The 144179-nt window shown below is 45.8% G+C and overlaps 1 protein-coding gene across 1 annotated transcript; it reads left to right on the top strand.

Moving 5' to 3' along the window:
- The first annotated feature begins 50463 nt into the window (after positions 1–50463).
- Positions 50464–103597, top strand: HMGCS1 (3-hydroxy-3-methylglutaryl-CoA synthase 1). The gene is made up of 10 exons (XM_086960601.1): positions 50464–50643; positions 63249–63706; positions 65299–65424; positions 73852–74016; positions 86947–87115; positions 91623–91793; positions 94714–94820; positions 99513–99638; positions 100254–100423; positions 102516–103597. The coding sequence occupies exons 2-10, from the start codon at positions 63259–63261 to the stop codon at positions 102603–102605; spliced, it is 1572 nt and encodes a 523-aa protein (XP_086816727.1). The 5' UTR covers positions 50464–50643; positions 63249–63258; the 3' UTR covers positions 102606–103597.
- Positions 103598–144179: the final 40582 nt, after the last annotated feature.

Raw genomic sequence — 144179 nt, 5'->3', positions numbered from 1 at the left:
TTGGGGACTGAGAAGCCCCGACCCCGAGCAGCTCCTGCATCGAAGATCAGCCCTCCAGCATCCACGAGATCTGCGTGGGGCCCTTCTGCCTGTTTGCTGCTCGACGCGTTGTCTGGTCACTTGCCGGCTGGCTAGTGACCTCCTAGACGACGAACACCGACAACTTTGCTGCTGGTCTGGTTGCTCCAGACTGGCCCTTGCTCCCTTCCAAAAGAGGAGCACCCCGGACCCTCCTGGTCCACTCCAGACGCCGTTTCCACTCACAGCGTGTGTTGCCTTTGCCAAGGCCTGTTGAACCCGAATCCGGAGATGACACCGCCGACAGCGAGAGCTTGCGTGGGACAGCTTGTGCCTCCATCCTGGTCGTCGAAGACACCGCCTGGTCCACGTGGCTGCTGAGACAAGCGTCCACCTTCACCTGATCGCGACGACGACATCTGGTTCCACTCCAGTCACTGGCTAGTGACTTTGAACATTGTCCCCTCTGCTTTCAGGTTCCTCTCTTCACCAATCCACCCTTGGATTGCACCGGACATCTTCCTCCTGACCGCCTGCAGCATCTTTTCCTCCAGGCTCCATAGACTCAAACGCCGGAACCCGACACGACTTGGCACCTATGCACCCGCAGCCTCTGGGTGAGGTAACACGAGCATTTCGGTGCTCAGGGGTAGCTTCACTATCCTAGTGTCCAGTTCCATTGTCGTTTCAGTTCTACCTAGTCAGGGACGTCCGTACTCACCTTTTCTTTAAACTGTACTGTTCATAGACGATTGTACGCATCTCGCGTGTGAGTTCACACTCTGCACACGCGTTCTGTGAGCCTCCTATTACTTACCTCCAGTCAGGGTAGTGTGGTCCCAGCGATTCTACAGCCTCTGGACAGCTCCATTCCTTTGATTGACTTTCGCATTCCATTTATTTAGTATATGGTTTGTTGCGCCCCTCAGGCGTTCTTGTAAATACTGTGCGAACTCGTATTTCCTCTCAAGTATTGTCATGTGCTTAGCCCTCTGACCTCATAAAGAGTTCAGAGGTGTATGTTAGTTAATAAATATCTGTTTATTTTCATAACAACCTGTGCGGTGTCCTTTCACTTGGTATTCAAGGGGTTATATGTGGTAAAACAGCTGGCTTCACATGCCATTCAGAGTTTAGCCTAAAGACTGCTTTTGTCCACGCTACTAGGATAGCTGGTCTATAAGGTTGACTTACAACCAATCACCATAAGGGTTGTTTGGACTGATACAAGGTGATCACTAGGACTAGTGAACATCATATATCAGGCCAACTTCTCACATTGGTGTGCAGCGGTTGGGATTTGAGCTTGCTGTTGTTTTTACCAAATATAATCTTGAGATATCATTTGAAAGATTACACAAGGTACCATAGGTACATATAACAAAGCTTAGAAATACTCTGAGTTCTACTGAACCAGCTGTTGTAGTAGAAAGGGAGTAGCACACCCTGACTACAACTCTTAGCAAGGGATCAGTAGGTAAACCCATAGTGTAGGTAAGTGCACCACTTACACCTCACTAGAAGCATGTCTACCCATGGAGAGTCTGCAGAGACTCCCCTTGTGGTTATTGACCCTCCACAGGTCATTTCCAGATATGCAGCCCTTAGCTTCCAGGAGATGAGACAATTGTGTACCTCCAGGAAACTAAAACAGGGTTCTAACCCTACCACTCCTTTTCTGATAGGTCTCTTAGAGGCTTATGATGCCAGGAGGGCTTCTAACCCAGGCCCTTCTAATCCAGATGGGAGCATGCCCCCCTTAGAGGGAACCCTTGGGGACCCTGACCTTAACCTCCATGGAGCAGAAAGTGAAGAGGAGGAAGAGGAACAGGAGTTGTCAGGGGATGAGGCAGACAAAGGTCCAGTAGTAGTCAGTAGGCTCACCAGGACCAACTTAAGCATCCATGAGAATGGAACTGGGGGACCCCCAGGACCACTCTCAGGAAGGCTTAACATTGGGAATAGACGAGTTAGGTCTCACTCCAGAGGCTCTAACATATCTATTCATACCCATGTCTCTCAGGCATCTTCTCAGAGAGGGATGACATCCCCTCAGAGAAGAGAGCACGAAGCTAAGATGAGGGAAGTCAATCTGAGGATTGAGAGGGAAGAACTTGCCCTTGCCAAAGAAAGACTTGCCTTTGCCAGAGAGCAGAAATTGAGTGGGGCAGACCCCACTGGTGGCAGCATTATCCCTAGAGATAAGGACAGGAGTTTTGATACTAGACACCTGAGTAAAATAGTGCCCCCCTTTAAACAAGGGGATGACATCCACAAATGGATGACTGCTTTTGAGAGGGCCTGCACTGTCAAGTGCATCCCCCAGAGTCAGTGGGCAGCTATTCTGTGGCTCTCCTTTGAAGGTAAAGGTAGAGATAAGCTCCTCACTACTAGAGCTGAGGATGCTAACAATTACCAAGTCCTGAAGAATACACTGATTGATGGGTTTGGCTTAACAACTGAGCAGTACAGGTTGCTGTTCAGAGACACCCAGAAAATTCAGTCTCAGGAGTGGGCTGACTTTGTTGATTGTGCCACTAAGGCTTTTGAAGGCTGGTTACTGGGAAGTAAAGTTACTGATTATACAGGATTGTATAACCTGATTATGAGAGAACAAATCTTAAGTAATTGTCAAAATCAGTTGTTGCATCAGCACCTTATTTACTCAGATCTGACCTCTCCCCATGAATTGGGAAAGAAGGCAGACAGATGGGTCAGGACAAGGGTCAAGCAGCAGAACCAGAACCAGGGTGGTGGCCAGAAGAAAGCAGACCAGAAGGGAAATGAAAATAAGCAAAATGACCAGAAGTCTTCAACAGGGCCCCAACAATCTAAGGAGGGTGGGTCCCAGAATTCCCAAAAGAAAAAGAACAATGGTCAGAAGAAACCATGGTGCCAATACTGTAAAAGTAATACTCACTGGTTTAGTGAGTGCACCAAGAAAGGCCCAGCTCCTACCACTACTGCCCCTAAGGCACCTGCAACCCCTAGTTCCGTTAGTAGTGGTAGTGTTCCCCCTAAGGCTATAGTGGGGTTGACATTGGTATCTGAGGCAGGCTCTGACCTAGTCAGAGTACCTACCCAGGCTGTTCTTGTTTGTAGTGGGGACATGGATTTGACCCCTACAATAAGTCCCAGTACCCTGGGCAAGTACAGGCAAACGCCTTTAATCAATGGAAAATTGGCTCAGGCCTACAGGGACACTTGTGCCAGTGTCACTATGGTGACACCAAACTTTGTGGAGCCTGGACAGGTGATACTAGGTTCAGACTACCTAGTGACCAACGCTAGCAATGTCACTACCACCCATAGTATGGCACTTGTTAATTTCTCCTGGGGAGGGGTAAATGGCCTCAAAAGGGTTGTTGTTAGTTCAGACCTCCTAGTGGACTGTCTTTTGGGCAATGATTTGGAATCCTCTCTATGGTCAGATGTGGAGTATAGCACTCATGTGGAGATGTTAGCACATGTCCTTGCTGTGACTAGGTCACAGGCCAAGAAATGCCCAGCTGAACTAGTGCTGGATCCTGGAACAATGGACCAGACACTAACCAAGAGTAAGAACAGTAGGGTTAAGGCACTGCCTTCCCCCTTGCCTCAAGGTGAGGATCAGCTCTCACAGGAGACTGACCCAAAGACCCCAGAAGGAACTGTCCTAGAAGAACTTGAGCCTGAACAGGTTGAGTTTCTTGGGACAGGGGGACCTTCCAGGGCAGACTTGAGACAGGCACAATTAGACTGTTCATCTCTTGAAACCCTCAGACAGCAGGCTGCTGCTGAGGCTGCAGGGAATGCCACAGGTTCCCATATAGTGTTTTGGGATGATGGACTCCTTTACTCTGAGGCAAGAGACCCCAAACCTGGTGCTACCAGGAGGCTGGTCATCCCCTTGTCTCTGAGAGGTTTCCTTCTCACCTTGGCCCATGAAATTCCCCTTGCAGGTCACTTAGGCCAGAACAAGACTTAGGACAGGCTTGCCCCACACTTTCACTGGCCTCATATGTCTGAAGACACTAAAGAGTTTTGTCGCTCATGTGTCACCTGTCAAGCCAGTGGCAAATCAGGTGGCACTACAAAGGCCCCCCTTATACCACTACCTGTGGTGGGAGTACTCTTTGAAAGAGTGGGGATTGACATTGTTGGACCAATGGACCCCCCAACAGCATCTGGGCACAGATTTATACTGTTGGTAGTGGATCACGCCACCAGGTATCCAGAAGCTATTCCCCTTAGGACCACTACAGCTGGAGTTTTCTCCAGAGTGGGGTTTCCTAAGGAGGTTGTCTCTGACAGAGGTGCAAACTTCATGTCAAGTCAAGTCAAGTCATAAAATTTGTATAGCGCACTACATACCCAGAGGGTTTCAAGGCGCTTAGGAAGGGGAGGAGGATTATTTGTCAAATATCCACGTTTTAAGCTGCTTTCTGAACGCTAGGTGATTCTGGGTGAGGCGAAGGTAAGCGGGGAGTGAGTTCCATGTTTTGGCAGCCAGGTATGAGAAGGATCTGCCTCCCATGGTGGTCTTGTTGATGCGAGGTACAGTGGCGAAGGCTTGGTTGGAAGAGCGAAGTTGGCGGGAGGGGGTGTAGAAGGACAGTCGGGAGTTGAGGCAATCTGGTCCGATGTCGTAGAGAGATTTGTGTGCGTGGGTAAGCAGTCGGAAAGTGATCCTCTTATTGACGGGTAGCCAGTGGAGGTCTTTAAGGTGACCAGAGATGTGTTCGTTGCGTGGGATGTCTAATATGAGTCTGGCTGAGGCGTTTTGGATTCGTTGTAGTTTCTTCTGGAGTTTAGCGGTGGTGCCTGCGTAGAGGGTGTTTCCGTAGTCCAATCGGCTCGTGACTAGAGCGTGGGTGACTGTTTTCCTTGTTTCGGAGGGGATCCAGCGAAATGTTTTTCTGAGCATGCGAAGAATGTTAAAGCAGGAAGAGGATACTGCGTTGACTTGTCTGTTCATGGAGAGTGAAGAATCCAGGATGACGCCAAGGTTCCGTGCGTGGTCTGTCGGGATGGGTGCTTTTCCGAGGGCTTCCGGCCACCAGGAGTCGTCCCATGCAGAGGGGGATGTACCTAAGATGAGGACTTCTGTTTTGTCTGAGTTCAGTTTCAGACGGCTTTGTTTCATCCATTCGGCGACTTCTTTCATTCCTTCGTGTAGGTTAGTTTTGGCGGTGTTGGGGTCCTTGGTGAGAGAAAGGATCAGTTGAGTGTTGTCCGCGTAAGAGATGATGTTGAGGTTGTGTTGGCGTGCGATGGCCGCGAGGGGGCTCATGTATACGTTGAAGAGGGTGGGACTGAGTGAGGATCCTTGAGGCACGCCGCAGATGATTTCAGAGGCCTCGGACTTGAATGGTGGGAGGCGGACTTTCTGGGTTCTTCCGGTGAGGAACGAGGTGATCCATTCCAGTGCTTTTCCTTGAATTCCGATGTTTCTGAGGCGTTGTAAAAGGGTGCTGTGGCAGACTGTGTCGAAGGCTGCAGAGAGGTCGAGGAGGATGAGGGCGACTGTGTCTCCATTGTCCAGTAGAGTACGAATGTCGTCTGTTGCTGCGATGAGGGCGGTCTCGGTGCTGTGTTTGGCTCGGAAGCCAGATTGTGAGGGGTCGAGTGATTTGTTGGCTTCGAGGAAGGCGGCGAGCTGGTTGTTGACGGCTTTCTCGATGACTTTGGCCGGGAATGGAAGAAGCGAGATGGGGCGGTAGTTTTTGAGATCGGTGGGGTCCGCTGTTGGTTTTTTCAGAAGGGCGGTGAGTTCAGCGTGTTTCCAGATTTCTGGGAAGGTCGCGGAGTTGAAGGAGCAGTTGATGACGTCTCGGAGGTGCGGAGCTATGACGGAGTCTGCTTTGTTGAAGATGTGGTGAGGGCATGGGTCTGTGGGGGATCCAGAGTGGATGGAATTCATCAGGCGGATGGTGTCCTCAGTGGAGATTGGGTTCCAGGCGTTAAGGGTGTTTACGGGGGGAAGATGGTCAGCAGATGGTAGGGTGGGTTGGCTTCCGGGTTGGTTGTCAAAGCTGTTGTGGATGTCAGCAATCTTGTTGTGGAAAAAAGAGGCTAGGGAGTCGCAGAGGGTTTGAGAGGGGGTGATGTCGTTGGAGTTGGCCGAGGGGTTGGAAAATTCCTTGACGATGTTGAAAAGTTCCTTGCTGTTGTGGGCGTTGTTGTCCAGTCGATCCTTGAATGCTGTTTTCTTGGCTTTTCGGATCAGTTGGTGGTGAGTACGGGTGGCGCTTTTGAAGGCGTCCTTGTTGCTGGTGGATGGGTCTTTTTTCCAGGCCTTTTCAAGGGAGCGGCATAGTTTCTTGGACTTCTTGAGATCATCGTTGAACCATGAGGCCTTCTTGTTGCCAAGTTTGTGTTGACGTTTTTTCAGTGGTGCTAAGGTGTCGGCGGTGTTGGATAACCAAAGGGTGAGGTTGGAGGCGGCTTCGTTGGCGTTAGAAGAGAGGGCTGGGGAGGTTCGAAGGAGTGATGTGGAGATCTGATCCGTGGTGATTTTGTTCCAGTTTCTTTGTAGAGTTGGTTGGAGGTGGATGATGTGTTTCGGCTTGTTGTAGGTGAAGTGAACGCAGCTGTGGTCAGTCCAGATGAGATCCGTAGTGTGGCTGAAGGAGACATGGTTGCTGGAGGTGAAGATGGGGTCGAGTGTGTGACCTGCGATGTGGGTGGGGGAAGTGACCAGTTGTTTAAGTCCGAGGTTCGCGAGGTTGTCTAAGAGGGTGGTGGTGTTGGGGTCGTTGACCTTTTCAAGGTGGAAGTTGAGGTCTCCCAGAAGGATGTAGTCTTTGGAGGGGAGCGCGTGTGGGGTGATGAAGTCCGTGATGTCTTCACTGAATTTAGCGCGGGGTCCTGGTGGTCTGTAGAGGAGGGTGCCTCTGAGAGTAGTCTTGGGGTCGATGTGGATCTGGAAGTGAAGGTGTTCGGAGTTAGCGAGGTTGGCGTCGGAGCTGGTAGAGATGCGGATGGATTTCTTATGGACGATAGCGATTCCTCCTCCTGTATGGTCGGTGCGGTCCTTGCGTGTGATCTTATAGTCATCAGGGATAGCGATGGCGATGTCAGGGGCGGAGGAAGCGTTCATCCATGTTTCCGTTAGGAAGGCGACGTCAGGAGAGATGGTGTCTAGGAGGTCAGGATACTTGACTGCTATGTGGAAGGAGTGTGGTGTCAACTACAAGTTCACCACCCCCTATCATCCACAATGCAATGGGCTAGTTGAAAGGTTCAACAAGACCCTCAAAGGGATGATAAAAGGGTTACCTGAAAAGCTTAGGCGAAGATGGGACATCCTTTTACCCTGCCTTCTGTTTGCTTACAGAGAGGTCCCACAGAAGGGGGTTGGTTACAGCCCTTTTGAACTTCTCTTTGGGCATCCTGTAAGAGGACCCCTGTGTCTTGTGAAGGAAGGATGGGAGTTACCTCTCAGAAAGCCTAAATAGGACATAGTGGACTATGTACTTGGTCTCCGCTCCAGGATGGCAGAGTACATGGAGAAGGCATCTAAAAACCTTAAGGCCAGCCAAGAACTCCAAAAAGCTTGGCATGACCAAAAGGCTGTCCTGACTGTGTATCACCCAGGACAGAAGGTGTGGGTGTTGGAGCCAGTGGCCCCAGCAGCTCTCCAAGACAAGTGGTCTGGACCCCATACCATTATTGAGCAAAAGGGAGAGGCCACCTACCTGGTGGACCTTGGAACTCCCAGGAGCCCTCACAGAGTACTTCATGTCAACAGGCTCAAGGCATTTGTCAACAGGGAAGACATGGGCTTGCTCATGGCTACAGATGAGGGGCAGGAGGAAGAGAGTGACCCTCTCCCAGACCTGCTCACTCAGAACCCTGATGATGGGTCAGTAGATGGTGTAGTCTTTTCTGACAGCCTCTCTGAACATCAACAAGAGGATTGTAAACAGGTTCTTCAATCCTTCAGACAAATGTTCTCTCTGACACCCAGTCAGACAAACTGGTGCACCCATGAGGTGGACACTGGTGACAGTCTGCCTATAAAGAGTAAAATCTACAGGCAACCTGACCACGTCAGGGACTGTATCAAACAAGAAGTACAGAAAATGTTGGAATTGGGAGTCATTGAACCCTGAGAGAGCCCTTGGGCTAGTCCTGTAGTTCTAGTGCCTAAACCGCACACCCAAGATGGTAAGAGAGAGATGAGATTTTGTGTAGACTACAGGGGTCTCAATGCTGTCACTAAGACAGATGCCCGTCCAATACCAAGAGCAGATGAACTCATAGATAAATTGGCTTCTGCCAAATTCTTGAGTACATTTGACCTGACAGCTGGTTATTGGCAAATCAGGTTAGCTGAGGATGCCAAGGCCAAGACAGCATTTTCTACCCCAGGAGGTCATTACCAGTTTGTGGTGATGCCCTTTGGTTTGAAGAATGCACCTGCCACTTTTCAAAGGTTGGTGAACCAAGTTCTCTCTGGGCTGGATGACTTCTGTGCAGCATATCTAGATGATATTGCTGTCTTTAGCTCCATCTGGGAGGATCACCTGATCCACCTGAGGAAAGTTTTAGAGGCCCTGCAAAAGGCAGGCCTCACTATCAAGGCTACCAAGTGCCAGATAGGGCAGAGTCAAGTTGTATACTTGGGCCACCTTGTAGGTGGAGGCCAAGTTCAACCTTTGGAGAGCAAGATACAGGCCATAAAGGACTGGGCTCCTCCAACCACCCAGACACAGGTCAGAGCTTTCTTGGGCCTGTCTGGTTACTATAGGACATTTGTAAGAAATTATGGAACCATTGTGACTCCACTTAATGACCTGACAAGTAAGAAAATGCCAAAGAAAGTTCAGTGGACAGTTAGCTGTCAGAAGGCATTCGATAACCTAAAGCAGGCCATGTGCACTGCACCTATTCTCAAGAGTCCAGACTACTCCAAGCCATTCATTGTCCAAACAGATGCTTCTGAGTTGGGTGTGGGAGCTGTTCTTTCTCAACTGAATATTGATGGTCATGACCAGCCCATTGCTTTTATAAGTAGAAGGCTGACCCCTAGAGAGAAACGTTGGTCAGCTATAGAGAGGGAGGCCTTTGCTGTGGTTTGGGCCCTGAAGAAGTTGAGGCCATACTTGTTTGGCACTCACTTCAAGATTCAGACCGACCATAAGCCCCTCTGATGGCTAAATCAAATGAAGGGTGAAAACCCCAAACTTCTTAGGTGGTCCATTTCCCTACAGGGGATGGACTTTACAGTGGAGCACCGCCCAGGGACTGACCATGGTAATGCAGATGGTCTCTCCAGGTACTTCCACTTAGAACAAGAAGACTCACCTGGTCAAGGTTAGTTTAATGTCCCTAAGTTTGGGGGTTATGTAGGAGAGTGGGGTCTGCAATCCTATGGTCACCCCCGATTTTTGCTTTTTGTTTCACTGGTTTACGACTTTCCCTGGCTGTGGGCCTGCTAATCAGACCCACAGCCTAGCTGTTCTCTCTCTAAATTGACAAGCATGTACCTTAGGTGCATTTACCAATTGGTACTGGGCCACCTTATCAGTCCCTGTACAGCATACCTTAGGTATCCAGGGCATAGGTGTACCCAGGGCCTACCAGGGGCTGCAGCATGTATTATGCCACCCCTGGCTGGCCACCCAAATCTGACACAACTGGCTGCACGACAGCTGGGGCAAGGTGGTGTAATCACCCTTTGCTTTAGATATAGTATCTCTATATCTAACCCTAAAATGGACACATAGATTCCTATCAGTCACTCCTGTGGCAGGCCTTAACAATCCTGAAGGCAGAGTGCTTGGAATTATGTGAGATGGCGCTCTGGCATGAGCTGAGCCCGTTTGCAGCTTGCGGAACCAAGTCCTAATAGCTGTTCCATGATAACGCATACCATATACTCTTAAGTGCATTATAATCCTCGCGGTTATTTGCTAACTTTGGTATCGCATTATCAAAACATGTCGAGTAAGGTGTCATACGAATTGGAATACTAACCCCTCGCCAATTCTGGCGACAGGGTTAGCATTCCACCCTTCTAGAGGGACACGACATGTATGTAACTGTGAACCCCGGTTAAAGTTAACCCGAGCCTCAGCATCACAAAATGGATGCTGCCACCACAGACGCAAGTCTGACCTCCTGCTGCTGGGAGTCCTTCCAGTGAGGGAGGTTTAGACAAAGGGTTTCCTGCCTTGGGAGGTGCTAGCACCACCCCAGACAGGATTTTGTGTATTAGGTAGGACAGGTCTGAAAGGAATGAGACATGCCTGGGGCACACAAGGTGTCCCTGTGCATATGCCGGTCCAAACCAGTTCCTGGGGCACTCCAGCCCCAGGGCTGGCGCATGACCGGACAAAGGAAAGGGGGTGTAACCACCCCCCTTCCTGGTCCCACCCAGAGGAGGGACCTAGTCGTAGTGCAGCCCCCTTTAGCTGAATAAAGGTAGGAGCTGGTCCCATTCCAAATTAGATTATCCTGATCAACTTCACAAGAAGAAACTCTGGACCTCGACGTTCTGCTCCACAGAAGGAATCTCCCTTGTGGGCAAGGAGTGTCCACCCTGCATCTGCAGGCACCATCAGCGTACCGCGACTTCCCTTTGTCGTCTTCCTGCAAAGGATCCAGACTTCAGAGCCCGACAAGACCCGGATTCCCAGACCTCTCTGACCTCAACCCACATCTGCAGCCGAGCTGAGACCCGTGGGTGCGACGAGACACGTGGGACCGGCCATCTTGAAAGAAGCAGCACTTCGCTCCAGCACGACTTCCGAGGCCTCCTCGTTCAAGTGCTTTGGGGACTGAGAAGCCCCGACCCCGAGCAGCTCCTGCATCGAAGATCAGCCCTCCAGCATCCACGAGATCTGCGTGGGGCCCTTCTGCCTGTTTGCTGCTCGACGCGTTGTCTGATCACTTGCTGGCTGGCTAGTGACCTCCTAGACGACGAACACCGACAACTTTGCTGCTGGTCTGGTTGCTCCAGACTAGCCCTTGCTCCCTTCCAAAAGAGGAGCACCCCGGACCCTCCTGGTCCACTCCAGATGCCGTTTCCACTCACCGCGTGGGTTGCCTTTGCCAAGGCCTGTTGAACCCGAATCCGGAGACGACACCACCGACAGCGAGAGCCTGCGTGGGACAGCTCGTGCCTCCATCCTGGTCGTCGAAGACACCGCCTGGTCCACGTGGCTGCTGAGACAAGCGTCCACCTTCACCTGATCGCGACGACGACATCTGGTTCCACTCCTGGTTCCACTCCAGTCACTGGCTAGTGACTTTGAACATTGTCCCATCTGCTTTCAGGTTCCTCTCTTCACCACCTTGGATTGCACCGGACATCTTCCTCCTGACCGCCTGCAGCATCTTTTCCTCCAGGCTCCATAGACTCCAACGCCGGAACCCGACACGACTTGGCACCTATGCACCCGCAGCCTGTGGGTGAGGTAACACGAGCATTTCGGTGCTCAGGGGTAGCTTCACTATCCTAGTGTCCTGTTCCATTGTCGTTTCAGTTCTACCTAGTCAGGGACGTCCGTACTCACCTTTTCTTTAAACTGTACTGTCCATAGACGATTCTACGCACCTCGCGTGTGAGTTCACACTCTGCACACGCGTTCTGTGGGCCTCCTATTACTTACCTCCAGTCAAGGTAGTGTGGTCCCAGCGATTCTACAGCCTCTGGACAGCTCCATTCCTTTGATGGACTTTCGCATTCCATTTATTTAGTATATAGTTTGTTGCGCCCCTCAGGCGTTTTTGTAAATACTGTGCGAACTCGTATTTCCTCTCAAGTATTGTCATGTGCTTAGCCCTCTGACCTTATAAAGAGTTCAGAGGTGTATGTTAGTTAATAAATATCTGTTTATTTTCATAACAACCTGTGTGGTGTCCTTTCACTTGGTATTCAAGGGGTTATATGTGGTAAAACAGCTGGCTTCACATGCCATTCAGAGTTTAGCCTAAAGACTGCTTTTGTCCACGCTACTAGGATAGCTGGTCTATAAGGTTGACTTACAACCAATCACCATAAGGGTTGTTTGGACTGATACAAGGTGATCATTAGAACTAGTGAACATCATATATCAGGCCAACTTCTCACACATACAAACATACATAAATACATACAGACTGCAGAGCCCTTTATAGTTCCTCAACAAGCTCTGAAAAAGCCTTTGGCACCTGCTAGATCTCAGCGCCTTAAGGTTTGAAGCTCACTGATCCTTAAGCGACTCTGGGACATCAAAGACCCACTTCAAAGTCACCAAACCAGCCTTGGCAACGCCTCAGTGCTCTAGCAAACATCCTTTAAACATAAACTGCCTGTCAGCCAACTCTTATAGACCAGCAGCCTGCCTTTCCAGACCAGACTAGTTGGGAGGCCATCAACGGGTCTTTAAACCCACTCAGCCATCTTTGTGGTCCATAACCCCCAGCTGCCTTCCTACTGGTTCTCAGACAACGTCACACGGCTAATAGCTAGCTGCCAAATAGACCTCAAATACTTTCTGCTGGCCCCAGAAATTACCAGAGCCCTCTTTCGAGCCTCAAACAGTACCTGCCAGCTCATAGAGGCCCTAAGCCAGCATTCACAGAAATGTCTTCCCTTATATTCCCTAACTGGCGATCCTAATCCCTGGTCAGCCAAATATCTGACCAGCCAGGCTCCTGATTCTCAAAGCCCATCAGGTAGCCATCAAAGTCTTGTGGTTATGACACGTGGTTTCTGTGTTTGTGTGTGTCCAGACTGCAGGTGTAGGGAGGAAACTATCTTGTATGTGCCTGCTGTTTTTGGAGGTTGACTAAATTACTCGGTCTGTGGTAGGGAGCCCCTGGAATACCGAGTCACTGACTGGAAAATGGCATCCACTGTCAGTTGAAGTTGACCAAAAGTTGAGTGGTACAGGGATACAGATATGGAGATCCTGTAGTCATGCATTTGTCACTCTTTAGTGGACAGGCTGTTGATGTCGTTTGTCCTTGTACTTATTGATGGTGTACTCTCTGACTTTTTAGGTCGAGCCTAGACCCAGCGCGCATGCGCTGCTCTGTGAGACTTATTGCAGAGGAGTAGGGAATAGAAGCCCTGCCCACTCACCCCCCATATTTGCCATTGGTTTATCATTGTCCATCCTAAATGCTGGCTTCTGGTTCGTCAATGGGCATGTTAGTCCCTCCTTAGTACCGCCTCCTCTTCATTTGCCACCTTTCATGGCGACTGGCTCCTTTACTTCGGCTTTTACACTGTGAGCACTATTTACTTTAACGAGGTTCTCCTACTGCAGGAACAACATGCTGTGTTTCCATCTTTACTCCCCCCTCCCTCCCACTGTCTGTGCCTTCTCCCCCCACCCGCCCTCCCATTGTCCGTGCCTTCTCCCCCCACCCGCCCTCCCATTGTCCGTGCCTTCTCCCCGCCCGCCCTCCTGTTGTTTGACCCTTCTTGCCATCCCCACACACCTTCCCGTTGTCCGTGCAAATGCTTGTTTTATGTTAGGTAAAAAGGGTTCTGAAAACGGGACTTAATGGTTCTATTTCCTCAGAAAAGGAGAATTCACGCCCTTCTTACAGAGATTGTCCACTAGAGTGACTAAGCTTCCAGCAGACTTCCCTCGGCCCTGCATTAAATACCTTCACTGAGAAAACAAGCATTTGCAATGCAATAGGTCTCGCAGCATTAAAGTTTGAGTTACTGGCATTGTAAATGACAATGCTTTACATTAAATTTTTTTCTTTAATTTGCAATTGGTATATAAACATTGTTTGTGAATGGTTAGCTGTTGCTTATGCTAAGCAAGGTTGGCAGTAATATAGAGTTAGACAAACGTTGGGTGAAAATGTAACTTCCGGGTCTGTGAACCCTCCACACACAGCTCAGGACGTTCTTTTTTATGGAGTGCACGATTTTCTACCTTTGAGGCTGCTTCTAGTGACAATGAGTGGGAATCGATGCGTGAAACCTTGGGCGCTCATTTTTTTAAAGCACATGTCTATCTTACAGTGTGTGGGTGTTTATTTGGGGGTGTTTGTGAGCGTCTGTTGCGCAGTGCATGGAACTGGGCCACTCTTCTCGGCTGTTCTGCATGTGCGCACTTATCTCTGTGGCTGCTTGTGTTTCTCACCTTAGTATTTAAGAATGGAAGTAGAGCTGTGTTTCTTACGCCTGCTGCCTTGTTTCCTGCCTGTGCCTCCTGAGTGAGCCTCTTTAAGTGCACTGTACTCTGTTTTTGTGCGCGAGTATAAGTGCGTCATTAAAAAGAACATTCCTCCATCAGCAAAAGCAAAGAACTAATTTCCAATTCCATAGCTGCCATATTGTCCAAGGGAGATGGGGGAATTCACTAATTTGAGGAAAGATTAGCAAAACCAGCGTGATTGGGAAGATGGGAGAAATCCCACGGGCTGCCAGGGAGCTGTAGATCAAAACCATTAGCGGTAATTGCCATCAAAGGGATTGGCATACAGCAACAAATCCTGATGAGTAACCAAAATAAACAGGGTCCTCGCGCAGGCGCACGCGCCGGCCAGGCCTCGGAGGAGCAAACTGTGGCACTGGCGCTGCGACCGTGGAAGGAGCTTGGGGGATCAGGGCCTCGCGGCACTAGAAATGCTAATGGCGATCCAAGAGAGTGCAACTTCCATTCTACGTCACAGCCCTGCCCAGTACCGCTGAAAAATGTAAAACCCCAAACGTGTTCTGTTCCAGGACCAAACGGCCTCGTTCCTATGAGTTTCAGTGTCTGGTTGCTCTGTAGCACGAGCCACACTTTACGCTCTCCTGATGTCCGAGGCTGGAGGATGCAGTAGGGCAATTCGATAGTGTAGGCGTGCGTGGTGGGGTTCACTTAGACAGCCCATTAGCAGCGCCCTTCTGCTCAGGGCTCGCTGTGCCAGGCATAGCTCAGCTCTGCCCGCTCGCGAAAGTGAAAGCGTGCTCCTCATCGCAGAGGAAACGTAAAAGTCACGTGAACTGTTTAGGAGGCGCGTCGTGATCTGATTCTGCCACTACAGTAGAAGCTCACACGCGCGACCAAATACCATTCAGAATGCTGCGCGCGTGTCTTTCCCACTGACAATGATGCGCGCGTGCCCACCTTGTGTCTCCACTCATTGTCGGCTGAGCCGACGGCTATAGTCTCGCGGCGAGAGTGCGCTTTGAGATGGTCGAAATTAGAAAGCAACATACTTGGTTTAAAAAAAAAAAGGTTAAAAATATCATGCGTTGCGTAAGAAGACAGGTAGGGAAACCCAACCAAGACAATCTACAATCTTATTTTAGAAATACCTCTCTGCCATGGTGATTATTTTTCAAACGAACTATGATGGTGTCCTGGAAAGTAGGTGTGTGTGTCTGTGTGTGTGTCTCTGTCTGTGTGAGTACAGACGAAAGAAAAAGGAAGATGGGTGATGCATGTATTTTATACAATCTCCACATCCCTGGTCCATATCAGTCAAACTGCGTGAGGTAAATCCCACCTCAGAGACAGGAAAAAAGCTGGAATGCTGAGCGAATCCCGCCTTCCCTCAGTCGGGCGCAATATATTGGTAGCTTAGCTCTAGCAATTGTTGCGGTTCAGGCAGGCCCTAAGCCTCCTAAGTGAATTATCTCGGAGCCTTACTCCACTTTTGGAGCTTGGGGCGAAGCCTATGAGCATCGATGGGCCAGAGGAGTCGGGGGAACATGGCTGTCCCATCTAAAATGAAGCGAAGTCCTACCGATCCAGGCCCTGTATGGCATTGGTGGTGCCCTCTGGTCTCTCTATTTATTGCGAGTGATTGCCAAGGAGCTTGTTGGCCTACATTGAGTAGTTCTGTCTGGGTTGAGATTGCCCATACACCAGTTTATAATGGATGTGATATTAAATACATTCATGGCAAAGCTCTAACTTTTGGAGGACAAGGAGGCTAGGCTATTTGCCTGTAATAGGGGGGGAGTCCGTGGTGGTGAGCTTGATTGGAAGAGCTTCGATAGCAGCAGAAAATATTTGAAGGGATCCAACTGAGAAAAAGGTAGACTCTGCCCTTAAAAGGTGTATGCTGGAGAATAACTGCCCCTCAATGTAGGGATTTATGGGACTTACACTGCACAGTTTCTGACAACAGACTTCACATTTCTTCTCAAAGTAGTTCATGAGGAGCAAGAATATACTTGAGAATATGGATAAAAAAGCAGAATTGTTATGTGACATTTCTTTTGATTCTGTCAAGACTTCAGCATTAGCCTGTGGTGCTTCAGCTGAAGCCCGTCAAAACCTATAGTTTCAATAGCCACCCCGGTGTTCTCAGCCCTTAAAATGCCAATTGAGGGGGGTTTGTCCTTTTGGAGCAGAGATGGAGGACAAGCTACATAGATTCTTCAAAGAAAGAAAACATTCCTTTTCATTTAGGAAATTACGTACCAAAGATGCTAGTATAGCAAGACAGAGATAATTGTTTTCTCCAAACCTCCAGAGGACACTTGGCAAGAGAGAATCTGTCCAGATTCCAGGCGAAGGCTTTTTTGTGGAGTGAGTGCTCTGCCTATGGTGTAGTAGGTGTAGCACCTAAATGGCTAGTCTACAGGGGTTGCAATTTTCCCCGGTCTAGCGAAATGCTAACGTCATGTTTTGGGTGACTTGCATCTTCATAATAGTCGATGAGCACTGGCAATATTTATTTTGCGAGTGAGAAAGTGACAGAACAGGAACCTTTTCTACCACAATATTTGATCACACAAGTAGATGCATTCACTGAATGCTATGTCAAAGTAAAACGGAAACCCTCACTGGGAGACTGAACATGGGGGTGGTTGTAGGGAGTCAGGCTAGGGTGGAAACAGATCCACTTAACGATCAGGTTTCCAGCCCATTACCACATAGTCCACTGCTGCACATGCTGCACTCGATGACTGGGAAGCATGAAAGTATTTGGTTATTCCCAGACTCTTGCCTATCCAGTTTGATGTAGAGCTGTTTCTCATTGTAGTGGCAGCAGCACAATAAATATTTTGATGAAGTTCATCATGATTTGCAATGCCACAAATAGCTCTAGGAGCATCTTTAATATTTTGAACACTTTAACTAGCCCTGACTGCTCGAAGAAGTCGATACCCCCAACGGAGGCACTCTGCGATAACTTGGCTTCGTTTTTTAAGGCAAAAATTGATGGCATTATTAACGATCTCAGTACAGCCACTGAATCAACTAGCTCCTTTGGCCTAGGGGATGGGGGCGCAGAGGGTGGGTATGAGTGCCCTGGTTGGCAGCCTGCTGATTTACTCTTAGAGTTTCCTCCCGTCACGGAGGAGGACTTCGGCAGGTTGGCTCAGGGTATTTCATCTGGCTCACCCCTGGACCCAATCCCTCATAAAATCTGGAAAGACTACGGAGAGGAACTATTTCCTTCCCTTTGCAGGATTTGCAATCAATCTTTGGCTAGTGGTATAGTTCCTACACACTGGAAACAGGCCTTGGTTTCCCCGCTTTTGAAAAAACCATCTTTGGACCCGGAATGCTTAAAGAATTATAGACCAATCTCCTTGCCACCGTCCCCTGCAAAAATTGTTGAGCGTTGGGTTAGCTCACTCTTTTCCAAACATCTGGAGCAGCACCAATTTCTGGAAGAAATACAATTTGGCTTTCGCCCGGACCTAGACGGCGCTGATTACTGCTATGGTTGATCTTCAAAGGCGTGCAGACAGAGGTCAGGCAGCAGCTCTGATTCTGCTTGACCTGTCTGCCGCATTTGATACGGTAAACCACGAGATCCTCCTGAGAAGATTGAGTGAGGCCGGGGTGAGTGGCGGTGCCTTGTGCTGGTTCCGCTCCTATTTGCAGGACAGACAGCAGGCGGTGTCCCTCCCCCCTTTTCAATCTGCGTTCTCTCCGGTGTCACAAGGGGTTCCTCAGGGGTCGGCTGTTAGCCCGATCTTGTTCAACCTTTACTTGAAACCCATGATTGCACTGATCAAGTCTTATAAGATCAATGCAATCAATTACGCAGATGACACCCAACTAATTCTGTCTTGGGAGGGTGAGGAGTCGATCCTGCTGGAGATACTTCATGACTGTCTGCAGGACACTGCCGGTTGGTTACATAATAACTCCTTGCAGTTTAACGCTAGAAAGACTGAGGTGCTTTTTTGCGCCGAGAGTCGTATTCCTCGCCCTTTTCCGGATAATTTCTGGCCTCCAGAAGCATCTATAAAAGTTCAACCGGTTAAAACTGTCCGTAATTTGGGCGTCATGATGGACAGCAAGTTGAGCATGGAGGCTCAGGTGGCGAAAACGGTGTACTGCTGCTTTTCCCTTATCAGGTCCCTTCGAAAGATCTTACCGCTACTTCCCTCTAAGGCCCGGGCTTTAGTGGTCAGGTGTACTATCTTGAGTAGACTCGATTACTGTAACGCCTTGTTGCTCGAGTCTCCGAGTCTGCTGATGGATAGACTCCAAAGAATTCAGTCCGCCGCAGCTAGGCTGTTCCTTGGCTGGCCTAGAAGATCCTCTGCCTCAGCGGCGATGGCTGAACTCCACTGGCTCCCTCTTAGGCAGAGAGTACAATTTAAATCCCTCTGCCTTGTTTTTAAAGCCCTTCATGGGTTTGGTCCTAGATCACTGCAAGCTAAATTTGTCTGGTACACTACAACCAGAGTCCTTTGGGGTTGCTGATGCTAAACTCTGGAACAGTCTGCCCTTGGAGATCCGTCAAATTGAGGAACTTCTCCCCTTCAGGAAACGTGTGAAAATCTGGTTGTTTCCTAAGGTTTAACCGGGTGTTATCCTGCCACTCCCGCTGCTTGCCACTCTCTATGGAGCCCATAGCGCCAGGATGCCTGTAAGGTGATAGTGCGCTTTATAAATGTCTTAAATAAATAAATAATAAATGATAAGTGTAGAAAATGTATTTAAGGTGAACACTTCTCCAAAAGGAAACTAAGCACAGTGCCTAATGTAACCCACTGCCGCCATCTGAATTACCTGCACTACATCCTGGGATGACAACCTTAACAGTTCACATCCCTTAAAGACCCCCTGCGCATAATCCCATTACAATCATCAACATGCATCTGAAGCCAAAAGTTCCCTGTGCCCCCCCTTTAAAAATTGTCAAATTGGCATATTTGCAATTATTACATTTATCAACCCATAAGTCCCTAGTATACAGTGGCGGGTTCCTGTGAGGGCAGCGGGGCATCGACCCCCCCCTCCTCCCCCGCCCACTGCCAGCCTCACTAAAGCAATGTGAACAAAAAAATAACAATGAAATGATTTCATTGCCATTTTATTTTCACAAAGCATACCGCAGCCTGCCCAGGATGAAGGAGGGGCATCTCCTCTGCTGCACAGAGGACTGGCTCGCCTGACACTGCAAAAAATGCACAAGTCAGTTTGGCCAGCTGTCTTGAGCCAGCCAAAGTGGCATGAGCATTTTGCAGGTCTCCACCCAGCTATCTTAGACAGCTGGGTGAAGACAATGCAACGGCCTGCAGGACATAAAGGAGCATCCAGTCAGAATATTCCATCCAATCCAAGCACTGCTCTCATACAGCATGAGAGCAGCATCTGGATTGGTAAGGGAGGTTTCGGCTTCCACTTGTGCCCATCAGAGCCATGGACTGCAAGGACACAGAGGACGTAGCCCAGGCAAGAGCATTTATTTTATTTTAATGTAATTTGAATGCATGCAAGTGTTTTTATTTTTGTATTCGTCTTCAATGTAAATGTGTTTTGGGATGCAGAGGGGCACTTCACTTGCCCCATCCCGTTTATATGTTACCACCCGCTCTTGCTAGTATATGGTACAAAATGTACCCAGGGCCTGGTGCTTAAATACTACTAGTGGACTACAGCACACACTGAGATATCTACTAGTGTGGTAGTGCAAACATGGCTTTAGGTAGCTTGTTTCCTTCCCAGTGTAAGAATTGGCTTTTGTAGTTTGGTTTGCCCTGTTCCCATCATGCACTGGGACAGGAACAGACTAATTTGCATACAGCCAGGTTCTGAAACTGGGATGGTGCAGTGAGCTAAAAAACGGTGTTGGATCTAGCCCTGATCTCTTGACTGGGTGAGAGTATTCTGTTTAATTCAGAGACTCTGTCCCTCACCACCCCTTGTTGTAAATATTTTTGTCCACCCTAAGCGTGGAAGGGTATGCTCAGATGTGAGTCCCTTGCTCATTGCACCATCAGGATTCAAGCAAGCCGGGCCGAAGAGGCTGAAATGCCAGAAACCGGTCCCCGGTAGCTTGTTTCCTTCCCAGTGTAAGAATTGGCTTTTGTAGTTTGGTTTGCCCTGTTCCCATCATGCACTGGGACAGGAACAGACTAATTTGCATACAGCCAGGTTCTGAAACTGGGATGGTGCAGTGAGCTAAAAAACGGTGTTGGATCTAGCCCTGATCTCTTGACTGGGTGAGAGTATTCTGTTTAATTCAGAGACTCTGTCCCTCACCACCCCTTGTTGTAAATATTTTTGTCCACCCTAAGCGTGGAAGGGTATGCTCAGATGTGAGTCCCTTGCTCATTGCACCATCAGGATTCAAGCAAGCCGGGCCGAAGAGGCTGAAATGCCAGAAACCGGTCCCCGGTAGCTTGTTTCCTTCCCAGTGTAAGAATTGGCTTTTGTAGTTTGGTTTGCCCTGTTCCCATCATGCACTGGGACAGGAACAGACTAATTTGCATACAGCCAGGTTCTGAAACTGGGATGGTGCAGTGAGCTAAAAAACGGTGTTGGATCTAGCCCTGATCTCTTGACTGGGTGAGAGTATTCTGTTTAATTCAGAGACTCTGTCCCTCACCACCCCTTGTTGTAAATACTCATACAGCATGAGAGCAGCATCTGGATTGGTAAGGGAGGTTTCGGCTTCCACTTGTGCCCATCAGAGCCATGGACTGCAAGGACACAGAGGACGTAGCCCAGGCAAGAGCATTTATTTTATTTTAATGTAATTTGAATGCATGCAAGTGTTTTTATTTTTGTATTCGTCTTCAATGTAAATGTGTTTTGGGATGCAGAGGGGCACTTCACTTGCCCCATCCCGTTTATATGTTACCACCCGCTCTTGCTAGTATATGGTACAAAATGTACCCAGGGCCTGGTGCTTAAATACTACTAGTGGACTACAGCACACACTGAGATATCTACTAGTGTGGTAGTGCAAACATGGCTTTAGGCCCACCAGTGCGGCCTCACCGTAGCAGTGCAAAAACTCTAGTACGACCTGTTAAAATAAATTCTTTTGACAGATCAAACCTCCCTTTTAAATATTAATTAGTCACCCTATTTAGTCTTTGCAGTCCCCGCGGCAGGATGCATGTATTTGAAAAAAGCATGACATGTAGAAATGGATTCTTAACATATCCCTATAGTGACTAAATAGCCAAAAAATGTTTTTAAACTGGCATACATAGCTGTTCTATGTAGAAATCCAGTGTACAGGTTAAAACCAAAGTACTGTTTCTCAGGACTGGGACTAGCATAAAAAATAATAAACAACAATTTGTGATAGTTATTAAAAATCCAATTCAATGGTACAATCTGATTTATAATAAATATTAAGGAAAAGTACTTAACAAAATTACCTTTCGCAAATCTGAATTTCCTGGAATCTAATTTGCATTTACTCCCATGCTTCTTATCCCAGTCAGGGATTGGCATTTGAATAGGCATGAAAACAATAGGCCAACCTGAATAGATGAAGATGATTCCTCTGAACCACCCAGAATATGTATGGTTGGGGCTGTGAGTGTCCTTTGTAGGTCGAGCCTGGGCAGCACATGCGCTGCTCTGCGAGGCATGCTGTATTCAGGTATGGACTGGAAGCTCTGCACATTTTCGGCCCATCTTTTTAGTTTGCTCCTGTTACTGTCCTCTCAAAATGGTTGCTTTTGATTCATGAATAGGCTTAGTAGTCCCTACTTAGTACCGCCTTTTCTACATTTGTAACCTTCCATGAGGAGTGGCCCTTTTACTTGTGTTGCTACAAGGTATGTTTTATTTACTGTCTGTGAGCACTACTTTCTTTAATAATTTTCTCCTATTGCAGGTACAACATGCTTTCCTGCAAGGGTGCCCACTTTGCCTTGGGACGCCACGCTTTAGCTTTCAGCACAGTGGCCACTTTTACATTTATACTACCAATAGCAGCCAATCATTATTATTATTATTAAAGGGTTTTGTAAAGCGCCTGGTGACGCCTCCCGGCGTATCCCCGCGCTGTGGAGAAAGAGTCAGAGGGTGAGAAAGGAAACGGGGAGGGAGCTAAAGGGCGAACAGATAAGTTTTTAATTGTTTTCTAAAAGAGGACTCAGTATTTGCCAATCTAATGTCGGTGGGGAGGGAGTTCCACTTGTTGGCAGCTATCGAGCGGAAGGAGCGGCCTCCCATTCTCGCTTTTTTTATACGTGGGATCTTAAGCAGACCCATTCCCATAGAGCGAAGAGACCTGTTAGGCTCGTAGGGAACAGCAAGGTCAGATAAGTAGGAAGGGGCTTTGTGAGAAATGATTCTGTAGCACCAGAGAAGTGCTTTGAATAGGATTCTTTGCCTGATAGGTAACCAATGGAGGGTAACCAAGGTAGGTTTAGAAGGTGCTCTTCTGGGAAGTCTCAGCACTAACCGAGCTGCCGAGTTTTGTAGTACCTGTAGTCTTTTGATGTTTTTTTCTGAGGTTCCCAGCAGAAGCATGTTACCATAATCAATGCGGGAGGTTATTAATGCCTGCGTCATGGTGCGTTTGGACTCCAGGGGTAGGAGGTCAAGGGTGCGATTGAGAGTTTTCATAATTCCAAAGCATTTCCCCACAATTTTGTTGACATGGCTGTCATACGAGAGATTAGTGTCCACCCAGACACCTAAGTTCTTCGCTTCCCTACTGGGAGTGGGTAGAGGCCCAAGACATGTTGGCCACCAGTCTTTGGTCCAGCTAGTTTCCTTACCTCCTATTATTAGTACCTCCGTTTTAGAACCGTTGAGTTTAAGGCAATGTTTGGTCATCCAGCCTGCAAGATTGTACATACAGGTTCTAAAATTTTCGGCATCTAAGGAGGGGGACTGGGATAGGGATATCAGCAGTTGAGTATCGTCGGCGTAGGAGACTAGCTCTACGCCGTACGATTGGACCACCTCTGCCAGTGGGGCCATATAGAGGTTGAACAGGTTGGGACTCAGGGCAGAGCCCTGAGGCACCCCCTGTTCTAAGGCTATACTGTCCGAGAGAAAGTTGCCTCTCTGAACCTGAAAGCTCCTGTTAGTAAGGAAAGCCTTCAGCCACCCCAATGCCTCTCTGGTGACCCCAGCTGTGTTTAGACACTGTAGCAAGATGGAATGTGCTACAGTGTCAAACGCGGCACTGAGGTCCAGCATGATGAGTGCCATGGTCTTACCCTCATCAGCTCCTACCCGCAGGGTTTGTCGCTCTTAGGAGCGCTGTCTCTGTAGAATAGCCTGTTCTAAAGGCAGACTGAGAGCTATGTAAGGCATTGTGGGATTCAAGGTGGGCCATGAGTTGGATATTAGCAATTTTTTCGGCAACTTTTGCTACATAAGGTAGCAAAGAGATGGGGCGTAGATTCTCAAGGATATCCTGGCTCACAGTAGGTTTTTTCTTAATGGGGAGTACAATTGCTTTCTTCCAGTCTATAGGCAGACAAGCTGTATCAAAAGAAACTTGTAGCACATGTCTAAAGTAGGGCTCCAAGACAGTGATACTTGCTCCTAATACTTTGGGGGGAGCCGGATCCCGGGGGGAGCCCGATTTGATACTTTTGCAGATATTCATAAGTATTTCTGGGGGAGGGACAGTGAACTTACATAGGCAAGAGTCTGTAAGGATGGTATCTTCCCTCTCAACAAAATCAAGGCCAGATGTTACATTACCGGAAAAACTGGCATAGATGTCAGTGATCTTGCCGGCAAAGTACTTAGCAATTTTGTTGCAAGTGTCCACCGAGTCATTGTGAGAAGTAGGGTTCATGGTTATAATAGAGATTTCCTTAAAGATCTTAAAAAGCTCTTTTGAGGAATTCTCTGCTTCCAGGATTAGATTATTATAGTGGGAGCCAAATTGCACCTTTTCATCTATGTTCATTTTTTTAGCAGCGCGGCACACTTTTACTATAGCAGTTGCGCACCTTTTATTTCTTACGGCGTTTTTTTTATGCGGGCTCTCCGTATTTAACCATTTTTTGTTTTTAAGTATACCATCCTTGCTATCATTTTAATGGTGGCCATGTCCCTTTCATTAGACGCGGCTCGCCATATTCATATTATTGTCAAGCTTAATACATCGAGCTGCGTCTAAAGAAAAGGGATGCATTGGCATTAAAGTGGTAGCACAGCATGGGGCACTTTTGCTAAAGAAATACATTTGTTTGTGAAATTCACAAACAAATGCTTTTTGTGTGAAAGTGCCCCATGCCCCGCTTTCACTTTAATGGGTTCCGTGCCCTTTTCTTTTTACGCAGTTCGTCGTATTCACTTTGTCGGTGCTGCTTTCACAGATGAGCACTGCCCTTTACACACAGGCCGCCCCCACTGCAGCATTTCCCTCCCCCACTCCCTCCCTTTCAGTGTGCTTGGAGTGAGGTCCCGCATTTGGGAAAGTTTCGAGCCGTTGACATTATCAGTCAGTCAGTCAGTCAAATTGGCTTTATTTCGATATGCAAATTATCTTAAAAAGCAGTGCATACATATTACAATAATGATAAAAAGTAAGAAGCATGAACATACAATACATTTAGGCAAAATACAAATAAAATACAATTAAAATGGCAACAATAAATTATCTAAAAACGATCAAGCAAGACGATCTATATTAAACAATGTACAAAAGCCCTTTTGACCTAATTAACCATGCCCAGCCTAAGAACTTCGCTATACCAAAAACAAACAGGGGCCGCGTGTCAGACTTTAAAATTCGCATGGCCACACTGTAGTTTCTGGTGCCCAACTCTTTACACAATGGTTTTAACCATCTGTTTCGAGGCGTTTTATAAGCAGGGCATTCGAACAAAAAATGGGGCACTGACTCAATCCTGGAAGGGCAGAAACGACAAAAAGGGACCGTTGGGCCGGAATCTTCCAGCGTGCCGTCAGTTCGCCCACGGGAAGCACACCTACTCTAAATTTAAAATATAAGGCCCTATCTCTTGTTTTCAAAATAATGTCGAGATAGGGTTCCCGATGGGCTACGTCCTTTACCATTAAAAAATCAGTAGAGGATTTACATAGATTAGGGTCATTATTTCTCTTGCTCATTACCCAATTCCAGTACACTCTTTTCAAAACCACCTTAGGAGGAGCGGACCTAGAGTGCCAGGCTTCTCCGAGGCCCAGCTCTTCTAAAAGGTTTTTACGTCCATTAACCACCTTATTTTTGGACAACCGGACATGGATAATATTTCCTTCAGCCCCTCTGCATAACTACCAAGTTCGGGTACCCTCCATATGCGAGCCCAAAAGAGGAGGGGTCTTAGTCGGGCCAAATCTTTGATGGGGCGACAACCCATATCCAAGAGCAATGGGAGGGTGGGAGTGCTATTGGGAAGGGACATCAAGTCCTTCAGAAATTTATTTTCAGAGCAGGATAGGTGATCTACATTCTGGGCTCCCCAAAGCTCTGCCCCGTATAGCGCCGCACTAACGCCTCTTGCCATATAAATGTCTAGCACCGGGGCAATAGGTTTAAGGGTAGATAACCTCTGTTCCTTGAGGAGGGCCCCCACCACCCTTTTATGACTTAATAACATTTTATGGAGGTGACTATTCCACCTCATAGTATCGCAAAGGCGGATACCAAGGTAGTCGAACTCCTTGACTCTAGCCAAGGGTACCATATTTAGTACAGGTGGCCGAACAAGTTTTTTGGGAGGATTCAAGACCAAGTATTTTGTTTTGTCTGTGTTGATCTTTAGCCCCATAGTCTCACAGAAGGATTGAAAATTGTCAAGAAGGATCTGAAGACCAACCGGGGATTTTGAAATTAGAAGGGTATCGTCTGCAAATAATAAAGTGGGAATTTTCTTCCCAGCGAGGGATGGTGCGACAGCAGGATTTTTTAACAGATGCTCCATCACTCCGTTCACATATAATGAGAACAGAGTGGGGGCAAGGACGCACCCCTGTCGAACTCCTCTATTTACTATTATCCGGGCAGTCTTTTGGCCCTGGTTGCCCCACCGCACCTGAGCAAAATTCTCAGCGTGGAGCTTCATTATTAATGATAATAGATACGGAGGCATTCCCAAATCAAACAATACCCTCCATAGGTGGTCCCGGGGCACTAGGTCAAAGGCAGTTCGCAGATCAATGAATGCAAGATACAAACTGCCTTTGCCCAGTACCACCACTTTCCAATATAACATCAGCAGTCGGAACGACTGCTCGATAGTCCCCATGCCGGACCTGAATTCTGCTTGAAAGTCGGACAGGATCTTATTTTCTTCCACCCACTGAAGCACCCTCCCAAGGACCACCTTCCCTGCAACTTTCTGGGATGAGTCAATTAAGCTTATGGGGCGATAGTTTGCTGGGTCGTCCCGGTTCCCTTTTTTAAAAATTGGGACGACCTCAGCGCCCATCCAGGATTCAGGGACAGTGGGATCGAGGTAGGTAGCATTAAGCAGGGCGGCGATGAGAATCCCCCATTCCGACAAGTTGAGGCGAAGCAGATCCCCCGGTAAACCATCCGGCCCTGCAGCTTTATTAGGTACAAGAGTTTTGATAGCATTCTCCACCTCCTTAGCAGTGAATGCCATACCCTCCCTCAACCCAGGGGGACCCGACACTGAGAGTTCAAAGGGTTCGAGGGGGGCTGGCCCATCTTCCACAGTAATAGTGTAAAGGCGAGAAAAATGCTCAAACCATGACCCCTCAGTGATGTTACAAGTTATGAGTGAGTCAGTGGGAATATTCTTAGATCTCACTAAGTCCCAAAAACCCCTCGAATCTCTTGCTGCACTTGCTGCTTTCAGGTCATACCAGAACTGATTTTCCCACCCCTTCCTAGCTTCACTAATTGCGGCCCTATACCTCTTCCTGGCAATACCAATCGACCCAATCTCCTTGGTTTTAACTGCGTTAATTAGTTCCTTTTTTGCCTTCCTGCAGGGGGTAGAATACCATCCTGGGTTGGCCTTGGGACGCCCCTTCTTGCCTTCTCTGCCACCTCGACTATCTATAATAAAAAGATCCCCTAAGGTTTTAGTGGTAAGGCAAAAAAGAGATGATATCTCCTGGGGATTCGTACTAGTGAGCTGCAGCCTATGTGCGGTCTCAACCATGTTTAACCCTATTTCTAAAACCTTCTCCTCATCGATGGCAACCTTGGCCCATTTCAGGCGTCTCCCACAGTTCGCGGGGCAGACAAGATTAGTCGACCTCGAGACGTGAGGCGCCTGACTGGGTTTATTTGCCCTCCATAAGGTGGTTAGGGATAGAATAAGTGGATTATGGTCACTGTCCACAGATGGTTGAACTACCATGTCCAGCAGGTAGGTCCAAAGCTTAAAGTCCAGCAAGATGTAATCAATTCTGGATGAGTGGCCAATCCTGTTGAACGTGTGAGCGCCATCAGGGTCAGAGACTGTTCTCCCGTTAGTCGCCCTTAACTCTAATTCCAATGTGAGGGCGTTTAATTACACTACCAGATTGGACCACCGCTTGATTAGTGCTACAGTTAGAGGTGGGATTCCTCTCCTGGTGTCCTCATCTATGGTACCCAAAATATCATCTGCTGCCAGGGGCTCGTAAGAGCAGTTAAAGTCACCGGCAAGCAAAAGATAACCGTTAGGGCTACAAGTTCTAAGTTCATCCTCGAGGGCCGCTAGAGTCGGGGATGCCAAGCCCCCATTGGGGCCTCTTACATATATGTTAGAGATTTCTAGGGTGCTGCCGCTATGGGGCCCTCTGACAGCAATTCTCTGTAAGTCAGGAGAATAATATGCCTAATCTGACAACCCAGTGAGATACTGACCCAAGCAAGTAGACCACCAGAGGGGCGACCCCTGCCTAAGGGAGAAACAGTAGCGGGCACAAAATAGGTTGTGTACCCGACCTTATGATGTGGCTCCAAGCACCAAGTCTCCTGGAAGATACATATCCCAAAGGACTCGATGAAGGTATTCCACTCTGATGACTCTAGGTTGCGGGAAAGGCCCGATATGTTCCAACTAACAAGCTTTAGCTCATTGTCCCTTGCCACGTGCTCGTCTAGGTGTCGGGTCATAATCAAATTGGATTCAGGGCCAGGTTCCTTTGTTACGACCTCCACCGCTGCAACTACACTAGTATTAGTCAAGCTTAGGCCACCAAGAGCAGACGTGTGTGAAAGGCCAGGGGAAAGAAGGGTAGAGGACTAGTGTGGGCCAAAGGAGGCCATGTCCACAAGACTGGTCCTGCCGCTACTGGTGGCTGATTTAGTATAAGCAGGTGAGATTCTAATCAAGTTGTGGTCAGCGGGTCAGCAACCCAACCATGGCCAGTGGGAACTAGGGCCTGTGTTCTGTCGCATCAAGCTAAAGGGAGCAGGATCATGGAAGGGGTAGCCACCTCTCCTTCCCTCCTCGTAAAACCAGTCACTTGGCCAAGGGGTTATTGGACAAGGATTAAAGTAGCTGAGGTCACGAGTGCTAATACCAGAGGGACCACCACTAGATTCCTGATTACAAATGAATCTAACTACCCTAGGGTCTTTGAAATTAACCAAAATACAGTCTCCTCTTAGGTCTTTAGGCCTGGTGCCTACCCAGCTAACCCTTCTCACATGCACAACCCGACCATCCAGAAAGTTAGGTAAGGGTCTATTTTTCTTAAGCCAAAAAAGTATTTTATTTTTCAGTTTGTTGTAAGACTCCTGCTTGCCTGATGTAAGTGGAGGTACCCCCGTTAAGACAACAACAAATGGATGGCAGTCCGGTGGTAAATTGGCGTGTTGGTCTGAGATTACAGCCTTCTCGCCTTCCTGCTGGCCTTTTGGGGCTGCAGTCGTATTACCAGACCCAGTAATTTTGTCTCTTTTACTATGAGCGGAGGTCCTATTCTTGGCTGGACACCTAACAATAGAGTGGGCGGGCTCTTTGGCCTTATTAACCACTTTTCTTTTTTTCCTAGGGGCTTCGGAATGCACTAGAGCATCCGCGGCCTCAATCCCTTCACCTGGCGGAGATCCCGAGGAGACAGCCAAGTGTGCCGTCGACGTATTTGTGTTTACCTCGATCAGTCCTTGGACTATCCCTACTGGGTTAAGATGGCAGGTAGCATCCGGAGCTGTTGCCCTACAGGCTAAATTCCCTGCCATCCCATCCTCCCCTATTTTGGTATGTAATTTAATTAGGGATTTCAGGGAGAAAAAATTATCCAGGGAAGCTTGTTCGAATCTGTCCAGACGTTCATTCAAACCTTTCAATCTCTCTAGCACGGGGAGGATTAAAGATCTCATTAATTGCTCGATCTGAGCAAACAGTGTGATTTCTGCTAGGGCACCTACAGTGGGGGCGGTTTGCAAATCATCATCCAGTTGTTCACGCGAGGTACAGGGAGTCCCACCTCCCGAAAAGCCACCAGGTTGTTTGCCTCCAGCCCTCATACCCTTCATAGCTGCACCCTCCTGCTACAATTCTTCCTTAGTTTTTTATAGGTTTAGAACAGCTACCCTTGCGGGGGCTAACAATGAGTTTCCTTTTGGTAGGTAACACTCCATCTCCTACCGACAGTGCTAGCACAGACTGGGAAGTAGTAATCTCGTGACTGATGGGTAAGGACAGAACAACTAAGGGGCGGGGAGGCTCGGCAGGCCCTGGGGCTGGTAAGGAGTTTCTAGCCCCACCCTGAGCTATGGAATATAATCTGTCCAGACTGGCCCTAACGGTACTAACCAGTTGGTCATCTGGGCCAGGGCAGTCATCAAGCAAAGGGATAGCAACATGCAGAGGGGAAGAGATTGATGCCAGGGGCCCCAGGGAGGAACGTTTATGAGCAAGCGACTCACGGGAAAGGCAGTGCTCCGTTAAAGCAATCTCATTCTCTACCAGCGTAACTGCGCGAGTGATGAACTGGTCCATGGTTCCACTCACACAACCGCCTCCCTCCCTCAGGCTCTTCCCAGATCGTGTTGACATAATATATGGGAAAGAAGCCTACAATTAGAAGAAAGAGGGTATGTATAATAACACAACTACTGGAACGAAGCAAAGTTAATAGAGCTGGCAATCCGCATACCGCAAGCCACTGAAGTAAGGTTCTTAGGGGGGTGGTCCATCCCGTCCCTCGCCGTCCCCGGACGGCCACAGACGGCCCGCCCTTTACCCGGCGTCCCGCTCGCGTCCCGCGCAGCGGTAAACTAGTTCAGTTATAAGGAGCGCGTGACTGCCTGGGCGGGGCATACAGGGGGCGCGGACGAGATGACACCGGTCAGGCAGGGACTCCTGGGAGAGTGAGTCCCTGCAACGCGGCTCCACCCCTGTCTCCAAGCTGATTCCTTTTTACACTCCTGCAGCGGCTGCAGAACAAACACACAACGGCTCCTCCAAACAGCTCGGCAAGGTGACCGTGCAATGCGGCACCCGCGTAGCTGGTGCGGCGAGGGGTAGTTCTGAAGCAAAGCAAGAGTCCCAACAGCCTTTCTCCACCAGCAAAGTCTATTGTGTGGTCAGCAGTAAGGTTCCCCGTTGACATTATAAATATTAATATATTGGTTTTCAAGACAGATAAATAAAAGGCATTGTCATTTACAATGCTAATAGCTTAAACTCTTGCAAATGCGCAACCTATTGCATTGCAAATGCTTCTTGTTATGGACGCTGTCCCTCAGATGCAAGGTGACCTGAGTGGATAGTTTTGCAGTTGTGCGTCCTGTGGTGTGGCAGGAAGGATGTCTCTCAGTTGCAAGATGTCATCAGTGGTATAGGTACGGCTGCAGTGTGACCACTGTGTTTGCTTGCTGTTGTACCTGTTTAAGGTGCCGAAACAGTATTCTCTCCTACGTGCAAGGTGGAGTAAGAGGTAAGGGCATTCCGAGAAAGGAATGTCCCCTTCATGATGTAGAGTGGTGTCCCCATGCTAGGCAGAGCAGCATTGCAGACAAAGTCTAGGTCTGGGAGGTGCCCTAGCCAGGACACAATAGCAAAAACCTGGCCAAACCGGTTCCAAGGAAGCGGGCCGTGAATAAACATCCTCTACCTGCAAAATAGGAATATAAGTACCCAAGACCCATCTGTGTTCGTTGTTGTGGTCACTTATACTAAGGTGGGGCACTCCGCAAAGTACTCACGGAATACTAAGCAGCCATGGGTTGGTGTCGCCTTGACAGGCAACACTCCAGAGGTGAGGGAACATCGGGTGGAGTCCAATCTGGAGGAGGAATTACTGGGTGACAAAACATCCTGCTTATGAGCAAGGAAAAGAAGACCCAACACTGCAGGAGGAGCTGATTGTGGAAGGACCTCCCATAATTGATCCTGGCATAGGGCCTGCCTGGCAGAGACTTGTGTGGAGCTGTGCCAAAGGTATCGCAGTACTGCCCAACCAGGCAGTGCATCTTTGCCAGTTATCTCTGCTGTATCTACCTCAGCATCTGAAGCGGAGTGCCTAAGTGGTACACCTGACGGAAGTCAGGATAAGACCTACAACTGGCTGATGTGACCCACAAGTGAAGTGTGTGACCGGAGTATTGCTAAAGCAATGCTTAATTTGTGCTGGTGCAAATTACTTTTCATGGCCAGATCTTCTACACGAGTCTGCATGACTGAACGACACATTTAACATTAGCTTACTGACTCGGCGCAGAGTGGTGTTGTAATTTCTCTATCTCTCCAGAGTCCCGGTGAGCGCTTCGTTGTGACTTGACAGCCAGACACTGCATTGAGCAAAGATTACTGCATAATTTCAGACAGTCCGTGCATCATCATCAATCATATATGTGTGATGGCGTCATGGCGGCCGTTAGTTCAGTGTTGCTGCCGGTGGTGGGGGGTGGGGGGAGACTTGGGTTCAGACCAAGACTCAGACACTGATTGGGCTGGATTTGGTTGTGCGCTCTGATTTCTTTCCAATTGCCACGCCCTGGCACACCCGCACCCCCAGCCACGAGTCATCAGCACGACCACATTGAGGGGCAGGCGGCAGTGCAGCAGTAGCAACAGGTGGTGGGCCCAGTAGTTAATAAAGGCAGTGGCAGTGCCCCGCAGCCCCGGCCGACCACAAGGGTAACCGTAAGTACTGGTATATAGTACGCACGCCATAAGCAGGAGTTATCATGCCAAGCATCCATTTTTTTTAGTGTGTTGGGCACCGCTACCGCAGTAGATCTGGCTCCATCGCCAACATCAAAACTTGATGACGCACTGTGCCTGGCTGGCCTGCGGCTGCCCTGGCCCACGGTAGTACAGTAACGGTATACCTAATAGCAGTACTGTTTAATAGTATAATTTTATCAGAAAGGGCCAGGACCGGTTGCGGATTTGAAGTTAAAGGCCCTGCCCGGCCCCTGTCTTCTTTGAACTTAGTATGATTTATATCCTCCCTCAGTGCTTAAATTAACAGTGGCTCCTCTTTTACTAAATAATGCCATGAAAAGCAGTATGTTGTGTAGGGCAGGCAGCACGGTACGCACAGATTTTTTTCTGATTGCCATGCCCGGCTGGCACACCCTGCCGCACTTACGAGCCATCGTCAGCCCCACGACGTTGAGGTTGACAGCAGGGCAGGCAGGCCTATCTAATAAAAAAGACAGTGCCCCGGATGCGGATGCCCGGCCCACCACGAGAAGTAATATTACACTAACTAAGCAGGTCATTCCATGCCCATTGCTAAAGCAACGCTTCTTCTTTTTGATCAAGCATATTGGCGTATCTGGCAGGCATTGTGGTAGCTCTGGCTGCAGCTCCACAGGATTCGATGCCGCCTGGCCTAGATGGCACTTGAGACTGGGACTGGAGGAGTCACGTAAGGAGAAGGGTCTGTTGCATTGTTAGGAGACAAGACTGTGATCAGTGTGCTCCATTGGATGGTCACACTATAATTATCAAAGCTCTGGAATTTTCTTTAGGGTCAGATTTACATCTCTCTTTTGCGTCAGTGCAGAACTGCAGATACACTTGCTGCAGTGACGACCAACATTAGCTTGCAGAAATATTTAGCGCCGAAAAGTAAATGCAAGTATACTGTAAAATGGTAGCTGCGCAGGGAAGAGTGAGCTTCCACTTCCGGGGCAAAGACGGCAGCGGCAGTTGCAGCATCAGTGGTAGCAGGGAAGTCTGTTCAAGGGGTGTAGAATATCCGCCGAGACGCCGGAGGCACAGAGGGGAGGACTACCGGGGGAATCAAGGGAGCACCAGCAGGCGAGATAGTCAGGAATTCCACAGGAGAGGAGGCGGCCCGTTTTTGAATGATACTTGGCGTTTTCGTCCGGAGAGTAAGCAGATTGAGCTGCGGGGGCAGGAGAGCGAGAGAAGCAAGGAAAGCAAGTCGGATTTTTGCCTCTACTGCAACCACATGAGCCAGGTACGAGGGGTTGAAAATAGCCAGGGGAGGATTGCTCTGGACTTAATAGAAGGGTGTAAGGAAGGTGAACACCGGGCTGATCAAAAAATAGAGGCTGAAAAGGATAACTGCTTAGAGGGAAGTGGAGCAGGAGTGCTTGATCTGTTTTCCAAGACAAAAATTGGGGCAGAGGGAAAGGACCGGGAAAAAAAAACAGAACTTGAAAAAGGAGGTGGAGTGATATCAAGTTATTGCCTTAGAAATAGGCAATTTTCAAAGAGAAGTTTTACACAACCTCCTAAACAGGTAACCCTGCCTATTCAGAAAAAGTACAAGAAAAGTTCTACTAATAGAGAACGTCAACCCAAACCAAAACCAGACAAAGTAGGAGCCCTCCCTGAGCATAAACTTAAGATCACACCCTCACTGAGATCATTTTTTAAAGTGCAACAGCCCCTGCAAATAGTGGGAAAAAGCCCTCCCATTCTGCTACCCCAAATTGAAGAAACTCCCAAAAGTTTGATTGGTAAAAATTCAAAAATGAGTACGGAAACAACTAGCAATATAAATATACAAAGTGAAAATGCAGAAACTCCTGAGAATGTACCTAAACTTCCCGTAATTTCCGCAATTGAATCTGGCGCAAGTACACCCAATTGTCCCTCTGACTATCCTCCTCCTCAAACTTTCTTAGAGCAAACTGGAAAACTCATGGAAAGTCTCATGGAGAAAGTTCTAGGAGAGATGAAAGAAAGGTTCTTGGTATCCGAGTCCAATCAGGCTAAGATCCAGGAAGTATGCGAGACCTTAGAACAAAAGCTGAATTCTCTGGGCGATAGAGTGGCTGCAATGGAGTCAGAGGTGGTGTCCCTCAATAAAAGAGTTGACTCTAACCAGTCTGAGATAAGGAAATTAAGGGGCTCGGATAAAGCCACCAAAGAAAAACTAGAATCTCTTGAAAACCAGGCAAGAAAAAATAACCTTAGGATTTTAAATGTACCGGAAAATCTGGAAGGGCAAGACATAAAGAACTTTTCTATCTCTCTGCTCGAAGAATTTTTCCATGGACAAAGGACATAAACCTGAGTGATGACATTCAAAGAGTACATCGAGATCCATTCAGAAAGAGTAGAGACAGGAAGACGCCTAGAAGGATTTTAATAAATTTCAAAACATATACTCTAAAAGAGAGAATCCTAAGTGAAGGTCTAAAAAGCAGCTCCCTAAAGAAAGACAATTGGACTTTCAGGATACGTTCGGATATGTCAAAAGCCACACAAGATAGGCAGTGGGAGTTAGGTCAATATATGGCCGAATTGAAAACCCTAGGAGCTACAGTCCAAATGAGATTCCCCGCCGCATTGCGAATCATGTGGCAGAACAAAATGCATAACATCAGAGAACCAAGTGAAGTGGAGGATCTCATTGAACAGATTAAGACTCAGCTACGTACTACAACATAAATTTAAGGATAGGTAACGTAAAAAGACAAATTGTGGATCTCGAATAGGGCGAACATAACGCCCAAAAGAAAGAAGGGAGGCTTCCTCGGGGTGGGCGAAGATAAACACAGAAAAAATATAAAATCAAATAAAAAAGACACCATCGGTGGGGAGCAAACTAGGGAAAAAACTGAAAAAAAGTATCCTCAAGAACGAAGTAATGGAGTGTGCAAGAGAACGACAAATGAATGGAAACCAGAAATAAAAACTTAGCAAAAAGAAAAGGCCATGTCTAAATCAGCGAAAGACTTTAAAATCTTATCATGGAATGTAAATGGGCTCAGAACATCGAGTAGACGGAGGAGAATCTTTGAATATCTAAGACTAGTGGATAGTGAAGTCATCATTCTCCAAGAGACTCATCTTTTAAATCAAGAATGGGAACATATAATAAAATCGTTGAACTGGATAGATTCCTACGTCTGTACTAACCAAAATTGCAATATAAAGGGAGTTGCAATACTTTTCAAAAAAACACTTAATGTGAAAATCATACAGAAAACAGTAGACAACAAAGGCAGATGGACTGTAGCAAGAGAAATAACCTAATAATAGCGGGATATTATGGTCCAAATATTGATGATTCAAACCCTCTACAAAACTTGTACTCAGAGCTTTTAACAACATCCGACCCAATTCTGCTCGGGGGTGATTTTAACATTATGATAGACCCTAATTATGATAGATCTCCTCCAGGAAGGCAATCAAATCTACCAAAAATGAGAGAATGGCTTAACATCTACAAAAGAGTTTTAGAACTGATCGATATGTGGAGAGAGAAAGGGAACAAGGAGCACCCATTTACCCTACATAACAAAAAACTAGGCCACAAGTCTAGAATTGACTATTTTCTGATTAGTAAAGATTTCCATAGAAGCATCAAAGCTCTGGATCATTTGCCCGAACATTTGTCCGACCACTCAGCGGTTCAAATAACAGTACACTTCGAAATAGAGAAATCTCAATTTAGATGGACAGTAGATCGCACTCTCTTTCTGGACCCAAAAATAAGGGAAGATCTGAACATAACCTCAGCAAATTTCTTTGAGGATAATAAAGTAGGTACCTCAGATCAAATTACCTGGGATGCTTACAAAGCAACCATCAGAGGCAAACTTATAAGCCTGGGGGCTTACAGAGCAAAACTTACCAAGCAAGAGATTAAAGAAAAGGAAGAAATTATAAGTCAATTAGATGTACGGATTAACACAGAACCTAACTTAGAAACAAGAAATACATTGGAAAAGGAAAGAAAAGATCTAAGAGGAAAGCTGGCAGACTATCTTGAAGACAGAGTTAAAACTAAGTGGGAGGCTAGTAAACTTGCCACTCACGAGTATGGTGAGGGATGCGGAAAATTACTGGCCTGGAAAACTAAAACGGAACAGGCTAGAAACAAAATAGATAAAATACAACTAAGTAATCAGCCTGGGACATCGTCCGAAGAGTCAGAAATCAGGCAGGAATTCGAAAATTTCTTCTCCGATTTGTATGTGGAAGATTCCTCCTCTACTTCAGAGCAATTAGAAGAATATCTGGATTCTCTAAATCTGCCGAGATTATCAGATCTGGAAAATGAAGAATTAAACGCAGAAATAACAATGGAAGAAGTAAAATCAGTCTTGAAATCTTTGAAAAAAGGGAAAGCCGCTGGGCCTGACGCTCTTCCAAACGAACTATACTCAGCATTAAGGGAAGTTATAACCCCCCCACTAACGAGATTACTAAACAAAATATATAGGGAAAAAGAAAAAACTCTGGATACCTGGCATGATGCCATTATAAGTCTTATTCTAAAACCAGGAAAAAAAAACACAGTCTGTGAGTCATATAGACCCATATCCCTACTAAACTGTGACTATAAAATCTTCACAAAAATAATAGCAGGTAGATTAGCTCTGGTAATGCCAAAATTGATACATCCAGACCAAACGGGCTTTATAAAAGAGAGGCAAATATTTAATCTTACCCACGAACTTTTTGCAGCAGTTGATTTAGCTACTAGTGAAAAAATCCCCCTCACAATAATAACTTTTGACGCTGCTAAAGCGTTCGATCGAGTTAACTGGTCCTTTCTAAACAGACTTATCAACAAATATAACCTTGGCCAAAATTTTAGTCAACTAATAACTGAGACTTATAGAAACTCGAGAGCAAAAATCCTAGTTAATGGGGGTCTAACTAATAATTTTACAATTCAAAGAGGAACAAGACAAGGGTGTCCTCTGTCTCCCTTGCTCTTTAATCTATACATTGAACCTCTGGCAGCCACATTAAGAAACAATGAATCAATAATCCCTTTTAAACATCAGGACTGGGTTAAAAAAGTGGCTCAATATGCGGACGATTTATTGATTTTTACAGGAAATTATCAAAACTCCTCCCCAGCAATAAATAAGGCAATCTCAGAGTTTGGGAAGGTATCTGGATACTTAATAAATGAAGCAAAAACTGAATCAATGAGCTGGAACACACAACAGAATAACCCATACACAAAGGATAAAATAAAATACTTGGGTATAATCTTAGTAAAAGATCTCGAAAAAATCCCCCAAATAAATCTGAGTAGGATCTCACTAGAAATGAAAAAGCTCTTGAAGGTATGGGATAAGCTACCTTTAAACATGATAGGAAGATCTAATCTGGTGAAAATGTCGATCCTTCCTAAATTTACCTACCTTTTCAATGTCATACCATTGGAGTTTAAGAATAACCATCTGAAAAAAATACAAGGAGGTATAACGACTTTCATATGGGCTTCAAAAGGCTCATGGATTGCTTGGAACAAAATGAGAAGAAGAAAACAACAAGGAGGAATAGCCAGCCCAGACATTATGGAATACTATAGAGCTTTTCAATTCAAGAATGCAAGATCACTGGTGAACAGCTATGTTTTTTACCCCCAATATCTCCAAATACTAACAAATAAAGTTGACCACTTCCTGTTTAAATTTGGACATCCCAAATTCTTTAAAAAAATAAAACTAAAGATACTAAAAAATATGGCAAAACTCTGGTATCAAGTAAGAAGCGCATTAAACATTCCTTACTACAGCTATGCAGCCCCTATATGGGACTCACCAGGCTCCCCTGAATGCCTAAAAGATGTCCTAGCAACTCCTCTAAGAACGGCAGGAATTAACAAATGGGGACAACTGATGACAGAGAACTCAATAGTGTCTTGGGAACAACTTACAGAAATTACTAACGGGACCCTTTCAAAATTTAAATATTATCAACTTACAAGCTGGGCAAGCTCCTTGTTGGATAAAAAAACGGGAAATATAGAAATAGAGAAAGAGATCATGAAAATCTCCCCAATAAAAAAGGAAATTTCAATATGGTACTGGGCTATAATCACGCCAGGAGATGATAACGCCTCATTATCGGAATCAACCTGGAGTAAAAACATCATAGACTCAGAACTTGATAGCTTATGGCAGAAATCATGTGAAAAATGTTGGAATATCATTAAACCAGCGCGTCTAAAGAGAAATCACTTATTCACACTGCATAGGGCATATTGGACACCAAAAAAACTGTCAAAATTTAAAGGAGCAAGCATAAAATCCTGCCCCAAGTGTGGATTAGAGAAAGCAGACGACATACATATGTTTCACAGATGCCCACGATTAGAACCCTTCTGGCAGGAAGTAGGTAACACGATATGTCGGATATTGGGAACAAACCTAAAAGTAAGTACAACATTAATTATTTTTGGGATATGCACTGAGCTAAATGTAAGTAACGAGAGGTTAACCAGAAAACAAGAAAATCTATTATTTGTCTTGATACTTCTTGCTAGAAGAGAGATCTGTCTGAACTGGGTTAAGCCAACGTCTCCGTTGCATGAAATTTTGGCTTAATTCCATTATAACCATTAATAAACTAGATAGAAAGGGAAAACTTTCCAAAAAATTTAACTTCTGGGAAATCTGGGAAAATTATTATACTAATTAATACATAAGAGAAACTTGAAATAAAAACAATATGTCCGATGATTAAAGCGGTGACAATAATTCAGATGGGAATAATTTCCCGCCGAGTAGTCAAAAAGGCTAGCTCTCTTTCCTCGCCGCCATGAATTATTGAATATGGTAAAGGATACAGGAGGACTATAACATGACAGTTCCACCAAAGGGGTACTCTATGTGGCCGGAAAATATAAGAAAAGAGTGAAGGAATAAAAGTGGAAGTCCTAAAGTTCTCTGTTGTAATCCTTATACATTCATTCGCAAAATGAGGATAAAAAAAAAAAAAATAATTAAAAAAAAAAAATGGTAGCTGCACACTGACCTAATTTACTGCTTTGCTCAATAAGTAATTTTTGCAGGATTGTTCACAATTGGCAATTAACCATGACTGGTAGTGATGCAGCCGGGATTCTGTGGAGATAAGAAGTTAAAGGTTCTGCCCTGCACTAGGCTGGAGGTATCCTCCAGCTCCATTCCTTCCCTAACAGTTTCTCCTAAGAGAGGCCAGTATATCAAAAGTGCCATAAAAAGATGTTGAATAAACTGGTTGATTGCCTTCTTTTCCACCAGTAAGTAGCGCACACCCCCGGCTGGCACACATAATAAATAGCGTATAGCTCTTTCTTATAATATCGTGTCCTGACCACTGTATCTTGGAGTATCTCATTGCGCCTAGACACCTCAGGGTAGTAGTGCGCATTAAAAATTCCATAAATAAATAAATAAATAAATAAATAAGCGAGTCCATAGAGTAAACGTAGGTAAAGCTCTTTAATTGTGCCATTTGTGCTTGTAAAGTATTGTAAATGTACCTTAATATCTATTAAAGAAAACAATGTGCAACAACAACTTACTGGAGTCGTCTGTCAGCCTGCAATGTCCTGCATTAATTTAATTAGTTATATTGTGTGACGTAGTGGCTTCCAGCCCTGGGCATGCTGGGGGGCTAATGAATACCATGCGCCACCTCAGCATAATAGCATTTGATTAAACAGGAGGCCCCGTGTATAGTGGACTCTTCGTGCCACTGGCTTTCATTGTTATTTTATTTTTGGCGGAGGCTGGCAGAGCGGACTTGTCTACTACAGAAAAACCTGGGGCTTAATTACGTTTATTTATGCCTCTACTTTCTTCACTTTATTATTATTATTATCAGCCTGGTAGAAATAATATAAAGTGAAGAAAGAGTACCAGACGAAGAAGCAAGAGGGAGGTCAGAGGTGAGGTGAAGTGAATAACTTAAGTTAGAAGAGGGTAGGGAGGAAGGGCAGGAAGCAGAGAGAGACAGAGGTAAAGAGGGGTGAGGTCAGATACCGAGAGAGAGATGACGGAGCAAGAGATGGGCAAGGAGAGAAAAGAAGATAAATAGAAAGCCAGGGTGTTGAGAGAGGGATAGGTAGAGAAAGAAAAACAGAGTTAAAAAGGTGGACGGGGTGGGGTGAGAGATGTAGAGAGAAAAATAGAAGCAAGTAAAAGAGACAAAGAATACTGGGGAGGGCCTTGAAAGGTGAGGGACAGATAAGTGCCCACTTTTCCTTGAAGAATTTGTTGGTGACAAACCACCCCAATTACATATACAACGTTGTGATCGTGGAAACAGCCCGACTGCCAAGGACTTACTGCGTGATCCAGCTCCCGTTTCTCGCTACAGGAGTAGCGCTTTGCATCTTCAGAAGCCCGCAGCGCGACTGAGAGGAGGGGGCCGCAGAGGAGGACGAGGCGCCGGCCCCAGGACTGCGAGGACCAGCATTCACCACCTTCAGCTGGTCCTCTTCCTGGGAGAGCCGCGCCCCCTTCCAGTGCCCCGCCCCCAGTGAAGCACAATAACTTCTCGCGGCACCCGCTGCGCGGGTGCCACTCGTGGAAACAGCTCGACTGCCAAGGACTTACTGCGTGATCCAGCTCCCGTTTCTCGCTACAGGAGTAGCGCTTTGCATCTTCAGAAGCCCGCAGCGCGACTGAGAGGAGGGGGCCGCAGAGGAGGACGAGGCGCCGGCCCCAGGACTGCGAGGACCAGCATTCACCACCTTCAGCTGGTCCTCTTCCTGGGAGAGCCGCGCCCCCTTCCAGTGCCCCGCCCCCAGTGAAGCGCAATAACTTCTCGCGGCACCCGCTGCGCGGGTGCCACTCGTGGAAACAGCCCGACTGCCAAGGACTTACTGCGTGATCCAGCTCCCGTTTCTCGCTACAGGAGTAGCGCTTTGCATCTTCAGAAGCCCGCAGCGCGACTGAGAGGAGGGGGCCGCAGAGGAGGACGAGGCGCCGGCCCCAGGACTGCGAGGACCAGCATTCACCACCTTCAGCTGGTCCTCTTCCTGGGAGAGCCGCGCCCCCTTCCAGTGCCCCGCCCCCAGTGAAGCGCAATAACTTCTCGCGGCACCCGCTGCGCGGGACGCGCGCGGGACGCAGCCCGGGGCGAAGCCCGGGCCAAGGGCGGGCCCGTTGTTGCCCGTTAGTGCCCGATAGAGACCGGACCGGGCCCCATCTCTAACCTCTTTAACATCAACGAACTGGCAACAAACAAAAACATGCCGACAAAAACCAGAAGCACCTCCAAGCCCAAACCAAAGTCCAAGCATGCGCAGGAGGTAGCTCAGGTAACAGGCCCCATTGACCTATTTATATCCCGGGTACACGAAACAATAGATCAAAGCATAGCCCTGATGGAAAAAAGAGTTTCCATGGATCTCATGAGTGCAAAAGCCAAACGCTCATCACTCGGTGCCATAGCGAACGCTGCATCCCCAATTAACCCAACCCCCCAAAACAGCTCTCTCTTAGTTCTCCTCCCAGCCGCTGAACTTAATACCGTACCATCTGTTGTAGATCTGTCAGTTACGCACTCGGAGTCAGATCCCTCATTGTCAACAGATGACTTGGAAGCAACCCCAGATTTAGCTGGTTGCCACACGCAAGAAGGTACCCAAATTTCCAACACATTATCACAATATGGTGAGAAAGAAAAGGGAACTTCGGAAACCCGACCTTTAATCAGAGATGAAACACAAAGTGCACCAACGACTAATTTAACCTCTTTATGCTCCAACAGCGTATTGCACATTCCCGACTGTACCCTCCCGCACAAGCCAATATCTAGCAGCAGTAACGCAACCGAGCAATGTAAGACGTGCAGAATTACATCCCAAGTGCTAACTACTACAAAAGACTTACTCTATCAGTACCTTAAACCCATCCAGTTGAGCGTAAGAAACCTCGAGGCCCAACTAACAATAATATCAGCTATCCTTCTGGATACAAATACAAGGATAGATGTAAAGGGCCAGCGTAACACCACACACCCACCAAAAAAGCAAATCCAAAAACCTACTCAGAAAGCAGCTAATCCCACAAACACTACAGGAACAATACAAAAGAATCCCAATTCACTCTCCGTAATACCCAACCCCACAGAAAATACACCTCACCCGCAGCAGGACAAATCACCGCAGCAGAAGACAACACAAAAAACACAGCAGGCAAATAACAAAGGGAAGACCAATGTACAAACCCCTTGTCTAGCACAACCCTTAGACCATAGTAGGGTCCACCTGGAAAAACCAGAATCTCAGCTTACGAATTTCCCACCCCCCCAAAAAACACCTAAGAACGTAACGGAAACAGCCCAGAAAAAATACCCAGTAGTGAGACGCCCTGCCCACTTGCCCCCTGAGGCTACTCCTTATACAATAGTTCTAACAGGAGTACCCGAGCTCGCAGATGATATCTCAGAAACCGCGTGGTCGCTTAAAAACAAGGCCATGCAGTGGCTTAGCACAAATAGACCCCTTGAGTCACATCTATCAGGAGGAATTACGTCAGCACGTAGAGTAACCTGGATAGGTAAAACCAGGAAGACAACACGCGGTGACTGCATTATTGTAACTTGCAAAGATCCCGCAACGGTTGACTATATATGTGCCTGGCCACAACTAGAGAAAAAAGGGGGAATAGACACCCGTCACCTTTCCTTTTTTTACCCCCCTACGAAACATCAACACAATCCCCCACCATGGGAATGGCATCACCTCCCTAAAGGCCCACGGAACCAGGACCCATGGCGTCAAACACCATGGATCAGAAGGGATTTCCAGTCTGAACTTCTTGACAGGGGGGGGCCAAGAGAAAGGTATGTCGACAGTCAAACTCCATACTGGCAGGACAGATTTTACCCAATGTACGAGGGGTGGGAGGGGTGGCAGGGTTTTCCGACCCGAAACCGCTACGAGTGTCTCGACATGATCGATTGACCACCTACCACTAACCCTGAACAACCCATAGCTGTCTCCCCACACTTAGCTGACGCTTTACATTTGACAGCGCCTGATACACATCAGATAGCTCCCGTTACATACCAGGTAACTCCTTTCAAACAGCCGGAAGTATCAGAGATCCGATCGACAAAATGTAACAATCCACGTACCTTCCCGGCTCCAATAAATCTGGCAGCGCACACAGGACCACCTACAGTACAAATCTCAACCACTGTAACCTTGAATAACAGTAAAACAGCAGGGGTAACCCCAACAGTAAACAAGGCCTCGACCATAGGCATAGTCTTTTGGAACGTAGCTGGTCTGATGGGCAAAATAACATGCCCTCAATGGTTGGAAACTGCACAAAGCTACCAAATCTTGTGCTTACAAGAGACTTGGCTTCTATCCCCCCTCCATCTAGCGGGATACAAAACCTTTTTCACGCGAGCAACACCAAGCACAATGGGGAGACCAAAAGGCGGCCTCCTGATCTACATTTCCAACACCTTGGCAGTAAAGGTAAAAATCATGAAAGAAACACCAACCTTTCAGGTCATCCAGATCACGCCTCACAACACCGCAACAAAGAGTGTCTACATACTCATAAATTATTACAACAACGTAGGCACACAGGATTGCTGTACAAATTTGGACGAAATGGTAGCCCACATATCACCACTTCAAAACCCGAAACTGAGCAACACAATAAAATATATTTGGGGTGGTGACTTTAACCATTACATATGTCCAAATCATAAAAGCGGGATCTGTGGCCTACAATCCGAAACTGGCAATCCGATCCCCCACTTCGCTCATACCCAAAGTGGAAATAAGCTGAACGAAATAGTATTCACTCTGGACCTTGACTTTGTAAACGAGCTAGTGCAACCATCCCGGGAATTTCAACCCACCTTCCACGGGCGTGGTAGCACATCCACTATTGATTTTATTTTAGCCTCCATCACTAGTAAGAACTCGCTATGTAACTACAAAGTAGGGTCTTGCCCGATCAGCGATCACTACCCTCTAAGTGTGGAGATCATCATGGAGAAACCAGATCCTCCCCTAACGAAAATCAGTCCTCTTGATCAACAATCATTATCACTGAGGAAAAGAAACGGGTTCGCAATCAAATGGGCCAAAGTTGATCCTGAGGAGACCTCACAAAGAATACTTGAAAAAGCCCATCCCTGGCTAAGGGATTGTCTCGCTGCAGAGGCTTCGCCTGAATCAATCGTCACTTCCTTCCTTAACGTCCAAGGGATAATAAGAGACGAGCTAACCAAACAAAGGTCAAACAAACCAATATCCCAAACCGAAAGATGGTTTAATTCAGACTGCAGAAAGGCCCTGTCGCTGCTAAAAGAAGCCCTCCACAAGGAGCCAAGAGACGCTCAACTAATCTCATCCCGGAGGAAAACATACAACGAAGCCAGGAAAAATCGCAGGTCCCAGATAAAGAGAGATCTTTGGTGCCAATTGCATGAGAGCGCACTAAAAAAAGACAGCATAACTTTTTGGCAGACCATCAGATCACCCTTCTTCGATAAAGAAAATGATCCGAACCCACTTGACGTAGCAGTAACTGAATACGAATGGGTTCGCCACTTTTCGAAAATTTTTGATCCATTACCTGCCACGTCCCAACAAGATCACGCGGCCGAAGCAGAGCCCCACCTTTGCCCTAACAATTTACCTATTAACCTACGCTTCACTGTAACCGAGGTTAGAAAAGCAATTGCAGCATCCAAAACTGGCAAGGCTCCCGGCCCAGACGGGGTACCCATGGACCTGTTCCTGCACAACAGCGACTATTGGTCGCTAATAATAACCCGGGTAATGTCCGCAGTCGTTGAGATCGGTCTCCTACCATCATGGTCATCGTCTACACTCTTGCCAATCTTTAAGAAAGGGGACCGAAACGACCCGGCATGCTACCGGCCGATCTCCCTTCTGGATGCCACGGGAAAAATCGCAGGACGACTACTCCTGGACCGATTACAATCCTGGGCTCAGGAAAACAATATCTTTACGGACCTGCAATATGGCTTCCAGAAGGGGCTCGGTACAGTGGAGCAAGCCCTCAATTTGACCCTTTTGACCGATAAATATGTCCATGCAAAAGATGGGATAATTCATCTGGTCTACATCGACCTGAGCGCAGCTTTTGACTGCGTTCAGCACGCAAAGCTGTGGGAAATTATGTCGAACCTTGGAGTAGATCCTCCGATACTGGCCTTTCTCAGGGGCCTATACACTAATGCAGAAGGCCGAGTGCGGTACGGCATTGGCGGCGACCTGTCACGTCCTTTTAAAATCACGCGAGGAGTAAGGCAAGGGTGCGTACTGGCACCCTTCCTATTCAACCTGTACACCAACGGGATTGAAAAAGCAATGCTGGCAGGAAGCCAGGACCTCCCGCAAATCGATCGGCGGCCAATACCCATTCTACTCTACGCCGACGACTCGGTCATCCTGGCCCGAACAGCCAATCAACTCCAAAGGCAATTGAATAAATACGTGACGTTCATGGACTCCTTGGGATTGAAAGTAAATACGAAGAAAACGTTTACAATGTCCATAGGCCCCAAGTCTGGAAAAACAAAAATTATACATATAAATAACACTAAGCTGGAAAAAACGTCAACCTACCTGTATCTGGGTATACTCGTGGACGACTCTATGACCTGGCGAAAAGCCATCGAAGCCAGAAGCCTAAACTTTCGCCGAGCAACATCAGCACTTTGTGCTTTCTCCAGGAAATTAGGAAAACCAGCTCCATCCGAGCTATTAACACTATACTATGCAAAATGCCACAGTGTGGCGAGCTATGGAGCAGGCATCTGGGGCCACGGAAACATCCAGCAAATACAGGCAACTGAGAACGCTTTTATTAAGTATGTCCTGGCACTCCCACAAAGTTCACCGATTTTAGCGTCACATCGAGAGCTAGGGATGGAATATGTGACAGACACCATACGTTGCCAGCCTCTCATCTTATGGCATCGCATTTGGTGTAATCCTGAAAGCCACGTCACACGCTCCATCATTACAGACTGCCTGAGCCTAGCACATTGGAGAAAAATCCCCTGGCTTAATTATGTCTTCAAATTTTTTAAAGACCTTAACTGTGAACATTATTTTCATGATCCACCTTCAATTGAAGACATATCCAAGAAACGGCTGAAAGACCTGTGTTTAGGACATTTGAGAGAACTTCGTAACCAGGCGGAGATAGTGAAAACGCAAAATGGTAAAATCTCCCAAATACAAACAGGGAGACTGATACAGCCTTACCTTACGTTCTTCTTATCGAACTATGAAAAGTTTTTACTGATAAGATTCAGGTTCGATCTTTTTTTCCGCCTGGTCACATTCCCAGAACAGAAAACATGGTCACGGACTTTGATTTGTTGCCCATGTGATGGGGCCTCCACGCAAAATACGGTCCATGTCATTTTATTCTGCAAATATTACAGCATGGCTAGGAAAAAATGGATTCTCCCCCTCTTACGCTCAAGCGGCCTCAGGAATACGTATCCAGCGCTTGCCTACCTTCAGTCGCCGTTAAACCCCCATGAAGCCAAAATGACAGCGACTTTCTTAAAAAAAGTTATAAAAACACGGCAGGACATTGTTTTATAAAATGTATCATCTGAATTCTAGCTTAAAACTGACTGTTTTTTAAAATTGTTGTACTTTTTATGATTATGTAAAATTTTAATAATCGAATAAAAGTTTATGAACTGAACTGAACGTTGTGATCTTCATCCTCTCTTCATATACAATTGCCCTCCAGCCCAGTTGATGAAATTTAAACCCTGGTGGCTTCAGCCATGCATGTGTGCGTTTGTAGTCTGTCAAGAGAAGACTGCAGTGTTGTTTAGTGCTGTGCAGCAAGCAGCAGTATTTATGTACAAACTTGAGCGAAATGTTCATTATTGAGTTATAACTTTTAAAAGTTTGCAAGCGCAAGTAATGCAGATAACTAGGTGATGGCAGCACAATGGCAGTGGGGGTAGGCCACAGCTTGTGATTCACACTTGGGAATCTTGTACTGCTGTCACTGCTTTCTCCGAGTCTTGATGTGTAACTGTTCTTTGCCTTAGGGAAGCTTGCGCTCTTGTCAAAGCTACACCTGAGTTATATGCTGCCAAAGCCAAAATGATTGACTCAGTCTCTATGAGGGAGAGGGCCCAGGGGTGGGCCGGTGCGGGGATGTAAAGAGGTGGAGGCGGAGCACGTGTACAAAGATGGGAAGGTTTCCCTCCCCCACACACACACAGCGGTGTGTACAGGTGGCTGTGTGTGTGTTGTCTGTGCATGTTGCCTTTGTGTGTTGGTTTGTGTCTGGCTCGGGTACTTTGAAGCTGAAAGTTGAAAGAGGATATAAGGTAAAGCTAGTAAAGCCTATATCTAATTCCCACAAGTCCAACGGTTCGCTGCCTCAAATTTCCATAGAGCCCTTTTTTACACTGTGGCATTTTAAATTTTCTGTATAGGTGATACAATGATTTTATTCCAATCCTGACCCAGCTTGCTCTTAATACAATGAAATTCCACGTACTGGAATGCCAGGAGCTCCTTTTAGGACAATTGAATGCTGATGACCAGTAACGACTGGTATAGATATACAACATTCCAATGTTTCCACTATTCCGGTGTTAGCCTATTGTTCCTTCCGTCCCTTGTTTATTTTAGAACATCATATTGTCAATGAGCGGAAATGCTGCTCTAACAGCTTTATTAACCTTCTGTGTATGCCAATACCACTTATTAAAGGGCCAACCTCTCTCTTATAGGCCTGTGTTTCAATCACCAGGTGGAAAAGGTCCTTCTCTTCTCGTTGCAGGGCGCACCCATCGCCCAGTAACAATGACACCCGCCGCATAGCAGACAAGGTTTCAGATTCCTACGAGTGCCATTTTCATAATTTCAGTCAATTTAAATTATGAGTGGCATTTCAACAACTATGAATGACACTTTCTGGTGAGCAAAATCAAGCAATGAAGACGTGAGAAACATACAAGTATCAGACATTGCACCCATTTTGGCAACGCGATTGTCGAAACCATACGTTTTGAGCTGGATGATTTGAGCACCTGCACTTCATATTTTACAAATTAAGCACTGTGCTAAAGTGTGCTGTTGGGTTGGGACCAGTCCTGAATACCAAGAGATCTGAGAGGAGAGCAAGGGATGCTACATGAAAAAATAAGGTTGCCACCTTTAGGCACTGTGTGCAGGAGATAGAACCCGACCACTATCACCTTTGGCCGCGTTGTTGTCACGGTGAAGAAGAAGTGCCAAGTACTCACCGTAGTGCCAAAGTGAGCCGCAGTGTGAGAAGAGATCTACCACCTGCCTCTGGGTGATCTACCACCTGCCTCTGGGTGAGTAGTGCGCTATATAAATGCGATGATTGATTGATTGACCTGTGGGATGGACGAGGTCTACTGACAAAAGCCTCTGCTCCTGCCTTCAACTCTCCGAGTAACACGCTGCACGGCCACCTGCTGTGCAGCTCTCTTGAAGCCTGCATGAAGGATCCTACTACTGATTAGTTCTCACTGCCTTAGGAGGGCCCAAAGCATTCCAGTGATGCTCCTACAAACTGGGTGAGAGACTAAGATAGCCTAGGCCAAACAGACTGAGTGCTAAGACCAATCAGGTGGGTGTGGGTGGTTAGTGAGGAAGTACTAGTAGGCAGTAACTCAAACTCTGGACCCAGAGCAGAAGTGGGACTTGCAGAAACAGGGAGACCCATGGGAGAGGGTAGCTGAGGCAGCTAGATAAGGCCCCTGGAATCATAAAGGCTCACACTTGTAAATCGTGTAGTAAAATTCTATGCTTTCGCTGTTATAAAGTACTACTCTCTTATACATAGAGAAGCACTGGGATGGGCATTGATTTTACTGCAAGCTTGGGATGGTGTGAATAAAGGAGCTTAAATTCTCCCACACTAACCTCCCTGAGAAGTCTATGACTGCTCGTCATTGCTACAACTGAGATTCAAGTGCAGGAAGGGCTGTACTTGGCCCAGTCTGCAGAACCATAGTAGAGTGGGCCTCAAGACAGTAGTAGTGAAAGGGCTCAACCCACAGTTGCAGGCCAGTAGCCCCTGCCTGCCCAGTAGCCTCCTGACCAGGGTAACACCGAGATGTGCCTTTGGTGAATACTAGCGATTATACTTCAACCTCTGTTCTATTTTTCCGTTGTCATACCAGCTGGAAAATATCATCATACCCACGTACCGTGTGGAGTATCCTGAGGCTGTGTGTTTAGTGTTAGTACGTGTAGTTGTTCCTAGGAGGAGTTTTGTGCATGTAAATGAGGGAGGTGTGTGACATCCTGTTATACACCATGCCCGTCATAGGTGAAAATGTGCATTTATTTCTTTAATGCATTTTTATAAAGCGCAGACTTTACCCAAAGGTGTCAGAGCACTGTACAATAGAACCAGTTACGTTACATTACATGAGAGAACTATTACAAAAATGGAACTAACAAAAATAGCAGGCCATAAAATCAAAACAACGCAGGCAAAAGGAACACAATATCAAACACAACAAGCACAGAATGTGCAAACAAAATATAAAATATATATGACAAATTTACAATGAAAAGAACTTCCTGGCGAAAAATAGCAGGCCATAGAATGAAAACAACGCAGGCAGAAAGGCAGGGAAAATAAAATACATCTTGCTCCTGGTGTGGTCTCCACCTCTAAGATGTGCTTGTAGTAAACAAGCTAACCAATCCTGCAACGTAACTGTCTTCCCTACGTCAGCTGCGTAACGTGCATTACAAACATGATCAAAAATTCCAGGAAACCAAAGAAAATCCGTTATTTTTCAGTACTGAAATGTAAACTTTAAAAGTAGCTTACAGCTGGCCATACTATTCACAAACTATAAAAACGGATGATTGTGTGTAGGGTTCTACACAGGGATCCCTATTGGACATTCCAAACATGCAGACATGGCTGTTCGCTCTCGCTGAGAAAGGCGGCAACAGTACTCGCAACTCTGCAGGCCTGCCCAGACGCGTCTCAAGCCTCTTGTATCCTCCATGCTCTACCATCCTGCCCTCGGCTCCCCACTTCATGGAATCCTCGTTCCCAGTACCCTCAATGAGCGAGGCGCTTCGTTTAGTCGGAGCTCCTCTTGCGACAGAGAAGCCCATCGGCGCTGAGCAATCAGCTGCTACCGCGAGGCTCACGCGGCAGCTCCCATTCGCGGATGCAGCCGCAGCACAACGTACGAGCCTCGACGTGCCTATGGTGTGACGCTGCGTCATTGCTAAGGGTCGTCCTCTAATGGGAAGTGCTCGCGCTTCCTCTGGCAGACCAAGGGCAGGTGTCCGGATAAACACAGCGCGCCGGTAACAAGCGGCACAGGCTTCAGAAGTCTCCACGCCGTGGGCACTGAAAGCAAACAGCTTCACAGAGGGACGGCGCTGTGCTGGCCGAGGCTCAGAGGTAAGGAAGACGCCCCTTTATTCATACTACAACAGCAAGGAGATTACCTTACGTTACCTGGCGTGTATCAGTTGAGCGTTATTTCGGGATCATTAAGAACGAAAACTGCAAAAAAATATTTATTTCCCAGTGAAATAGTAATCTGCTCTCATGAGAAAACCTGTTCTTGTGAGTGAGCGCATCGCCGCTCCGTGTTTATCGCCGAGAGCCGCTTTCTGCGTTGGCAGTTCACTACTGGTACATAAAACCACCCCCCCCCCCCTCCCCTTATTCTGCTCGAAGGTTGGCCCACCGCTTCCCATTAATGCAATGGCATCGTTTGTGTGTTAGGGCAGCCGTACGGAACCGATGATCTGAAACATCCAAGTCACTTTTCCGAAACCCACGCTACAGTTAATAACAGAAAGTCATGTGATCATAAGCAAATGTCTTATGAGGTGTCAAGCATGTCGGGTGGTAGCATACGGCGCTATATAGTTTATCTTATGAGGTGTCAAGCATGTAGGGCTGTAGAGTTTATCGATCTACCCTTATTCATACGTCTGCGTTTTATTGCACTGTGATTAACAAATGCGTGCTGTAAGTCCTTAAATTTAACACAGAATATTTATTTTTATGTTACTCGTTTTATATACCACGAGACAGGGCCGATCTTGGGCATGGGTGAGCTGGGCCCAGGCCCGGGGCACCAGTATTCCGAACGGTGCAACAGGGAGCTGCCTGACTTGTCATGTAAATAACAGCTCATCCATCCCACTTGGTCTCAATCGGGTCGCGTTAAAGACTTTGTAATCAGCCCTTAATGTACCTCAGCCAATTGTTCGCACCCCATCAACTCTCTACCATCTTCTTCATACGTCTTGCTGTCACAGGACAACGACCCCCTCTAACAAACGCCACATTTTCTTTCCACCCAGGGTGCTATCCCGGTCAATCTGATTTAAAGCTGGCACTGCCATGAGCCTAAAAAAATGGGCAGAGCGCCTTACATAGGATGCATGTAAATAACAGTGGTCGAAGTGCATAAAAAAAGCATGGGAGTTGTGATCTTGAGTACAGTGGGACAGAGTCATCGAAAGTGGGGGTTTTGGTCAGAGACATGGCTGAAAAGAGCAACATTTTCTCTAGTTATTTTGTTGCGACTTCACCTACAGATAACTACATATATAATTGACAAACCTTATACAAAAATTAAATGCATCTTAAATCTGTTGATGGGAAATGCATTTTTCTGGTACGAAGGCTCAGTTTGTGATTGTGACAATTTCAGCTGTATGTGAGTGTATCCGGACAGTCAGGTTGCTGGTCAGTGCACTGGCATAATAGTCACATGTGTATTTATATTGCTAAGCGGTTGAAGCTTTTGATAGAAATCACTGTGAATATATGCCAGTTGAAAAAATATATTGCAGTATAAGGTTGCACACAGTATCAATAAGTTATGTTACCAGGTATTGTATAGCGCGCAGCTGCCCCAGCTAAGGGGCGTCCCGACGATTCCAGCATCAGTAAAGCGGGCTAGCACCATAACAGAACAACACCGAAAGAAGACCACAGAGACTACGATAATCGAAAGAGAAGGGTTTTGATGGTTTACCTAAAGACCAACAGACACTGCATATCAGCACAGGAGTTCCATAACTTCGCCGCCAGGCAGCGAAAGGAACAGCCCCCACGTGACACTGACCAAGTGCTGCCCCGCGGAGCGCAACTGGTGGGTTGGGTGGGTGGGTGGGTGGGGTAACATAGGGGGTAAGCAAATTACCCAACAGGCTAGGCCTGGCGAGCTTCAGACTCCCAAAAGAAAGACACAGCGTCTTAATTGCATGCGCTTCTCCACAGGAAGCCAGTGAAGTTCCCGAATGAAGCCAGCAACCGGGCAAAACCGCGGGAGCCCCACCAAGGCTCTGGCAGCAGCTTTTTGAACACGCAGCCGAATTATTTCAGCCCTATTTGCCCCCAGCAGAAGGGAACTGGCATAGTCCAGACGAGATAGGATATTCGACTGAACAATCAACTGGCGTGTCGATGGTTCAAAGAACTTCAAAAGGGGCTTAAGACCCCACAGAAGGCCAAAACACGTACCAGCAACTTTTCTGGTATGGACCTGAAAGCTAAGAGAAGAGTCCATCCATACCCCCGGATTTTTTACCACTTCCTTTGAATTAGGAGTCTTACCCAGTGCCCTCGGCCACCAGCGCTCGCTGAGCCCCAAGATTGTTTAAATGTTTACAGTGCTTTCAAAAGTCATATTTTTAGTAAGACTACTTGTTCCTAGTGGAAACCTTTTTTGAAGGTTTCCATTAAAAGGGAAAATTCCAGATTCTATCCATCAAAGCCTAAACTGGCCCCAAAGCAGCCTTTAGATTTGCAGACTAACCAATTGCACACATTTACACTTTATTCAGGTAGAAGATGCCCTGCAGAAAATGCAGTTTATTCTTCGGGCTGCCTGGCTCCCTTCTCTCACTTCACAGTAGAGAAGTCACTTCTTCTCTTTCAACGTGTAGTAATTCAAGTTTTCAGGAAAGGTTGCTTTTTGAATAGAAGTAAAGGAATTGTTTTGATTGAATTAATAAAGCTGGGAAACGTCCTTTCCCCTTTCTCTACCCACTTCGACCACTGATGTAACAAAATAAAAATATAGGCACAAATATTAACGAGCTGTCAAACACAATAAATCTGGCTTGCATTTTGATTCCTCTTCAAGTCATGGGAATAAACATGCCGCACAGAAAAAAAACACGCTGCAAAAAACCCCCAAAGGAACAAATTACTTTCTGTACATAATTTGCCTGCGGTAAAGAGTTCAGTTTACTTTTCAGATGTGAAAGTGCCCCCAATGCATTACAAAGACAGCCTAAATTATGAGGTGAGAGTGAAATAGTGTTCTGGATGTAGGCAGAGGCCACTCTGTTTATATTTTAGTAACTGGTAACTTTAGTTCCTGCTGTCAAGCGAGAACTGAAAATATATATTTTTAAAAGCGCGTCAGACGAGCTTTGGGAAAGTAATGTACTACAAACATTGGCAATGCCATAAGGTGTAGCTTAGAACTGAAATGCCTGGACACTTCCATCCATGCAGTTGCTCAACAGTCCATTTGTGTATTCCGTCACTCATCATCCATGCACCTGTTTACCATCCTTCTACTCATGTATTTATTCATTAACTCATTCTTGCATTCACTCACCCGCCCATCCACTTTAACACTAGCATAAGTTCACCAGTTAATGCAGAGGTAATTTCAGTTATCAGACAAACCTATTGGATTTGCTGCTACTCTGTGGTAGGTGTAAGAATACTTCTGGTAATGTGTGACTGCTAGTCTGTGATGAGTGAGAGAGTTCTGTTAGTTTTGGGAACTGCTAGTCTTTCATGGTTGTAAGTGGTGCCAGTAGTCGGAGACTGCTACTCTGATGGCTGTAAAAATGACATTGCTGTCATCAATGTTAGACTGCTTTTTTGCCGATAAACAGTTAAAAAAACGCTTTGGTTTTGCTTAAGCAATGGAAATTCTAGGATTCATTCATTGGCACCCCAGCAAGGGGACACCAGATTAGCCCAACCAACAACAAACCTATCTCACTGGCAGGCAAAAGGATCCACAGTGTTATAGCTTCATACTTGATCCGCTATTGGTGGCTGAGTTATTGACCTGACTGGTAACTGCTTGGATGGATATGAAATGTCTGAAGAGTTATGTTTAGAGCTGGCACTCAACTGTTGATAGATACCTCCTTCCTATACCTAATCAACCTGCACGTAGGTGAACCAGCATATATTGACAATATTATTACTAGTAGCCCAGAATGGTAAACGGGCTTAGTTAAAACATTAAAAAAAAAATCTGAATCAGAACACGAAAACCTAGCATGCCGAACACGGGATCAGTTTATCCGCTTTGTTTGGTTTTCTCTTTCTTGCTTTCAGAGAATGTCAGATCAGGAAAAATAAGTGATGGTCCCCACAAATGAGTGACTGTGGCCCCCACCGGCTCAAATTAAGCACTGGTGATACTAGATACTACAACACTTTACGAATCTGAGCCATTATTGCTAGGTTCAGGCTGTGATATCTTGAACGAGCCAGTGTCGTGGATGCCCTTCCACTCTACATTTTTCCAATGTAATTTGCAGTTAGACAGATTAATTAGAGGTAGCACTTTTTTTTCTGATGACAATCTTTAAAAGAATTGCTGAACAAGACCGAAATGTCAACGCTTTTCCTTCGATTGGACAACTGCATATGATTCATCATTTGTATATTCATATGCATGAGATGTTCTTTAGAGTCCTATGATGGTTTTTAATTTAATCGTTTTCAGTTTGTATGCATATGATATCTTTATTGTGTACTTGGGTACAGTCTTGTTTTCCCATTATCTACATAAAGCGAAATAAAATCATATATAGATTTTTTGATAAACATTATATTTCGAATTATAGATGGACCCTTTATATGTTTCCACATACAGTGTTTACCCTTTTATTGGGTACTAATCTATTTCTCTGATTAAATGATACTTTTAGAGGTTTTGTTAGTTGCTGCTTTGCGCCAAAGTGTGTGTGTGTGGGGGTAGCTCTTCATTCTCACTTTTATAAGGGGTGTTCTGTGAACAGTAAAGGATAATGTAAACTTTTCATGGGTCTTGTGCTCTTAGACAAGGGCATAAATCCAGACCCCCACATGTATTTTATTGGGTGTCAAGTTTAAATTGCTTGAATCACTTGAGTAAGTGCCACAGTGAATACCCACTCTGGTATTACTAAGGGGAAGTGATCAAAGATGGTGGCAATTTTGGTAGGTGGTGACTCTATGTTGCTTTTTAACTCTAGCCGATGTAACTGTTAAGTACAGCAAAATCATAGTGTGTAAAATAGTTTGATACAAATGCATTGGGTGTCTAAGGACAGCCTGTGGCCAGTACTGAAATATAAACATGAAAACATAAAAACAAACCTGTTGATTGCATAAGCACCCCATATTGGAAATTTGATTATATTTAATGTCCTCCCTTAACAGTGTGTTTTAGATTGGTTGGTTACAAAAGGGTGAAATAAACACTACCATAAATGAGCAACTAAGGTGTTGGCAGCCATTACCTCTGCTGTACAGCTGCAAGAACATCTCAACTGAAGTGAAATTATCAATGGTTCAGAATAAGCTCTTATCTTAAACCCGTCTTCTTCAGGGCCTCTTAGAAGGTTATAGAAGCATTTACAGAGTAAAACCATTTACACAAAGGAGCTGTCATTTTATGCCCAATCCAAAGAATATGATTTTGTGCCCCCAAAACCTAAGGAGCAGAGTAGGACGGGATGGGACCTCTTGAAACTCCTCAAACAGGGGAGGCTTGAAGATGAATTGAGACAGCCAGTGGTTCCACTCACAAGTTAAATGACAATGTATAAGAACCTTTACATATGCAATTGAACAAAGGGCAGGTTGGGAAATTTGCAATCCGGAGCAGACAAACATGGTATAGTTGGAGGTATGTGTATATGGTAGTTCTATAAAGCAAACTTAGCCATAAGGCAGCAGAGAGCTGAACATGGCTGTATTTTGGTTAAGAAAAAAACATATTTCCAAGAGGCAGTATACTGACTGGTGGAAGCTTCTCTATCTTCCAGCATGGGGTTCTTTAGCACAACAGCATATGTTGCAACCATTTTTTGTGGTTGTCCTAGGAATGTTGGGGACTTTCCCACATGTTCCTCTTTCTCTGGTTATTAAGTGATCGGTATGTGCATCACCGATCGAGTCTAGTTGGCCACTTGACACCCATGTTTACAGATGTTGTCGATTTTACTGTGGTGAGGTGTTTGTCCTTATTCCAGAGCTCGTATAGGACATTCCAGAGCAAGCAGGAGTTTGTCATGTAGACAAGGGATTTATACTGATTATCTAAATTGGTAGGAGTTTTTTAGTGGTTTTGTAGTTTTTAACGTTTTAAGGTTCTCTTGCATTGGGACGCCTTTCTGCATTTTTGCTGTGACCTGGTTGGAGCTGGGAGCTTGGAGTTTGCCATCAGCCATCAACCCACTTCTTGCGGAACCCGCTCCGCGGGTCCCGCTGCGCTTGGAGTGCTGCCTGCCATTGTTTACAGAGGGACGCTGAGGGAAGGATATTGGTAGGGGCTGCGAGCGAGCGCGCGCGCTGCACTGGGACTACATATCCCAGGAGCGCCCGCCTGCCTGCCTGACTTGCTACACCTGGGCCGCTCCCCCCTCTCACCGAGCATTTATCAGCTGTTCTTTGGATCTGGCGAGTGGGACGCCTTTCTGCATTTTTGCTGTGACCTGGTTGGAGCTGGGAGCTTGGAGTTTGCCATCAGCCATCAACCCACTTCTTGCGGAACCCGCTCCGCGGGTCCCGCTGCGCTTGGAGTGCTGCCTGCCATTGTTTACAGAGGGACGCTGAGGGAAGGATATTGGTAGGGGCTGCGAGCGAGCGCGCGCGCTGCACTGGGACTACATATCCCAGGAGCGCCCGCCTGCCTGCCTGACTTGCTACACCTGGGCCGCTCTCCCCGACCCCTCCCCCCTTCTCACCTATTCGTGCATATATTACGGGCCCTGCTCTTCCGCTGCGCGGGAGCGTGCGGGAGGGCGCCGGGAGAAGCCCGGGACAAGGGCGGGACCGTCTGTGGCCGTCAGGGGCCGAAGGAGGCCGGGCTGGGCCACCCCACTGACGAGTAGGACTAGAGATCTGTTTCCTGTAATTTGTTATTCTCGGGACTATATTGATTCATTATATTGTGTGCCCCATTGTGTTTACGAACTCGTAAATCTTACCAATAATGTCTCACATGTTAAATACCACCAGCTTACCACCTCCCCATTCTGAGGGTGGTACGACCATTCTAGGCCCCTTGGACAAATTCTTTTTCAATCGTCCCAACCAAGATATAGACAAAGAGATCTCACTGGCAGAGAAACGTGCAGACCGTAGGTTGTCCATTGAGCTTCTTAAAAGCTCCATGGAAAAACGGTTGCCGCAAGCGTATCCGGCATTGGTAACCCCTCTGTCCTCTATAACTTTGCCTGGGGTGATTGAAATACAAAACACTTCTCCCTCTACTTTGGAGATTGAGGACGGCCCACTACAAAGATTGGACAATGCCACTCTGTCCACATCTCTACCTTTAGACCCCATTGTTCATTCATCTACAGTGAAAACCATAATTAAAACTAGTATGTCCGGCCCAAAACCATGTGTAAAAAGGAAAAGGATTACTGCCCCAAGGAAATCCCATCCTTCCAAACCCCCTAACAAGGTAAGAAAAGTGGTAAAAAATCCTTTATTTACACAAAAGGCACACAACGGGGTAAGTGGAAGTGGCGACTTACCAAATGAGGGGGACAATGTAGTTATAGAGAGTTCTAATCCACCATTTAGTGACCCCCAGGGGAACGGGTTGGCTGCGAACATTCCTCCAATAGACTCATTGATACCTGAGTTGGAGAAATTACTAAGGTTGTTTTTGACACCCATTGAGGCCAAAGTAAATAAGTTAATGGATCGACTAGACCACTTTGAGCAGGCTACCCTGGACAATTTTTTCCATACTAAGTCACTAATTAAATTACAGCCCAAGATAATTGAGTCTAGTAGGGCTGAGGAAATTTCAGAAAAAGCACAAAATCTGCCTGTTGTTGTAACACTCCCCCAAGCAGGCTGCACTATAAGTAAGACCCAGGCAAAGGGACCAAGCCAACCGCTTATTCCACCAGAGCAGGTCTGTCCGAGCACTAGTGCAAGGGAAAAAGCATCTAAGGTCCAACACCCTATGGTAAAGGACAAGAATAAGACGGGCCTCCAAAACAGCAACACCGTTGCAAGTAACCATCAGCCAATGCCAAGTATTTCCAATCCCGACACAAATATTGGAGCAGAGGGCCTTAATGGCCCCAGGACAACTAAAGCTTTATCCACAAATCCTCAGCAAAAATCAAATATCCCTAACCCTTGTCCTAGTGCCCCGGTTAATAGACCACCACCGACTTATTTGGAGAAACAACCCCGAAAGATTCCTCCTGTGAATCTTACCCCGGATTCCCACCCTTTCGTGGCGGTTCTCACTAATGTTCCACCTCTTTTAGTCGGTCAAAGAGAAAACTTCCAGATACTCAAAAATAAAGTAATGCACTGGTTGAAGGAAAATAGACCACTCCCGGGGGGGCTGGACGGGTTGATAATAGGGGCAAGGAGGATCGACTGGATTGGGTACACCAGTAAAAACTTGTGGGGTGACTGTATTATCATCAATTTTCAAGACCCCAGGGTGGCTGGTTGGATTACAAGGCAGGGTTGGGGTACAAGTAGTGGTGGAATTGGTATCGTGGATCTTTCTTTTTTCTACCCAAGACAAACATGCTTATTAAAAGGCGGGCCCATGAATCTAAATAGTTCCACCAATCCTCCGTTGGTAATGATTGCACCCCCACCCTCTACCCTACTGCAATGGCAACCCCAAAATATTGGTTCAAATCATAATAATCTGGAAGACACTCAATGTTTGAACTGGGGATATTGACCAAAGCTTAATATAAGGGGATGCCTTCCACACCAGAAGCCAAGTTGGGTCCCCGAAACCCCGGAAATGAGTATTGATGTTGTGTTGAAGGTAACAGAAGGCGATGAAAATGTTGCATCTCTAGAGGAAAATACCGGGGATTTAATGCAAAATATGAGTGGTGAGGTGTTAATGGAACAGAATATTGTGGACAATGATCACAATTTGGGAGATGAGGATGGTGGACAATTGAGTCCCGTGGGATTGCCCATTTCTGATATAATGGGTAGTGATAGCCCTGCTATGGAAAGCTTTGTATCTTGGAACATTGCAGGATTGGGGAGTAAGTTGATGTTACAATCGTGGGCCGACTTCATTAACGGGTTTGAACTGTGTTTCTTCCAGGAGACTTGGGCCTGTGATCCTATTTACCTCCAAGGCTACCTAAATTTTTCAATCCCGGCATGTCGAGGCCCTAGGGGTAGACCCAAAGGAGGCCTCACAGTCTGGATTAGACAGAGTTCCGGACTTACTGTGAAAATGTGGGACTTGGGCTGCAGAGATATTCAAATGCTACGAATTTCCTCTGTAGAGTGGGGTGTGATAGATTTATATAATGTCTATGCCAGAGGTTGCAATAATGGGAGTTCCCCCACTTTAGAGGCTCTATTTAATTTTCTGCAATCAAAGTCCCTTGGGAACAGAATAGTAATAGCTGGGGATTTAAATAGGACTTTTGAGCCTCTAGACAGTACCGAAAACCCATTAGGACAGGAAGAGGATAATCTATGGGGTGTTCCCTCCCTGAATCTTGCCCCTGTCAAATGTTGGTCTAAAGATATTCTTTCCTTAAATGCTATGTGTTTAGAATATGGGATGCGTGCCCTCAATGGTAGAACAAAGGGAGATAAGGAAGGTATGTGCACATATGATAATGGTCATAATAGAAGCAGGATAGACTACGTTATTTGTAGTCTTAATCTTTGGCAGGGGGTTTGTGACATGGAAGTCAAGGGCAGGATAGAAAGTGATCACAACCCCCTCTGTGTGACCCATACCTGGTGGAAGCACACTCAGCCTTATCTACATGCTAGTAATGGGTTGCTCCCAGACATGGCGAATAATATGCGTAGATTGAAATGGCCCTCGGTGTTGGCGAATGCAGCCTCCATGGATTTTATTGGGTCTGAAGTGGACAAAGCAATTCTTTCCATGGAATTAGCTAGTGCAACACTGCCAGGATCTAGGGCGATCACCGAAATCCATAACAATCTTTTCGCCACCCTAAAGCCATACTTTATGAGAACATGTAAGGGTAATCGCACAGCTTCCTCTAAACCAGCAGGGTGGTTTAACAAACAGTGCAGGGCAGCCAGATTAACACTGGGTAATGCTATCAGAAGCAGGGACAGTGTAGCAATCAAAACTGCCAGGAAGCAATACAACACTAGCATTTTCTTGGCCAAAAAAGACTGGGATGAGAAGCATTGGGAGGAACTGAAGGAGGCCTCTGGAGCAAAGGATTCCAGGCTTTTCTGGAAGATAGTAAAGTGGGGCAGAGGCGGTACCCCAAACAAACCGGATAATAATGTTGCTGAATCCGATTGGGTGAATTACTTTAGGCCCCAATATGCTGAAACAAAGGAGTGGGGTGGTGGGGATGTAATCTTGGCTGTATTTCCTAAGGATGATTTGTTTTCCGCCAAGGAAGTTGAATTTGTAATTAGCTCCGTTCAAGGGGGTAGGGCCCCGGGATTAGACGGGATACCCTCGGACGTTTTTAAAAATGATAAAGATAGGTGGGGCAGATATGTGCTCCTATTGGGGAACGCAATTGCAAAGGGTGCGCAAGTCCCGGAACAGTGGAGGGGAGCCATCATTATACCCGTCCACAAAAAAGGAGATCGATCCCTTCCAGCTAACTACAGGCCCATAAGTTTGATTGCCACCGTCCAAAAAGTAATTGGGAAGATGGTGGTAAACAAACTTATGGACTGGGTGGACGAAAATGACTCTCTTTCCCCTTTTCAGGCAGGCTTTCGAAGGGCTACCAGTACCATCGACCAGGTGTTTCGCTTCACTATGTTACGGTGGGGGACGGTTCTTCTTGGTGGGGGCAGCCTGTATGTCGCTTTTGTCGACCTGCGGGCTGCCTTCGACCTAGTCCCAAGGGGTAAGCTCTGGGCAGTGTTAAGTAAGATAGGCATTCCCGCAGAATTGCTTACTTTGGTTATGAGGTTGCACGAATGCAATTTTGCCAAAGTACAGTGGGGGACAAATGGCCAATCCTCAACTGACTTCCCTGTGGAGCGTGGGGTGCGCCAAGGTTGTGCAATGGCGCCCTTGCTCTTCACATTATATATCAATGGGATAGTCAGCAGGATGCAGGACGCTAGTGTGGATGCGCCTTCGTTGGCGGGCATCAGGGTTCCGATCCTGATGTTCGCTGACGACACTTTGATAATATCCAAAACCCCAGCTGGATTGCAACGGGCCCTGAATATTTTTGATGATTTTTGCCAGGAGCATGGCCTGGAAGTAAACATAGGCAAGACCAAGCTGATGGCTTTCTCCCAAGGACAGAAGCCTCGCCCTAGGATACACTTGAATAATATTGGGCTTGAGGTCGTAAGGGAGTTCACCTACCTAGGGGTACAAATTGCAAGTAATTATGGTTGGTCCCACCACATAGAAAAGGCGGTCCTGAAACATCAACAAATATCGGGGGCCTTACGGGTGGAGCACAATAGATCCAAAACAAAACCCATAAAACCTGTCCTCGCTGTATACGATGCTAAGGCAATAGGATCGGCCTTATATGGGGCGGAGCTGTTTGGTTTTGACAACTTAACCTCATTACAGATAGCTGAGAACAGGTTTCTTCGGGGTATTACGGGATTGCCCCAGAGTACACCATTAATCCCTCTTAGTCTTGACCTGGGAAGAAGATCGGTAACCGACCGAGCCAGACTGCGTCCCATCTTATACTGGAGGCGACTTTGGTCCACCCCTGAAATTAGGCATTATGGGGAAGGCTTCCTGGCAATAATCAAGAGTGATACATCCCATAAAATATCATGGCTGAAAAATCTAAGGGTATTGCTAGGCGAACTAGGTCTTTCCAACCTTTGGGACGATCCGTCGGGGGAAGTGTTCCCCAGCAAAAATACACTTAAAGCACTATATTGGGAATGGATAGACGAGAGGCTTTGGAGAAGGGTTAAATCTGACTCAATGGGAGGTCGCTTCTTGGAAAGTAAAATGTGTCCTGCTCTAGAAAATTACTGGGACAGTATAACTGTTCCTATGGACAGAAAATTGTTTTTCCAATTAAGATCTGGTTCCCTCCCGTTGAGAGATCTAACAGGCAGGTGGAAGAGTTTGAACACCCAGTGCTGCCCAGCATGCGGCGCAACTAAGGAAAGTGTGGGACACTTCCTATTTGCTTGTAAGGCTTATGCCTCCCCAAGAAGGGTCTGGTTAACCCCCATCTGCAAGAACCTTGGGACATCCAGTGCGGCTGAGGCGCAGAGAATTATTTGCACTACTTCTGAGGAGCCTATTGTTATGGGAATAGCAAAGTACCTGGGGTGGGCTTGGTCCATTAGGCGGAGAGCCCTTTCTGTTTCTCCTAATGTTTCTTGATTATGTTTTACTTGTATAATGTTTTGTTTTACAATGATTAAGCTTGCGCAACTGTTTTAATGTACTGAATGAAATGTCCTGATTAAGTGTGATGTTTTTAAAATATGCATGTTGTGCTTTTATGAGTCTATAACTCGAATAAAGCTTTTCTACTCTGCATTGCTATTTTATGTCCTAAACTTACACATTATAAGCAATATTCTCAATATGTTAACTGAGTAATTCTACTGTTGGGAAGGTTTTGCTCTCCTGGTTGAAGCTAGATTGAGGGAAACTAGAATGTAAATAAGATCAGATATCAGAGGGCTTCCACATACACTCGTTCAATCCAATTTCCAAAAGTTATTTGATAATGAATACTGGTAAGATTACTTCAGAATGTTTTTTTTTTAAATTCGCTCAGTCTGCTAAGTTACGTGTTACGTTTTCTTTCTCGTTTCAGAACTGCCACTATGCCTGGTTCTCTTTTTCTAAATGGTGGGTCGTGCTGGCCAAAAGATGTAGGAATAGTTTCCTTGGAGATTTACTTCCCATCTCAGTATGTTGACCAGGCACAACTGGAGGAGTTTGATGGAGTAAGTGCTGGAAAATACACAGCTGGCTTGGGCCAGGCCAGAATGGGCTTCTGCTCTGATAGAGAAGACATCAATTCGTTGTGTCTGACTGTCGTCCAGAGGCTTATGGAAAGGAATGAGCTTTCCTACGACAGTATTGGGAGGCTTGAGGTTGGCACGGAGACGATCATTGACAAGTCTAAATCGGTAAAGACTGTCCTGATGCAACTTTTTGAAGAGTCTGGTAATACTGATGTGGAAGGCATTGATACAACAAATGCATGCTATGGAGGAACTGCTGCACTCTTTAACGCTGTTAACTGGGTGGAGTCCAGCTCTTGGGATGGTAATTGCATGTTTTTCTCTTATGAACTCAATGTTTCAAACTTTGCCTGTGTTATAAGCTCACACCCAAAAACTGAATTACATGGATAATTAATTTTAATACACAACCAATTTTCTTTTCAAGTTTGAATTGTTTTTTTAAGTGTATATTTTTTTCGGTCTGAGAATTGTATTCCGAAACACTGAGCTTGCTCAGCAGGCAAATCAAAATGGGTGTTTTTGCCATCCTATTAAGTTATTAGCTCCTTCCTACTAGATTTTTACGAAATTGAGGTATGATACACACATGAGGGGATAGCAGAGACTCATAAGATTGGAATATCCTGTCTCATATGCGCTTTATTTATTTTCAATTTTATGGAAATATAGTGTGCTCTAAAAGGTGCAACTTCGGACAGCCTATTGCTCTTTTGGGTGTGTCAACTTTGGTTGCACCAGAAAAGCACATAGATATTTTGGTTCTATATAACTACAACATTGCTTAATTGTAGGTTATCTTGGCCTTGGGATCCACTCTAATGCCCTCTCATTAGGCCGTGCTTTAAGCTCTCAGAAACAAATGAAAACATTATATTGCCTAATGCATTCCTTCTGTTACGCCAGTGCAGATGGACTCCACCTAGTAGCTCATTTGAGCAATCGATTACTCAGTTTGTTTGTAGTGTTGTGCAGAAAAGAGTTATAGGTGTGGTTATCCCTACACCCTAGTGCTATATCGCATTACTCAATCAGTCTCTGTACATGGAGCAGATGACCCCAAGACAGGTCATGGAAGCTCTTTACATAGGGGAAACGTAGATGCTTCACACACAATACATGACAATCCTACCAGGACAACAGTCTGTAGAGTGAGTTTAGGAGCCCTTAAGTGGCATAAATTGAGGTTCGTATTCCATGGGGGCTATCCCAAAACCAGTAAGGAAAATAAACACGCAGCCTTACTGATATAAAGGTGTTTTACATGTAGCACAGCTAAAAATTACATTGAACAAGCATATCTGCGCCATTAAAGTCAGTGAAGGTTCCCTCCTCAATGAAAAATGTGTTTTTGTTTTCTTTATGTTGCAGGTGGGTTTTTACGAACACTGGGGTGGTCACGTAGTTTTTGTATACATTGCTTAGACTGAAAATTATATATTAGATGAGATTAGTTGATGATTACATATACATTTCTTCAGTTAAGTTACGATTGCCTGTGATTGCTAGTTTCTTAAGAAATAGAATGGGCTTTATTACTACTTTTGGGCCATGATTATTTTTATATTTGAACTAGTAAAACCTGTTCATCAGATTTCTGCAGTGTGAAGATTTAGTAACGCAAAGGTTCTTATACAAGAGAATTACATTTGAAATCACCCTCATTTCCACTGGAACGGAAATTTCCAGAACCGATGCAAAAGAGTTTGTTTACCCTCTTTTAAAATATATGTACTTGAAAATAGTTTAGTAATGCTGCCCCATCCAGCTGTCCAGTCCGTCACTACTAATCCTCCTGGCCAGGTGTTTTACAGAACACTTAACTCAAGAATGTTTAATTCTGTTTGCAGTACAATGTAAGGTGGGTAATTTCTATTCTTGCTTGTTTCTTTACAGGACGTTATGCACTTGTCGTTGCTGGAGACATTGCTGTGTATGCCACAGGGAGCGCAAGGCCAACTGGTGGTGCCGGTGCAGTGGCTATGTTGATTGGTCCAAATGCCACCTTAACATTTGATAGAGGTTAGTTCCTTGCAAAAGGCCCATTTCTCAAAATATTACATGTTATCGAAGTAAACTTAAGCATGATATTTACACAGTTGTACTTTACATCTCCAGAATACATCAATCATGGTCATTGTTCACATTGTATAGGTGTGGTTTTTTGTAGTATGTAGTTGTAGGCACCCCTTTCTTGGGCAGTTCAAAGTAATATTTATATTGTGCAAGTGTTTATTACAGTTGGCTGGATGCAAGAAACTGTATAGATCAGTTATCTATATTTTCTGCTCTCCAACTGAGATATTGGTCTTGGAAGCTTTGGACAAGTTAACAACAGTTGGATCAAAGAGCCCTGCATTATTCAATGGACTTTTTTCTCCTGTACCTCACTCATAAAGCAATGTTTTGCATTCTACGAGTAAATGCTCTATTCATGGCATTACTTGATCATGGACCTTTGTTTCTTTGATAAATATTTTAAGCATGCAGGGGGATCTTAAGTGTGTGTGTGTGTGTGTGTGTGTGTACACCCACACCCTGTGTAATATATATTCACATATGTTACACAGTGACAATCGCCACTGTGTAGTTATAGTCAGGTCAGAGCTCCATAGGAGGGACATTATTGTTTTGCTAATAACTTTGGTGCTATTTGACGAGACTTTGAAGAACAAAAAAGTTTATCCACTTCAGCTCTTTTCTGGGAAGTTTCCTGCTAAACTGTCCAGTGTGTGCTTCCAAAATTGTTGATTTCTCATGCTAATTCCCATAGGACACATCTGTCCTACAACAACTGAATGGATTTACACCAAATCTGGCTAAAAGGTGGCGCTTTACTCCGACAACTTCACTCTGCATCACTCACTCGCACACACACATTCTGCATCTACATAATTAAAACGGGACCACTTTAAAGGGGACTAATCAGTCCTGATTGGCTGTCCTCAACTTGGCCACTATGTTGTGGCAGCCATTATAGGAAGCAGGAAAATGGTCCCTGTATCCTGAAAACTAGCATTGGCATATCCAATAGGTCTCGCCTTTGGGACCTTGTAATTTTTTGGCCATGCAGCACATTATTAGGGGTGCTACAATATCTACTGATGCTTCACATGCCAATAGTGAACGGTGGAGTGAGAGCCACCAATCAAGCCAGGACGGGCTTGTACAGGCCACAAGAGAGTGAAGAAGCTGCAAGGGTCAGGTATTATACAATAGAAGGGAGGGTGGAACATGTAGTGCCTTTCTAATAGTAAGAGATATTATGGTGAGGCAAGTGTGCCTTCCCACGCGTTACAGGAAATTAAGAGACAAAGACAAACCCAGCATACAGCGCTAACATTTGTGCCTAGAGACCTTTCAGCTTATGGTGAGCGCTACGTATGTGGTCAGTATTAGAAAACATGAGGACCCCAAGCCTCCCTAAAGCAGAGGATTCCTCGATGCCTCTCCAGGCCGGAGAGGGCCCACATAAGCAATTCTTTAAAAGCTCTGCCGAATTCCACCTGAAGTAAATTATTTGCTTTGTTTGCCCCATAAGTTGCAGTTTACTTCTGCAACTGAGTCCCTTTAATAAGCAGAGAGCATCATTTAATGTAAAAAACACATTAAGCAACCCATGCAATTACTGAATGACAAGGCAAGCCTCCGCAACCCACCCTCCCACCAAGAGTAGGCACAATTGGTTTCTCTTTATTGCTCTCCCTGCTGTGGTTTTCAGTCTCAACCGTGTACTTACCTGGTTTGTCTGCAAATACTCGAGCGCAGGACGGTGGGCTTCATTGTCTGCCTCAAATGAGCCTCGTTTGTGGCAGAAGTCACGTGGCGATGTTGTACAATGTCATCCAAAGCACGACCTGGGTTGCCGCTTTTTTATTGTAAACTTCGTGTGGATTGGCCCCCTGTGGTGGTCTCGCCATGACGTGGTTGTGTATAAAACATGTACATAGAAGTAAAGTACCTACTCACATGCTGATAGGGCAGAGAAAAGAGAGGGAGGGTATGGCTTGGCAGTTCGGGCTGGACTGTTCCCATGAGGCACAGGGTCAGACTGATTTGCAAATGGCCATGTCTGAACTGGGGTGGCAGAGTGGGCTAAAGAATGGTGATGGATTAAACCCAGATCTGTTGACTGGGTGTGAGTGTTTGATTGGTTCAGATGCTCCGTCCATCACCACCCCCTTTTGTACCGCTAATTACAAGAGCTGAAAGACTAGCGTTTACCTTACGGGAGCGAGCAGCGGTGAGTGTGATAATTGCGAACGGCTGGTGCCGCGGCTCGCTCCCGCAAGGGAAATGCCAAACATGCACGAGTACCAATAGCAATCAGTGCAAAACATGCACGAGTTTGAACAGGAGCGATTTCAAGAGGACACTCCAAAGCAGCACTTGCGCGCCGAGTAGGCGAGTCCATAAAAAGTTCAAATATATAAGGGGGCAGGGTCAGCACACCTTTGCCCCCGGTGACCTTTGGGAGACCCTTGATCGGGCAGCTTCAACATATTGTGACAGCCACTCCAGACTCTGAGACATGATCCCCATTTAAATGCATGTAGAGGGACCCGGTTTTTGAGAATCCGAATAAGGAGCACTTATAAAGGGAAATAAAAGGTTTTGATCACAATGTAAACTATTTGCTGCTAGTGGTACCACACTTATTTAAGGAATAGTGGTGTGTGCTCTGTCTCCTCCCCCCCCCGTCTGCCCCTTCCTTCCCAGGAATGAAGCCAAGGCACCCCAGGGTTGAGCAACCTAAAGTGTGACCTACCGCGGTAGACAACCCACCCTGTAATAAAGACTCGTAGCACGATGCTTACAATCCCAGAATGAGATGAACGCTCTCTAAGTGGGATCCCCGCTACCTCCTGCACCATTCAGTAATCTGCAATGCCTCAATCAAATTCTAAGGCAAGTTCTGAAAATAAATATGCACAGTTTATACAAGTTTTCTCTAACAGTTCATTACAACTATTTAAGAGGAGCCTGTGACTAGATATCTACTGGTGGTTAATGTATTGTCAAAAATGTGAGGGGAGGTTTGGGTTTTGAGCAGTTTGAGTCATAATTTGCTAAATACTCTCTGAATCACATGATAGTAAAGGTAACCCCTATTTCAGAGTTTTACAAATCACTATTCTTAAAATCAGTATCTTGGACACATTAAAATTGGAAATGAAAGTCACCCTCTTCTATTTTCCCTACTTATTTTCATTAAAATAAAACCCCTAAATAAAATATCTACACAAATGACCCCTTGCTGAATTCCCGAATTTTATCTGCTTTTTAGAAATGTATAGCTTTCCAGGTTCACCCAGACCACACCTGCAAGTGGGTCTGGGTGTACCATTGATTACTAGTTAGAAAAGTACAAAACCTGCTGGTAGAAAAACTATCTTCGCTCAGCAAACCTTTCATCAATGCTAATAAATGATACCAATTTAATTCTTGATAAACAATTTTTTCAAATGCAATCACAAATGTAAAAAAAAGCTCAGCCCTGGGGGGCAGGCAGTAGAGGAAGGAGATACAAACTTAAGCAATAAATGATTTAATACAGACCCCATTCATAATTTGTTTTTTGTAATAACATGAATGATAATAAAATAAGCAATTCGATATTGCATCAGAATTGGTGCAGGCAGTCCAGGACGATATTCTTGGCACACCAGGTTGGAGCTAATGCCTTGTTTGGTGCTGCTGTGGTGGTGCTGCGGTGGTGGTGGTGGTGGTGCTGCGGTGGTCTTGGTGCTGCGGTGGTGGTGGTGGTGGTGGTGCTGCTGTGGTGGTGGTGCTGCTGTGGTGGTGCTGCTGCGGTGGTGCTGCTGCGGTGGTGCTACTGCTGTGGTGGTGCTGCTGTGGTGGTGCTGCTGTGGTGGTGCTGCTGAGTGGTGCTGAGTAATAATGTGGTGGTGCTGTGGTGGTGCTAAATGGGGTGCTGTGGTGGTGGTGCTGGGGTGGTGCTGTGGTGGTGATGCTGGGGTGGTGCTGAGTGATGCTGGGGTGGTGCTGCTGAGTGCTGCTGTGGTGCTGCTGAGTGCTGCTGTGGTGGTGCTGTGGTGATGCTGAGTGGTGGTGCTGTGGTGGTGCTGAGAGGTGCTGTGGTGGCATACGGGTGCCATTAATAAATAAAGGTGCACGTCGCTCTTCGATGTTGTGTCAGAGGTGGGAGGGGTGTGCTTCCAAGCTAAGCCAAGAAAAATAAAAGCACACAGGAACCATTAATATATAAATAAAGGCACACGGGGAGCGCTGCTCAATGCTGTGTCGGAGGTGGGAGGGGTGTGCTTCCAAGGTAAGCCAAAAAAAAAATCAAAGCACACAGGAGGCATTAATATATAAATAAAGATGCACGACTGGCGCCGCTCAATGCTTTGTTGGAGGTGGGATGGGTCTGCTTTGGAGGCAAACCAAGAAAACCAGAACATCGCCAAAAGAAATTGATTTTTTAAATTAAAAGTGGCCGGGAAAGGCTCTCGGCATTGCGGGGCGGTGTGCGTATTCCTAGGAAGTGTGAAGCAGGGGGCGGGGGAGCGGATCCCTTTGAAGTGAAGCTCTCGGCATAATGAGCTAGAGCACGGCCCCGCGACCGTGAAAGTGAAACAGCAGGGGTGCATTAGGGGGAAGGAGAAGGGAGGCGGAGCGCGCGCTGGGGTGAATGCCTGAGGCCCAGCGCACGGCGGGGAAGCTTCAGATGCCTGTGGGAGCAAGGCTGATGGGTTTGATGTGGACGCGCGTTTCGCACAAGTGCACCACATGAACTGTACGAAATCCGCAATGGTTTCAGAGCTTGGTTTCTCGTCTATTTATCCCTGCGGGATAGAATAGTCTAGACCTAAAAATGGCAAACGCCTTCCTTAGCTGTACAGTAGTGGAGTGGTGTGGCTCACTGGTTAGAGGCGGCAGACCCGGAAGCAGAGGACGGCCCGGGACCAGGGTTCAATTCCCGACGTGGCAGGGTCGTGGACCAGGGTCAGCGGACTCGATAATTCTTGCCTCGGTGCCTACTCTAACCAGGGATCACACTCGGCAACTCTGGGCATTAGCTTGCCTCATCTCCACAACGGCCCCCCACATATGCCGGGGATGCCTGGTTTCACCTTGGAGATACCCAGTAGGGACCATCTCACAGGGAAAGCCAGGACGGGATCCCCAGCGGTCTACAGCGCGGAGATACCCCATGTGGGGTGATTCAGGCGCTTTACAAGACCTCATTACATTACATTACATTACCCAGTAGCCCACCATAGAGGTGTGGTTAGCCTTCTGGGGGTGTACAACTCCTGATTGCATAGTTTTCCAGCCTCCCCCGGTGAAAATGTGCCGGGGGACAGGGGAAGGGCTGTTTTCTCCTTTGGGAGGCAGCCTGGTTGTATATTATAGGCAGTGTAAGCTTTGACGCTCACTGTCTTGATGTGCCGGTTCACTAGCCGTTCTGTGTCGGTGAGAAACGTGTTGCCTCCTTCCCATCCAGGCCATTGTTTCTGACCGCTGGGAGAGCTCACATCGCTTGGCAGGTGGCAGACTCCTTGGCAGTAGCTGGGGGCTGGTAGCCAGAGCACAGGAAAGGCTGGGGAAACCAGGTGGGTAGTCACCTGGGTGCATGCCACATGGACATCAGCATGAGAATCATGTCGGGGTTGATGAGGCACGTTGTTTGATACCAGACATGACCTATTTCAGCAGTGCCATAATGGAGCTGTCAACCATGGGTATACATGAGTGCCAGCACATGTTATTGTGTAGACTGTCAATCTTATTGTAGCCTTTAATGGTAACAGCCCCTATAATGACATATGAGCTTGCACTTACATGTCCACATCTTAAATGTAATGTACCATGCCTCCTGGGCTCTGAAGGCCTTCTTTATGGCTGTCTGGCATATATTAAAAATAGAGCTTTGACCTTGCCACACATGGTGAGGGCAGAGTTGAGTTTGGCAGTTTGCACTGCACCTGCAGTCTGCAATGGCAGGACTGCTGTCATCTGTTTACTTGGGCCACGCAGACTGGAACAAACAGTGGTTCAGGTCCTGGTGACCCCTTTAACTCCCATTATCTGGGTACCACTGTTACCATGGACTAATAACGAGTTTGAATTCCTTGCCAATTGAGATACCAATTCTCATGAATCCGTTTTCGGGAGAGAACACTGGCACTAGAGTTTGGACAGCAGGCTCCAGCGCATTTTCAGAGTCATTACCATCAGCATTGGAGCAAAAAGTGGGGAGTGATAATACAAAAAGGTGGGGGTGGGTGGATTTTTTTATTTCTGCTGCAGAATTGGAGGAATTTAGTAATTAGGTGTTACTCTTGTAACATGGAATTACTAATACATTAGCTGCTCCGATCCGTTGGCGAAACCAATTAATCAGTATGATGCCAGCCTGGAGGGCATGGTCCTTGCACTTTGGTGGGCATGCGATATACCTGACTGAACACACTTAAGATGGCGACAGACTGCACCGGTCTGGTTAGTTATATACCCCGAGAGCTGATCATGTTATGACACAGATTTGATTGGGAGCTTCCTCCACTACCAGTCTCCAAAGTGGCAAGAGTTGTTTGAACCCTCTGCAGCACTAAGTACATCAAAGAACACACATGCCTGTGGGCAACCCTGTGAGGCTCATGTTCTCTTCTTACTTGAAAACCCCGTGCAATGCTTTCTGCAGGGGTGCCTAGCAGGGCACAGATTACCAGGATAGTCGAGTGCTAGACCTCCATGGCGGGGGTAGCACTCGCCTGGCACCATCGGTGCAGGCGCACACCCATCCTGGCTGGTGCATGGCACGGCAGGGGAAGGCACAGGTGAAGGCGTAGGCTGTCTTTAAGTAGCCCCGGTGCATGTGCCTGTCGCTGAAAACGTGGCTCAGGAAATTCATTTTTTGTGTCGGTGGCCCCTGAAGCTTTGCTGTCGCCTGCGGCGCTCTGTTTGAAGTCCTGCGTTGGGGCAGGACCTACCACGGAGCAGGTTCCACCCCAGTACACAGTGAAGACTACAGATGGGACAAAGCCTCAAGCATCAACAAGTAGGTGCACAGCTTGTAGTTCAGCTTTACCCAGAGCCATTCTAGTCCAAGTGTATTTATCTGTTTAGCCTATTACAGGCTCACTCCGTGTCCACATTGCACACAAACGTCCTAGTGAGGGAGTGTGAAGATGAGTGAGTGGCCCATTGAGGGCGAGTATGGATCAATGCGTGGCTCAGAGAAGTGGGTGTGTAGGTTAGTGCAGGGGGAGCATGCAGCCTAGAAGTGATGCTAGAGAGAACACATTTAGCGTATGTGACTGCAGCGGTTTCAAAGCACTAACAATCGCCTCAAAGCGCTTGCTCACAAATTGGGTCAGACACCTTAGTGATAGTCTTTCATCACTCCATATCGTGACCAAGCACTGCCGGATGGCTCCTTTCTCCTCTGTCTTGATCGAGCTTTTGCAACGTGTTGCAGGTGCAGTGCTGCTTTGTGGCTTCCAATATCGGGGCGCTTGTTTGGGTGTAAACTGCAGCTTGTTGGCTATGTACAACCACAGATAGAAACAGAAAACGTCTTCGGAACACTGGGGAATACCCTCCGTGGTGGAGTCATCCAACACCGACCCCTGAATTATGGCCACACTAAATGCGCACATATTTATCTGTGCAACATGTAAGACATGCAGACATCGTGAGCTTCTGAAACACCCTTTTCACCACTGTCTGCACAGAGAATTTTCACAAAATTGTACCGCCTGCTGGTCAAAACCCACTCCATGCAAGGGTGAAGGAGGGGAGGTTGATTGGAGCGTGTGTGTTTGTGCCTGTCCGAATAACACTCCGAAGTCCGCCCACTCCTACAAAAAGAGCACTTCCTTACTGCAACATTTTGAAAAGCTGGTAGTGCAGGCATCTTAGAAATAGTACAAAGAACATTAGTCTCCTTCTAACTCAGTCTGACAAGGAGATTGAAATCTAAATCTACAGGAAGAAGCCAAGTTTGATTTATTCAGTAGTATCTAATTGATAAGAGTTCATAACCTATAACATCTTGTTTAGGAGTGCTAGCACTTGTCACCATGTGCCACCATGTGCCAATGTGCCACCGACTTTGCCAGCAAATGTACAAAGGATAATTAGCTCTTGAGTTTACCGTCCAGGGAGCGCACCGTCCAGGGAGCCTAACTTCTTTGTTGCGGTATTTTATATACCACCTACGTTTAGGTTGTACCGTATTTGTGGCAGCCGGTTTTATAGTCTAAACTTGCATTTCATGCAGCATTGCACAATTGATCATGTGTCTTAAACTGTTGTAATTGATTACTCCATATTTTCTGCATACCCAACTAATCCCTCCCCTCTACAATGATTTAACTTTAGAGACAGTTTAACAGAGTCACAAAATATAACTAAAGATTTTAAAAGATTTGCTGAACAAAGACCTCTGTTTTGATTTGCACTTTTTTATTTTTTTAGGTCTGCGTGGAACACACATGAAGCATGCCTATGATTTTTATAAGCCAGATATGGTGTCTGAATATCCAGTAGTTGATGGAAAACTATCTATACAGTGCTACCTCAGTGCATTAGATCGCTGTTATTCCGTTTATCGGAAGAAAGTAAACGCACAGAGAAGCAAAGGTATGTTTCTTTCATATGAAAACTGTTGTATTGTGCCTGCATTATAAATATCTCATATTCTTTGCCTTAACTTTCAAATAATCAATATTGCTGATTGTTTTGCATAGTAATTTCTGTATGTTTGCACAAAGTTCTTTTATTCTCAGTTCTTTGGGAATTAGCCCCATTCCTAGTAGCATTTCCTAAATGTGACTGATTGCTCTACACTAGAGCATGCAAACACTTAAACCTTTCTCCATCCCAAATAAAATTGAACTTAATTTAGATATTGTGCCGTTAAAAGAAATGAATGAGTGGGATGCCGCCATTTTTAGGTCTCGGCTAAAAGACGCGCGTAAGCGCGTCTCCGCCGAGATCTTATGTCAGGGACGATGCTTCCCAGGAGACAGGGTCTGTCGCGCGCTTTGCCTCTCTGGAGGCGATTTCCGCTGGCCACGCGCTCGCGAACGCGCTCAGCTGCTGTCTCCTGGGAAGCAGCTACACCACACGCGCATGCGCAGAAACAGCGACAGACACACACGAGCGCTCATGCACGCACGCACCCACACATACAGCGAACCCAGCGTCGCATGCATACACACACACACACACACGTGCACCGAGCATCCCCCCCCACCCCTCCGTTGTCGCACCCCTCCCCTCCGCCGTCGCACCCCGCCCCCCACCCCTCCGCCGTCGCGCACACACACACGCAGACATACAGGCATTCTCTCCCCCCCCCCCCCCCCGCTCCGCTCACCGGTCAAAGGCCCTCCGGACACGCAGACATACAGGCATTCTCTCTCTCTCTCCCCCCCCCCCCCCCCCCCCCGCTCCGCTCACCGGTCAAAGGCCCTCCGACCGCGGGGCTCTCCCTCGGTGCTCCTCCAGGCACTCCGTGGGCGCGGGCTTCACAAAACGGAAGTCCCGCCCCACGATAGGTTTCGTTTTCTCAGTCCCGCCCCACGTTAGGTTTCGCTTGCAGCTCGTTGGGTATAAAAGCTTGTCGATCCAAGTGTGTGTGTATTGCAGATGTTATCCCTTTTTACAACAAACCTTGACCTCACCAGAGATTCGTAATTGTCCAAACATTCCTCTATCTTGGTTAGTTTTTGTGTAATAGGAGATAGCAAGGTAGTTAAAATACTCTCAAATGTCTTCCACTGTTCTAAATCACAGTTCGAGTTAATACCATTTCCCGCTGCATAATTGGTATCACCATCAACCAAATCGGCATTAATTATAGGACTGCCCTCCTCGGGTGAGACACTGTCACGGGTTTTGTTCGACCTTGCCACTTTTGCTCTACAAGGCTCTACAAGGCCTTTGTGGTCCTCCTCCCCGCTTCCTTTTTACTGCCGGTTCCAGAGTTAATCATTTGGTAGAGGTTTTTTTATTTGGGGATGTGGCAGATGCACGTGTAGAGACGCTGGCTGTAATGTTACTTTGGGTCAGTGGCGATTTTGGGGAATCCTCTAGTGTTCCAAGGGGATATGGAACTTCAACGCCAACCTCAATATTAGTCGATGGTATAATAATGATTACATCTTGATGAGCTGGCGAGCGAGCTGTAGCTATAGTCCCTAGGGAAGATCTCCTATTTAATAACTGGACCAGAGACAACAGATGCTCGGTACAGAGGTCCCCTAAGAATAAACTGATCAAGCGTCCCCACCACGCTGCCACCATGAGAAGTACCTAGGTATTTCCTTTCCTGTTTGCTCATCTTTAATAACTTAAGTGAACTTAAGCCAACTGGTAATGCAGAGTAGTGAGTAGTGAGTGCAGAGTGGTAATGCAGAGTAGTGAGTGCAGAGTAGTGAGTGCAGAGTGCAGAGTGCAGAGTGCAGAGTAGTGAGTGCAGAGTGCAGAGTAGTGAGTGCAGAGTGCAGAGTAGTGAGTGCAGAGTGCAGAGTAGTGAGTGCAGAGTGCAGAGTAGTGAGTGCAGAGTAGTGAGTGCAGAGTAGTGAGTGCAGAGTAGTGAGTGCAGAGTAGTGAGTGCAGAGTAGTGAGTGCAGAGTAGTGAGTGCAGAGTGCAGAGTAGTGAGTGCAGAGTGCAGAGTAGTGAGTGCAGAGTAGTGAGTGCAGAGTAGTGAGTGCAGAGTAGTGAGTGCAGAGTAGTGAGTGCAGAGTAGTGAGTGCAGAGTAGTGAGTGCAGAGTAGTGAGTGCAGAGTAGTGAGTGCAGAGTAGTGAGTGCAGAGTGCAGAGTAGTGAGTGCAGAGTAGTGAGTGCAGAGTAGTGAGTGCAGAGTAGTGAGTGCAGAGTAGTGAGTGCAGAGTAGTGAGTGCAGAGTGCAGAGTAGTGAGTGCAGAGTAGTGAGTGCCGAGTGCAGAGTAGTGAGTGCCGAGTGCAGAGTAGTGAGTGCAGAGTAGTGAGTGCAGAGTAGTGAGTGCAGAGTAGTGAGTGCAGAGTAGTGAGTGCAGAGTAGTGAGTGCAGAGTAGTGAGTGCAGAGTAGTGAGTGCAGAGTAGTGAGTGCAGAGTAGTGAGTTCAGAGTAGTGAGTTCAGAGTAGTGAGTGCAGAGTAGTGAGTGCAGAGTGCAGAGTAGAGAGTGCAGAGTAGAGAGTGCAGAGTAGTGAGTGCAGAGTAGTGAGTGCAGAGTGCAGAGTAGAGAGTGCAGAGTAGTGAGTGCAGAGTGCAGAGTAGTGAGTGCAGAGTGCAGAGTAGTGAGTGCAGAGTGCAGAGTAGTGAGTGCAGAGTGCAGAGTAGTGAGTGCAGAGTAGTGAGTGCAGAGTGCAGAGTAGTGAGTGCAGAGTAGTGAGTGCAGAGTAGTGAGTGCAGAGTAGTGAGTGCAGAGTAGTGAGTGCAGAGTAGTGAGTGTGCAGAGTAGTGAGTGCAGAGTAGTGAGTGTGCAGAGTAGTGAGTGTGCAGAGTAGTGAGTGTGCAGAGTAGTGAGTGTGCAGAGTAGTGAGTGTGCAGAGTAGTGAGTGTGCAGAGTAGTGAGTGTGCAGAGTAGTGAGTGTGCAGAGCAGTGAGTGCAGGTGCAGAGTGGTGTGTATTGGCAATGTAAATGACAATGCCATTTATTTATGATTTAAAGAAAAAAAAGAAATGTCATAAGCAATGCCAATTGCTCTACCTTTAATGATGCCGAGACCATTGCATTGCAAATGCTTGTTATTTACAGGCAAGGGGCATTAGGACCTTGGGGACAAGGGTGTGGGGAGGGGACACCGAACACCACATCCGGGTCAAGGAGCAGAGGAGGGACATTCTAGAGGAAGGGGACCAGAGGCAGGACAGGACGCAAGGCACATTGTCCCACGAAGACCAATAAACATACCTGACCAAAGGAAGCTTGTTGTGTGATCCTTGGGGGACCGTCACGATATCTCAACGTCATGCCGTTAAAAGAAATTAAAGAGAGGGATATCGCCATTTTAATAGAAGGTTTAATTTTATAATGTGATGGGCAATAAATAAAGTTATTGAATTCTTACAGAACACCCTAGAAAATGCAAAATATTATATGCTCGAGAGTTAGTAAAGGAGCATATATTTGCATGTTCTCTGCCCACTATCTAGTCCAAACAGCAGCGTATATTGTTTTAATCCTAATTTATATTGCTAAAGTTCAGTCAACAGTGCTGTGATTTACCAGATAAAAAGGTTTGTTCAATAATTCCCCAATTTGGAAATTGTGAAAACTCTGATGATCCCAAGGAGTGTGTTTATTTGAGAGCCTTTAGAATTCTAATCACAAATGATAACAAAACTCGATGTTGTATTCACTTTTCTTGTTGCATACAAACAGTGTCTTGCCGTGGGTTGATGAAATGGGATCAAATGTCATGGTATTGATGTCTGTACATTGCAGCTTCTCCAGTTTCTGGTGTTTGTCTTGTGAGAATTAGAGCTTTGTATGGTCTTTTGTTTTGCAGTCAGGCCTGCACTGCATTGCACAGTTCTAGTGTCACTGATCTGTGCAATCCAACGTGGCCTGTATTTACAAACAAGCCTTTACTATCACTTTGTGTAGCTATTTGTGGTACTACAGAGAAATTTGTTTTGGGTTTCTTTACCGTTCAAGTCTGACTTGTGATTCTTCTTTGCTCATATGTTTTCTTGTGTTAAACCTTTCCTTCATAGGAAGGTTTTGAGTTTTCTATAATAAGATGGTACTTTTTTTAAGTGTTGAATTGTGTTTCAAAATGTGGACTAACTTTATATCTGTAAACTGACATATGGCGCTCAATCTACCTTGACAAAAGCGAATTCTCCTATTATTAACAGGTCCATACACTACACACAAGAATTTATTTCTTTTTATACAGCTTAATGTTCTGAGGGGAAATTCTGAATGTTTACTCAAAACAATTTTGAATCATGGCCATCTGAAATTGATACTAGTTTGGGGGGGGGAGTTCCCATCCAGAACCCTGACATGGAGACATGAGCCTGCGGACCTGCTTAATGCTCAATATAAAGAGATTCTCCAGACTGTGATAAGTTTCCTGAGGCTGAAGCCAGCACTGCCAGGGACTCCGAAGTTGAGTGGAAGGCATTCAAAGTGAGTATAAGAGGCAGTTGTTTAGGAATGACCTATGTGGTGACATGGGAATTGGGGAGATTAGTGATTTTGGAAAGCACGTTGAAATACTTAAAATTTAAAGCTGTTATTGACGCAGCTGAACGTCTCCAACATGAGAAAAGTTTACAGATAGTTCTTGGTTGAACTGGGCTGTCATGACTACAGGGCATTTATAACAAATAATTATAGGGAAGGGGATAAAGCTGACCGGATGCTTGCCCGGCTGATTATCTCTGACAGAACGCAGACTTCCATTACTGTGCTTCTTCCAGATCTCACCGGTTTGGTACTTAGGACTCCCCTTTAATAAAACAAATCATAAATATTCTAAAACCCAACAACAACAAGGTGATGGATAGAATGGTTGAATTAAGCTCGATCACTGACAGTCACTTTGGGCCACTACATCACTTTACGCCCACCAGCCACTCTAGACAAATACCAGCCGTATTGAAATCGGTACCAATTCTGCTCCTCGTACAGAAAGCTTTTCCTGATCTGCCAACCGAGAACACCCCACCAGATGGGACCACAAGCAACACAGACCAGTTTCGACCTACTTGGGTCTCCTCAGTATGGTATAGCATGAGCCCTATGGCACAGCATGAGCCCTATGGCACAGAGGACATGGTACGCACCGCTGGGCATACCCGTCGCGGGTGTGCAAACTGCAACAACATCACTTTTTTTTAATATGCTTCTATTCTGAAACCCAATATATTTAACAATAGTGATCTACCAGCCCTCTCATTGCGATGGAGCCTGTGAGCCTTTAGATAACTAGGGGGTTCAGATTTTTCATGATGACTATGACCTACTTGACCGGAAGGATGCTAAAGGTATGAGCGAGGCCGTCCACTTCAGGATCCATCTTTCCCCTGTCTGAGATCGGTAGACTGGCTATCTCTATGGTGACCACCCGTCCCTGTTTTCTATATTTCTTTGCAAATGTGCCGTTGGTGTTACCTAGTGGATATGTAGGGAGATAAATAAAATAGTTCTGTTCTTAATTTGGGGGCTCCGTGGAAATAAGGTGGCACTACATACCCCCCAAATACAGCACAAACTCCTGAGACGAGGTTCCATACATTGCAAGACACAAGATACATGCATAGCTCTTCTCCTGGCTGTAAACTTATTTAAAAAATAATGATATATATATACTAGCAGCCCGCCCCAGCGTTGCCTGGGGCAGAAGGGGGCTGCGGGCTGCATTATCCCAGGGCAGAACTGCCTCCCGCCCCCGCCCTGGACTTAAGCAACACGGCGGTGCACCCGCCGACACGCCTCCCGCCTCCCGCCAGGACTTCAACAACACGGCGGTGCACCCGCCGACTCCCTCCCGCCCCCCCGCCCGCCTCCCGCCCAGACTTCAGCAACACGGCGGTGCAGCTGCAACGTACCTCTCACTGCTCCTCCGCTTCCCGCCGGCTCCTCCGGTTCTCTCCTACCGGCGCTGTTGTCCTCCGGCTCTTCCTGGTTCTGCTTCTCGCCGCTCCTCCCCTCACTCAGACGTCGCGCTGCTCTTCCTGGTTCTGGTGAACGCCGGCCGCTCCTCCCCTCACGCAGACGTCGCGGCCGGCGCTAGTTGCAAGGGACTACTTTGTTTTTTAATTTTTTAATTTACGTTTTGATTTTATTTTATGGAGCCTATGTCCATCTACACACCCTGAGGATTACAAAAATGTATTGGGTGTGTGGATTGGTGCTGTGGTTCCCGAGTTTACCTTGCCAAAAGGTTCAAGTTCTCTCTTTATAATAGTAGTATAGATATATATATATATATATATATATATATATATATATATATATATATATTACCCTATCTATTATCACCTTAATAAATGGGTAAGAAGAGGTATCACTTTAATAAAGTGGTAATAGTAGCTGTCCTACTGCTTACCAATTTCTAAGGCCCTGACACTGAGCACAGCTAGTGTTGTAAAAACAATATGGCTGTCTTTTCATTCTCTAAAAAACAGCCATTGCCCAATTGTATACTGCACTCTACTCCACTGTACAACAGTCTGCTCAACGCCGCACCACTCTACACCATCACACTGTACACAACCCCACTATACGCCAGTTCACTCTACGCTATTGCACTGTATGCAATTTCACACTCTGCCTCTTCAGTATACTCCACTCGGCTATACGCTTCTCCAGTACATGCTATTCCACTCATTGCCACTCCGCTATATGCTACTCCACTCTACGCTGCTACATTCTACGCTATTCAATTGAATGCCTCGGCTATGTATGCCACTCCACTGTATGCTATTACAGTCTGCGCCACTCCAGTCTATGCTACTCCACTATACACTATTAGACTCTACGCCATCTACTCTACTCTATCTTACGCCACTCCACGATATTACACTGCACAACTCCACTCTACGCCAGTCCACTCTACGCTATTATACTCTATGCAGCTCCACTGTACGCTGCTTCAGTGTACGCCATTCCACCATACGCTATTCAAGTATATGGTATTCCATTGCGCACCATTCCTCTGTATTCTACTCCACTGTATGCTACTCCACTCTACGCTGTGCCTGTGTATTCTACTTCACTCTACCCTACTCCATACTGGGCTATTCCCTTAGATGCAACTCCACTGTATGCTATTACATGCTACCCCATTCCAGTATGCCACTCTAGTCTGCACCTCTTCGCTGTAGGCCACTGCACGTTACTCCACTATATATTATTACACTTTACAGCACTCCACTGTACCCTACTGCACTATACACCACTCCTCTGTACACCACTACAGTCTACGATGCACCACACTACGCTGTTCAACTTTATGCCTCTCCACATCTGACTCCACGCCGACCTCATCATGGCCGCATCTCCAGGTTTTGCAATCTCCGTATTAGACCGTCCTTTAAAGAAGGGCAGAGGACTAACAAATATATGTCAGGAACACCTGAAGGTCTCCATCGAGCCCTTACGAGCGGCACCAAACTGTGAAGCGATGGTCTTTAAAATTGCCCTGACTAGCCTGTATTCCTTTAACAGGGTACTACTGTATAGACCCCAGGTCCTAGTACAGCTGGAACTTTAACCGCCACCTCAAACACAGGATTTAAAGACGCGGCTGCTTTCACTAATCTTCTGTGAAGTGCGGGCCCCCTACTATTGGTGAATAGCCCTACCCAAGCTCTGGATGGCATTTTTTCAGACAACACCTATCTTAAAATCTCATCTATTATCCCTCAAGCACGGTCTGACCACTCTGCTGCGACGTTTAATATCTGCCCAGAAGCAGCAATTGAGCTGGCACCCCACTGTGGACAAATCATTGAAAACCCCTTGGCACAAAATTTCCCCAGAAACTCTGTAGACCCACCTGAACTACTCTAAACCGGGTCTCCCAGGTGACCTTGATGAGGCCACCAATACCTACCACAATTGGATTACCAATAACTTAAATATTATAGCACCTCTAAAAACCATAACCAATAAAAGGACCTTCCCCCCTCCAAGCCATGGTCTGACGATAGCTTGAGACCACAGAAACAAGTTTGTCAAAGACTAGAAAGGATATGGCGTACCCATTATGATCCCCGATGACACGATCTTTTTATTAAAAAAAAATTCATAGTGGAGTACAAAACAAAACTCCTAACCACTAAAAAATGCCTTTTCTCTTAAATAGGAACTTCCATCAATTCTACCAAATAACTTTCTATAGTACAGAGGTTGAGTAAACTCTCTGTTCAGAAAAACACAGGTATAGATCAAGAATTCTGCAATCTGCTAGCAGATTTCTTCCAGGCAAAAGTTAAAGCAGTCTTGGACTCCTTTTCCTTCATCCATCGGGTGGCAGGAGTGTGCACTGAGGGACCTACCCCCGCCACTCATTGGGGATTAAACGGTTCAGACACCCCAGTAGTCACTATGCCTAGTTTTAACACTTTTAATCCCATTTTAGATTCACAGGTCATGACTATTCACAGTCAGACAAGATCTGGATCGCCCTGGGACCCATGCCCCCTAAAAGTTTTCCACTTTTTTCCTGGGGTCACAGCTAATTACCTTAAAGGTATCTTTAACAGTATGTTTTCCGTTGGGTATTATCCATAACAAAGGAAGAGGGCACCCATTCTCCAGCTGTTGAAAAAACCAAATCTGGACAACAAAGACCCTAATAGCTATAGGCCGATCCCTCCACTACCCTTTTCTGGCCACGATCTTGGAGAAGGCTATGAATACAGAGCGAACCCATTTTTTTAAAGACAATACACTCCTTGACACCTCTCAATATGGCTTTAGAAGTCAACACAGCACTGAGCTGGCCTTGATCAATGTGTCGGAGGAAATAAGAGGTCCTGGACAAAGGTGGGAAGACGGCCTTGATCCTGTTGGACCTCTCCCTGGGGCCCTTCGACACAGTCGATCACAATCTTCTTATTAGCGGACTCTTTTCTTTGGGCATCCGGGGTAGGGATTTAGCTTTACTGAAGTCTTTTGTCAGTTATGGGGAGGAACTGGTGGAGCTTTGGGACACAGGTCCCCTTTGTTCTCTTTTCCTTGTGGGGTGCCACACTGTTCATTGTGGAGTCTGACCCTGTTTAACCTCTAGGTCACCCCCCTCTGCTCACTTATAAAGTCCTTCGGCTTTAAGACGGTGCCATATGCCGACGATGCGCAAATCGTGGCATTCTTTGCAGGGGACCCAACTAACACCCATCGAGATTTCACGACTGTACGCGTGAAATTGTAAACTGAATGTCTCAAAACTGTCTGAAGCTGAACACAGGGAAAACTGAGCTGCTTCTCTTTGGACGCAATATCTAATTTTGGACACCAAGCTGGTGGCCACAGGAGCTGAGAAATCCCCAATCCAGTTACGAAGGTGAAAAACCTAGGAGTGTACTTCGACACCAAGCTGTCCTTCGAAGGGCAAATCAATGCGATCACCTCTTCCTGTTTTTTCATTATCAAAACTCTCTGGGAAATATGACCTTTTATTCCATTAGAGCTTCAGAAAGATGTGGTTGCAGCACTTATGTCAAAAATGTATTACTGCAGTGGGCTATTTCTCAATATACTGTCATGATCCCTCAACAAAATGCAGGTCCTCCAAAATGCAGCAGCCCATCCTGAAACAACAATGGCCCATGCCCTCCCAATTTTGCACTGGTTACCAGTCAAAAGACAAATCAAATTTAAGGCTCTTTGCATAGCTTCAAAGCTCTCCATAGACTTGGCCTGACTATTTCACACGTAGTTTCAGGTGGTATGACCAAGAGAGGTAGCTCCCCTCTGCGGCCTCCTCCAATTTGGAAATCCCTAGCTCCAAAACTTCCTCTGGGGGAGTGTTGGTGAGGGGCACAGCTAGCTTTTGGAACCCACTCCCTCTGGCACTAAAAAAGGAAACCAATCTTCTTGCGTTCCCGCAAGCTCCCGAAAGCTTGGCTGTTCAATAACTAGCACAAACGCACCAATCCAGCATTCTCCTCTGGTTTAGCCAATACTACAGAGCTGCCGCACCTAGATACCCTTGTGAGTTAGCGCGCATTACAAATCTAAATTTCATTCACTGTACGCTACTCAACTCCATGCCACTGTGTACTCTCCTCTCCTCTATATAACTCCTCTCTACAAAACTCAACTACTCTCTATGCCACTCTACTAGACTGTACTCCACTCTATCCCCCATACTCCTCTGTCCAAATTTGCTCTAAACTCTATGCCCTTACACTTTATTGTAAAACACTGTACAACAGTTTCCAACACTTTACGACCCAGCAGTCAACTCTACTGTATGAGATGCAGCTTCACTTTATAAGTTTCCTCTACTCTATACTACTCCATTTCTTTCTACGCCACCCTACTCTATGCGAATCCACTGTACCCTACTCCATTCTGTGCCACTCCACTGTACACTAGACCCCTCTATTCTATTCCACTCCACTCCTATACACTCCTTTGTACAGTATTCCACAGTATGCTACTCCACTTTATAGTAATCCCCTCTACGCCACTCCATTGCATGACACACTCCTCCACTCTGTATAACTTCACTCTATAAAAGTCTACCACTCTTCACAGCATTTTACAACATTCTACTCCACTCCATCCCTGTACACTCCGCTGTTCAACTCTATACTCCAGTCTATGCCTGTGGACTCCAATATACAACACTCTATTTCACTGTATAACACTTTCCTATATGACACAGCATTCTACTGTACGAGACCCCACTCCAATTTATACGTTTGTTCATTACACCAGTACATGCCACTCTAAAATACTCTATTGTACTCCACACTATGTTCCTCCCCTCCTCTCAACTCGACTCTACTCCACTTACCTAACTTTACCTCCAGCTATGCTACTATACAGCAATCCACTCTACGCAGATCCACTGTTTCACACACTATTGTACTCCATGCAACTCCACTCTACTCCTGTCTATACCTCTTCACTCTATTGTACTATACTGTATGCCACTGTACAACACTCCACTCTACTCTAAGATACTCTAGTCCACTGTAAGACACTGTACGGAACTCTTTATATACCACTGCACCTCACTTTACTCTGGCAAAGTACTCCATTCTATTCCATTACTCTACTGTGCGCAGCTTGACTCTACGCCACTCCATGCAATTGTACTGTATAACACTGTACCACACTCTACACCACTCCACAAACCCAAAAATCAATTAGACTGTAAGCCACTAAACTCTTATGCTGTCTGCATCACTTTCCAATACTGTATGATACCCTACCACACTCTACAACACGGTACTCCAATTTATGACACTTTACTCCAATTTATGACACTTTACCCAAAGGTTCCGCATCACGTAATTACCCCTCCCCAAACAAGCAGTGACTTGCCTACACTTCCCACGATCATTTAACACCTGTTGGGAGACGTCTTCTACAATTCCTCCCTATTTGGCAACCAATTACCACAGACAAATGGGTGTTAGGAATTATCCAACATGGTTATTGCCTGGAGCTGAATGAATGAACAACTTAGTTCCTTCATGGTAAAAGTTCAGGTATTGGACCCTACACAATATGGCTTTTGTAGTAGCCATAGTACAGAAACCGCGCTTCTCAAATCTACCGAAGAGATCAGGGCCATAATAGATCATGGAGGTAAAGCAGCCATGATCATGGTAGATCTCTCCTTGGCCTTTGACACGGTCCATCACGCTTTGCTGATGGACCGGCTGCGAGATATCGGAGTACATGGTATGGCGTGGAAATAACTTAAATCATTCCTGTCAGACAGACAGTCATCCTTGGTGACTTTGCTTCCAAACCATACTCTCTTCCTTGTGGTGTCCCCCAGGGGTCATCATTAAGCCCAACACTTTTTAACATATCTGGCCCTCTTGGTTGAATCATTTGGTTTCAATCTGACCTCATATGCAGATGACACCCAAATTGTGGTGTCACTAAGGCCAGGAGAATTGCAAGCAACAGCATCCCGATTTTATGATTGCATGCTGGCAGTGGGTAACTGGATGGCCCAAAACTGCCTTAAACTGAACTCTAGTAAGACAGAGGTGGTTTTATTTAATTTGCTGCTGACCCAGATGGTAATAGAATTTCAGTTTGCATGACTTCTACATTCTTGTCCCGGTCTGCAGTCTAGGAGGCAGGTCTTCCTTATCAAACTGTGGGAACCAGCACTAGCCTAGAACACTTTCTTCTGGTCTTTTGGGTAAAGGTGTGTATTCTGGCCTTGGTACCTCCTCCCAGGGCCATCCACACTTTGACCAAAAGTTTTAAGATGCCTTTATTTTTGTTTACTTCTGTGGCCACTGGGGCTACCTTTTCTCCCCCTGGTTTGCCTCTTTCTGATAAATCTAACCACAAGACAAAATGAGAGATGCAAGAATAGGATACTGCTATCTTTCTAGGAAACTTTACTCCTAGTCTGTATACTTTTACCTGTCTCCAACATACGTCCGCCCATTCCTCTGTTACGACCACCACGCCTTTTTTTCAAAAGAGGGATGCTATTTTTTTTTTAACACTGTATAGAAGATTCAAAACTGCATAGGTATACGTTTGGTTGTAATGTTTATTTTGTTTCCCTTTTGGTATAAGTTGAGCAAGCATGTGTGAGATCAAATGTTAGTTTGTTCTTGTTGAGGTTTGTGTGAGCAAATGCAGGCTTAAATATTCCAACCCAGTACAACTCATTTGGAGTGCACACACCTTTTTGTCACCTATTACATGCGGAATGCACAAATCTGTTTGTCAGGTTTGAATGAATAGGAAAAATTGTGGCATTTGTCAGATTAGAATTTTAATGCTTCCCTTAAATGTACATATATTGGCCTGGCTATAATTGTGTTAATATTTAGGAAGGTCTCAAATCAAGACAGAGAAACCAAGATGAAAACATGAACATTTAATATGTCCTTGAACATGTTTTTCAGATGGATGTAACCGGCGCTTTACCCTGAATGACTTTGGGTTCATGATCTTCCATTCTCCCTACTGCAAGCTTGTTCAGAAATCTCTTGCTAGGTTAATGCTTAACGACTTCTTGGATGACCCAACCCCAGACATTGCAAACGGTGTATTTGCTGGGCTTGAAGCCTTCAGGTGAGAACAGATTTGCTGCATGTTGAGTCTTCAAATATTTGTTGGCATGCTTTGTTCTGAATTGTAGATGTAATTGAAAGGAGGCATGTCCAACGTTAGCATAATATTTTATAAGCTGGTTGATAAACACTTATGTTGGTGTGAATGTGTATTTGCGTTTATTCAGTCAATTCAGAATTTAGAGTACTTGACACATGTATAATAAATTGAACATTTAATATTTAGGTAGTCATATGAAGAATCAAAATCTATGTAACTGTGAAGATGCACCTTCGACCATAAATGGCTCTTAAACATGAAAAAAGGAATTCTGCCTCTAAAGAAGTTTTACTCCTGAGGGTAGAGAAACCTTTCCAGAAACAAGCTCAAGTCTGAAGTATGCTTGGCATGAAGACCAAGCTTTTATTCAAGGTCCAACAACTGAGAAATTCATGAATTTTCAGTAATCTAAAACCTTTTCATTCATTCAAAACTATTCAGTATATCTTAAATTCCAGTTATTTAACTTTAAGGAGAATGCTTACTCAACTGACTACACAGAGCTGATTATGTGTTCATGATTGAGAAAAGTGTTGGGACAATTATTATACGTCCATGTTTCACCTAATAATCTTTGTTTGAGACAAAACTGAAAAGCCATAATTTTATACACTGATGCTATAGATAATATTCTACTTTCTCACCCGCGGTGTGTGGTGTAGTTGCTGGTGATATCACATGTATTTGTGTATGCAAGTTGATCATATGGTCCGATGTGATTAAACCAGTTTTGCAAAAATATAGCTTGTTGGTATAAACCCAGAGAGATGATAACTTAAGCAGAAATATATTCCATGCTTACTTCAGATACCAACCTCTGTTCTTGCCCCCATCACTCGGGAGTTCCAATATTAAAGGTTGTTTCTATAGCTCATAATCACTGATCGTGTCGCAGTACTAGTGTCATGAAAATATTTTGTCTTCCTTCCTCCCCATGCCCTGCTGTCTTCTGCTAGTTCTGCCGTTTATTTCGCCCATCGCAAAGCATGTTTTGGCCCTTCCTTTCATCACAACAACCAATTCTTCCGCATATGTTCTGTCACTGGCCCCCATGTTTCTTCATACTATACAAAGCAATCATAGAAGGGCAGTGGAAGTGATTTTGAACTACACAACACCTGGGAAGTAAGGCAGGACTCCTTAATGATGGGGAAGTCGGGGTAACTTGCTCTTTTGACTCCTGCAGCAGAGCAGAAATTCATCAGATTGCTCCTGAAAATAGTTCTGCCTCTAATCCATGTATATTAAGTCAAAGGCATTGGTTGTATTGCTGGGTGGAAGTACAGCTATCCTCTCTGGTAGGTGCTGTACTCCAACCCTCCAAACTGTCTGAAGTAGGTCTGAATCATATATATTTACATCTATTTCTGTATAGCCTTTGCTAAAAATATATCTGGAGATTCTCATTCTCATCCTCCCTCCTCCCCCCTTCTTTCTATATATCTATATAGGTTATAGATGTGATGGGGGAGCTGCACCATTTTCTTCAGCTTTGTGGCCACCCACTTAGATCATGTTGTCTGTACTTTGTGGGGTCTGACTCCTCCAACTCTTTGGATTGTTTTTTTCTGTATGTCATTCAACAATTGTAGCCTACTAATGGTGGGTACATGTCCCTCCTTTTCTGAGACGTCAACTCCCATGGAGTGTTACCACAGGTAGGAGCAGCGACGCGCCCACAGTCCCTACATGAGTGCACTGTTAAGCAAGGAAGCAAACGTAGCGGTTGTTTTTACAGTGAATGCTCAACCGACTGCATGAAGCGTTTCTAGAATCTGCAAAGGATGCGGAAAAAATGGCATGCAATGTGCAATATATATTCTAAACAAATCTCTAGCAATAATATTCATGATTTATTTAGAGTATCTGTCCAAAGGCTTACTTTAATTGTTTGAGACTCCTTTTCCTATCAATGCTCTTGATTTATTACGTCACGATATTACCACTTTCATGAACTTGTTTTCTCAGCGGGTGATAGTCTGACACAGGGGGTTTCCTCTTCCGGGTTGGGTTGCTGACGGCAGAGTAGTTTTCCTCATCAGCAAGAGCATGGAAAGCTGAATAGCTGTAGAGGTATTTATACCCATTGTAGCTTGCTCTTAAGGAGGTGGTGTTCCACGTCCTTATGTATAAATTATTCTCAAACCTCTCCTGCTCAATGCCTCTGCGTCTCGGGTGCGTTAAAACTGCATTGCATAGCTTGTTGCTTGAAATAATAAATAGCTTTACAGTGGCCTACGTCCGCTGCATTTACTTCCCGAATAAGAACCTGTGTGTCCACTGCTGCTTAGAACTAAAGTAGCCTATTGGCGGGAGGATTGAGCGGCGTAATATGTGTGTTGGACAGCTGATAGGATTGAAGCATTTCTTATTCAGATTGCTGAAAGCAATTAGGACCTTCAGTGGTAGTCTGTAAAAGTTTACAAGTCTATGGGTTTCATTGAGAAGTCTGCTTGTAAAACAGAAACCATGGACTTGAATTATTTTCATTTGATTTAAGCAACGCGTAAAGAAATTATGCTTTGTCTATATTAGTAGGTAAACCTACATATTTTCTACAGAAGTATAGTTTTTGTATCTGGTTCCTGCTGCTTTAATATCGTCGCATGTCGCCATGAATTGTGCAACTGGTTAGCCAAATTTTTCGTTGAGATAGCCGAGAACATCCATGGCTCTTTTGCCAATTTCGAGGTGGCTCCTTCTGGTGCATTATCACTGCAGTACTAGGCTGTCTGTGTACCTTTTGGTACTCAACCTTTTTTTCTGTTTGTTGCAGCTTGAGCGCTGCCAGGACTGTCTCTTAGCGCTAGAGGGGAATCCTGGCTATAAAGACACTTCAGCGTTGTAGAGAGGAGCGAGTTCGGCCCCACTGGGAGACTGGTAATGGAATTAACAAGCCGGAAAGCTCTGCTGACATTGAAGTCCGTTTTATATTAACATTCTATTTGCTGCATTCCTCATTTTAATGAGGTGATCTGATTGCTTTATCATCTTATTACACATGTTATATTAAGCTTAAAATGAAAGCTGGGCTCGTGAATCCTCCTGTTCGGGCCCCTCGACCAGTGACTAGCCAGCCGCCATGTTCCCCAGTTGAAAGGAGCCTTATATAAAGTGAGCATATTTCTTGCTTAGCTCAAGTTCTGAGCAATCTTCTATTCAGTACTTTACCGCCAAATCTATCCCTGGGCATCAATAGTTTTGTTTAAGATGTCCTTTGGTCATCCTTGTGTCCCGAATCCCCTCTAAGGTTCCCCCCCGACAACACTACAGTTGTTGTGGAAAATCTGTGTGCCTAGGGGTTTTCCTCAGATACGGCGTCTCTTCCAGGACTTGCGCTGCACAGATGGTGTCACTTGGGCACAGTTTTCCCAAAGTTGGGTGGCGGGGGTCCTTCAAGAAGTCAATTCCATTATTTCAATCGAGTTAAGACTACTAATTACAAAAAGGAACCAATTTATTGAAAAAAAAAATACACAGCCGTTAAAGTTTCAGTTCTGGTGACTTGCAGAAGCTTTTTGATCCTAGTTAAATGTAGGTGGACAATTATTTGCACTAGGTTCGGTGCTTGCTTCGCTGTCTGCCAAAGCGTGGACCCCCCTCCCCACCCCCCCAATCATTTGCTCCAGGCCAAATATCCGCTTTCCTGTTTCCCCATCCTATAAAAGGGACTAGTCTACTATGAGCCCCTTTAAAGGCACACTACTCTGACCCGGCGTTGAGTTAAACATTAGGTCCACTTTAGTTTTCTTGTCTTTCTTAGAACACCATTGTTTTCCTCAGGTGGTGAACAGCAGCATTCCCTAGGAGTGTCTGATTTTTCTAGGATGTTGTTACTTTTGTTTTCAGTCCGCATATTACTCTAGACTTCCCTCCCTCATTACCCATTTCCTGCTTCTCCAGCGCCTTAGGGTTATACCAGTGGCAATAGCGGTATGCAAATATCATCACCTCACTGCATACAAAACAAAAAGTAAAAAACATTGTCATTCTCAATGCCAAGAGCTCAAACTTTCACAAATGCAAGACCGATTGTATTGCAATTGCTTGTTCTACATTACTCCTGGGAGGGATCCTTTGCGATTTGCATGAGATAAAAGTTTGACGTGCCTGTAGGAGGGAGACTATGGAAGCAATTCTTGGATTTTCAGGGGTGGCCATTTGCGAACAAGGTAGTGAGCAATAAGGCAACACCAGAAAGCCTTTGTTTTAGCAAATAATTTCATGAAGAATGTGCAAATTTAATAAAAATAAGTTTGAACTGTGTATGTTCAAATCCATGTTTGATCTGATAAGGTTAATAATATTACATATCTGCTTTTATTTTTAATCTTGGATTTTCTTGTGCTTTTCTTTGTACTGTGCATATGGTCATTCCTTGTGTTAGCATTTACAGGTTAGCAGTAAGACGGTATAGCTCTTTAGATGGCATGTAAAAATATACCTCTTGAACCTCTTGTTTTTATAGAGATGTAACCTTGGAAGACACATACTTCGATAGAGATGTGGAAAAGGCCTTTATGAAGGCCAGTGAGGAGCTTTTTAACCAGAAAACCAAGTCTTCTTTGCTTGTCTCTAATCAAAATGGAAATATGTACACACCTTCTGTATATGGATGTCTAGCCTCTCTTCTAGCGCAGTAAGTTATAATTTTCCCAAAAACATTTTTGTCTTGAAAGTTGTTTACAAATGTTTTGAACTATAAACTGTAACCAGCTTGAAAAAAAGACACTAGTACTGTTTGGTATATATACTTACTAATCCAATTGCTTCGTCGGGGATTTTGTGTGAATGTAATGTGGTATAAAGACAAACGATAAACAGGACTTTAGAACGAAACAGACACTTTGCATATGTTATATCGGATTATATCTGATTACATCTATTTAGGTTATGCTTGCCATTTGTAATCTCGCAGCTTGTTGATCATAGCATCCTTAGCTGTCTGGTTTTAGTGCATATACATTTCAGAAATGAATCTATACATAATCCAACACACTCCATTCCAGGTATGTAGCCATCCGTTTCTAAGTGCCTCTTGGTTTTGAAGTCTAAAAGCTGTATAAAGCTGAAAATAATTTGACGATTGAAGAGAGACTTCACTAAATATGAAGTAAAGCAATAGTAAGTGCACATGTAGTTGAGCATTCTCCTTGTGCTCTCACAAGGCATATGTAGCAGCACACAGCATATAACATTTATATTTTCCATATATCTCGCCTTTTGAAGAAAGGCTAGTTGGAGGTCAAATGGGGTTTGCAAAGGTATTGTTTCAATAGAAAATACAAGCGGCAAAACTGTGTTTCAGAGGAGCAGGACTGTACTAACTGAGCGAAGGGTTTTAAGGCTGCTTCAAATTGTGGTCGCAATTTCAAAATCCGGTTGGGGCTTTTTAAGGTAACTCTGTAGACTGTAATAACTTGCCCAAACATAACCGTATTAAACATTGTACACTCTTCCTACTGTGGAGCTTCGTGTATTCCATTTAAGAATTCGAGAAGTGGATTTGATGGAAGCAGAAAGCACATTTTGTTGTAAGGCATGATTGGAGGACAGTGTTGCTTAGTGAGATATGGCTTTTGCTCAAACCTTCTACCTGGTCTGTTTCCTGTAGCTGCAATCCACTTCATTGACCTAAGGGAGCTCTTTGTGTCTCTGACTGACATAAGAGCTGATACCAATGATGCGTATGTACTTATTCCTTTCAGGGTGATGGAAACTATGTAGACCTATGCCAAAGATATATTGTTTTGGGTCGAGGACATCACGTTTTAATGTTTCTTTTGTCAGTCGGACAAGTAGGTCTAAGACTCTCCAGCACAAACACATTGCCTCACAGTACCACAGTTTGGTTGTGGGAAAAAGTTATATGCATCCTTATGTGTAAGGTGTTCAGAATTTATATAAGGCTAAAAAGCTGTGAGCTGTAAAGTTAGCTTGCATTACAGGAAGTCGTTCAAAATAAGTGTGTATACATGTTTGTAAAATGTAATCATGGGTGACCAGTTGCAGTGCTCCAAGGATGCTCATCGATTAGATACAGAAGAGTGGAAGCAAGATTAGTTGTGGCAATTGAGTGCATTTTATTTTGAAGATAAACAATAAAAAAATGATAAAGGTTACAGACAGTTTTTTAAGGACATCTTTAAAAACATTTAGCAAAGGCCTCACTTGATAAGTGGTTGATGCATGCTAGGCCTATTACCTTGAATTGGTCCATATTTAAACTGTAAAGTATTTGTAGGAGGTTGTAGAAGGTGGAGAGGACACTATATTTTTAGTAAACTTTTGTTAATCCCCATTTATCATGAGCAGATCTGTTTATTTGCTTGTGAAAATCTGCAGAACAAGTGCAAATTAACTTGGTAAAACTTTATTTGCTCCAGCGGGAAACTTTACCCGTATTGTAAAACTCCTTTCTCTACAATTGACTTTTTATTGTAGCAGCGTGGGGTGGGGGGCTTGTTTCAGTCCCTTACCACTCAGGAAGAAGTTTAAGCCGGCCCATATCGGGATTACATTTTCAACCTTTCCTGATGGGTAGGGGACTGGTTAGGAGTTGAGGAATAACCATAAACGTGCAGGTTTGTGGCTGTGAACAAACTTAACATGATGGCGTTTTAGCCATACAATTACCACTTCCCGTCTTCCAGTACCTCTATGTAAGTTTGCTTTCACCAAAATCTACATAATACTAAATCTTTTTTTAGTTTTTTGCACGGATAAGCTAATCCTATATCCATAAACCGGTTTACAAATTGGGCCTAACATTATTTAGACTCTGACAATACCTTGCCAAGTTCATCTGGTTTTAAAATGTAAATCCATTGTTTACCTAGCGCTTTGGATAGTCCCACATTTCTGGCAAAAAGGGAAAGTGAGGTACAATAAGATTAAGTGATTTGCCAATGAAGTATAAAATGTGGTCGAGTTGGTGAGGCTTTAAGTAGTCGAATTGATTCCCAGCAACCCAGGTACTTGCTGCAAATAAAATCCAGCTTCAATTACAGTAACATTCTGAAATCTTCTTACCAAAAAGCAGGCCTAAACCGAGTCCATTAATAAACCGATCCTGTGAATAGTCATAGATTTGACACACACACACACACACACTCTCGAATGGCTAGTCTGGTAGAACCATGGCATATAAAGAGCCATGCCAAAATTATAACCATGACACATGATCCTTGATGAATGTAGAGGATATTATCAGCACTGCGACAAAAGGAGAACTCTGCCACAATTTTTCACCTCACTGCATGGGAGATGTGGATTTGTGTACTTGGCAAGTGGATTTCTGATGTATCCTGTCCATTTGACAAGCAGATATTTTATAAAATTCCACTTGCTTGCCTTTAACAGTTTCATTCTTTGACCGAAGACCCTCCTCCTTTCTGAGAATAGTAGCTTTATATTTCACATCTCTGAAAACTTCAATTTGTCTGTGACCTCGTCCTACTTTTCTTGAATAAGGTTCAAGCCTTTACAGAAAAAAGAAATGTTGCTGCTCTTACATTTGTTTAAAAAAATATCTTATGATGTGTACCTTTTTTCTGCAGGCATTCTCCTCAACAGCTGGCAGGACAAAGAATTGGTGTGTTTTCATATGGTTCTGGCTTTGCTGCTACATTGTACTCGCTCACTGTTACACAGGATGCTGCACCTGGTAAGTTTTTCTGGACTGAAAGATGTTCCCTTAATACAAATATTCATTATACTGTCAAAATGTCCTAAATTTAGATTTGCATATGGCTTGATCAAAGTGATTCACAGATATTGACATGCATCCTCTTAGCAAGACCATATTGAATCTTTCATAAACCTCAGATAATCTTCTGAAGTTTTGAAACCCTAGTCAGAGAATTTATCTGGGAGGAACAATTTACTTCCCATCAAATGCCATTCTAGTTTATGACCAGATTGAATGGGTGTACTCGGGTTGCTGTTGCTTGGGCTAACTCTGCCTCTTCTAGCTCCTTCTTTGTTCTGGGATCTGACCCCGCTGCATTGCCCTCCTGAAAAGCTGTATGCAGTAGCAGGACTCTTAATTTCCCCCCTTAGATTATCTGTTCACCCATTTTTTATTGGGAATCCTACATGAACGCAATGCTCTATCATGTGTTGTCCACATTATTTGCAACATATTGTATAACCACTCCCCTCTCTGCCTCCCTCCACATCTTGACCCTGCATTCCCTCATTTTATTACCGTAAGCTAAAAACGTTTTTATCTCTCAGATTTCTCTCTATTATCCAAGTGTGGTTACTCTACAGATGGGTGTCTCTTGGAAAGGAAGTTCATGCCTTAATGATTTACTGTGTGTCTGCTTCATGGCAACATCTCCTCTCCTTTTTCAATGAGTATATGTGTGGACTTGGTGTCATTTTCTACTGTGCAAGGAACAATAGGTGCAAATTCTAGACTGGTGTATGTTGGTGAATTTATGGTGCATGTGTTGTTGGATGCCAGCCATTGAGCTGTGAGTTATTTGTATACGTGTCCCATGACTGTATCTCTGTGTATTGTTGCGTTTTTGCAGCTATTTTGATGATTGTTTTATAGTAGTTAAGAGTTTGTGTAACCCAATTGGGACTTCATGTTCACATATCGCTGCCCTCAATGTACTTAAAATGTTCCCGGGCCGTATATCATTGAATTTCCCTGTCATGGTGTGGGTGCCTTCTTGCTCCAGTAGGAATACCTCTCATTCCCAGATGTGCTGTGTCGCATTGCCTTTTTTCCCCCATCACAGGTTGTTTCTTTTAAACCCTAGCAACCCTGCTATTGTATGAAACTTATATAGCGCAGGGCTTACCCTGGGGCATCTCCACGCTTGCTTAGGGAACCCGTCCTGGTATTCCCCTGTGAGATAACCCCGGAAGGGTATCCACAAGGTGAAAGCCAGGAATCCCGCCGCGAAGGGCCGATGTGGAGATTAAGCAAGCTATTGCCCAGAGTCGCAGAGTGTGAACCCGTGAGTCGAGAAGGCACCGGAGCGAGAATTATCGAGTCCGTGGGATTATTGAGCCCAAGACCCGCCGAGGCGGGGAATTGAACCCTGGTCCAGGGCCGAACTCAAGCTCCAGGTCTGCCGCCTCTAACCCCTGAGCCACACTTCTCCACAGCTATTGCAGTTTTAGCTGTGTTTTTTAGGATTGTTGCAATGTTCACTAATCACTATATTCCCTTGTAGTGCTATACCTATCCTTCTGCTCCATGGTCTCGTATCTTTCTCTAGTTCATTGTTTTCTAGTTCCCATTAGGGTATCCCCTGCCAGTAATAGTGACTTAAACACTCCTTGCTAAGATTTGGTGTGGCTTACAGGTCCACTCAATAGTCCATCCTGGCAAATTCCGTAAATTGAACGTGTTAATAGCAACATTTTTACCACACTTCTAAGAACTAGAAGTACTGTACAAAACTGCTATGTAAAAAGTCAGTATTTGTGCCAATTCTGTTTTTTGTTCTTCTGCAAGTTTTCCCCAGTTCTGGACCCAATACCAATAAGGTTGTTGAGGTTAAATGCCTCTCTACATTGCCTGCGGTATACTCCAAATACACTTTAGACAGTCCCAAGAAAATATTCTTCTGGACAATAAGTTTTAAGAAGTGGTCTCCTTATGTTCATTTGTACAGATGCTCCTGGTCCCTGATCCATCCAATTTGTTTTTACTTCGTCTTGTCAGTAGGGCATTCCACTAGTTGCATGTCTTCAAGATGAGTGCATAGTGACATTAGGAAGGGGTCCCTCATTGCAGTGTGAATTTGAACTGACTGATTGATTTCTTCAAAGCAGGGTCAGCTAACATTTGTCACCAGCATCTGTAAACATGGCCAGTATATTAGACGCATGTCATTCAAGTTCCTGTTATGTTTCTGATTTACCTTAGATTGCCCCTACATCGATATCAATTTCCTGTTTTACTTTAAATATGTTACATTCAGGTCAAATTCTGTGCATTCATAGGATTTTCCTTCCCAGACATAATCTAAATTAGAAACCTTATATGATCTTAATGATGACCTCATTAAATTGGCTTTACTGGCTTTATCAAAAATCCAAATTCAGAAAGTCTATAGATTTGTGACAATTCGCCGAAACGCGCGTCTATTCATATTGTTTGCCACTGTTTTTTAATTTTTATTATAATGTACATATGATTATGCACTACTGAGTTGTTTATGTCATTATTATATTATTATGTTTGGTTTCTAAATGTTTTTAATATGAATTTGTGTATACAATAATAAATGCAATCTTGTGTTTTTTAATTGGTGGTGTGCTTTCCATACTGTTTCTCCCCTTCGTCATTTAGTATTGATATTGAATAATTTTTTACATTGGCTTTATTAGCGATGCCCAGTTTTTTTGAGACGGCCGACAAGGGTGGCATGTTTGACCGTACCAAAGGCTGCTGACAAATCAAGGAGAATAAGTGCTGCGGAGCCTCCCTTGTCCAAAATAGTTCTTAATTAATCTGTGGTTTTTATTAATGCTGTCTCAGTACTATGTTCGGTCCTGAAGCCGAATTAGGAAGGATCCAACAGATGATTTTCCTGAATAAACTGTTAATTTCTCTATTTTGGCTGGGAATGGTAACCTAGAAATCGGACAGTAATTTTCTGGATTATCTGGGTCTAGGTTGAGTTTCCTAAGAATTGGCAGGATAGAGGCTATTCACCATAGATAGGAAAAATACTGGTGCAGAACATCCTGTTAAAGATTTTGGTTAAAAATGAGGCAATCCTAACCGGAATCTGTTAAAATATAGAGGGGGGACATGGGTCATAAGGTGATCCTGACTTTGTAGAGTTAAATAAATTAAGAACCTCTGCAGTAGTAGTAGATCAAAATTGGTAGAGGTTAGAAGGGGGACTTTTACAGACGGAAGATTGAACTGTTGTGTGACTAACGTTAAGGTCGATGTTACTGGAGACAGGGAACTGATTGTGGATTTGTTCAACTTTATTGCGAAAATGAGAAGCTCAACTTTATTGCGAAAATGAGAAGCTATTTCCTCGCAGAAAGATTGACGGATGTAGCTACCTTTAGTCTCAGGGACTATAGTGAGTTTGTTTATGACCTGAAGGAGTTCTCTTGCAGAGTTCTTAGATGCTTCTATTTGTTGTGTAAAAAAGGCCAACTTTTCCTTGGTGATGGCTGCTTTATCGTTGGCAAGGGAATGGTTATATGTTCGTTTGTCAGAAAGGCTATAGTTTGATCTCCATATCCTTAACAGTTTCCTACACTTCTGTTTTTGAAGACAAAGAGAGTCTGTATACCAATGTGAGGATTGGAAACTCTATACTATTCCCTTGCAGTTTCTAACAAATACTGCAAATATTTCTATTTCCTTTGTGAGGACAGACTCCAGAATATTCTGATGGAGATCCAAGTTAAATCACGGATTCTACCTTTTTTACCCCATTCAAGCCTATTTCTATCCAGATCTCTCTACTTAAAAAAATAAAAGCAGAAATAGTCTTGAACAAGCGTGCAAGCCACTGGAATAGACTCAAAGGATCTCCCAACCAACCCTTATTGTGTTTCTGTGATTTACCAGTCACTTCACCATACTAGACCCAGGCCTGACCACCAAGAATTCTTCTTTCCCACAGGTCCTATTCCAAGGGTTCACAAAGTATGCCAAAAGTACTTCGTTTTTGGTAAAACCAGACACTGATTCCTGGAACTTCGGACTCTTTGCAAATCTCCCTTACCTGAGCAAAGTTACGATCGCTGGTGCAGGACCATAACTTTGCTCAGGAGATAAACCGCATGCTCCTAGACCAACTGCAAATCCTAATCATGACCGCTCTCCGTTGCCTACGACACAATACGCAGCCTTAACTGGAAGTCCAGATGTATGTAGATACTATCAAATTCCCCATCCATCCTTGTTAGCAATGAAAAATATGGAAAACCATTGCATGGTCTTAATCACAAACACTGCTGCAAGAAGGAAAAACTGTTGCCTCCAAAGAGGTTCCTAGCACTACAAAGTGGTTATGTTGTGGTATAGTACATTCTTCGAGGGCACAAGGATATGTTGCTGTCACCCCATTTCGAGATTGTTTTAATATTAGTCTGGTTTGGCACATAAATAGTCTTAAATTTATTTTTGCTAAAGGCAAACTCTAAAACCCAACCAATTTATATCGGGTAAAAAATCTCATTGTCCAGGCTTGGTAAAATGTATTATTCAAAAGTTGCCTTGCACTTTTAAACACACATAACATTGTACAAAGGAACCCATCCATTTTTAAGGTATTTGAACAAAGAAAAAGGACAACATGTATTGATCTTCATACTGCAGATCTGTCCATACTCAATTTGTGAAACTTTTCTTTTGTAGGTTCGTCTTTGCATAAAATGACTGCCAGCTTGTCTGACCTTAAAGCACGACTTGACTCACGAAGATGTGTTCAACCAAAGATCTTTGCTGAAAATATGAAACTCAGACAAGAAACCCATCATTTAGGTATAAGAAATGAGTTCAGTTGATGGCTTCAATTAGTGTGTGTTAACAGTCAGTTGGTTGGGCGGAGTATATTCATGCTTAAATGTTCTGTTGTCATCAGTTCCTTTTTGGAAATCCCATTTTGTTAGTCTTAATCCTCCACTTTGGTGCAAGTTTAATACACATTAAGTAGCCAAAACTACACTCCAAAGCCTATATGGTTTTAAACCCGCTAGTCTTATACAATAGACAGGTGCAGAACTGAGTCATATGATTTGTAAAGAGCCTGCTGCTGGCAGGCACAACTGGGATAAGGGCAGCCATTTTGGGAAGAGCAGCATGTCTGAAATATCCACAGAATCAACGTGGTACGATCAAAGGATGTGCTGGGCTTGGTTTGTCTTAGAGGGCATACTAGATAACTAATGAGCTCTACTGGGTTTTTTGTCAGTGTTAATCTAGTAATCATGGACTGACATGAATTAAATGACAGGATGTAAGTTTGGCAGAAGTTCGAGCAATATGTTTAGATATAGTATATGTTCTCAACAACATTGTAGGACAAAGAAAAGTAAATGCATGTATTGCATGAAAATAAGTTAACCGGATCTTACCGAATTTTGTTTACTCATGTAGCCAATTACAGGCCACAGGGCTCAGTGGATGACCTGTTTGCAGGGACATGGTACCTTGTGCATGTGGATGAAAAGCACAGACGGCAGTACGCTCGGCACACAGTATTGGATGATCAACCACTAGAAGCTGGGACTGGAGTAGACGTTATCCATTCAAATGTGATTAATGAGGTAAATTGGCCAAAGAGCAGTTACTTTTTTTTTATTGATGTTTTTGTTCAAAAGTATAGTCCAGTGCATGAATCAAACTGTAACAAAATAGATGTATTTGCAGATATTGATACTATGAATATAAAAAGAAATAAGACGGTTCATCAGAACTTCGTCAAGATTATTGACGTGAGATTCAGAGATTATTCATTTTTGTTAACTCGTTGCACAAGACTCTAGATGAACCCCTTAAAATCTACAGGTGCGTACTTGGGCTTTAATAGCCAACGATGGTCCTCCTGGCCGACGTACCAGCTCTGTGCCCGCCAACTTACATGCTTCCTTTTCAAGTATGTAAAGGCCACCACAGGTTTACTTATTTTATACTGAGACAACATAATTGCTCATCTGTGTTGTCAAGAGCTACATCTTTAATGCCATTCAGAAGATTTGACTGACCCATGCCAGTTCCAGAAAAGTCTTGACCAGATGACCACCTGCTTCACCGATTCAGATGACAGGACTTTTCATCTGAGAATTGAAGCCTGATCTATTACCCTAAGGTTAATCGTGATAACATGATACTGTTGAAGGGAATAACCTAGGAATAGATTGATGTGCATGCACTGAGTTGGAAGGTAAGTAGATTAACCCAGTCTTTGTGTAGTGCAGAATAGAACACATGTCCACCCAAAGAGGAATAGCTGTGAGGCATCCATTAATTTTAGTCTGGAGAGTAGTAACAATAATGGGAAAGGTGAAGATGATTTGTCTGTCACGGATACAGTGATGATGGGAAAACTCAGAAGATGAGATAATATCTCCTAAAGACATGGTAGAGTGTGTAGAAGGGAGAGGGCCTAAGGCTAGTTTTTAAAGAGCTGAACCAGTAAAGAGTTGGTGGGGTGGATTATGAAAATCTTGAGACTGACCAGGCTGATGGGAGAGGAAAGAAAATCAATTAGATTGAAAATATTCATTGTCTAAGAGATCTCCTACGTTTAAAAAGGGAAGGTTCTTTGCGTATGTCAGTTGGTAGATTGATTCACGACTGGGCTCCCTGGAGATGGAGGCACTCCTATGCTTTGATACTGGAATCGGAGTTGTAGAATTTGAATAATTTCCTACTGAGTAGCCGGCAGTAAATGAATATAAGGAGGGGTTTCATTTTCTTATAGAAATTACGATTGGTGCTCTGGAAGGCCAGAGCAGTGGCACATTTTGTATAAATGATCAAATATCTTTCACTTGCTAATCCATGCCAGAAAGTCTAGCATGGCGAGTGAAACATGTACTTTGAACACCAGCAGCACTCTGCCAGTTGACTCCCCAGTGATCTTCTGTAGCTTTAACAAACTTCTAAATAACATCTAGCGTGGTAACATTCTATATTCAAGATAAAAATGAGGCACTCCTGAATGGTATCTTGTTGTAACATGAGGTCCCCCCCACCCCCCAGTGGAACTCTGGCTTCGGAGACTGGCAGATGCTAGCTAAAGGAACCATTGCATATGACTTAAAAAATACATCGCACAAATTTACTAAACGTGGTGCCTAGTTCTGTCCTGAATGTACACGTTTACCGCGGCAGACATTCCGCTGTGGTGCGGGCGTTCTACGCAGTGAGCGGGGCTGCGTCGGCCGTTGGTCGTGCGCAGCACCTGGGCGGTACTGCTTGCGTTTGCCAAATCCAATAAAAATCATTGAAACCTAAAAAAAAAAAAAAAAGTATGCTCCAGTGAAGTTGTAGACCGTTTCATCATTAATCTTCAGCTAATGCCTTGTAACTAGATTATACCCACTTCTTTGTCCTCAGAGAAATGTGCCTTACCTCACCCATGCGGCCAGAGAGATTCCACCATGTGAATTTTTCTTTTCATATACTGAAAGAATTTAACTATAGAAACTTTATCTTGAAAATGCATATCTGTAACCTATAGCAGGTCCATTTTACCCAACTTAAAATGCTTGAGGGCACATGCTGGTTAATTGTCTCCTTAGATATTGCCTACGTTCAAATATTCAGCCAACTTTGAGCTAATCAAATTAATTTTGATGTTGGGGATTTTATTTACAAATAATAACTTTTTTGTTTTTTCCTATTTCTCTCTAGCACATTCCAAGCCCTGCTAAAAAAGTTCCAAGGCTTCCTACATCTGCAGGACAGGAATCAGTTACCATTCTAACAAACGGAGAACATTAAAACGCCACTGAAACACCACTGAAGGCGAACGGGTTAACAAAAAGAACAAAGACTGATAGCACTGCTTATTGTACAAAAAAGAATGACTGAGAAATTGGTAATTTTTCAAGCTTATATGTATCTACAACTTGTTCTGAGTCCAAGTTTAGGGTCCATTACATTTTGCAGAAATTAACACTACAAAGCATTTCAATATGTTTTTTTTAATCATTCAGCGATCAGATCACCACAGTGCTGGAAACTCAGCGTTTTGGGCTGCCATTTCTTTTGTAAATAGTTCTCTTTTTTTTAAAATGGGTTTTCACTGTTCTGATGAGAATGTTTGACATACTGCACATCTGTTGGAATGGCAACCAGTTTTGTCATGGTTTACAAGCTGGGATGTTTTAATAAATCCCTGGTCACCCTTCAGTAAGATCTTTTATAGCAGCGTTGAACTGTTTTGAATGCAGCATTTGTCTGCAGTAATCCTCCTGTTTTAACTCTAACTTGGATTTTAAGAGGATAAGACATTGTAGAATCTCAAATTAACATGGCAAGCACTTACATTTTCAAGCACATACTGCTGCTCTGTTCTGGCTGAAAGCCTTGCTAACTTAAAAACGTGTAGAAAATCTAAACTAATTTAAAATGAGCTTTTTTTAAAAATGTTACAGTTGAACGGTTTGTATATCTAAATATAAATGTACTGAGAATGTCACGAAACGTTGAGAAACTGGTTGCATTCTGTTGTGTAATTCAATGTAGTGTATTTAAAGATTATCTAGAATAATTTACTGTGAATGTTTTTGTACAGTCAGTTTGCTACAAATATAACTGTAAAATTCTAATATGCAGGACGTGAATGATTCAAATTGCTTAAGTTCAGCTCTGATACTGCCTACATTGTAGTGCACAAATGAGTAGTCTGACACCAGTAACTTGATGAGAAACGTGTCCCAGCTTAAAGAGGTGACCTGCTAAAATAAAGCTCTCACAGATATTTAAACATAGATTTGTGTTTCTGTTTTATTTTTTGCAACAAAAGCTCAGCCAGCAAATAAATTAATGTAGTGTGTTTAATTGTCTATTTATAGACTTTCAATCTACAAAAGGAGGGACAGAGGGCCGTTCAAGGCTCAGCATGCACGGCCCCAGGAATGTAAGGGTACATAGAGGTGTGCAGTTCCTATTGTGGAAAAAAAGGTCGGAGGTGCCTGAGGGATCAAGTTGGGAGATCTGATCCTACAGGAGCAAGGGCCCTGACACACCCTAAAGGGTGTCATGCTTTATCATAGGGCAGCTCCTTGTTGGGTCAGCGCTGCAATGCCCAATGGGCAGTTTGACGTAGTTCTTTTCAACTGCCGTAGTGAAGTGTGAGGAGTGAAGTGCTACTTGAAAGTATTGCGAATGAGTAAATAACTTGAGGTGTTGACAGACCAAAAGGTTAATATGTTCGTTGATAGATTGCATCAAGGTATGCTATATACTCTCATAAATTGGGGCATGGTACGATTTGGGTAACCTATGTACTTCTAACCGTCCTCCCCATGAGTAGTTTAGTTTTTCCATTGCTGGATTGTGACCAAAAAGTCTGTCTTATAATTATTTCTTATTTCCCGGTCGAATGGTAATCAAAATCTCGCTTTGAGTCCTTTAAAAATACATTTTACTTCATTATGTTTTTTTATGGATCCTTGTTCCTAAAATGTTTAATAAGTGGGCTTAGTTTTATCACATTCATGAGGTGGAACCTAATGTGGCAGTGCAACTTAATTGAGAAAGCTGTAGCTGATAGAGACTTCTATCTGCACATGCTTTACCATAGAATTCTCCCCAGATGGCAGACTGGATCTGGAAGTCTTTCGTGAGCAGTACCCCTGTGTGCCGGTAGGTGACTTTGTTTGGCTCTGCTTGGTGTCGCCCGTGCCAGAACTCACATTTGCAGTGCCTATATAGGTGACACCCAGGCGCGCTAATATCAGTTCTTTTCTTTCCGTGCCAGCCAGCTCAGATCAAGAAAAACCTACCACTCAGTCATTTTTCTATATTTTGTGGAAAGTCATTTTTGAGGTTTACCTCCCGGTGTGGCAGGGATGTCTTTAAGTAGGTCGGCTTCAAGCCCCAGCAGTGCCAGTCACTGACAGATGTTGGTGACAGACCCGCATCTTTTATGCCTTATGGTGCCTCGAGCGGGATCACGTCCCAGGGACCTGCTCTGCCTGGCGCGCCATGCACCTGAAGGCCTTGCGGGAGTGCTCCCTCAACCTTATGGAAGGTCAACGAGCAAAGCTGTGAAATTTACAGTCCCGGTTGAGAGGAAGGTCCTGGGAGCGGTCATGAAGCTAGAGGCCCTTGTCTCATTTGAAGTCTTTCTTGGTGCTTCAATATCAACTTGTCTGCCAGCGGATTACCTACCATGGGAAGGTCATGCTGATTGGTGAAACATCAGGTGGTCCCCAATCGGACGAACTTAGTGAGCTACTCTCAGGACTAAACCTTGTACAACAAGTTACCACTGCTACTCACATCAAGGGGACATATCCTTGACCAGATCTGGACAACCAATATAGCTATGTCCCCTGTATCAGTATCATTGTGTACTTACATTTACTATCCATGACAACTTCCCTATCAAATCACCCTGCCGAGGAGGCGGCACAAGCAGAAACTGGAATAAAATCGATAAACCATTAGTTCTTGACTCACTTGCCAACTCTCTCCCCCCTGTCAACTCTTCCATCAACCGGGCTGACGAACAGTCAACTAGCTGGTTATTGGTTGCTAGTGACAAATTTGCGCCCCCCAGGAAAGACCATGCCTTCCATCGTCACAATGCCCAGAAATCGTTCTCCGCCGAGCTGAAAAATTATAAACTAGCCCTATGGCAATTGGAGGGAAAATGGAGATGCAACTATTTACCAGAAGACAAATGTCTCTACATAAACACCATGAAAACATATTTTAAAAAATCCATCTTTACTGCCAAGGCAGTATACTTCTCAAAAATTCTGTCCGCCACTAATCGCATGAAAGATCTGCTCCATAGTAAATGAGCTATCCAACCCCGATAGAATTTCAATCAAACCTGAACCCTCCTAAACCTTTTGCAATTCCTTGAACTATTTCTTCATTGATGAAATCATAAAAATAAAGTCCAGCATTCCAGCCTGCAAAAATCTGGACTCTAGTCTGTCCATCACCCAAAATTACAGCATCTTTATGCAATTCCCCAAAATTTACGAGCTTACCTTTGCGGACCTCCTCTCTAAAGTCAAATATGGCTCCCCCACTGACTGTTGCCCTTTTAGCATTCTGAAAGAAATGTTTACTACCATACCCAGTCCTGCCCTTAATCTCTTGTATGAATCACTATCCCAGGGCATTGTCCCTGCCACCTTCAAGGAGGCAATTGTCATTCCCCTTTTGAAGAAGCCTGGTGCAGATCCACAAACGTTAGCAAACTATCGACCACTCTCTCTTCTTCCTTACCTAGCGAAGGTTTTGGAAGCACACCTCATGAGATGTCTCACTGATTTCCTGGAAGAATCAGAATTCCTTGATTCTCATCAAGCAGGGTTCCACCCGGCCCATTCTACGGAGGCGGTGATCTTATCAGTGTTAGACACTCTCCGCGACAAGGTCGATGGTGGCTCCCGCAGGCCCTTGCCTGCTCTATCTTTCTGCGGCCTTTGACACGGTCGACCATAATCTTCTGGTCGATCGTGTTAGAGACGTGGGAATCACGGGACCCGCCCTTGACTGGGTCACTTCTTTTCTAGAAAACCGCTCGCAGGCAGTATGCATAGCAGTTTACTGCCCTCAGAATAAAAATTTCTTGAAGAGTCCCTCAGGACTCTTCACTCTCTCCCTTGCTTTTTAATCTGTACCTTCTCCCTCTTGTCCGAGCCCTGAAAGAGCGTCAAGTCTGCACATTTAACTATGCTGACGACTTTCAACTCCTCTTTCCTATCAGCAACTCCTGAGTTGATCCACATCTTTCAGTCCACCATGCTGTTCATTAGTCAGTGGATGAACAGCAACCATCTTACGCTGAACCCGGACAAGACCGAGTTGGTTCTAACCGGTGGCATTACTAAAAATCCATGGGGCCCTCAATTTTGGCCCAAGGAATTGGGCAAGCCCCCCTCCCCATCAAACTCAGAGCCTTGGGGTAATCCTCAATCAGGATCTCACGATGAAGCCACAGATGGGGTCAGTGATTTCTACCTGCTGTTTCCAACTTGGGTAAATAAAAAAGATCTGCAGGCTTCTTATTTATGAAGCCAGGACTCAGGTGATTATAGCCGTGGTTATGTCCTACATTGACTATGCTAATACGCTCTACTTCGGCATCCCCCTTTATCTATCAAAACGCCTAAAGCTGGTCCAAAACCAGGCGGCTCGCCTGCTCGTTCATCAACCACGGCATCTTCATGTTGCTCCTCTCCTGAAGAACCCTCACTGGCTACCGGTAGTCCAGCACTGTGCCTTCAAGGTCGGGTGCCTTACTTTTAAATCACTCAATGGGAGAAGTCCTAAATTTATGAATAACCTGATCAACAAGCACGTTCCCACGCGAAATCTTCGTTCAGCATAAAAAGTTACTTCTGTCCACCCCCTCCTTTTAAAATAAAGCGTACTGGTGGTGCCAGGTTTGCCATTCTGGCCCCTATGCTCTGGAACTCCATTCCCGCCGAAATACGCCTCTGTACCAATCTCCTCCGCTTCAGAAGCCTTCTTAAGACCTGTCAGGCCTTCTAAATGCGCATTAGAACTTGGGTATTAAGCAAAGTAGCGCCATGAAACCTCCCCGGTGTACGTGCGCTTTATAAATGTATTTCAACATAACATAACAAAGAGTTTGTAGCCATACACCTAGTCTTTAAGCTGCTTGTTCGCTCCAGTGCATTTTCAGCCTCCGCTGGTTCGATAGGGACCCCTACTAGATCCACGCCAGCAGCTTTGGTGCAAGTCGGGCCCCATGGATCCACAGATGGATCCGGATCTGTACCACCTAAACCTTCGCAGATGCTCGCTGCGCACAATGGCAGTGCCATCACCATTCTCATCCCCAACTCCGACATGGAGCCAGAGGGGCATCGTCCGGCGCCACTGGAGCCCTGCCTTCGAGGCCAGAGCCTGAACCCTATTCCAATGGCTACGACTCTGGAAGGATTAGGAAGGTTCACTGGATCCTGAAGAATACCAGCCTTATGAAGAACAGCTGGACGAGGCTGAGGTTGTGAGTGAAGCCAGTGGACTGGATACTTGTCCAGATACTGCCATGCTTTCTCCCCCCTACCTTTGCTACAGAGGAGGGAGCTTCTTTCGCAATGGTCGTGGGGAGAGCTGCTGAGATCCTGGACCTTAGCCTGCCTTCAGTGCTAATTTGTCACTAATTTTTTGACGGAAGTGCTCCATCCAGGAGTGTCCCCATCAGAACCGCTTCTCTGTTTCAATGAGGCATTTACTGACGTCCTGCTTGAGATTTGGACCAAGACCAGTACAGGGCCTCTGTGAACAGAAAATTGCTTGCCCCCCTTTTTTCAGGTGTTTCTGTTTATTCTTTCCCTTCCCCAGATACCGGTCAGCAATCTCTGCTTTTCTTCGGTTGCCTGACTAAGCTTCGTTTGCCAATCCCCTATTGTACATAGGTTTTTTACAGGTTTGCAACATATGCTTTCTCACTCTTTTGGTTGTGCCCCAGTGGGAATTCAATCTTGTCCTCACTTTACTTATCTGCGCTCCCTTTGTGCCTCTTCATAATTGTCCACTCGGGCTCCTTCCATCAAGATGGCCTTTCTCGTGGGAATAACATTTTCCCGGAGGGATGGTGAGCTTCAAGCCTTGTCATCCAAGCCTCCTTATCTTAACATCTACCCAGGCAAACTGGTGCTTCGTCTGACCATTTCCTTTCTTCAAAAGTGGTCATTCCATTTCATGTAACCAAATTATCACTGTGCCTACTTTTTACACTCTTCCTCATCCCTCCAAGGGAGAGGAGCACATGAGAGTTCCGGGTGCACGACCAACTCTTTTTGGGGGTATGTTGGAGAAAAGAAGGGTAAGGCTGTACAGAAAAGGACCATCTACTGATGAATCATGCTCTGTATTAAAATCTGCTACTCATTGGCTAAGAAGCAACTCGCTAAGGGCTTGTGTGCTAATTTTCCCAGACCAAAGGCTTCTAGCAGGGCATTAGCATGCTGAGTTCCAGTCCTGGATATCTGCAAGGCAGCTTCGTGGGCCTCCTTTCACACTTTCACCGAACATTAGCCCTTTAGCCCTTTCGGTCCTGCAAGACTTCCTCTTGTGAAATTGATCTGCAGACGCACCTCTTGGAAGGTATTGCTTGGGTATCTTTTCTAAGGTAAAGAATCTGCGGCTAGAAGGCTTTATCAGCTGAACAAGTTGTGTACCTTCGGTAATGCCTAATTTAGTAGACTCTAGCTGCAGATTCCTTACCGACCCACCCATTCTCCCCGCTATGCGAACAGATTTCTAGGGACAAGGGTCACTTACGGCACAGACGACATAATGTGGAGCTGAATAACACTACTTAGGAGTACTGCTTACGAAAAATGTTCTGATCCAGTCTGATGCCTGGGGATAATTCTAAAGGTAAGAAATATGCCTCTTTCTAGACTCTTTCAGAGAAGGCGTTGCCGAACGTAAGTAAAGTATTGTTTTCTGCAAGTGGAATGTCAATTCAGTGATAGTTTCCTGGTGATCCAAGTCCAATTTTACAGTTTTTTACAAGAAGGTTAAAAGAGCCTCTATCTTGCATCAATAAAGGTCACTAACAATAGCCATTCTAGGATGTTTCTTTAACGTTAGTTTGGATTTTTAGATACTGTGACACCTTTCACCAGGAAACCTACTTTAACTGATTTCTGTGCTGTTGGGCTCAGATCAAACTGTTCATTTAAATCTGTTCTCAAAAGAATTACTGTTTTTACAATGTTTCCAGTGCTGATTGCGTCCTTAGTGAAAATAGTGCTGCTTGTATTAAAGAGCTAGCATTTCCAAATGTAATGGCAGACTACATTTGTAAATGATGTCAGTTTACCACTACTGGAAAACACCAAAAAATGATGGACATGCAGCTGTCTGCACCACCTAGATGAACTCCCTAAATACCAGTATCTCAACTCTTGAGTTGTTACCTTCTATGCTGGGTACTTATGCAAGAGTTCTACACGGTCACAGTGGACGTCTGTTTCCTTGGAATCTGTGCGATGCTCTCAATGGCCCACCTCCCGTCACCTCTGATTTGGCTTGCTATTATAGCACCAAGAATCAAAGTGGCCAGACTGGGGGAAGGGTTTGAGAAGGGAACAGCAGGGAAGGAGACCAAAAGGTTAATAAATAAAACAAAACAATATCCTGAAATACAGCAGAGATTCTGCTAGTAAAATTATAGTTCAATATGAATATTGAGGCTAGAATGTTAATTTTCCTATTATGCTGCTCATCATGTAAAAATATATTGCATATAACCATGCCAATAACTAGTTATAAACACTGAGAAAATCCACAGAACACATAGTTCACAGCGGGAGCTGGCAGGACATCAAGAGATCAGTGAGAGCCGGACCGAAGAACTTCCAAGAGACTTCCAATTTAGAAATCCATTGTGGAACCTCCTGAGAGCTTCCCAGCTGACAGGAAGAAGGAGCTCCTGATCTCAGTGAGGTTGACTGAATAATGAGCAGTGGTTGATGGGCGGGCCGCCTTTTTCGAGGTAGACTGCACCTAGGACATGCCAAAGATGGATGCTTCCCAGGGCAGCTGGAAAATGTAGTTTGGTTTTGAGAAGGCACTCTGCAAAGAGGGAATAAAGGCACATTAGTATGAAACCGACATTGATCCATGATAAACAGGAGGCCTCTGACCTGGACTTTCAGGTTCCTGCAAATGGTTTTCAATTCCTTTAAGTTGTAGGATTCCAACCTATCCTCCTCAAAGGATGCAACAGATGAGTAGCAAGTTCAAACTGGCAAGATCTAAAATAGGCCAAAAAGATAAAGAACCAGCATGTGGCATGTAATGATCTGCAATATGGTAGTAGTGCACAACAATCCCTGCAAGTCAAGTGCAAACTCAAGTTATATCCTCACCGCTGACAACCAATGTTAGAAATGGGATTTCTGGTTGAGTAAGGTTTGCACCAAAGCCAGGCAGAAACCACCACTCTAGTCAGGATAAGGGAATTACACTCCTAAAATAACCCCTGCTCACCCCCTGGGTAGCTTGGCACGATCAGTCCGGCTTATCGTAGAGGCAGTGTGTAAAGCATTTGCACATAAACAAAAGTAATACAATGTAAGCACTAAACAAGGACACCACATCAGTTAAAAAAAAATGCCAATAATGTTTATATACTAACGACAAAATACAGTAAAAATCCACAATACAGAACTTTCAAAATAGATGCGTTGCAAAATGTCTTTCATTTGCAAAGATACGGTGAAAACACAGTTCCTTGATGTCGATCGCTCCGTCCGGGACAATCCCGGCGTCGTGAACAAACAAATCCAAACCGCACTGGCTGACCGGGACGTCGCGGGTCAGCTATGGTGTTGGGCAGACCCGCAAATAGTACCTTTCGGAAATGCAGGGCGTCGATGACCTCACGTTGAGCTGCCAAAAGCACGGCGTCGGTACCGGGGTCGCTGGGGCCCTCGACTTCACATGCGTTGCAGATCGATCTCCCGTCTGATGAAGTCAGGAGCGCTGGCGTCTGGTGCTGCGGTGCAAAGTGCAGCGCGTTGTGCCCTCAGGTCGCAGTGCGAGTAGCGGCTTGGTGTTGGCGTCAGATGGCGTTGTCGGTGAGACCAGGGTCGCGGTGTGAGATGAAGGCGGTGCTTGTCACAGTGCTGGCAGGTCACAAAGCAGCAGCGGCGTCGTACTTGCTGAAGCGCTTGTAGGAAGGTGGATACCGGACTATGGTTACCCCAGATTTTTTGCCTAGTGTTTAGCTGGTTTTTTACTTAGTTGGCCTGGGATCCTGCTAATCAAGGCCCCAGGCTATCTGCTCGCTCTTTAAAATGGACTCCATGTACCCTAGGTACATCTCCAAATTGGATACTGGGTCACCTTATGAGCCCCTGTACAGTGTACCATAGGTACCCAGGGCATAGGTGCATCCAAGTCCTACCAGGGGCTGCAGCATGTATTATGCCACCCCAGGCTGGCCACCCAAATTGACACAACTGGCTGATCACTCAGCTGGGGCAAGGTGGTGTAATCACCCTTTGCTTTAGATATAGTATACCTATATCTAACCTTATATCTAGACACATATACACCTATAAGTCACTCCTATGGCAGGCTTTAACAATCCTGGAGGCAGAGTGCTTGGTTTTATGTGAGATGGTACTCTAGCATGAGCTGAGCCTGTCTGCAGCTTTCGGAACCATGTCCTTATAGCTGTTCTAGGATATTGCCATACCATATACTCTTAAGTGCATTATGAACCTCCCGGTTAAATGCTAACTATGGTTTGGCTTTATCATAACATGTCGAGTAAGGTGTCATACGATTTGGAATACTACCCCCTCGCCAGTCCTGGCGACGGGGGTAGCATTCCACCCTTCTAGAGGGAGAAGACCTGTTGTTCCTACTATTCCCGTTTAAAGTTAACCAGAGCCTCAGCATCACAAAATGGATGCTGCGGCCACAGACACAAGTCTGACCTCCTGCTGCTGGGAGTCCTTCCAGCGAGGGAGGCTTGCACAATAGGTTTCCTGCCTTGGGAGGTGCTAGCACCACCCCAGACAGGATTTTGTGTATTGGGACAGGGAGGGCTGAAAGGATTGAGACACTGCCTGGGGCACACAAGGTGTCCCATGCATAGGCCAGTTCAAACCGGTGCTGGGGCACTCCAGCCCCAGCTCTGGCGTGAAACTGGACAAAGAGAAAGGGGTGTAACCACCCCCTTCCCTGGTCCACCCATAGGAGGGACCTAGCAGGTAATCCAGCCCCTAAGATTGGTATATAGGTAGGAGCTGAGTCACAGGACTTTAGATTATCCTGACTGAAACTGTGAAACGAAACTCTGGACCTTCATCACTCTACTTTGGAAGAAGACTGAAGAATCTCCCTTGTGGTCAAGGAGTGACCACCCTGCACAAGCAGGCACCATCCAGCGATCAACGACTTGCTTTGCCGCCGCCGGAGCCCGAGACCAGAGCCTGACAAGAACTGGATTCCCAGACATCCAACAACCCCATCCACAGTCCCTGCAAAGCTGAAACCCTTGGAGGCGACTAGAAACGTGGGACCGGCCATCTTGAAAAGTCTGCGACCTGCCAACTGTGCAGCCCCCGAGGCCTCCTCGAAGCTGTGCATTGGGGATTGAGAAGCCCCAGCCCCGAGCAGCATCTGCACCAAAGATCAGCCCTGCACACTGCACGAGTTCTGCGTGGGGCCCTCTTACATTTTCCTGCTCGACGCGTCTGCCCGGTCACTTGCCCGTTGGCTAGTGGCCATCTTGGCGGTGATTCTGTGAAACTACACCGCTGCTCTGGCTGCTCCAAACTGGCCCTGGCTTCCCTCAAAAGAAGCAGCCCCTCAGACCTTGCTGGTCTGAGTAAGAAGCCTACATCGTATTCTGCGTGGGGTGCCTTTGCCAAGGCTTGTTGACTCAAATCCTGAAGCCGACACCGCCGACAGCGAGAGCCTTCGTGGGACAGTCCGTGCTTGCCTCCTGGTCGTCGTCGACGCCTCCTGGGCCATGTGGCTGCAGAGACGAGCTTCCCATCAGCACCTGATTGCAACGCAACATCACCTGGTTCCATCCTGGTCACTGGCTAGTGACCCAGACTCTGTCCCCTCTGCTTTCAGGTCCTCTACATCTTCGATCCACCTTTGGATCCACCCGGACTCTTCTCTTCTGGCTACCTGCAGCATCTTTTCTCCAAGGCTCCATAGATCTCCACGACGAAACCCGACACACTTTGGGACCTATGCACACGCTTCCTGTGGGTTAGGTAACGCGAGTACTACGGTGCTCCTGTAAAGGTTTACACTCCTAGTGTCCTAGTTTCAAGTGGTTAAGTTCTAGTCCAGTTGGAAGACTCCCAAACCTTTAACTTTCCGTTTTTACGCACCCATTGACTTCTATGTGTGAACGCGTGTGCCTTTAGACTCTGCACGCGCATCCCGTGGGCCTCCTGCTCCCTAACCATTGTTAGTCCAGTGTAGCCCCTGCGATTCTCAAGGCCCAAGGCCTTACCATTGTTCGTGACGTGGTACATATACCACTTTTTTAATATATGGTTTAGCGGGCCACCCGGCCCTATCCATAATTGTGCAACTATTGTATGTTCTATAAAGTTACTTGTTATGCGCTTGTGCTTCTGTGCTCATAAAGAGTTCAGGGGATTTCTTTAGAAATAAATACATATATATTTTGAATATATCTCCTGTGTGGTGTCCTTTCATTTGGTATTAAAGGGATTGCATATGGTAAAACAGCTGGCTTTACATGCCCTCTTGGGTTTAGCCTAAGACTGCTTTGTCCATGCTACCTCTAGGATAGCTAGTCTATAAGGTTGACTTTACAACCATCACCATAAGGGTTGTTTGGACTGTTGCAAGGTGCTCACTAGAATAGTGAACATCATATACCAGGCCAACTTCTCACAGCGCTGTAATCGGCTGACGAACTGGAGTCAATGGCAATGGCATCGGCATCTGTAGGCCAAGGCTGCAGTGTGGGATGAGGGTGGTGCAGTGTGTAACTTTACGAGCGGTGCTCTCAAACCACAGTGCAAGCAGCGGCGTAGAGTCGTGCGTGAAGTGGCATCGTCGGGGATACCAAGGTGTCGCCGTGAAGTGAGGCGGTGCCCACAGGTTGCGGTGCAAGCGGCGGCTCGGTGGCGGCGTCCGCAGTGAGACAAGGGTCACATTGCGGTGGTGCCCTCTGCGGTGCCTTCAGTGGCATCGTGGACGGCGTTGGGCTTGAAGTCTTTGCTGTTCCTGAGACTTCTTGAACAGGGGGCAAGCTCTACCTCAAGCCCTAAGAGACACTCACAAAAGTAAATTGCAGAAAGTTCAGTCCTTTCACTGCCCAAGACAGAAGCAGCCACTGCAGGCCAACACAGCAAAGCACACAGCAAAGTGGTAGTTCCTCCTCACAGCTTCTCTGGCTCTTCTTCTTGGCAGTCTTCTTGATCCCAAAGAGTTCTCTGAAGTCTTTTCGATCCCTGAGACTTCCAACAGGAGGCAAGCTCTACTTCAAGCCTTTGGAGAAAACTTTAACAGCAGGATGATGAAAGCACAGTCCAGTCCTTTCCCTACACAAAACAGATGCAACCACTGCAGGCCAACCCCTCAACACCCAGCATAGGGGCTGTACTGCTCCTCCAGCTTTCCCGGTCCTTCTTCCTGGCAGGTTCCTTAGTTCAGAGGTAATCTAAAGTTCTGGGGTCTGGGCCCCAATATTTATATCACAAAATCCTTTGTCATCTGAATGCAGAGGGTACTGTACCTAGTTCAAACCAGTTCAGGGTGCATTCTGCCAGTGTGTACCTTCTTCCTTTGTCAGTGTAGGCCAGGGTTCTGTAGTAGGGGATCTCTGTGTATAGTCACAATCTAGTGAATAGTCCCGCCCATGTGCGTGGACCCCGTAGCAATTAAAAATCTCTTAAAGTGTCGAAAAAATGCAGAACTGCACAGACACTTAAGAGAGAATTAAAGACAGATAATGCAGCCTATAAGCAGGCTACACTGTCCAGTACTTCAACTAGAAATTCCACCAAAAATCCACAAACAGCAAAGTCTGTCCAGATTTCCCCTGCCTTAGCAGCAAAAACCCTCTGGAATGATAGAGAGGAAGACCTGGACAGACAAGCCCCATAGGCTGCCATTATGTGGCTCAAAACAGGATACTGTGCCTTTAAGAGAACTTTCCAGAACTTCACAGTATCCCAGAATGCACTGCAGGTCCCTTCTACTTTCAGTTCTTTTTTCCGGCTCCTGCTAGCAGGACCCTGGAGCATTGAGCTCTCCCTTTTCAAGGGTTTTTGGTGATTTTTCACTACTTTTTCAAAGTTAACTGCTTTCTAAGTACTTTGGTGCCTTTCTCCTTGGTGTTGCACTCTGTTCTATATCAAATATGCCTGCATTATTCGATAAATGCCCGGAGTGCTCCAGGAAGAAGGCCAAATCGGATCCCCATGAGGTGTGTATCTTCTGCCTTCTGTCTTCCCATGTCCCAGAGGAGTGTGTGATCTGTCAAGGCTTCACTGGCAGGACCCTGAAGGACAGAAAGAACGTCAGGCTTCAGAAGAAAGGAGGATGAAGGCACAAGGGGGGTCTGGAGGGGCTTCATCTGCCCATGCTGAGGCCTCTGGGGGGGGCTCCCCAGGGGCAGGAAGACCAGCAAGCGTCCCCATTCTCCGTCCCCATTCTCCGTCTGGGTCGATTGCACCGACTACGGCGTCGAGAGGGATGACTACGGTCTGTTCCCCGTCGTCGGGGGCGGAACGACGTCGACGCTCGGCGTCGAAGGACCTTACCAGGCCACCATCGAAGTCTCCGGTGACTGTTTCATCGTCGTCGTCGAGTGATCGACGTCGAAAGGCTCGGCGCTCGCCGTCGAGGCGACACCGCCGTTCGCCGTCGGCGAAAAGGAGACAATCGTCGTCAAGGAGATCCTCGTCGTCGAGGACTGGATCGCCGTCGAGGCACAGGTCGCCGTTGAGGCGAAAGTCTCCGTCGAGGCGCCGAGGTTCGCCGTCGAGGTGCAGAAGATCACCGTCGAGGCGCAGAAGATTGCCGTCTAGGTGCAGGACGCCGTTGAGGCGGAGAAGATCGCCGTCGAGGCACAGACGGTCGCCGTCGAGGCGGACAAGGTCGCCGTCGAGGCGGAGGCGTTCGACGCCGAGGAGAAGACGCTCGACGTCAGGGGACCGACGGTCGCCGTCAGGTCGCCGTTCTTCGTCGTCGAAGACAGGTGGAGGAAGGCCTGACGCCAGGGGAGGTTCCCCATCATCCCAGGCTGGTGGAGATGGTGGTTCACCGGGCTCGGTGTACTCCGAAGTCTATACCCTGTCCCAGAGGCAGATTACCCCACTGCCTCCATTGCCGAGGGGTCTCCCGCTGAGGAACCCTACTCCTCCTCCGTTACCACCACCTCAGCCCGTACCTCAGTTGCCAGACAAGCCGCCTCCGATTCCTCCGAGGTCTACATCACTGCCTAGGTTTCCGTCTCCGCCCAAGGGGACTCCTAAACCGAAGGCTCCGGCCAAGCCTAAGTCGCCCGCTCCTGTGGAACCGGTGGATCGACCAAGGCCGAGAAAGTCCCGATCACGCTCCGGACGGAGAGGAAGATCGAGGAGTCGTAATAGATCCTCCACCAGATCGAGGCGTCGCCATAGGAGGCGGGGTTCTAGGTCCCGTACGAACTCCTCCAGGACCCATTCCTACTCGCCGACCTTATCGGACTCCCCTGGGACCAGGGTGTCTCCGGTGGACGACATTAGCACATTCCAGGAGGTTCTCCTGAGGGGGGGCTGCGAAATTGGGTATCACGTCCGCGGCCGACCGAGGCCCGGGGCCATTTATGCCGCCCGTCGCATTACTTACTCCTCTCAGGATCTTCACTCTCTCCATTGCTCTGCCCCTCTTGCCCCCCACGTGGCTACTATTGCCCAGACTTGTGGCATATTGTCTTCCCACCCCTCCCACCCCTCTCATACCCCTCTGGCCTCTATCCCTGCCCCCTCCCTTCATTGTAACCCCGCCCCCATTACCACCAGGATCAGCTCTCCCGCTGCTTGCTCCCTTTCGATTGTTTACCTTAATTCCCGCTCACTCCCTAAACACCAACTTGAAGTGTTTCAATTACTGGATAATGGCAATATCGATATCCTGCTCCTCTCAGAAACCTGGCTCCATGAGGACTCCCTTCCTGACATCTTGGCCGCCATCCTACAGGTTTCTACATTCTCCAATCCAATAGGACCTCTGGCAGACCGGGCGGTGGTGTACCCGCCATTATCCGCTCCAAACTACAATTCACTTCCCTAATAACTACTCCTATATTACATTCTGACTTACTCACTTTAAAATTCACGTCCCCCAAATACTCCTTCATTTGTGTTTTAGTTTACCGTCCCCCCGTAAATATGCATTCTTTCTCATCTTTATTTGGCGATCTTATTTCTCAGTTGATCATTAATTCCGCCAGGATTTTGATTATAGGCGACTTTAACTATTGGCCACTAGACCCCCATGAAACCGTCTCATCAACTGAATTCACAAACCTATTACTTGGTCTTAATTTTTTGCAACATATCTCCGCCGCAACCCATAACAAGGGTCATATCCTTGATCAGGTATGGACAAGCAACTTGGATATCTCTCCTCCCCTGGTCTACCCTTGCACTTGGTCCGACCATTTTTTTATTTCTTTTTCATTGAAACTGTCATTACCAACTCGCCCTCCATTAGTGTCGAATTTCTCGGCACGCAACTGGAAACACGCTGACATCTCCCTTTTTCACTCAACCCTCGCTACTACACTTCCCAATGATCACTCCGACCTGAACTCTCAAACCACCATAGTGGACCAATGGCTGTCCCAAGCCAGCGATGTGGTTGCTCCTGTGAAAACCATCAAATCCAAACGCCCACACGACGCCCAGCGTTGGTTCACCGAACAACTCAAGGCGGATAAATTACTTCTCAGACAAGCTGAGCGCCGTTGGAGGCGAAATTATGACTCTTCATCTAAAATCATCTTCACCGATCTACTAAAATCATATAAAAAATCTATTACTTTGGCCAAATCCTCCTACTATTCCCAGAAAATCCTTAGCTCCGCATCAAAAACTAAGGAGATCTTCTCCATTGTGGCCGAACTTTCCCTCCCTGACCGTGTTACGGCCCAGCCTCAACCCTCGCAGGCCGTGTGCGACTCTCTTAATTCCTTTTTTATAGACAAAATCTCTATCATCAAAAACAATATCCCCCCCCTTCCCTGTCCCATGTCAGTGTCCTCCCTCCTCCGAATCCTTGCTGTCTGCATGAATTCCCTCCTATCTCCCCAGATGTATTCTTCTCTATACTGCAGGCAGTTAGCTCCGGCTCCCCCCATGACTGCTGCCCCCCCCAAATTTTAAGGGATGCTTTCATGGCCTGCCCAGGTCCTCCTCTTGACTTGCTTAACCGCTCCATCGCTACAGGCTCTGTCCCCGATGATTTAAAAAAAGCAGTGGTAGTACCCATTCTAAAAAAACCCGGATCTGACCCTACTGTCTTGGGGAATTACCAACCCATTTCCCTTCTCCCCTATCTGGGGAAGGTACTGGAGACCTATGTCACCCGCTGCCTAAGCGCCTTCATCGAGAAAACTCATTTTCTCGACGACCAGCAGGCAGGCTTCAGACCGGCCCATTCTACGGAGGCAGTGGTGGTAGCGGTCATGGACGCATTGAGACAGGGGGCGGACAAGAACTTGGCCCAGGCCTTAGTGTTGTTAGACCTCTCGGCCGCTTTCGACACGGTCGACCATGTCATCTTGATCGACCGTGTCAGAAATGCGGGTATTCAGGGCCTTGCCCTGTCATGGATTGGGTCTTTCCTTCAACACCGCTCCCAATCGGTCCAGCTGTCCACTTTCTCTGCCCCCCAAATCTCACTTTCCTGTGGTGTCCCCCAGGGTTCCGCTTTGTCCCCTCTCTTATTCAATCTATACATGCAGCCCCTTCTAGCCTCTCTTCGTCACTCCTCTGTTACTATCTTCAACTACGCAGATGATCTGCAACTAATCTTTCCCATCGACTCTTCCCCTCTCTCTTGCTCTAATTTTCAATCTATAATGCTCACCATCTACGAGTGGATGAACTTCAGCCAGCTGAAGCTCAACCCCAGTAAGACTGAGCTGGTTTTGATCGGTGGGTCCACGAATCCTTGGAGTCCTAACTTCTGGCCCCTCCCCCTGCCCCGTCAACTCTGTGAAAAGCCTTGGCGTCATCATTTCTAGTGACCTATCGATGAGGCCCCAAATTAATGCTGTCACATCGGCCTGCTTCTATCACCTTCGTAGAATTGGGAAAATCCGAAGGTACTTATCCTCGGAGGCTCTCATTCTAGTCATTATAGCCCTGGTCACCTCACGTATTGATTATGCCAACTGTCTGTACGTGGGGATCCCTGCATACCACCTTCACCGGCTCCAGCTGGTACAAAACCAGGCAGCCAGACTGGTCTCTCAACAGCCTAAATTCCAACACGTCACTCCTTTGTTGAAAAGACTACACTGGCTGCCGGTAGCGTACCGCTGTATTTTCAAAATGGGATGCACTGTCTTTAAATCTCTATCCACTTCTGCCCCTGCCTTTATTTCTATCAGCCTTCACCCTCACGTTCCCTCACGACACCTTAGGTCTTCTGCCCATAATCTCTTGATCACTCCCAGGTTTAAACGCAAGAAACAAGGTGGCGCCTGTTTTTCTTTTCTTGCTCCTGCTACCTGAAACTCCCTTCCCCTCTCAATTCGGCTCACTCCGGACTACATCACCTTCCGCAAACTCCTGAAGACTCATTTGTTCCATCTTGCCTATGATTAGTCTCTTCACCCCCCTGCGTCTCCCCCCCACCTGTCTCTGAGTGCCATGAAACCAATTGGTGTCCGTGCGCGGTAACAAGCATTTTTAACATAACATAACATAACACGGTGACGGCTCCAACACCTACGACGTCCGCGATATTCAAAATGCTTCACAAGAAGCATTTGTCTCGCCCTCTTCTACCACTAGTACCTGGATTGGTGGAACCTGCAGAGGAGCTGTTCCTCACACCAGCGATAGTGAAGGCCGCTCCCTCCCGATTTCTAAAGCAGTACAGGGCCCCGGATTCGGACCCTGCCTTTCTGAGGGTAGATCCGGTACCGGATTCGGTGATAGTGATGGCGGCCAGGAAATTACACTCTACCTCCCCGTCATCCACCGTGCTGCCAGATAAAGAAAGTCGATGGATCGACTCTGCTGGAAGGAAGGCTTGTGGGACTGCTTCCACAGCCATGAAGGCGTCCAGCGATGCAGCTCTGCTGGGACGTTATGACCGGGCACTGTGGGACTCCCTGCAACAGTTCGTGGAACTGCTACCAAGAGACAAGAGGGAGGACTTCCAAGAGATCCTCAAGGAAGGGATGATGGTGTCAAATCAGGTCATCAGCGCGGCGGCGGATGCCTCCCTGTTGGCTGCCCATGGTTACTGCCATGGAATCAATCAGCGGCGACATGCCTGGCTCAGGCTCACATCACTCAAGCCGGAGGCCCAGCAGCGGGTGGCCAATCTGCCCTTTTCCGGGGAAACCTTGTTTGGAAAACACGCAGATGATGAGATGGCCCGCATGAAGGCGGAGGCAGAGACCCTTACGGCTGTGGACTTGGAGAAGCCCAAAGAGAAGAAGTCCTACCGGCCGTTCCAGAGACGGTTCGGTGCACAAAGAAGAGGACGGGGGCAGTCTTCGGGACAGCAGCAGCAACAGCAGCAGCAGTTCCGGAGACCCTTCTAGAAACGGCAATAGGGTAGAGGGGGACAGCAGTCCTCTACCGCGAACAAGGGCCCGGCCGGGTCTCGACCCTGAGCGGTTACTTCCCCTTCATCCGTTACCCGCTCCGGTGGGGGTAAGCGTTCAATTTTTCTGGCAGAGTGGAGAAAAATTACTCAGGACAAGTGGGTGCTGAATATTGATTGCAATGGATACAGTCTTCGGTTCATCAGCCCGCCTCCAGCGATCCCTCCGGTCAGCTCACAGTATCAACTGCGCGAGCTCGAGGCGGAGGCCTATATCCTGTTAAGGAAAAGGGCGATAGAAGACGTACCTCTGTCTCAAAGAGGAAGAGGTCTGTGCTCCCGGTTCTTCCTGGTTCGCAAGAAGGACAAGAACGAGTTCAGGCCCTTCTGGACTTGTGAACAAGTGGATTCGCAGAGAAAAGTTTTGTATGCTGTCGTTGCATCAGATTTATCCTCAGTTGCAACAGGGAGACTGGCTTTGGGCTATAGACCTACAGGATGCGTACTTCCATGTGCCCATTACATGCAAACACAGGAAGTTTCTGCGATTTCAAGTCGGCACCAATCATTATCAATACACAGTACTGCCATTCGGGCTGAAGTCTGCGCCCAGGACATTCTCGAAGTGCATGGCAGTGGTAGCGGCACACCTAAGGAAGAACAAGGTGTTTGTCTACCCGTACCTGGACGATTGGTTGATCAAGGCCTCCTCCTTCTCGGAAGCTCAAGCACACTTCTAGAAGACGTGCGTTCTCTTGAACAAGCTGGGTTTGCACATCAACATGTCCAAGTCTGTCCCGACTCCTGTCCAGTGCATTCAGTACTTGGGAGCCACCATCAATACGCTCTCGGCAAGCGTGTCTCCTTCGGAGGAGCGACGGCAATCGATCCTTCGGAAGGTTCAGGCTCTTATGACCGCTCCATCTACAACAGTGAGGACGGTGTCTTCTTTACTGGGGTCGATGGCCTCTTGTATCTTCCTCACTCCGCATGCATGGCGGCACATGAGACCTCTGCAGGAGTGCTTGGAGGACCAGTGGGACCAGAGGAAAGGATCTTGGGACGACAAGATACGACTGTCTCTGCATTCTCTGAAGTGGTGGTGTTCGGCGGAGAATCTCCTCAGAAGGGGTTCCCTTCCACAAGGACATTCCAGTTCAGACTATCGTGACGGATGCATCTCTCCACGGCTGGGGGGGGCGCATTTGGGAGACTTACAGATTCAAGGAACGTGGTCCCCGATGGAGTCCACGTACCATATCAACTTCCTGGAACTCAGAGCTGTTCACTTGGCACTGAAGGCTTTTCATCCGTCCTTTCAGACCAACTCTCTGCTTGTACAGACGGACAATACGACCACGATGTGTTACCTCAACAAGCAGGGGGGCTCGAGATCACGCACTCTGTCGCAGGAGGCGCAGGCGATCTGGCACTGGCTTCTGGCCAGAGGACTGACGATAACGGCTACACATTTACCAGGTGTGCAGAATGTTCAGGCAGACGCACTGAGCAGACTGATTCAGGAAAACCACGAATGGGTCATAAACGACTAGGTTCTAGGAGAAGTCTTCGAAAGGTGGGGAACTCCAGACATAGATCTGTTCGCCACCGCCGAAAACAGCAAATGCGGAGACTTCGCCTCCAGGTATTACCAGCAAGGGACGCTGGGGAATGCGCTATGGATCAACTGGTCGAACAGCTTTCTGTACGCTTTTCCACCCATTTCCCTGATTCCAGCGGTGCTCATCAAGCTGTCCCAGTCCAGGGCACGGATGATCCTGATTGCCCCGGAATGGCCCAGGCAGTGGTGGTTCACGGACCTGCTTCACCGGTCTCTCCTTCCGCACATACGGCTGCCGTGCAGGCCGGACATTCTCACGAAGTTCGGGGGGCAGATGTTGCACCCCAACCTCTCGTCTTTGAGTTTGGCGGCATGGCTCCTGAGATAGTGCAATATGGCCATTTGAATCTGTCTGAGTATTGCATGGACATACTGAAGGAGGCTAAGCGACCTTCCACTCGGACTTCTTATGCTTACAAGTGGAAGAGGTTTTGTATCTGGTGTCAGTCCAAGAACTATGATCCGACGACGTGCAAGGAAGACGTCATCCTTCCTTACCTTCTACATTTAGCGCGGTCTGGCCTTAATGTTCATTCCATTAAGGTTCATCTCGCTGCATTGACTGCCTACAGGAAATGCCCTTCACAGACTTCCTTCTTCCAGATCCCTGTGATCAAAGATTTTCTGGAAGGCTTGAAGAAAGTATTCCCTCCTGTCAGGCTCCCTTCGCCTTCATGGGAATTGAATGTGGTGCTGTCCAGATTGATGAAGGAGCCTTTTGAACCTATTTATAAGGCTTCGTTGCAGCACCTGTCCTGGAAGGCGACGTTCCTCGTGGCCATTACATCGGCCCGCAGGGTGAGTGAAATTCAGGCGTTGTGTTGCCAAGAACCTTATACTGTATTTCACGCTGCTAAGGTTGTTATGCGTACTCACCCTAAATTTCTTCCCAAGGTTATTTCTGATTTTCATGTCAACCAGACTATAACTTTGCCTACGTTTTTTCAGAATCCTTCATCTCCAGCGGAAAGGTCTTTACATTCCCTGGATGTTAGGAGGGGGTTAAAATTTTATCTGGATAAGCCCAAAGATATTCGTAGGTCAGACCAATTGTTCATAATAATAATAATAATACTGATTCTTGTAGAGCGCGAACAGCTACCTCTCATGGAGGTGTCCCGGCGCTAAAGAGAACTTCATCAGCAGGGCAGGAAGCAAGGTGAATTGCTTAGGTTTTCTGCAAAAAAAGCCAGGTCTTTAGAAGCTTCTTAAAACTAGCTTCTGTCGTAGCAGATTGGATGGCAAAGGGAAGGGTGTTCCAGAGTTTCGCCGTGCCAACAGAGAAAGACCTGCCCCCAAGTCTTGTTTTCCTAACTCGTGGAACAGCTAACTGGAGCAGGGGGTTAGATCGCAGGTGTCTCTCTTGATGGTAGCGGGGAAGTCTGAGTTTTAAATAGTTGGGGCAGGTCCATCAATTATGGATCAGTCAGGACAGGGTTGGCTACCTCTAAGCAGTCCATCTCGAGGAGGATTGTGTCCTGTATACAACTGTGTTACCAGAAAGCTAATAAGACCTTAGGGGGTAAACCTAAGGCTCATTCCACCAGGGGCAAAGCTGCCACGGCTGCTTTGCTCCGTAATGTTCCAATTGCAAAAATCTGCAAGGCGGCCACTTGGAAGTCGGTCCATACCTTTGCCAAGCATTACTGCCTGGACACTGATACCAGGGCAGACGCTCAGGTTGGGCAGGCTTCGCTGCGAAATCTGTTCGCACAATAGTGGTGTAATTTCTCTTTTCTCTACCGCCGCTTTGGTGTGGGGATGGGCTTGCCATTCTATTCACTAGATTATGACTATACACAGAGATCCCCTACTACAGAAGGAGTTGTTTCTGTTCTGTAACTCCAGTTCTGTAGTAGGGGTATCTCTGTTATAGTCATAAGCGCCCGCCCTCCTTCCCCGGTGGAGAGAGATATTCATGTAAGGAATGCTACAGGTCTGGTGTGTTACGCCTTCAAAAAGAACTGAAAGTAGAAGGGACATGCAGTGCATTCTGGGATACTGGAAAGTTCTCTTAAAGGCACAGTATCCTGTTTTGAGCCACATAATGGCAGCCTATGGGGCTTGTCTGTCCATGTCTTCCTCTCTATCATTCTAGAGGGTTTTTGCTGCTAAGGCAGGGGAAATCTGGACAGACTTTGCTGTTTGTGGATTTTTGGTGGAATTTCTAGTTGTACTGGACAGTGTAGCCTGCTTATAGGCTGCATTATCTGTCTTTAATTCTCTCTTAAGTGTCTGTGCAGTTCTGCATTTTTTCGACACTTTAAGAGATTATTTTGTATTGCTCCGGGGTCCACGCACATGGGCGGGACTATTCACTAGATTATGATTATAACAGAGATACCCATACTACAGAACTGGAGTTACAGGACAGAAACTACTCCTTATCAGACGTACTACAGGAAGTGGAGCCAGCATAGTGGAAGGCAGGCACAGCCCATTCAGACCCAGGTGCCACTCCTCTCACCCATCTATGTGCAGATAGGTCTATTCAGCCCTGTGCTGACTCGCCCTGTCTCCTGGAGTCTCCCCAGCACCTGTCACTCACAAACATGACAGACAATACACAAGCTAGCAGAGGCAGGCTGGATGGATAGGCAAGAAAATACCTACTTTCTAAAAGTGGTATTTTCAAACACAGAATATTAAAAGCAACTTCACTAAAAGATGTATTTTATCATTCTGAGTTCAGGCATACTAAACTTGAATTTCTACCATGTTCCCTTAGTCAGTTAGGATTATAGGATGTTATAATCAAACTGTCCACTCTGGCCTATGGGGAACAGGTAGCCTTGCAATAGTGAAAAACGAAGTAGGCTGTAACTCACTATCAGGACATGCCACACGCACCAGGGTATGTCCTACCTTTCACATACAATGCACCCTGCCCATGGGGGTACCTTGGGCCTACCTTAGGCTGCACACAGGCTCTGCAATGGCAGGCCAGAGTTACACTTTACGTGCTGTTTGCGTGGGTGGCACAATCCAGTAGTGCAGCCCACCAACAGCATTTGATTTATAGGCCCTGGCACTTGCAGTGCACTTTACTAGGGAGTGACACATAAATCAAATAAGCAAATCGTGGAAATACCAATCCATAACAGTTTACACAGAGAGCATATGCACGTTAGCACTGATCAGCAGTGGTAAAGTGCCCAGAGTCCTAAAACCAACACAAACAGGTCAAGGAAAAATAGGAGGAAAAAGCAAAACGTTTGGGGATAACCCGGCAAAAAGGGCCATTTTCAACACAACTCCCTTCCAGCCTACTGCCAGGGAAGACCAATCCATACCTCGATGAACCCCCCTACTTGGGGCGATAGAACATTGAACCTGGCCCACCACAGCAGGGTTTCATTCCCGTTCTATGCCTTCCTGAACCTAGTTGGATCCCTCTATCCATACTCTCGGGGCCCACTAAGCTGACCCATGGGGAACCCGTCTCCTCACCTGTGAACCCAATCTGTGCAGCGCCTAAACTTACTTTGCTCACAGATGTGTCCCCACAGGCCGACAGTGCCCACATGGCTAACAAAGTGGTGTGGCCCAGTCCTTCCCGGGGGTGTGACTCCTGTCCCCCTCCCAGGGGCAACCCTGCCCTCCAGGACAGCAAGCCACAGTGGCTACCGACAGTTGACAGTGAGGAGACCCAGGCCTTAGGCCTCTCGGGGCTCTCTATCCTCTGTGGCGTCAGAGAGTGGGGGCGGTAGCCCCAGGTGCCTGGCACACTTTGTCCACTCTCCCTCTTGTCAGGTCAGGGATAACATCCTGGCACTGACCCACCAGCCCAGGGTCTGTACCCTGCGGCTGGACAGGAGACTGGGGTGGGCTCTTCTACACCCTGTCTTTCTCCCTGGGGCTCTATCCCCTCCCACCTGGAGTGGTACCCCCTTCCAGAATTGTGTGGCCACCTGTGACAGGTGTTCTGCACAATTCGCCCACCAGTTCAGGACCTCTCTCCAGCAACTGGTCTACCAACCTAGGGTCTAACACACTCAGGTTGAACTGGGGTCAGAGGTGAGGACCCCCTCCCTCTGCACCCCTTCCAGAGTTCTGCAACCTCCCACCTGGAGTGGTACCCCTAGAAGACAGCCCGGTCAGGACATTGCTTACAGTTGTCCTTCCCTTCAGGTGAGAATTAGGTTCCGGGTTGTGAGACCGGCTGCCGGGAGGAGAGAGAGAGATAATAGCCGCCCGAGTTTGGAGAACCGAGTCTACATAGAAGACTCCCACGGAAAGTCCCTTGATTGGCTGGGACGCCGGAGTGCTTTATAAGGGCTACCAACTACGTGAATTTCTGTAGAGAAGCCCTGAGCTATCAGTAGAATACGGACCTCTGCATTAGCCCAAGTCCTGATGAGGCCCATAGTAAGAGGGCTGAAACGCGTCGACACTTTTGTTTGAGAGAAGACCCCAGCCTAAAAATATTGGAAACTATACATGAAACAGATGGTTTCACAAGGAGTGAAAAAGACATTGAACAGATCAAAAAATTAAAAATGATCTGGTATACTCTTTTGTAAATAGGTCTGGAGGAGCTTACTACCTAAGGAATGCTGAAGCCATACTAAAGAGCTAGCATCCTGTGAAAATAATTGGGCTATTAGAATTTTTCACAATATTAGTTTATCAGTGTTTGTATGTATTGTATATAAATATATATATGTAAAAAGTGATGTATATATGTATGTTTGTTTAAATGTGGCAAAAATAGACTCAAATGAACAAGAAGTCTGATTCTAGGTTATGTTATAATTAAATCAAAATCAAATACATAAAAACATCGTTTTTGGTGTTCTCTATATAGATTTGGGTGACCAGTGAAAATGAAATATAAGAATTTGATTCATCTAAATACGACAGATTGGGTATAGGATGAGATAATTTAGTGGTCCCATTCTTGAATTAGTACTGTGCTAGTTGTGTCCAAGGCATCATTTTGCTTTATAATAATAGTTTTCATTCACCCAGATGCCATTGGGTTACCGGGTTCTCCCTGTTTTTGAAGAAAAAACTTCCCTTCAGGTCAGGCAGGACCTGAACCTGGCTTCCTAACCCAGGGACTAAACCCTGCAGCTGAGCACCTGCCCAATGCACCGGGACGTCCTTGGGAGCACACATGCCCCCACTGAGGGTAACAAATGACTCGTGTGTTTGCCTGGCACAGATCTCCTGACCTCTGTCCATCTGACAGTACACGAAGATTCCCCAGGACAGAAGTGGTGTCACCATGGTCACTGCTAGAAGGCTCAGCCCTTCTGGCTGGCCCCTGACCCACTGGGGAATGCATGCCCCTCTCACCCCTCTATCTGGACTTCTGCACCCTCCCAACTGGAGCGTTGTTGCCAGACACCAGAACTGGTGGGATGCTCGTTACAGCAGCCCCCTACCCTCCCCCCCCCCCCCCCGTTCCCCAGACACTGAGCGATCCCCCTTTATGGTTGGCCTGGCAGTACAGCTTAGGCTCCTTACCTGGTGTCCCCTCATGGAACCAACTTGTTCTGGGACCGGGTTTCAGGCACCTTGGGCCGCAGCCCCTTCCCACTCCTCCTCCGCAGAGACGGGACGTGAGTCCCTACACCCTTCCACGGACCTATCTGGGCTACCACAAACCTCTCCCATCCCCCTCGGTTGGAAAATACCTAAACCACTTCCTTCTGGGTCACCCCCAGATGTTTTTCCAGACCCTCTGGAATCCACCAAAAGGTCTTCCTCCAGTGCAAGTTCCCTGGGGTCAGAGAACTCACACCTCACCGGGGTTTGGCATAGTTCTGGAAAACAGGGACCTAAAATATGCTCTCCAACAATTGAATCACACAGCCTCACACAGGTGTTAACCAAACTACCCTACACCCAACCATCCAGTGCCTCGGAAAAGTCCCCCACATCGTTCTCACAAGACTGGTGAGACAGTGTCTGACTGTTGCTGTCTCTCAACCCATACTCTTCTAGCTGGTCTCCATACTCACCTACCAGGGCTTCTATCATGTGGGAAGCCCTCTCCCTGCACCTCTCATCTAGAGTCAGTAGAGTGTCCCTCCCACTACCAGGAATATGATCCCCTGAGTCAGTTCCCCAATCCACCTCCGGGACACTGCGTACTACTTTAATAACCTCACAATCCTGTACCCCCTGGTGTATGTCAACCCCCTTCTTGAAGCAGGGCCTCAAATCTGTGTGTGCGTGTATCCCCCTGTTCGAAATGGGGATTTCCGGTTGGCTAAGGCTTGCGCCAAAGTCAGGCAGAAACCACCATTCTACGTCAGGGCAAGGAAGTCACCCGCCAAGATAACCCCTGCTCACCCCCTTAGTAGCTTGGCACGAGCAGTCAGGCTTATCCCGGAGGCGATGTGTAAAGCGTTTGCGCGCGCACCCAGCAACAACACCCAAGGCCCACCACAAAGGAAACTCCACACAAGGTTATATATAAAAATAGCCTTTGTATTATAACAAACACATTAGATAGTAAACACACATTTTACAATGTGCCAGAGGCACGGGCAGAATTTACAGGGGATTATATACATGAGACAGGGCCACATGGACCACTGTCAGGAATAGGCACTTTTAGAACTAGCACTTTGTAGGAATAACGCTTAGCACATATAATAACTGTAGCACCAAATGGCAAAATGTAGCATACAACCAGTACCCACTGGTAAAAGGTAAGTACCACCTACGCAACCCTAAAAACCTTAGGCAAATATCACACAGGGAATCATAAACTCACTGGCATAACCTATACTAGGAAAAACAACCTCCTAAGCATGAAAACATATTCAGAGGTATAGGCACAAGGACATTACACATGATGCAGAAATCACATTAGGCAGGTATCACATTTGCGCCAAAACATCCTTAGGTAGAAACATGTGAACTGTCCCCAGGCCAACCTGGCCTCTCGGGGGCTGGAACGCCCGGTGTCCAAAATGTCAGGGCACGCTGCACGGGCAGCCAAAGAAGGATGCAAGGGCCTAAACGTAGCAGCTGCCCACTAAGTGCTGGGCAGCTGGAGAACTGAGCCTGGCACCAGCGTGCCTCCTGGCTCTCCTGTGGGGCTCTGAACAAACAATGGGGCCCAGAACACGTGGGAGCCTCGTGGGCTCAAGATGCAAAAATGCCCCCTACTCTGGTGGGAGGCTCTAGAAACAAATGCCACCACACTGGGGGGAGCGGCCCGCTACCAACCGGGGCCGCTCTACCATCCAAAATGCCCCCAGGAATGTAGGAGCCTTCTTGTGAGCTCGAAATACAATAATGCCCCTGGAGCCCCTCGTGGGCTCGACAGAAATGCTCCCATTCGGTGGAGTCCCGCTCGGGGGACTCGTAATAAGCAAATGCCCCCGGGGTCGTTGGTGAAGCCTCTCTGGCTCGGAATGCAATGCCCCCTAATCAGGTGGGATGAGAGAAAAGGGGGAGCAGCCCGCTGCTTCCCGGGCCACTCTCTAACAAAAGAAGGGCACCCGATGTTGGAGTCCCCCTTTCTGGGGACTCGGCAATGCCAAAAATGCCCCCGCACAGGTAGAGCAGCCCGCTCAGGAGATAGGGGAGTAAGGCGTGGTGCCTCACATGGCACCACACTGGGCACAGGGAGCTCCCCCTATGGGGACTCAAGACTTCCCAACAGGATGCCCCTTCCTCGGCCCTACTCACTGGGGTCTCACTGGGGGACTCCACGTTGTCTGGACCGCAGGAGAGCTCCCACTCCTCTGGGCTCTCCCTCTGTACTCGTCGGCAGCACTCTGGAGCTCCCCTTCGCGCTTGGGAGCCTCGGGGGGGAGGTGCCGGCTTCCTCTTCCGGGTCACAGGAGCGTGGGGTGGGCTCCCGTCCGTTTCCTGTTGTAACGTCTGCACTTCCTGGTCGCCGCAGGCAGCGCAGTGGCCCGCCCAGTCCCTGCAGGTGGCGCTATGTGCAAAACAAGGGGTAGGCACCCTCGAGGCCAAAGAAAAAAAATGTAGCAGCGGGGTAGGCACCCTTAATAGACCCAAAATAAGGGTAAATTTGGCAATAACGCGGGATGGACACCCGTGAGGTGTACGAGGAAGGGGGGGGGGAAATCCCCACACCCGGGATTCCCTCTCGAAGAAAGGCAGCTCAGTGATGTCAGGGAAAACGACGGCGCTGCTTCTCTCAGGATGCCAAGAAAGCGCTTCCAGACGCAAAAGGAAACAAAGACCCAGGGCAAAGCTCAGCAAAAAGTCCTGGTAGGAGGTGGGGGGCTGTTGTAAACGTATCTAGGGCTCTAGTGTAATTTGCCCGATTCATGCCCTTATATAGGTATAACTTATCATATCCTTATATAGGCATGAGAATTATAACCATATATAGACACAGCCAATGCAGTCCAAATACGGCATGGCTACTTCCACTAAGCTCCTAGAGTACAACGAGTTCTTGAAGATAACCAGCCTTCAGCAGTATGGGACTTCCCCCTGCTTTAGTATTGATTTTGTCCCAGAACTCCTGGAGCGTGTAAAGAACTTCGAGTTCTTAGTGACGTTATTATGTCCACCCTTTCGTCAAACTCTGCACCTTCCAGGTATAAATATACCCACATCTGTCCTAGCAAACACAAGGTGGTTTGGAGCAGATCGACTAACTACTTGCCCGACGCCCTGCTGTAGCAAGTGCCGAAGGAAGCCGACCCTCCAGCTGACGCACTGGGAGAGATGCTGTCTTTTTCCCCTGCCGAGAAATCCAGCTCCAGTGTTTCCCTGCTACCCTTGCGGGTTACTCGGAGATCGAGTCCTGAGAGAGAGATACAAGACCTCCTTCATTCTATAACCAAGGTACGGACCTGATTAGACCCATAGAGAATTCTTGGATAGATTCTTGGCAGAAATTTTAACTCAAGCTACACCTCACTTACTTCTTCCCTTGTACTAGACTTAGGTTAGGTACACCGGGGTAGGCGTATTTTAGATGCACCAGTTGAGTACCTTTAGTCAATATTTATCATTGTATGTATTTTTATCTATTTTAAGTATTTTATGGCTTGGAAACTAAATCATGCTTTTACAGTATTATTTCATAATACTCTTTTTACTGTACGCACTTTACTTCATAGCAAGTATTACGATTGTTGCAATTACCTTCTCTTGCATGAGAAAGAAGACTGTTCAATAAATAGCCTTTTTATTGAAAACGCCCGTCTCTATTTCTCTGCAAAAACCATGGTGAAACGAAGCATGCACGATTGACTGAGTGAAATAGCCATCTATTGTTTCCGCGACTCTGAAGATATATTTCTTATTCTTGGGGTACAAAGTTGTCATGTTATATGGTTGTCAGAAACTAATCCCTTCGTGGTTATTCGAGAAAGTTTCTAGTGACCTCTGAGCTAGCTGGCATTCACAATTAAGTCTAACATACTCAATAGAGACCTAGTTAACTTCAGTCCTACGTCTAAACTATCGTTTATGTTATTCCAATGCGCAGAGCCTATTGGGAATATAGGAACTACACTACATGGCGCCCAGCGTTTGGTAAGGTGATAATTTAACGCTACATACTAGAGTAACTCAGTCGTGCTTTTCACACTGACCCCTTTTTCCGTAAAAACTCCAATAGACGTCTGGAGTGGGTAAAAGGTTAGTATCCGCCAGAACTAAATAGGACGAGAATCCTATGTATTAGTTTTTGGTTTATTCAACGTTGAAGGATACAGTGTTCCAAAATATTGTGCACCTAATCTTTGTTTCCTTGAAACGTGCTCTGCAAACTTTCTGTCAACAAAATGTCGGGAAGAGGAAAGGGAGAGAGCTAGAATAGCAACTCAACTATTAGCAGAAGACACAAGTCTTCAGCAAAACAACCCGGATGCAGTAATCATCCCGGTAAATGTAAGAAAGAGTGTAACTTATAAACTAATAAATAATGGAGTATCATCGAGAGGTGGTACAGTCATATTTGTGGTATAGGCACATGAGTATCGGCAGACAGAGGTATTCTATTCATGGATAACTTTTCCAGCAGCAAATGCTGTAACACACAAGTTCCACTACTACAAAGCAGAGGAACACCCAGCGGAATACTTTCCTTTCGAGGACGTCGAAATTCCACTAACTTACCAGGAGCATCAGCTCTGGTTTAATGGCGCCCTAAAACATCAAAATCACATTACCAGGCTCGGTCCACTTGGTAGACCAGAAGCCACATGGCCGGTTCTAGCCAGCTATACACCACATCCTGACATTGAAGAAATGTCAGACAGAGAACTGTTAGTTCAACTAAAACAATTAATTAAAATACATAGACAATTAGTCCAATATGTAATGCAGACTTTAACAGTCCAACCAGAAATAACAATTCCACAGCAAACCCCTCACCAGGGGAATACAAACAAAATTACACCACAGACTATACAATCAGTCATTGGTAAATTACCCGCAAAACGGGAACAAATTCCGTTCTGGTTAGCTCAAAAGATTACATAAATAGAGGCAGTATTCCCTGATAGTACACCTCATAAAAAACACAGAATTCTGACAATCTGTTTACCAATGGGGATCGCACCACATGTGGAAGACTGTGACACTTGGGGAACAGTCTTTGCTTCAATCTACACAAAAACACATTGTGTTCCGTCTATGGCGGTTATACCAGACGTACTAAGACAGATTCAAAAAGAATGCGGTCCAGAGCCTGCTTTAAATCTAGGTATGAAATTACTGAAAGATTTTAAACAAGTCTCGGGTATACTACTAGCCAACATAAATGGAGAAGCAGCATCAGTGGCGATCCGCCAAAAATTTAAAGAAACAGATATAGCAGAACAACCTTTTGAACTTGCCAGAATAATTGAAAAATCCTATCAAGAATTAGGTAGAGATAGTTTGGGTGGGAAACCACTAAAACCGCAACTAACAGAAAATACTGAAAAAACTCATTCAAAATAGTTTATTTACTCCTAAAAAGAAATGGGAAACTACCAGACAGACTCTTCCTAAAGAAAAACAGTTTCAGTCCAGAGGAAGGTCTCCCCAACGGAGAGATAGATCTTGAGAATGGGGGGGTAGGTCTCCACAACGGGAGCCCTCTGAGAAAAGATATAACCTCAGAAATAGGGATAATCTGAAAAAACCTGACAGATAGCAAGATAATGATACACGTCCCTCTCGATCTTTTCAGACTTCCTCACAGAAATCGGAAAGAAGAGGACGGTCAGAACATAAAGAAGAGCGCGTCAAGTCCAAAGACAAGGAACCCGCTCACCAAAGTAAAAAATCTCAATTTTCCCAAAAAGAAGGTAGCAAGCATAAAGATAAAACATGCCGAGGATCCTGAGGACACATTTCAAGAACGGAGAGTGGGCTCAAACATTGCTAGACAGCGCAGCAGAAGTGACCATAGCTCGCAAGATCCTGATGAATCTTCTGGAGACAGTGGACACGAATGAGTACATTCAGGTGGAAACTGCAGACACCATAGTTAGTGTACCCCATAAATTATATGAAATCACATTGCGTATAGAAGGGGACATAACTAGGAAAATAAGAACTCTTTTGGGAGAAGCTATATAAAGGCTATGATATTCTTCTAGCTGAGAAAGACTGGCCACCAGAATTTGTTAGGGAGTGCCCACATGGCGAAGAAATTATTATGCCTGCCTTCTCAAATCATATTCCAATTCATAAAAAATACACATATGCAAGAAAATGAGCAGTGGCCCAAGCCTCTGCATTATATAAAAATCATGTAGGATGGGGTGAGGAATCCCCTCACCATAAAATCTAGTTAAAAAATCAACCTACTGCACAAAGGCAGTATCCTGTTAAGCAAGAAGCTAAAAAACAAGTCCGGGAGATATTAGATCAACTTGGGTACCAGCGGGTGATTGAAACATGCACCTCACAAATGAACAATCCTTTGTTTCCTGTCTCCAAACCAGACAATTCATATCATCTAGTATTAGACTACAGACACTTAAACTCTTGTTGCAAAACATTTGCAGTACAAAATTCACACAGTGCAGCACTGATGAATAACATCGACATTAGGTATTTCAAATCGTTTCTTCTGTCAAAACATTGCACCAGAAAGCAGGTATTTGACCGCTTTCTCAAGTATGGGGGCCCAGAGGCAATTTTGCCATCTCCCCCAGGGATTCAAGAATAGCCCAGGATTATTTTCAGCCAGAGTAACAGAGTTACTACAAATGTATGATGATGAGGCATTATCTTAGGTCGATGACCTCTATCTAACAGTCGATGCTTTGGACAGGCACTTGAAAACAGTGAACACCATTATACTTGGGTTCGCATCTGAAGGGTACAAATTCAACTTTAAAAAATAATGGATTGCCCACCTCACTGTCCTATTTCTAGGATATGAGTTATTAAGTGAAGGGAAAAGCCTGGCAGCCAATTTCTTAGAGAAATGTGTGCTGCTCCAAGCACCAAAAACGCTGAAAAACTTACAATCAATTCTAGGTTTCCTGAATTTTGGAAGAACTTACGTTCTGAATTACGCAGAGAGGGTTAAACCTTTCTACGAATTAATAAAACCTGATTTCAAACCAAGTAATTGGACTCAGAAACACACAGAACTTGTACATTCAATACAAACAGACATGTTAGCTAAAACAAAGCTACAAATACGCGTAAACGTACGCAACCTTGTAATCCGAGTCATCCCAGGAAGATGCGGATTCAAGTACCTGACCCATAACGAAGGTGAAACTGTACCAATAGCTTACAAATCACACATGTACACGCAAGCTGAAATAAAATTCACTTCAACTGAGAAAATTCTGACAGCGGTTCAAACTGCTATAGCAAAAGAAAGAGCCCTCGCACAGGGAAAACGCATATCGGTCGTTACACCTGTACCTGCCTTAGAGGCAGTGACCAGAGCGAGCATTCCAAATGCTAAAGCTTTATATCCAAGATGGATACAATGGGTTAATTCTCTTGCTGCAACAGACGTTGAATACGTTTTTGACCCTAGCTTGAAAATACAAGAATTTCTCTAATACGAGTATGAATGTCCTCTGCCGACCGGAATTCTTCCTCTTGAACATTACGGATGTATCTATACTACTATAATAAAGCAGAAACTTTCAGGCTTTGAGGCGGGTAAACTCGGGAACCACTGCGCCAATCTACACACCTGATACACCGTTGAAATCGGCAGGGTGTGTAGATGGTTATAGGCTACATAAATTAAAAAAATAAACGTTATTTAAAAATTTTAGATTGAAAAAAAAGTAGTCCCTCAAAAGTAGTGCCGGCCGCGACGTGCGTGGTCACGTTAGGAGCACGGGGAAGAGCGGCGTCCGAGGAGCGGCGGACATGGCGCAGGGAGGAGCGGTGACGTCAGGAGCAGATGACCGGCGGCGGAGGAGGAGCGGCGGACATGGCGCAGGGGAGGAGCGGTGGTGCGAGCGGACAGGCGGGAGCAGCGCCGGCGGAGGTAAGGGCACTCATGTAGGGGCAGGTGGGGGACAGGACAGGCCGAGCCGGGCGGGGCTCGGGACGGGCCGGGCGGGGGACGGGACGGGCGGGCGGCGGGCGGGGAAGCTTGAGGACAAGAAAGAGGACGCAAACGGTGCACTACAAATGTCAGACAAACGGTGCATTACAGGAGGAAAAGGAGGAAAAAGTGACGTGTAGCCAGAGGGGTTTTAACCTGTGTCCCTTGGGTAGAGTGGAGGGAAGGGGGTGGATAACGTGTGCACGAGGAAAAAGTGAAGTGTACAGGTTACAAAAGTGGGGCGGGCGGGGGCCCTGAAGCAAAGTAAATTACAGGAGGAAAAAGTGACGTCTGCAGGTTACAAAAGCGGAGCGGGAGGGGGCCCTGAAGCCTAATTTGCTCCCGGACAACGTCGGGACGGGCTGCTAGTAATATATACAGACGGATCAGCACAACACTGGATTGTGGATAAACAAGTATACAATGCTGCATGCGCGATTGTAAAAGGTCGATGGCGCAAAGATAAATTCTGACCTATGGTCACTAAAACTCAATCACTCGGAGACTGTACAGCTCAGCGAGCTGAACTACAGGCTTTCAAGATGGCGCTTGAAAATACTGATCGCAAATTCCCCACACTAATAGCGTGCGATTCGTATTACTGCGTCCAGTCTTACAATGAATACTTGCAGGACTGGTTCAAAACGGTTTCAAAGATGCGAAAGGTGGCACAATAAAGCATAAAAAGCTTTGGGAACAAGTAGTCCTTTTACAGAAAGAACTACAAAAGACTCACGTGATCCATACACTGAGTCATCAACGTGATGTCGTTCACGTAGCAGGGAATTCATTGGCTGATGAAGCCGCAAAGGCAGCCGTCCACACGTCTTCCGTAGCTACAATTAAGCGTTAAAAAAAAAAAGAATAGACAGTGAAATGCTACTAGCAGTAAAAGCCTCAATGGAAGGCAACTATGCGGCGTTACCTCTAAACTATCCACTCGGAAATACATACATAATTGATGCAAACTCCGTTCCTTTTGCTCAAATCCCTGGAGTGGGGGACAGAGTAATTCCAAACAGGAAACGGAGGGCTTTCTTGGTACAAGTAGCACATATGGGAGAGGGTCTGAGGCACCAAGGGATTTTAACTTCCCTAATAGAATTACAAATGAAGTACTGGTGGCCGGGAATGAGAGTGCAAATTTATAACTTTGCAATGGATTGTCAGAACTGCAACAGAGATCGCAGTTATGAACCCGGGCGACTGACAATATCACAGTCAGTCCAGCCCAGACACCTCTGTTAGATAGCATTAGACTGTCTACACGCAGGCGTCCCCTACGGAAGGATGCGGCCCCACAACTACTAAGACAAGATTCATTTGGATGTGGCCCCAGCGCTCGGCTTACGCCAGAACTGTTATAAAAGATTTGCGAGTCTTTATCGGCACATACGCAATCAGCACTCTACAGTCTGACCAGGGTCCTGCGTTTAGCTCTCGAGCTTACAAGGAGGCCATGGCCAGCTTAGGCGTTGCATTGCGGTACTCTAGTCTTTTCCATCCTGAGGGTAATGCGGTAGTGGAAAGAGAAAACCGTGACATAAAGCAATCTATAACAGCGAGGGTATTAGGTTCGGGTGATGGGTGGGTCAAACATCTAATAAATGTCCAACGTAGTCTTAATAATCTGCCAAGAAATTCTCTGGGTGGAATCACTCCATATGAACTTTTGTTTGGTACTAGAATGATAATCGAAGACCTCGATAGTCAGACTTCAGTGGTGGAACAAAAAACCTTCGATATCAAAGATCGTTTGGCTGTTTTACAGGACTTAAATGAAACAAGAAGTCTAAGTAACACAAAGCAAAAGCCAACGGCCACTGAAGAAAAACCACCTGTCCCAGCAAGATCTGTCTGGATTCCAAAGATTGAGGATCTGGTCAGAGGAAAGATCGTGATGAAGAAGGAATTTGGCCTTCTTACGGAAAAGCAGTACCTGTCTTAGCAATCAACGGGACAAGATCAGTAGTACTACCGCCCCTTGCTGGTAAAAAGGAGAACAGAGTTGTATCAATCGACCTGGTAAACCCACAATAATGTGGCCAATAATAAGTAGTAGACCCAGTGGACTCCCAAGATGTAGCAGAAGACCAAACCTTGCTACAATCCAAGAGGCTCAAACTGAGAGACTAATCACATTTGATAAACCTGCAGTGAATAAAAAAGGACTATGCAACAAAGCCATGGAACTTGTGCCTCTTGAAACCCAAATTGCAACAGTTCGTCAAGAAACACCTGTCTACAATGATGTCGCCTCTGACTATACTGAAATGACAAAGGAAGAAGCAACTAAAAAGATTAATAACAATCCTGATGCGATTCCAACAATTGACAGAACTGCCTCTGGCTATTTCATCAATTTCGATGACTTTTCTGAAGATCCCAGTGAACATGAAGAAAAGCCAGCAAAGAAAACTTTCAAAGAAAAAATAACAGAACTCTTTCATCAACTTGGAGAAATATATGTGATTCCACCATGGATTGAATTGTGGATTGTGTTAGGTGTACTTTTACTCCTGCTCTGGCTCTTTTTGGTTTTAAGCTTGGGAAGAATGATTGATGGAAAATACAGTACAATGGACACAGCAAGTCAGAAAATCAACTTGGTTCTAAAACCTCACAAGTCATCTCATGTTGAAAAAAGAGACCTGTCATCAGTAAACATCACAGCCATTCCTATACCTGGTGGTGTAGCATAGGACGCTACTGATTACGACATCTATGACCCGGTTGAACTCTTGAGGTATTCACACCCGCTCAAGGGTTCATTAAGTGACTTTGTCTCATCGAGCACTTTCTCTGATGATTGGGACTTTGAGACTATTAATAATATGAAGTCTGATTTAGAAATGTCAGCAAAATTTACAGATAGTGATTATTTAGAAGGTTCATCTGATTATGAAGAAATGTATTGCTTTAATCATTATAGGCACCACTATTTGCATAAATCTGCAAAACCTAGAAATGGTTTTACTTATAATCAATGGGAACATTGTCTAACACCGCCAAAAGGCAGTTCGAAAACATTTTATGAAAAATGTCAATACTTCTCAGGGTTTAATATCACAGATCCAGAAACGTTTTATTTCAAAAATGGGAATAAGACAGGAATGAAAAATATGTTGACCAATACAAAACAGATATACTCTGCAAAATTTTATGAACAGTTGTCTACATTTGGTTTAGAATTCTGGAAAGACAACATTGAAACAAAAACAATCTGGGGTTCAAAAGATTGGCAAGTACAGGGATTAGAATCATTATTCAGAGCCTGCATGATCCCAGAACAAATATTGTTCCTGAATGACACCATTCAACAAACAACCTGTCTTGATCTAGCCAAGATAAAAGATTTAAACAACCCGTCTATACCAAACCCTATGCCTGATAGAAATAGAACTACAGATGAGGGGTTAGACGTGTCCCATATTCACACCAAAACCGAACTAATCCTGATTGGAAAAAATGGTTGATCTGGCCCACAGACACTAATAACTGTCAAGATAGATTCCTGGACAAAACACAGGGGTTCAAACAGAACTGGCCAGACCCAAGATATTCCCAGAGACAACATCCAGGGATAATAACAACATACAGTGTAGGAAAACTATGCCTCGAATGGCTACAGAAATCCACACTACCTGAAATTAAGCAACACTTAACCTTACTTAGAGAAGGTGCTGACTTGCGGGATTTCTTATTGGGACCTCGCAAACAGCGTTAAAAATGTTTCATATACACCGGTATAAATGCTGCTTACAACGAAGCTTGGAAAGTAACGCAAATTGAAACTGCTGAAAAAATACGAGAAATTGATCGTATTAATTTGGAAAAATCACTGTCTGTAGTGGACAATGTGTTAACGACTCTGTCCTCTAGAATTTATTCTATGGACAACATTGTATCATCTGCTATTGATATAATAGAACAGGATATGCTAATGTTACAACATGGCCAGTCCCAATTACGTTCTATTGTACAGTTAGGCTGGACGTTACAAAATCTGCGTTCAGGCTATGTGCCTTGGTGTCTAATCAACGCAACGTCATTATTTTCTATCTTTCCCCTTACAGATAAACAAATCTCTTTGGCACAAAAAGGAGCAGACTATACGGTGCTGAGCATTGAAAAACTAGAAAGATTACCATTAACAGTTTCCGAGAAGCCTGTCATTGAATGGATAATACATGGTACCATAACAATACCAATAACGAAATTCCAGTTTTAATATTGCCTACAGCATATACCAGCGGGCCTGTATGAAAGGTTGGGTAAAGGATACATTAAGTCGACCTGGAATTTACCTTCCACACATAGATGTTGGAGTGGGTGTAACAAAGAAGTATTTCTTAGTGGGAAAAATTGTGAAAACTTGCTAAGTGGTACACTTCTGTGTCAAGAAATTAATTTACATGGAGCCTGTGAGGGTTCATCTAATGACCTTTCTTGCCACTTGCACGGCACCCCAGCCACACAAATAGAACCTGTTTTCAGGCAGCATTCCAACGGCAGCTACGTTATGTTAAGTGACCACAGCTGTTTTGGCATGTTGCCAGGAACAGCCTATCTCGTCAGTGTTACATCCAGGGTCACTTGTTGTATGCAAGTATTGTATCCAAACAGCAAGCCAGGCAAGGAGGCAACGATTTGGCCTTCATTGAATATCTCTTCTATTCAAATTGATACATTAAGCAGAATGAAAGCCATTATTTTACAAAAAACGGTGCCTTTAACCTCGTCTAGAGAAACGTATGATCTGCAAGTTGCAAGGACCTCAGCAGAGATACATACATTATTATCAACAAACTGCCCCGTACATTTCGTAGAAATGTTAGGTCAAATTCTAAACATGTCAGATACCAGTGGCATCGCACATGTATTTAAGACACTTTTTTCTGGACTGTTAGCACCCTTTGAAGCAGTCCTGAGCATTTTTCCGAATTTCGTGCACTCTGTGTTCGGCGGTCTGCCTCGCATTTTTGGGACTCGTAGCAGGAATTCTATTTTTGTTCCTTCTGCTCTGATATGGCAAGTCCAGTCACCAGCGATACCCAGATTACCATGGAACAAACAATCCAGGCAATGCCATATCGAAATAAGATAACACAGGTTCTCGGCTTGGCTCGTCTAAGAGATCTGAATACCACATGGTTTCTATCATTCAGACCAATCTGGCAAGATTGCATCTTACCTGTTCTACGATGTCTGCTCTGCGGAGAAGAATGCGTGTTAGACGTCTGTATCTCACTCCCATCAGCAGTACCTATGGATGTCGATACTTTGCTTAGTTCGGTAACGGCTCATGCAACGTGTTGTTCCCAGCGGCTACCAATTCTGATGACGGCATTCGTTGAGACCTCACCATTACGACTAGGTGGCGGTGAGGTACGAGATGAAAGGGGCACACATGTACAACTTTCTGTGAACATTGCTGATCCAGATAACGCTGACGGTAATGCATCTCACATATGCACTATTTCTACTTTTTCGTAAATGGCCCAACTTTCACCTACTGTGGTAGACAAATTCTTTGCCAGCCTATCTGAGTTAATGTTTTCTCCTAACAACGAGAATAACTCTTGAAAAACAAGCACGCAGCGTTCCCTGAACTTTGATTTCGGCCTTCAGTTTTGATAAACAGAACTTCTAAAATTTTGAACTATTTTTTACTACAACACAATTATTTTTTCTCAATACCAAAATATTTACCTTTTTTTGGCACAGAGTAATCTGCTTAATGTAGAACTATTCTTGGAGAACAAGACTTCTATTTTTGAAACCTAGAGACAATATTTAAACTTAGCCTCTAGCACATGTACAGTATTATATAAATCTGTGATGAAATGGTCTCGACCTTCTCTTCTGTATTAAGAGCCATTTCATGAATGTAATTTCGTGAATCATTCAGCCAGCATTTCAAATGTAAAACTATATGCATTAGTTGAATGATACCACTGCTTAGAAAACGTATAGTACAATACTCATTTTTCGTGTACAAACCATTTCAAATGCATTTTTATGTATTCTTGGGGTGGGATTGTAAACACATGCTTAGAAATGTTATAACTGCTTAGTATTTAGTAAAGATGGACATTCTACTTGGAGTGGGTGTTGTAAACGTATCTAGGGCTCTAGTGTAATTTTCCTGATTCATGCCCTTATATAGGTATAACTTATCATATCCTTATATAGGCGTAAGAATCATAACCATATTTAGACACAGCCAATGTAGTCCAAATACGGTATGGCTACTGCCACTAAGCTCCTAGAGTACAACGAGTTCTTGAAGACAACCAGCCTTCAGCAGTACGGGACTTCCCCCTGCTTCAGTATTGATTTGTCCCAGAACTCCTGGAGCGTATAAAGAACTTTGAGCTCTTAGTGACGTTATTATGTCCACCCTTACGTCAAACTCTGCACCTTCCAGGTATAAATATACCCACATCTGCCCTAGCAAACACACGGTGGTTTGGAGCAGATCGACTAACTACTTGCCCGACGCCCTGCTGAAGGAAGCCGACCTTCCAGCTGACGCACTGGGAGAGACGCTGTCTTTTTCCCCTGCCGAGAAATCCAGCTCCAGTGTTTCCCTGCTACCCTTGCGGGTTACTGGGAGATCGAGTCCTGAGAGAGAGATACAAGACCTCCTTCATTCTATAACCAAGGTACGGAGCTGATTAGACCCTTAGAGAATTCTTGGATTGGTTCTTGGCAGAAACTATTTTAACTCAAGCTACACCTCACTTACTTCTTCCCTTGTACTAGACTTAGGTTAGGTACACCGGGGTAGGCGTATTTTAGATGCACCAGTTGAGTACTTTTAGTCAATATTTATCATTGTATGTATTTTATCTATTTTAAGTATTTTTTGGCTTAGAAACCAAATCATGCTTTTACAGTATTATTTCATAATACTCTTTTTACTGTACGCACTTTACTTCATAGCAAGTATTACGATTGTTGCAATTAACTTCTCTTGCATGAGAAAGAAGACTGTTCAATAAATAACCTTTTTATTGAAAACGCCCGTCTTTCTATTTCTCTGCAGAAACCATGGTGAAACGAAGCATGCACGATTGACTGAGTGAAATAGCCATCTATTGTTTCCGTGACTCTGAAGATATATTTCTTATTCTTTGGGTACAAAGTTGTCATGTTATATGGTTGTCAGAAACTAATCCCTTCTTGTTTATTCGTGAAAGTTTCTAGTGACCTCTGAGCTAGCTGGCATTCACAATTAAGTCTAACATACTCAATAGAGACCTAGTCGACTTCAGTCCTACGTCTAAACTATCGTTTGTTATCCCAATGCGCAGAGCCTATTAGGAATATAGGAACTACACTACAGGGCAAAGGCTGGGCCCAGGGGCCAGCTCACAGGGCCCTCCAGGCAGGGAGGCAGTCCCCAGTGGCGGTCCTCCTGGCGCCCAGCAGCAGCAGGCCCCCCTCAAGGTTAGGATCAGCAAGAGAACATTTTGTAAGGGGTCACAGCCCCTTTTTATAAACAGAAACCCTTTGTCTGTGTCTGTAGGGTGGGGGAAAACCAGTCGCAGCTGGTTTTGGAGCACTCTGATGTGTTCCGCCCCTCTCACTATTCACTGGCCAGGCTAGGGTCATCAGACGCACCACAGGGGGTGGAGCCAGCATTTTATGGGGAAAGCCAAGCCCTATTCAGGTCCCAGGTGCACTCCTCCTTCACATCACTCATGCAGATCTCTCCACTCACCATCGGGGCAGACTCATCCTGACTCCTGGAGCCAGACTCATCAGCCAGCTCCAGCCAATCACAAGCCAGACAGCCAATTCACATAAATTACACAGACATGCCAACTTCTAGAAGTGGCACTTCCACACTAGACACAATAACGCCACACACATCATCGTGCAGCATTTAATCACACGAGTCCGCACATACCAAACTCTCACCTGTACTCCCCACGCATCAGGAACTACCTGGGTC

This window comes from Lissotriton vulgaris, chromosome 3_1, assembly GCF_964263255.1.
Source record: "Lissotriton vulgaris chromosome 3_1, aLisVul1.2, whole genome shotgun sequence".
In the NCBI taxonomy this organism is placed as follows: Eukaryota; Metazoa; Chordata; class Amphibia; order Caudata; family Salamandridae; genus Lissotriton; species Lissotriton vulgaris.
Note: the sequence above shows the minus strand (reverse complement) of the source record. Positions and strands in the feature narration are given on the sequence as shown.

Excerpts from the sequence above, each read along its gene's own strand:
- HMGCS1 (XM_086960601.1), top strand. The coding sequence starts at position 63,259 with ATGCCTGGTTCTCTTTTTCTAAATGGTGGGTCGTGCTGGCCAAAAGAT. Across the intron at positions 63,707-65,298 it reads GGAGTCCAGCTCTTGGGATG|GACGTTATGCACTTGTCGTT; the intron begins GTAATTGCATGT and ends GTTTCTTTACAG. Across the intron at positions 100,424-102,515 it reads ATTCAAATGTGATTAATGAG|CACATTCCAAGCCCTGCTAA; the intron begins GTAAATTGGCCA and ends ATTTCTCTCTAG.